The sequence below is a fragment of the Adiantum capillus-veneris genome, chromosome 7, assembly GCF_014529385.1.
Source record: "Adiantum capillus-veneris isolate H3 chromosome 7, ASM1452938v2, whole genome shotgun sequence".
Taxonomy (NCBI): Eukaryota; Viridiplantae; Streptophyta; class Polypodiopsida; order Polypodiales; family Pteridaceae; genus Adiantum; species Adiantum capillus-veneris.
In genome coordinates this window covers 138,862,103-139,006,281 of record NC_140937.1, presented here as the reverse complement: position 1 = coordinate 139,006,281, position 144,179 = coordinate 138,862,103, and the positions used below count along the sequence as shown (strand labels likewise).

At 43.1% G+C, this 144,179-nt stretch overlaps 1 protein-coding gene across 2 annotated transcripts; it reads right to left on the bottom strand.

The window, feature by feature from the left end:
* Positions 1 to 65,147: 65,147 nt before the first annotated feature.
* NAR1 (ferredoxin hydrogenase) lies at positions 65,148 to 127,851 on the bottom strand. 2 transcript variants are annotated; one of them, XM_086516561.1, is made up of 12 exons: positions 127,623 to 127,851; positions 85,301 to 85,419; positions 84,759 to 84,915; positions 84,515 to 84,683; positions 84,309 to 84,435; positions 82,820 to 82,991; positions 82,686 to 82,735; positions 66,083 to 66,254; positions 65,890 to 66,016; positions 65,706 to 65,797; positions 65,364 to 65,627; positions 65,148 to 65,284 (listed from the first exon to the last, which is right to left on the bottom strand). In XM_086516561.1, the coding sequence occupies exons 1-11, from the start codon at positions 127,734 to 127,736 to the stop codon at positions 65,475 to 65,477; spliced, it is 1,452 nt and encodes a 483-aa protein (XP_086372687.1). In that variant the 5' UTR covers positions 127,737 to 127,851; the 3' UTR covers positions 65,148 to 65,284; positions 65,364 to 65,474. The 2 variants fall into 2 exon arrangements, with proteins under 2 accessions (XP_086372687.1, XP_086372688.1); XM_086516562.1 differs by lacking the exon at positions 127,623 to 127,851 and having other exon boundaries at positions 84,759 to 84,872.
* Positions 127,852 to 144,179: the final 16,328 nt, after the last annotated feature.

The window sequence follows — 144,179 nt, the reverse complement described above, 5'->3', positions numbered from 1 at the left end:
TTTTCTAGTTTTTTTTTTCCATGTTTACACTTTACTTGGCAATTACTGTTATTGTGCAAAGCAAAGTGCTTTGGCAATTTTACATGAAGCACGGCTCCTCCCTTGTGCCGAGATACTGCCATTGATTTGGAATCAAGGGCTTTGGCACACAAGTTTGGGGAACCTACCAGTTTCTTCTGTGCAAGGCACTTATGGTTTTGGTTCGCACGCTTGAGACCATCATAGTAGCCAAGGGCTTACGTTTTTGCATGCAAGGCATGCTAATCAGGTGGCATGAATTCCACCACTTTATGTATCACACTCACAACTCTGTCAAGGACAGACTAAGTGATGGATTGTTGAACCTACTAGTTGGTTGCTATCAACACCCAACAACACTAAAAGGAACCTAAATCTAGGACTTATTTCACGGGCAATGTGCCAATGCTAAGTCATTTTCATACAATCACGACCCTGCAAGGCAGGTAGATCAAGATGTGGTTGCGTTTTTCTGTTACCTCTCTCAATGAGAGAGTCATAGCAGAAACTTGTTGCATGCTTATAGGATACAATGCACGTTAGGCATAAGATGCACACGAACATGGCAATCAACTATACACGTGATAGTCGTTCAAGGAAAGTTCGGCAGCCCAGCATGCTCTTCTTCTTCTCTCTCATTCTCTCTCTTTAAGGGAATAATGAAAATATTCTAAGAAGCTTTTGATACGTGTTTTGCTTGTGAGTTAGCCTGAGCCAAGGTGCTCTAACTCTCAGCTAGCACGTGGCTAAGATGCTACTCAAATTACTCTTCATCGGTTTGTCCATTGAACACTAATTTGCACAAGGGCTATGAGCCACACGGGCTAAGAGCTATTGTCAGGCCAAGGGTAAGACCCAACTATTGGCATTCTTTGGGTGATTGTTTTCAAGAGTGAATCGATCCACCCAGGGAAGTATACATTGACGTTAATGGACAAGCAAGGGTCTTGTCATTCAGGATGTTTACAGTGTCATTTTTGCACCACATGTTTTCAATGCGACACTCAAGTTGAGTTTTTGATAAATCTTCCACTCACAGCAGCTGATCTCTACAAGGAATTATAGATGCAACAATTAGTTAAGACAGCATGGCTGTCCACAAGAGCTACGCAGTTCACTTGTGTGGATTTCTTGCTCTCTCTATAGCACTATGGAGTGTCTATGGACATATTGTTTGGGGTACGACCCGGGGGGTGACTGCTACATCACCCCATAGGCATTGAAGATCACAATTTGATCTCTCCCAGTTAGCCTTTCAAGGAACGAATTTCACAATCTACCACACGATAGTGGATAAATTCAACTTTTTTGGTTGATTCCAATCATCATGTATACGGTTGAATATGTTGATAACCGTTACCTGCTAGTTGAGCAATTTCTACACATGGTCTTACCAAGGGGTTTGACAACGTAGATTCTATACGGTTGACTATGTTGATAATCGTTACCTGCTAGTTGAGCAGTTTCTACAGAGGGTCTTACCAAGGGATTTGACTACGTAGATGTTAACCAAAGGGGTTGGATTGTGCAGGCAAAGACCCACGATTTCAAGTGCAAGTTGTATAAATGCGCTTGAATATTTCAAAGCCATGCCAAGGGCATGTTGGAACAGAGTATTTTGGACCGTAGTATCCACTATACATTATGCTGTTACGAACCTAGTTGTAGGGTTCGATTTGGCACATGTTGTCACATGGGATACAACATGGTCTAGGGACTCAAGGAGTTCAGTTTAGCCAGTGTGGAGCATAATAATGAGGGTCCCTCTCACTCTTGTCGCAGAGTGTTTGTAGTTACCTCCACACACAAGTACGTCTCGTACTTGATGGATGTCACTTTTCTTGATATCCTTGTTTAAGACATATTCCACATGTGGAGAATATGAGTCTCTGGGACTGACACTAGCGCCCACTATCTAACAATGTGTCGCGAGGAAGTCCCTAGGTGTTGGTCGCATCCATGGCTTCGACCATTTTGAGCACACAGTATCAGGAGCAATTTCAGTGGCCAGAAATTGTCGGGTACTAAGTACAAACTTGTTACGATTACAAGTGCTGTGAAACCACCTTAACGGAGGGTTGTTTCTACATATAGCTAAGTATGCTATGTCCATGCAAATGTCTCATGGTTGGCACCTAGGTGTGACCGGGTTGTCACACTCTACTATGGTCCAAAGTCTCGTCATGGAATTGCGGTTCGGATATGTTTGTGTTAAATGCATGCACACTAGGTGTTATGGGCCCTAGTGTTTAACACAAATTTATTCGGAGCGGCATGCAACTTCATGGACATTATTGTTTCTGCAATTTTTTGCATTGCCAGTGCAATCTCTCTTGCAGAATTAGTATGAGTTTACACCCTGCCATACAAGGTGATGGCTGAGTATGGGTGTTTGTGATTGGCTGCTTGAAACTCCAATCTGCTTTCAACCTAGTTGGTTGTCTCCATTCCATATCAAGTATATGGCTGGATACTCAATGATTGAGTCATAGTTTGTCGTCAGTCGTGGGCAACTTTTTGTAAGTGGTTGGGGGAAAGCACCTCACTCTTACTGCTGCCATTCATCCCGCGTAGGATGGGCAATTTACAAGCATTCTATTTAGTACTAAAGGATATGCAAAGTGCATACGTTAAAACACGCTAAAGGATATGCTAAGTGCATACGTTAGCAAGAAGTGGAACAACTGGATCGGTTACCTTTCTAGTTTGGAGTTTGCTTCATATGATGCAAGGCATGTTACGTCTAGTTTTAGTCTCTGCCTGTTATTCTCAAGTTATCAACCTTAATCATAAGTTTTGATGCGGTTGGATAATGGCAAGAAACCATAGCAAGTCAAGGACTTAGTTGCTGCTGATGAGTATGTCAGCATAGTACTTTCATGGAAAGATGAGCTGAGGTTATATTGCACATTCAAGTACCTCCAGAAAGTCTGAAACTTGGGTATACATTTAGACACCTCTTCGTTATGCTAACTCGTTTAACATACTCAAGTGAGTTTTAAATGGAGTCTTCACATTATGTTGGTTACGGGTCGGTTAACAAAGACGGTTGTACAGGGACAACAATGTGAAAAATCAAGATGTTATTCTTGATTTCATTGAACCTCCCAATAAACCGGGTTCCGATTCAACAAACCGTTGGATCCATGAGGGATGCCATGGTGGAAAACATTAGTGTTCTTATGAAGATACCACCACTTGTGTTTTCCAGGACGAAAACTCTTCCAAAGGGGGGAGTAATGTCAGGACACGGGTCCTACGGGCAGGGCCCTACCCTAAAGGGGGGTCACGGACCCCGGCCACGGGCCAGCTAGCAGTGTGGACAAGGGATCCTAGGGCTAAGAGCCTATAAGTATGGGCGGTTGGGTGGAGGATCCAAGTCTCTAGCTCCTAGGATTCTTACAGCTGCTCCAGCACATGCCTACTCACTTTCTCCGATTACAGTGAGGTTTGGTGAGCGTTCGCAGATCGACAAATATTTTGGGACATGTTGTAGAGCTTAGTCTGCTCAGATTTCTGACTCGAGCTCATTTCGGTCTCCGTTTCCATTAAAGACAGGTATGCACAGGCAATTTTGTCATTTTGTGCAAAATTTCTATGAGTGCCGTTTTTTGCATAACAGGTGCCTTATAGTCTTCTATGGTTTGTGCTATATAGCACGTGTTGTTCCCGCTTCATTTCTCCTATTTTCAGGTAGTTTTCACATCAGGTGTAGCATTTACCATGGCTGACAACAACACAGATGTCTTCAAGATGTTTGCTGCTGAGAATAGGTTGGATGGGGACAATTTCCCTATGTGGGCTTATATGATGCAACACGTTCTTGTGTCAAAGGGCATCTGGAATATTGTGCAGGGCATTGATGTACGTCCTGATTCTGAGGATGTAGGTGATGTTGAGGATGTTGCAGGTCTTGCTGCTATTAGAGTTGTTTTGCCTACGGTAGAACAAGCTCGAGTAAAGGATGCGCATGCTCATGCATTGATTACGTTGTCTATGAAGCACACCATTGTTACTCACATCCGTTCAGCAAAATATACAAAATAGGCTTGGGATATTTTGGCTGGTCTTTATGCAAGTTGCAATGAGGCTAAAATTGCTTTGCTGCCTAAAGAGCTGGAGTCGAAGATTATGCGTGAGGAAGATGATATGGACACTTTCCTTGCTAGTCTCAAGGATATCAATGAGCAACTTATTTCTGCAGGTAAAGTCATTTCAGATAGTTTTCTTGTGCAGACTGTTCTTGATGCCTTACTAGATTCTTACCAGACATTTGCTAGTACTTGGAGACTTATGACCCAAGGAAATCCAGAAGTTGTCAAGTTTGATGCATTATGCACATTGCTGTTGCAAGAGTCACTTCCCAGAAAAAACAGGACTAGACAACGTGCAGTTAAACGGGCTTTTATTGCTTCTCAAAGAAAGGGTGGTAACAACAATGCTGCCACTTCTTATGGTTCTGCTGCGAGTGGCAAAACGTCTGTTCCCAATGCTTCTGCTGACAGCACATCATGTGGAAATTCTGGTGATAAGAGCAAAAATAAGATGTGCTGCCATTATTGTAAAGCTAATGATCACTTGATCAAGCAATGTCCTAAGTTAAAGGACAAAGAGGCTAAGAAGAAAGAGGGTGGTTCCATTGCAAATGCTGGCTCTACTACAAATGCAGCCATTGTTGAGTCTTTTGTAAAAGGAGACTGTAATGATGAAGTTGATGCAGAATGGGATTTTAGTGCAGAGTGCACTCACAATCCCGCTGTCCATGATGCATGCATGTCAGTTGCTCCAGATTCACCTGTGTGGTATTACGACAGTGGTGCTACAAAGCACATTACCTCACATCATGAATTGTTCACCTCTCTCGCGTCTATCCCTCATGGGATAGACTCGATCACTTGTGCCAACAATGCATCTTACCCAGTTCAAGGAGCTGGAAAGATTGTGCTTACTGCTGCTAATGGTAGTTCTTTTACACTTGTTGATGCACTTTATGTAACTGGGATCAAGAAGAATCTTTTTTCTGTATCTGCACTTGCTAGACTTGGACTTGTAGTTAAATTTGTGGATGATAGATGTACAGTTCATGATCTCAGTTTTCGTGATGAAATCATTGCATTTGGGCTTTTGTGTTGTGGGTTGTATAAGCTCAATTTGTATGACAAGTGTGGATAAAATTTTGCAACTGCAGATGCAGATTCAAGGGCCATTTCAGATTCAAAACTTTGGTATGCACGTTTTGGTCATCTGCACTTTGGTACAACGTGGAGTAGCAGAGGTGGGGAGACGTTGCAAGACCCAAATCCTCCCTCGCACCCAATGAGTCCTTCTTGCCAATAATGTGATCCTACAATGTTTGGGCTACATTCTTGAATATGTGCATGGGATCCAAGAGGTGTTGTATTTTTAATTCCTTTCAATATGGAAGCCTTAAAAATATGGAATATCTTGACATACCTTAGACGTCAATATTTGTACTTCCCTTGAATAAGCAAGGAAATAAATTTATTTCCCTTCTTGGTTGTCTCCCATGGTAGAATATTGTAGTTGACGATCACCACAAGCCAAGTGCTCCATGAAGTAGACTTAGTGCCGAAGGGGTTGACACCATCACTTGCTAACCCAAGCCTCAAGTGTTGAGGCTCTAACCCAAACTTTGGCAATTGAGGTTTGATGTGCTTCCATGTAGGTGAATCGGCAGGGACACGCATCATTCTATCATTTAAGTGGTGGTTGGCGTGCCACGCGAGAAGCTCCACGATAGACCTGCATTTAAACATGTGTTGAATGCGAGGAATTAATGGAAAATGTCTCAATACCTTGCAATGTAGGTGCACCCCGCTCACTCCGGCTTGTATCGTGCTTCCCTGCACACGGGACATGAGTTAGCATGTGTGTGCTCATTGCGGTATAGCATGCTATTGTTGACGCACGCATGGATGCATTTATATTTCCTTTCAAGTGGAGTGACATATGATCTAGCTCGTTGACGATCTGGAGGCATGTGGTAATCTTTTGAAAACATTTTGCCCATCAAACTGTAACAAACAAGCGAATTAATACAATTGCAAGGAGGCGGCATCATAAAGCGAGAGAGATGTATAAAAATCCATATTTCAAAGTTACCCAAGGAGTGCATCGACACTTGCATTGCTCCAACCAAATTTTTTGTGCAAGTTGAGGACTTCCAACGATGCCCGGAGCATCGAGTACTGTGCACCATCGTAAAGAGGTATTCGGGCAGACGTCATCAATCTGTCCATGGTTGCCACTTCCCATTGAGTGTATGGCTTTATCCTCCTCGCACACATCACGTTCATGAGCTAGTAACTCATCACACATGTTGAACATGTGCTCATCCTCTACCTCAAAGTGCGTTGAGATGCTACAGAAGCTGTCAAAGTAGAGCTAGTGGGAGGATCACCATGCGGTGCATCCAATTCGTCCAATAGCTCTTGCCTCTGCGGTTTGGCCTTGCTTACCGGCACACCACCACCGAACACAGACCAATGGGACACTTCAAGCGAGGGGTGAGTGGGGCTCTCATCTCTATGAGTGCTTTTTTGAGATGCCAAAGCTCTTCATGCCCCACGTGCTCCAATGCAATGCACCTCAAGTGAGGGATTGCCCTTTTGAACTTGGCGCAAGGACAAAAGAGTTTGTTCTTGAGCCACCGATCGCGTTCAGGGCCCCCAGGGGGGCCACAATCATCCCAGTCGACATCCTGCATATGCGCAAAATAGAGAGGATGTTTAATTCAAAAAATTCATATTTAGTCATATGTGTCCTAGAAAATAAACAATTAATTATAAAAAAGTATATATTTCAATAAAAAAAGAGAAATGACTATAAATTTAAAGAGATTAAAGTGCAATGAGTGCTATAATTTTTTAAAATAAAGTACAATCGGTGTGTGAACTAAATGGGTTAATTCTTTAATTGCAAATATCTAAAAGTACTAAGAAAATGCACTTAAAAAAACATCTAAAAAAACTATAAAAAGTATGTACTCATAAAAAAAATAAAACTCCTCCTCACAAAACTCAAAAGGCTAAAAAAGAAATTTATTGATATCTAAGGGTAGAGGGGGTGGTTTGTACCTCCCCCCCTCCCCCCTCTCCCCTCTACTACCTCAATTATGTTTGTATCCGTTTGAAATGACGTTGCACGATAATATATGCGGTAATGGACGCGATAATAGAGCTATGGTAATATATGTGATAATAGTTACGATAATGATTGGCGCCTAAAAAATGAAGAAGTGCAGAGTATGGCACGTTTTTACGACATACTCTACCCTCTTCATCTCCACCATTGTGCCTGCTCCAAGATTCCTCCTACCTACTCCATCTCCCACACCCTCACTCTTTCTCTCCCTTGTCCATCTCTCTCCACCTTCTCCCTCACACAAATACAACACGCACGCGCACACGCACCGCACACACACACACACACACACACACACACACACACACACACACACACACACACACACACACACACACACACACACATTATAAGTTAGGGTTTGAGGAGGAGTTTCGATTCGTTTTTGCGACGGAACCATCGAAGGGGGTTTATTGTGATTGTCTTTGGACACTCAACCTAACGGAAAACCTTTCTACAACAACTTAAGGTAATCACAAAACATCCTCCCCTCCCTCTTTCCCTATTGTATTCTACTCCACACACACACACACACACACACACATAGAGAGAGAGAGAGAGAGAGAGAGAGAGAGAGAGAGAGAGAGAGAGAGAGAGAGAGGGGGAGGGAGAGAGAAATAGAGAAATGGAGAGAGAGAGAGAGAGAGGGAGAGAGGGAGACTTAGAGAAAGTATTAGAGAGGGAGAGAGAGAGAGAGAGAGAGAGAGAGAGAGAGAGAGAGAGAGAGGAGAGGAAGATAAAGAAATAGAGAGATAAAGAGCAATGATTGTAGGCAAAGCAACCATTTTTTGGTGTGTGCGGTGCGGGTATGCTTTTGCTTCTATAGAGTGCTTTGAAAAAAACCTTCTTTACGTGAAGCCGATGAAATTTAGAAATTACTTTCTACTCTCTTCTCCTTACCTTCTCTATCTTTCTCTCTCTCTTCCTATCTCTTTCTCCCCACGGATGCGGCATTAGGTTAGACTACTTTCAACGGTACCGTAACTCAGAATGGAAGCAAGTATGCAATGTGCATAGTAATCCCTCAAACAAGGAGCAAGTCTCTCTTGATGGGAGAATATATAATACAAAAGCCTATTGAAGGGGAGAATGGCTCCACATAAATATGGTCCTCAATTGTTTTCAAGTTCTCTAAACTCTCTCTCTTGCAAAAGTATTGTTTATGCTGAGTGAATTAAGTATCATGGCTATGTTGCTACCGCTAATTAAGTTCACCCTCTATGTTCTCCAAGTAGTCTCACAAAAATGCTCACTCTAATTCTCTTAATTCTGCTTTTCTCAAAGTTCATAGGCCATTTCCATTACTAAACTTTGGCATGCACATTTTGGGCATTTGAATTTTGCAAGTTTGTGTTGGGGTAAAGGTACTACATCTTTGCTCGGGCCAGACATCTAGTGCCTGGCCGCCCACTGTATATACACACTTGCTTATTCTTTCTATACATAAGAGTAAGGAGCACCTCACTCACTCACTTGAGTTATTTCTAGATGTTGCTTCACCCACACCGGTCTCTTTCTTCTCCCCTTCTCCACACTCACCACACCGCACCGTGCACGCACGCACGCACGCATCCGTGTCCACGTGCACTCACAAGTTTCCCAGGTCGGACGTCCAGTTCCTGGCCACTCACTGTGTATACACACTTTCTTATTCTTTCTATACATAATAATAAGGAGCACCTCACTCATACACTTGAGTTACTTCCTGAGGTTGCTCCACCCACATCTTGTGCTCCTCCCCTTCCTCGCACGTACCGCACCGCGCACACACGTACACACGTAGCAAGACACATGTGCACTCAAAGTTTGTTGTGTTTGTAGAAATTTGATATGGTTGCTTCTTTGCCGACTCTTGAAGCACCTATCAAACATGTTTGTGAAGGCTGTATTTTGGGTAAGATGCAGTGTTCTAAGTTTCCAAAGGATGGTTCATTAGGGCCACATGCATGTTGCAACTTCTGCATAGCGATATTTGTGGAACCATGCAAACTCCATCGTCGGGCAATTACCTGTACTTTGTGACTTTCATCGATGATTAATCCAGGCATGCATGGGTATATCCACTTAAAGGTAAGTGCGAAGTGTTTTTGTGATTCAAACAATTTCTAGCTATGGCTGAAAATGTCTCGAAATATACTATGGGCACCCTCCATTCCGATCGAGGGGGGAAGTAAATGTCTCATGAATTTAATGCATTTTTGGCTAGTTGTGGGATAAAACACCAATGTACAATGCCTTACACGCCTCAACAAAATGGTGTTGTTGAGAGGAAAAACAGGTCACTTATGAAAATGGCACGATGTATGGTCAAAAGTCAAGCTTTGCCGCATTTGTTTTGACTTGAGGCCATCATGTGTGCCACTTATGTACTAAACATGTGTCCTACAAAACTTTTGAATCCTATGACTCCATATCAAGCATGGCATGATAGAAAGCCTTTTATTAAGCTCATGCATGTTTTTGGTTGTTTGGCATATGCTTTGGTGCCACAAATGCAGCGTAGGAAATTGGATGATGAGGCTGTCAAATGTATTTTTGTTGGTTATAGTGTTGAAAGAAAAGGTTATAGTTTGTATGATCCACAAACAAAGAGTATCTTGGTCTTATGGAATGTTGTGTCTGCATTATGAAAATTTTGAACTCATTTTTGGGCCTTTTAAGAGTGCCACATAATTAAAGTTGTAGAAAAGAAAGCAACCTGGTAGACCCCTCTAAATATTGCTTAGAACCCCATGATATGACCTATCATTGGAAAGTTCTTGAAAAATGGATTCTAAAGAGCCAAGGTCCGAAAAGTTTGGATGACTTCTATGAAAGTTATGCCATTTTTTTTCAATTAGCCAGGTTTTGTTACCGTTACGGTAATCTAAAATCACCTTTGTCTAGATCTACATGAAGGCAATGTCCGATACATGCATGCTATATATCAATAGATAGCATTTGAAGAGTAGATTCTAAATATCCAACCTCCGACAAGTTTGGATCTTATTTGCAAAAAATTTACCGATCCCCACTTTTTGAAAGCTATGCCACATCAACAATTCTTACAAGGCCCATTTTTAGTCCAAACTTTTCCTAATGTGGAAGATTCTGTTCAGTCCTTGCTGTCATGTACTAGAGATAGTAATGTGAGCACATGGGACATTTATGACACTTTGTTTCCTCTTTTCAATGGTGGAAGTTTGAGTGTAAATTCCAATGAGGAAAATGTACAGGCTATGGTGGTTTTTGAAAATGTTACATTTTGGCCTATTACTGATGCAGATGTGCATGATGTACTTGATGAAGAAAGGATTGAGAATGAGCAAGCTAGAGGTATGTCAAAATGACTGGTGCATACTTTGTGTGACAGTAAATTGGATGCACCTTTGTCTAGTCGTAGCTGTTCAAGTTCTCGCTATGCATCTTATGCATCAGATTGTTATTCTTTGGTTGTGTCTAGCTTACATGATGTTGAGAAACCTCTGTCTTTTAATGAAGCACATAATTCAAAAAATTGGATGGATGGATGCTATGCAATCTGAATATGATGCACTTATAGAAAATGACACATGAACTTTATGTGATTTGCCTCTTGGCAAAAAGGCCATTGGTATGAAGTGGGTTGGAAGTTGAAATGCAAGCCGGATGGTGAGATTGATCGATATAAAGGTTGACTTGTTTCAAAAGGTTATGCACAACAGAAAGGCATAAATTATGAAGAGACCTTTTCTCCACACTTGTTGTATGACTTTTGTGCGTTTTCTATGTGCATTGGTAGTTCATTTTGGTTGGAATGTACATCAGTTAGACAATGTTATCGCTTTCTTGAATGGTGACTTATTTAAGGAAGTTTATGTAACGCAGCCTCGTGTTTTTTCCATTAAAAGGCAGGAAGATAAAGTGTGCAAACGTAAGAAAGCTTTGTATGGGTTGAAGCAATCTCCTCGTGCTTGGTATGAGAAGGCTGACACTCATTTGGTCAAATGAGGCTTTCATAATAGTCCAGCAAGAAGCCTACATTAAGTCCTTAAATCCTGAGTTTAAGCATATTGCAGGTAAAGACAATACAGTGGCAGTATGCTATCAAGGGCAAGGTATGAAGATGAGTCACAAATGATTGACAAGGGAGATGATGTAGGCACAAAGTTCTAATCTATCTCTCATGTCAAAGGTAACAATGTCTGCATGACTAATCCACTTAAATTGTTCTTGAAAGAGATTTATGAAGGTGATTGGCTTTTTATTGGAAGCTATTTGAGTACTCTAGCAAAACATGATGATTGGTTTGAACAAGAATTCAGGAGGATACGCAGGAAAGAATATGGGTACTTTTTGAGGGATGGTTACTTGTGGAAGCATCATAAACAAAAGGGTGCTACACCACAATGGGTTATATGTAAAAAAAGAGGCTCAAGTAAAGCTCATGCAGAGTTTCATGAGAGTCTATGGGCTGGACATAGGGGTGTGTGTGCAACCTTCTCCAAGTTGAAAGAAAATACTGGTGGAAGGTCATGTATAAAGATGTATCTCAATTTGTAGAGTCGTGTGTAACTTGTCAAAGGTATTCAAATGTCCGACATTGTGATGGATTGCACCCTACATATCCACTAGACATGCACTATAAATGGGTTGTGGATCTAGTCACAATGCCTTTCGGACTCTGACAAATGAGATACTTGGTTCTTGCACGAGAGGACCTAACTAACTAGGTTGAAGGAAGAGCATTAAGAGCTAAAACCATGGAAGCTGTGTGCAAATTCCTTCTTGATGAGGTGATTTTCCGTTATGGTCGTGTGGGAAAGATCACTGCAGACAGAGGTGAGTTGGATGCCGAGGGAGCAAGGGAGCTCTTTTCCAGATTAGGAATCAAGCTTTCTCTTACTAGAGCTTACAACCCTGAAGGCAATGGAAAGAGTGAAAGAGGGCATCCTCCTATCATTAAAGATTTGGCCAAGGCTTGTGAAGGAAGAGTTGGCGAGTGGCCAAAACTAGTGCCATATGCTTTATGGGCTGATCGTACAACACATAGCTCAGTAACTGGCTATTTTCCTACAGAGCTGATGTATGGTCGAAAGCTAGTGAAGCCGATTGAAGATACAATTCCCACATGGAATGTACTACCTTGGCAAGAGGGACCTAGCATGGAAGGTCTCCTTGCATTGCGCATAAGGCAACTAGAGAGAAGACCTGGAGACATTGAGGCTGCAAAAGAACGACTCAAAAATCCAAGGTTGCAAAACAAGGACTACTTTGATAACAGAGATCGGCTCAGGAGCAAATCATTTGACAAAGGTGACTGGGTTTTAGTGTATGATAGTAGCGTTGATAACTAGCACACAGTCATGCGTAAGTTCTCAAAAAGATGGTTTAGACCGTATGTCGTAAAGCACATGCATGAAAATGCTACTTTAGATGGTACAGAAGTAAAGATTCCCATTGCAAGAAAAAGGATCAAAGTCTTTAAGAGAAGAGGAGACAATGATCCAGAAGATGTTGATGAGGAGGAAGAGAAAAACACAGGTGAAGATCAAAGTGAAGGTGAATCTTTGGAATCATCCAGTGAAGAAGAAAGAAAGGAATATGTACAAGACGGCTGATCTTACAAAGAAAGAATGTGGCACATATCAGAGGATGTGCGGGTTTTAGAGGGGGTGTATGTCGTGCTGTGACACATACATAGTGGGAACGCATGCTACAAGACCTATCTTGCAAATTTTTAGATACATAATTATATTTCCTATAATGTACATATGCATATCTAAGTATAATAATAAGCTTTCTATCACATCCTATTATTTATCTCAAGGGTAACATATTCTTACTTTATCGTTAGAAAATACTATGAGAAAAGTGTCAATACTCCGCCCCTTTAACTCGGGGCAAAAAGCATTGATTCTTTCTTTCTACTATCTCCTTATCATCTTACATCCTAGCTAGATTCTATATCTAGGGTAACCTCCTTCTATTGGACCATGTCATTATTTCATCCTTCTTAGGTGGCTTTCCCATAGGAGCCACACATTGGGATTACCCCAACAATCACCCCCTTAATCCAAACTTGGGGCTCGTATGAAGATTTCATGTGTTATGGTGTGATAGTGCCTAGGTCTCTTGTAAGATACATCTACAAGGTTCTCATCATGCATCATCGTGGTTCTAAGTGGATTTATTTCACAGTTCTCAATTGGATACATCGGATTCAATGACCATGGCTCAATCAAATACAGCACGTAGGGTCATGAGATCCGTAGGTAATAGAAAATCATTTCATTCATTCATTCATGGGGTAATTCATTAGTGAAGAGGGATTTTTTGAAAAAGTCATCCTCTTCAAGAGCATCTTCATGTCTTTGCCGTTGTTGATGTTGAACTGATTGATCTTTATTGATATCATTGGTGCGATTTGCAGAGTGTGCAGCATTTATAGCTAATGGTATAAAGTGCATTGCAAAAGTGATGCTTGTCATGTGAGTGCTTATAATGATGGGCGGTCTTACCATACACATGTCGTGTAGGCAATGTTTGGAATCTGTGGTCGTGCAAGTGCGAATGAAAAGGTTTCGTGCAAATATGAGAATATATGTGTGAAAATGCACAATCTTGGGATTGGTTTTTACATACATTATGAGGCTCGGAGTCTTTTAGTGGCTTGAGTCCTTGAGGCAATTCCGCTTCAAGAAGAGACTCTTAGTAAAGCTACTCATGGCCACTATGCCATGGTCAAGGGACTTCTTGTCCTTTAATAATCTTAGAAGATTGGATCTAAACATACATTTCTTTGTTTTGAGCCATGAAATCTAGCTCGTTGTAGGTCGAGACTATCTGGAAAATGTTGAGGTCAACATGGTGTGCAACAACCTATGGTGGGAATAGCACTTGTGAAAGCAAAGTGTTCTCACACGTGTGATGAGCCTCTTAGAAGAAAAAAAAAGCAATTACAAAAGATTTTTTGAAATAAAAAATGACAGTGAGTCAAAATAGCCTTTGACTGAAGCCGAAAGCTTGGGGCCTTTGTGAGTCTTCACGTGAGTCACCCAGTGCGAATTTGTAGGCAGCGATGAGGAAGGTCTGTAGCGCATTAATGGTAGGTCGAGGCTCAGTGAATACATGCATGTACAACAAGTGTGGGGCATCAAAGTACCTGAAGTGAGTTTCTAGGCTAGAAGGAGGAAAGTATTGATGTAGGATTGGGAAAACCTGTGGGCTGCAGCCTGCAGAGAAGGATGTCAGCTAAAACTTGTGGGGATGGTGCCTCGTCACTATATGGCATGGCTCCAGCCAGGGGGGATCTATGGTGGGAAAGAGAAGTGGAAATCGCAATGCAATCTCAACTGTCCGTCGACTCGGTGGATAGGGGCAAACTGGGGGTGAACTTGGGGCAAAAATGGTGCCCCGAGTTCACTCCTAGTTGAACCCCCTAGTTCACCCACCTCGCGGGGTGTGGGTCGAGGAACCCGAGACATCTTGGTTGCCACACGAATGCCCTACCACCATGCTAGCGCACATCGCTGCCCATGTTGGCATGGAACATGATCACACCCTAGTTTACCCGCCCCTAGTTCACCCTTAGTTCACTCATGATTCACCCACCCCTAGTTTACCCGCCCCTACTTCACCCTTAGTTCACCCCTAGTTCACCCCCAGTTCACTCCATGATACAACGACTGAGATTAAAACCGCCTCACCCCCCCAAATTTGGGCCCTAGATCCCCTCTGAGCCAGAGTCGTGCCATATAGTGACAGGGGGGGTGGGGTGCACTGAATCTATTGATTGCAGAAAACCATGTCCATTGAGCCGCCAGCGTGCAGTTGCTGGATAGCAAACGCTTCAGTAGGATCAAGAAAAGCTGAGTTGAAAATGGCAACAAGTGTTGTAGGGACTTGATGGTGAGAAATACAGCAATCAAGATAGCCTTGGTGCAGGTGACATGTCCACAATAGTCGGCTATGATGCAAGCAAAGACTGTAGTTACTTTGGTAATTGCCTTGATAGTGTGCAAAAGATTCAATAATTGTTGTTGGCACTATATGACCAAGCAATAAATGCAAAATCCATTGAGGACGAAGGTGTTAGTTGTGACACTATGAGCCAACTTCCCTCCCCTAAAGAAATCTCCATATTTAGGAGATTTTTTTGTGTTTTGAAATGCTTGAAAAGGCTTGAAATTTCTATTCTCCCCCAAAAATGCTTTAAGCATTGAATGCTCCCGCCACACACACAATGTTCCATTGAGCTACTGTTGTGCAAAGAGCAAAGGTGCACTAATTCTTGCAAATTTTAATCAGGCAATTAGATGCTCATATGGAACCCGACAATTGTCCACACAATAGTGATACAATAATTTGAGGCTCAAGTAGAGTGACTATAAAGCGAAAAACCACACAAAGTCAATCAATAAACAATGCAAATGCAATGAATGAAAATGTGCACACTAATTGTAGTCTAAAGTGCAGAGAGCAATCATCTCCTATCTAATCACCAAAGGGTAGTGGAGCATGCTCATGCCTAAATGGTGATTAGGGAGTGGGATTATAAGGGATATTAATGCAATGGAAATTAATGGGCCTAGGTGGAGAACCATTGGCTCTGATACCACATGTTGAGGAGCTTGTGATGAGCCTTAAGCATCATTAGTGAGCTAGGCTATGGTGGATGAAGCTTTAAGCTCACTATGATGTTAGGGTTAGGGATAGAGTAATGGAAATTAGGGTTAGGGCTATGCCAAGGGTAAGAGCATAAAGAGAGAGAGAATATAGACACAATGATAGACTCAAGGTGCAATGATTCATTAGAAAAGAGCTTCTCAAATATGCTTGGTGCTTTACAATCATTGGCCAGTGCTATTGGACCATGTCATTATGTCATCCTTCCTAGGTGGCTTTTCCATAGGAGCCACAAGTTGGGCTTACCTAAATAGCCAAAGAGCAAGGAAAATGTGTGTGTATGTGTGTGTGTGTGTGTGTGTGTGTGTTGGAGGGGGAGCACCAGAATCCCTCCTCTCTTTATAGATACTATAGATGAGCCACGTCATATAATTATAAAATTTTACTCTCAATATGAGGTTCATGCACATAGCTCGATGCTTGTTGTAGTAAGAACTACAAAGTATTAATGTTTCATTGACCCAAGCAATGGGAAACTTGACTATCTTTTCTAGCTATGGTGAAGCGATCCCAAAAATTAATGTACCTCTTGTGAGAGCTTTGACTCCATGATATCTTGAGAAAAGGAGACAAGATGCTATCATTACCATCTTTTTTGTCAACTAGGGTTTTATTCTCAGCTGCAAACTTCCAATGGTTAAATCAAATAACCTTCTTGGTATAGACCTCTCAAAGTGGTCACCTTTAATATGTGTACATATCGGGTCGGTTCAATACAAGGGCATTTTAATTTCAAACATCTATAAATTTTTACTTACAGAGGGTTAATGAACTTCAAATTTAAACAAAAAATAGGTGTGTTATGATCATGGAAAAATGACAGTAAAGAATTTTTATAAATACCCCATGAATGCACATGATATAGTAGTTTTACATAAGGCGAATACCCTAAGATTGGCCTTCATGCCCTGTATCTCCAATGTAGGGGTTTCCATGTCCTTAGTACTATTAAAGAACCTCGAGCGATACTAGGAAAAACTAAAGTCAATTTGTCTTAAAACATAGCCAAACCACAATAGAAGATTTCTTATGCCGATGATAGATATACTCTTCCAAATAGTTTCACTCTCCTTATTGTCAATATAGCCATTAATGGAATAAGTGGGCGGGCTATATTGACAATAAGGAGAGTGAGAGTCAATACTCTCACTAAGATCCACCAAAACCTGTGTCTACTGCCATCCTCCCCTTCCCCTTCTCTCCTTCCCTTGCACTCCCGAATCCAGCCCATCAAATGGTATTAGAGCCAAAGAGGCAAACCCCCGAGCCCCGACTGTTGGAATTAGGGTTGCAGGAAAACACACACAGCTTGGAGAAGATGAAGGAAGCTTAAGACACACAACAGAGAGCATATTACTTAGTGTGCAATTGTGTTGTAGAAAAACACATATAGCTTGGAGAAGATGAAGGAATTTCAAGGCACCCAAAAGAGAGTGTATTACTTAGTGTGCAATAGAAAGATAGATCGCCCTAGAGTGATGGGCGTATATACAATGCACGGGGGGAAAAAAATCCTAAAGAGGGGAAAAATGCCTCAGCGGTCCTAGTGTGTTCACACACATCACTACCACATGTATATGGTAACAAATCCCCGCTGGAGTGATGCGGTGAACAAGAGATGGCAATGAGTAAAGGGAAGTGCCATTCCCTAAGAACATGATCATTCCACAAAGGAGAGTAAGCCCAAATCTTTGCAAAAAGCTTTAAACCTCTCACGAGACAATGCCTTTTTGTGAAAAGGTCTACAAAGTCCCGTGTTGGCACATAAGTCAAGCTGATCTCTCCTATTGAGAGCCTCTCCCTGACATAGTGGTAATGCACCTCAATGTGCTTTGTGCGAGCATGAAAAACTAGGTTCCTCAAAATTACCAATGCACTCTGACTGTCAGTGTAGATAGTGTTGGCAGTGTCATGTCCAACACCTAAATCAGTCATAAGGTGTCTGAGCCATACACATTCAACCGCAGCTGTGAAGACTATCCTGTACTCAGCCTCACAACTCGAAGTGGCCACAGTAGGTTGCTTCTTGCTCAAACATGATATACATGAACTGTTAAGCATGAAACAAAAACCACTTGTGAACACTCGCGTGTCAAAACAACCAGCCCAATCTGAGTCCGAAAAAGCATGCAAGTCTGGCGGCAATGATCCCCCCTCTGGATAAAACAAGCCAAGATGTATAGTGCCACTCAAGTAGCGGAAAATCCTCTTGACAAACTGCCAATGCTTATACCGTGGACTATGCATAAATCGACTGAACCTGTGAGATTACAAACTGAATATTTGGCCTCGTGTCACATACATAAATGAGGCATCCAGCAACAGTTTGGTAAAGAGTGACATCTGCACGATCACCAGCATCATGAAGACTTAATTTCAAACCTGTTTCCATGGGAGTGGCAATAGGTTTGCAATCCTCAAGTCCAAACTTACATAGCAATGTTTTTATGTAACTTTTCTGACACAAGGCAATACCACCATCACACTGCTTAAGTTGTATACCCAAGTAATGATGCAACATCCCCAAATCTTTCATCTTGAAAGTAGCATTCAAATCAGCCCTTAAAGTCAACAATATGTCTCTCATTTGGTCCAGTGATTAGCAAATCATCTACATAAAGAACCACAAAGAGAAGTACATCACCCTCACGCGTTACATACAATGTGATTTTTGTTGGACTATTACAAAAGCCTCGTTTGACCAAGTGAGTGTCATCCTTCTCATACCAAGCACGAGGAGATTTCTTCAACCCATACAGAGCTTTGTTACATTTGCACATGTTATCCTCTTGTCCTTTCTTGACAAAACCGTGAGGCTGCGTTACATCAACTTCCTCAAATATGTCATCATTCAACCAAGCAGTAACAATGTCTGGCTGATGTACATCCAAACGAAAATGATATGCCAATGCACATACAGAATGCACAGTAGTCATACGCAAGTGGGAGCAAAAGGCTCTTCATAATCTATCCCTTTTTGTTGTGCATAACCCTTTGCAATAAGTCGAGCCTTATGGCGATCAATCTCACCATCCGGCTTGCGTTCCAACTTGTAAACCCACTTCGTACCAATGGCCTTTTTGCCAGGAGGCAAATCACATAAAGTCCATGTGTCATTTTCTATAAGTGAATCATATTCTCATTGCATGGCAGCCATCCAATTTTTTGAATTTTGTGCTTCATCAAAAGACAAAGGTTCCTCAACATCATGTAGGCTAGACACATCCAAAGCATAACAATCTGATGCATAAGATGCACGGTGAGAACCTGAACGAGTACGACTAGACAAAGGTACATCCAATTTACTGTCACAAAATTTATGCACCAACCATTTTGGCATACCTCTAGCCTGCTCATTTTCAGCCCTTTCCACATCAAGTACATCATGAACATCTGTGTCAGTAATAGGCTGATCTATAAATTTTTAGAAACCCCCATAGGCTGTACATTTGCCTCATTGGAAATTACATTCAAACTTCCACCACTGAAAAGAGGCAACAAAGTGTCATAAATGTCCTGTGAGCTGACATTACTGTCTCTAGTACATGACAGCAAGGGCTGAACAGAAATTCCACAAACACATCCTCTGAAACTAGAATACGCTTTGTTTGTGAATGATATAACCTATAACCTTTTCTTTAAGCACTACAACCAACAAAAATACATTTGACAGCTTTATCATCCAATTTTTTGCGTTGTGTTTGTGGCACCAAAGCATATGCCAAACAACCAAAAACAGGCATGTGCTCAATAGAAGGCCTTCTATCATGCCATGCTTCATACGGAGTAATAGACTGCAAAGCTTTTTTAGGACACCTATTTAGTACATAAGTGGCACACATGATGTCCTTAAGCCAAAACAAATGTGGCAAAGCTTGACTTTTGACCATACATCGTGCCATTTCTATGAGCAACCTGTTTTTCCTCTCAGCAACACCATTTTGTTGAGGCTTATAAGGCACTGTACATTGGTGTTTTATCCCACGACTAGCCAGAAATGCATTAAAATTCATGAGACATATACTCCCCCCATCGATCTGAACGAAGGGTGCCTATAGTACATTTCGAGACATTTTCAGCCATAGCCAAAAATTATTTGAAGCACATAAAAACTTCGGACTTCGCTTTAAGAAAAAATACCCATGCATGCCTGGAGTATTCATCAATGAAAGTCACAAAGTAAAGGTAATCGCCCAAGGATGGAGTTTGCATGGGTCCACAAACATCACTATGCACAAGTTGCAACCTACATGTGACCCTAATTGAACCATCCTTTGAAAACTTCAAACACTGCATCTCGCCTAAAATATATCTTTCACAAACATGTTGAGAGGTGCTTCAACCTTCACAAACATGTTTGTCAGGTGCTTCAAGAGTTGGCAAAGAAGAAACCATATCAGATTTCTGCAAACGCAACAAACAGGCAAACTTCAGATGCCCAAAACGCGCATGCCAAAGTTTTGCATTTGAAATAGCCTTAGAATCCACAACAGCATTTGCAAAATTCTTCCCACATTTGTCATATAAAGAGAGCTTATACAACCCACGACATAATATGCCAGATGCAACAATTTCATCACCAAAACTGAGATCATGTAGAGTACATTTGTCATGACTATAAGACAAGGTCTAACAAGTGCACATATAGACAAAAGATTATTCTTGATCCTGGGTACATAAAGTGCATCAAGAAGTGTGAAAGAACTTCCATTTGCAATAGTAAGCATAATCTTTCCAACTCCCTGAACCGGATAAGAGGCATTGTTGGCACAAGTAGTTGAATTCCCATGAGGGTCACACTCAAGAGGGGTGAACAAATCACGATGTGCGGTAATGTACTTTGTAGCACCACTATCAAAGTACCACACTTGAGCATCTGCAAAAACTGACAAACATGCATCATGGACATTAGGATCATAAGTGCACTATGCATTAAAAGTCCATTCTACATCAATATCAACATCATAGTCTCCTTTCATAGAAGACTCAACAATAGATGCATTTGTAGTGGAACCAACATTGGCAGTGAAAAAAACCTCTTTCTTCTTAGCCTCTTTGGCCTTCAATTTAGGACACTGCTTGATCACGTAATCATTATCTTTACAATAATGGCAACGCATCTTCTTTTTACCCTTATCACCAGAATTCTGAGACAAATTGCTGTCAATAGAAGCATTAGAAATAGGTGATTTACCACTCGCAGAAGAACCATGAGAAGTGGCTACATTGCTATTACAACCTTTTCTTTAAGCAGCAATAAAGTCATGTTCAATTGCAAGCTGTCTAGTCCTGTTTTTTTTGGAAAGTGACTCTTGTAACATCAATGTACACAATGCATCAAACTTGACAACTTCAGGATTTCCTTGGGTCATAAGTCTCCAAATACTAGCAAAAGTTTGGTAAGAGTCGGGCAAGGCATCAAGAATAGTCTGCACAAGGGAACTGTCTGAAATGACTTCAGCTGTAGAAATAAGTTGCTCATTGATATCCTTGACACCAGCAAAAGTGTCCATATCATCTTCCTCATGCATAATCTTTGATTCCAGCTCTTTACGCAACAATGTAATTATAGCCTCATTGCAACTTGCATAAAGACCAACGAGAATATCCCAAGCCTGTTTGGCAGATTTCGTTGAACGAATGTGGGGAGTAATAGTGCGCTTCCCAGACAAAGCAATCAATGTATGAGCCTGTGCATCTTTTACATCCCAACGAGATTGCTCAATTGTAAGCAAAACAAATCTAACAACAGCAATCCTTGCAGCAAGACCTGCAACATCCTCAACATTTCCTACATCCTTAGAACCAGGATGTACATCAATGCCCTGCACAATATTCCAGTCGCCCTTTGACATAAGAACATGTTGCATCATGTAAGCCCACATAGGGTAATTGTCCCCATCTAATCTTTCCTCAGCAGAGCAAACATCTTGAACACATCTTTGTTGTTGTCGTCCATGGTAAATGTTGCACCCGATGTGGAAACTACCCGAAAAGAGGAGAAACAAAGCGGGAACAACGCATTGTCATGCAGCTCCGCTGCCATGTAGAGAAACAGAGAAGAGAAATACAAGCTAAGCTTCTTTGAAGCCTACATGTTTAATGGTCAGTGATCAGGGCTTGATAATAGGCCAAGCTTAATGATTAATGTATGCCAAATGCGGCTTAAAAGGGCCAACGTATGCCTTAATGATGCCAAAAATGATTATTCTTGAAGTGAGCACAAATGGGAGTTTATGATCTATAACTGTAGTGCTTAAAGTGCTCTACCGGCATGTCTTTACGGCTCGTCGATTGGAGCTACGGTGAAGAAGTTATGGCAGTTTAAAGTTCAAGTCGATTGCAGATCTATACCGGATTAGGCAACTGCAGCAGCTAAGGTGATAGAGATGAAATGAATGCACGGGCCTGAAGTGCTCACTTTGTGGAGTGCGTCGGTCTTTTCAGATCAGTGATCGGAGTCTCGGTCGCCAAGATATCAACCTTTAAAGTTTCACCGGGGACCGGTTCCGTGCCAGTCCAGTCCGCTCCATCGGAGTGCCATCTGGGATATTTTGGCTCTCGATCAAGTTTTGGAATGCAACAGAGTGAGTGGTCGAGGAGAATCTTGTCCGAGATGTTATCTCATGCAGTGCATTAATAGCAGGGTATATTGCCAGGAGCAGTATTACAATAGTCTACATGTGTGCCAAATGTGGGACAAAAAGTGCTTGAAGAGCTTCATGTCCGGAATGTCGTCTCTTGGAATGCAATGATTGCGCGATAAACCCAACAGAAGCAGGGCCAGGAAGCTGGCTATTTTCAAAGACACGGTCTCTCTCAAAATGAAATTACCTATATTAGCATCTTGAAGCATGTGGCATTGTGCAAGATGCTGATATGAGAAGTTAAACCCTTGATGAGATTGTTCGATAGGCGCTGCTAGGGAAAGATGAGGTGCTTGGCAATGCTTCGGTCACCATGTGTGCCTCATATGGTGCTGTAACAAAAGCACAAGAAGCCCTTGATGAACTCAGATTCCGAGATATCATCTAATAGAGGCAATGTTGTGGCCGACATGTATGCCAAATGTGGTGCCCTCATGGGGGAAGTCAACCGTCCAAAGGCCAAGGGCCCATAGCCCAAAGGCCCAAGGGCCCATAACTAATATCAAGGGCCAGTGGCCGTCCGCCTGCAAACAAAGGCAGCCCACAAAATGAAAGGGTTTAATAAATGTGAAAGGGAAAAAGAAAAGGGGGGATGGCGCAAGCAGGCAGTGGGTAGAGCGCAGGAGCAGAGGAGAGCTCGCGCAAGCTGTTGGGGTGCTCAGACGAGCCGGCTGTGAAACGCGAAATGCTCAACGTAGCAGGGCGACCATATTTCAAGCCGGTTTTGCTGCGATTGGCGAAGTGGAGAAATCCGACCTGGCACGTCATTCATGGAACTCCCACGCCACGTCAGTCTCACGGCGCCATGACTGCGTGGTGGGCAAATGTTTTTGGAGGGGCTATTTTAGGGTGGTTTTTTGACAATGAGTAAAAGAGGGAAAGCAACGAGGAGGTGAGGGGCACCAAGGCGAGTAGGTGAAGAGCACCAAGGCGAGCAGGTGAAGAGAAGAAAGGCGAGGTCTCTCTCGCTCTCTCTCTCTCTCTCTCTCTCAATCTCCAATCAAAGGAAAGAGTTCCTCTCCCTCTCTCGGCCATAAGCATCAGGGGCACACAAATCAACGAGTGGAGGAGGCCATGAAAAGGGAGAGCTTGAAGCGGGGGAAAGAAGGAAAGGCAAGAGCTTGAGAAGCTACCAAAGCAAAGAGAATAAGGTTATGAGAAGGGAAGTTCAGGGATCTTGGGAGGTGAAAGAAGCACGGCTCTCTCTCCCTCTCTCCGTCGTAATCAAGTGAAAGAGGGTAAGCAAGGCACAGCGGGAGAAGAAGCATTTACAAAGTCTCTCTCGTCCTCCACCTCGACTTAGCTCAATAACGAGAAGGGTGCTTGGCAAGAGCAGATAAGCACATATCGGCAAGGGAAGGATAAGGCGAGAGAAGTTTGGCAAGAGCATATGTCGGAGCTCCGCAAGCATTCAGGGAGTGTAGGGTTAAGTAGCAAGATAAGGGAGCAGTAAGGCAAGAAGGAGAGAGGGTTACCTCGCTCTACCATAATTGGGAATTACAAGGGCATCAAGCAGGAAATTTCACCAGATATGTAGGATCTGTTGCCTTGTGCCGTGCGTCTTGTCTCTCTTATTTCCCAGAGGAAGCAGCCCGGTGCTGACCCGACTCACCTCGCGAACCCATATCCTCCGACAACGTGCTATATAGCACAAACCTTAGAAGATTGTAAGGGACATGTTATGCAAAACATGGCACTAACAAAAAATTTGCACAAAATGAAGAAATAGCCTTTGCAGTACTGCCTGTAGTGAAACGGAGGTCGAAATGAGCCCGAATCTGAAATCTGCCAAAGCTCACTGAAATCGGAGAACGTGAGCAAGCGAATGCTGGAGTTGATGGTGACTAAGCCCGGGAGGTTGCAACCTGGTCTGATACAAATTGTCGGAATCAGGGTTGCAGGAAAACACACACAGCTTGGAGAAGAAGAAGGAAGCTCAAGGCACACAACAGAGAGTGTATTACTTAGTGTGCAATAGAAAGATAGATCGCCCTAGAGTGATGGACGTATATACAATGCACGAGGGAAAAACCTCCTACAGAGGGAAAAAATGCCTCGATGCTCCTAGTGTGTTCATACACATCACTACCACATGTATATGGTAACATCGCTACCCACCACGTTGTCAGGAGTTTTTTGGAGCAAGGGATTGCACATATGTACATACCCATGCATGGTGCATCGAATAAAGGATTGCCCATTTTCCAGAGCCAGGTGGTTACGTGGGGCCCACATGTGTATAGGTAGGACAGGGTGTATCTACTACATCGTTTTTCACTATTACCAATACTAGTGTGTTTTTTCTACAATAAGGAGGAGTTGGTAGCGCGTAAAACTTCTCGAGGAAGCTATGTGAGGGCCGGCGACGTGAGGTCAGCAGGTGCGTCAGATGGCATCGAGTGGCGTCAGGAGGTCGAACGGGGTCAATACTTGCACGCGGAGAAGTATGGACACAACGTGGGTGTTTGCTTGTGAGAATTATGCAGAAAGGTCATCATGAGGACCTTTTTTTGGGGCCACTTCACGTGGTGGCGAGATGCATTATTGGAAAAAGGCTGAGTGCCAGGTGTGCGGATGATGCAAAAAGGTGACAACTATGCACTGCGAGGTCAGTTTTTGGCCTGTTCGGGGTCCGTTTGAGGTCATCGAAAAGGCTCAGGGTGCCCAAGTAATAAAGTGAAGTGTGGGAACTGAAAAAACAGAGAGAAGACCAGAAAAAACATGGAGAAGAGAGGAGGAACAGCCGCAGGTGTGTTTTTGCTCATTTTGGAGCCTGTTTTGGCCGTAAACTGCTCATCCGAGGTCGGATTTGAGCACTTTGACATTGTAGACTGGGGTTTTGGGCCGTTCCGGACGCGATGGCGCTATCCATTTTGCCAAATTCCTCACTCTTTTCCTTCTGTTTTTCTGTGTAAGTTTCTCCTATGAGCGAAGTTTCTGCTCTAGTTTGTGATTGTATCTGGCTTATTTTACCCATATTGTGTGAGCTATTTGCCCCAATGGTGTTGGCCCAAGCTCAATTGTATCTAAACATCAGAAATTATCCTCTTTTGAGCTGAGTTTTTTGGGTGTGTGTGTGTGTGTGTGTGTGTGTCTGTGTGGAGTGGGCAAGTGGATAGTCTCTCTCCTCTCACTCCAGAGGTGTGTTCCCTGTCTCGGCCAGGTGTGTTGTCTAAGCCGAGTGGTGCCCCATAGTGTGTGTGTGTATCTTCCCAAGAGTGTGTGTCGGGTCGTTATAGAGGCGCTGTGTGTATTTTCATCCCGCTCACATTCTTTTGGCGCCCCCACGGAGGATCTTCTTCGAGTACCTTCTGCTTCGAGCTTTGAGCTTCGAGCTTCGGGATTACAGGTTGCAGGTTGCAGATTACAGATTACAGGTTACAGGTTATAGGGACAGGTACAGGTACAGGTGATTTACATAGGTACAGGTAGCTGGAGTTCAGTGTTACACTCACAGTGGGAGTCAGTTGCAGTTGCTGTGGATATGCATCATTTGGCGCCTGTTTGAGCGCATTGTCTGTTGGATTGTACGTTACTTGTGGAAACTGCCATTGTACGTCTTTGTGGAGCCATATATGGTTTTATTTGGCAGTCCCAGCCATTTCTGAGACTTGGTCTGGAAGATAGTTATTTCTGAGAGTTGACTATACGCGATTTGCATTAGCCTTCGTGTGAGGGTCGATAGCGTGAGGTTTTATTGAGCTGGGGGATTCTCAAATGTGGAGATCCTTTCGGTGATACAGGTAGCTGGAGCACCCTTTTCGTGACCTCGCCATAGGCTATGTACTACTGAGTCCTACTTGATGCTCGGGTTCTATTGTTGACAGTTTATGCATACATAGACAGTCTATATTTTGGGTTCCTACTGCTCTACTTCTGGGGAAACTCTGTCGAAATTTTCCCAAGTTATGATGGCTGGTTTTTTGGTATTTTGAGCCATTTATGCTGTTATGCTGCTGAAATTTTGGCAAAATCAGAGGTTGAGTCAGGTATGCCTTCTTGGGAGCTGCATGGTTGGCTTTAATGGATGATCAAAATGGACCTCAATTCACTCCTTTTCATTTAACTCAGAGAATCCAGATAAATGTTCATGTGTCCAAGAAGATTTTTTTCCAGCAGCGCATAGTCTTTATGTTCGGGCCAAGAAGATTAAGGGAGATACTGGAATGTCCTTTGCCTGTTGTAATTCCGATGATCAACTATGAAAACTCATTTGATGTGCATGTGTTTGTCCTTATCTAAAGACAAGCTCCATTGAAGTTTCTGGGGATTGAGTAGTGAAAAGTTTTGGGTTCTTGCACCTGTGTTCAAAGAGGTTCTTAAAGCATCATAATTTGGGTAGCCATGGCTTTCTCTTATCCGGAGTTTCATGGAAGAAGTGATGAAGATGTGGAAGAATTTTTGGAAAAGATGGAGGTTGCCTGCATTAGCAACCAGATTCATGACCCTGCGCAGATGTTACGCCTTCTCCAAATTTGTTTGAAGAGTGATGCACGAGTTTGGTCTAAAGCATTTGAAGAGGAGTTGCGTGTGGCTGATCCACCTGTAAGGTTGAGTTGGGACAATCTACAACATGGGTTGGAAGTGGAGTTTGTGAAGATAGAAGATCCTGACAAGGTGTGGCAAGAAGTACAGGCTTTGGTGCAGAAGGAAGGTGAGCCAGTAGATGCGTACATACGTAAGTTTTCATTGGCATGGGAGCGAATGTGCAAGGCCTTAGCACCACAGGTACCCCCGCCTGACATGATGAAGAAGGACAGGTTCTTGGCTGGTCTTTGGGAGAATATACGTTGGAGAGTGGAGCTAAAGAAGCCTAGGACATATGAGGATGCACTAGAGGTAGCATGGAACAAAGAGTGGAAGCTGAGGAAAATGAGCCAGTTAGGGGTGGAGTCTTTGCCCATGAGGTCTGAATTTCAGCCTATAGAGTCTTTACAAGGGCGCATGTCAGGGGTTCATCATGAACCAGTAGTTCCTGTTACTACTCAGGTTATGCCAGCAGTGGTCACTACAGCAGTGCAAGATGATGGGCTAAGGCAAGACATGAGGCAAATGGTAGATTTGATGAAGAATCTCAGCCTAAACATGCTAGGTCAAGTGGGAAATAATCGAGGTCGAGGGAGGTTTGCAAATCAGCCAGGAGGTGAAGAAAGGCCTAAGAATGGTGTTGGACAAAGCAATGGTAGGTTTTGGAGGCAGACGCCTACATGTTATAATTGTGGAGAGTTGGGTCACATCAGCCCGCAATGTGATAAGCCACCAAGGATGGGGGGAGACATGTATCCATTGCCAAGACAGGTGCTAACTAGGTCAAATGATTATGGCATCGAAATTAAGGGAGACGAAGGAACCAGTGGACTGACCCAGGAGGAAAAGGGAAAGACAAAAGTGCTAAGTGTAGTCACCTTGGAGAAGGCATCAAAGCTAGAGGATACATTAGTGATGCCTATTGGGAAGAGGACCACAGAGGAAAAGGAAGGAAGAAGTGCCCCAGGTCCTAGTAAGAAGAAAGGAAAGAGCCATGAAGGTGAGGATGTCAAGGCCAAGAGGAAAAGGAGAGCTCGTCGAAAGTTTCATGTTTCAGATTTTCCACTAGGGGATGGGCAATTAAGCTATGACTTGAGGGAGGATCTGACGAGCAGGAAGGCAGATGTTACTTTTGGGCAGCTTATAGAGATGGTGCCTAAGCTAAAGTGACAGTGGAAGAGGATGGTTAACCCAATGGAGAAAGAGCCAGAGAGAGGTTCAGTGAAGGTGTTGGCAATGGACGAGCTACCAGACATTTGTCCAATAGTAGATGTGTGGCATAAAAGGAAAAATTTGGGACAAGGTTATGTGGATGGCGGAGCCCAAATATGCGTCATAACACACTCATGCGTTGAGAAGATGGGTCTCACAGTGGCTGGGGTGTCAGGTTTTCGGATCAGATTGGCAAACCATCAAAAAGTAAAATGCTTGGGTGTTGTAAAGAGCTTAGAAGTGGAGGCATATGATGCAAAGGCAGTGGTTGATTTTCATGTGATGCCAGCAGGGTTGGGAGCATATCCTATTATACTGGGTAGACCATGGTTACGTGCAGTGGGAGTTGTTCAAGATTGGCGACATGGTACGATTAGCCTCTATGGAAAAACAGGTACCAAGAAGCTTTATAATATGGACACAAGGAAACGATTAGAGGAGCTTTATGAAGATGAGGATGAGTCTAGTGATGAAGACTCTTCCACGGTGACAGATGAGGACAGTGATAGCACTACCAGCAGTGATGAGGATGCTGATGTTGCATTTCTTTTGATGGACAAAGAAATCCAGGAGATTGGTTTAGTTGCATTTGAGAATGAGGTTGAAGATGAAAGCGAAGGGCCTTATGAAGTGATTGAAGGGCTGATGCAAACCAAGGTTGAGTTTTCAAAGAAGCAGGAATTGATGACACAAATGATCAGTGGAGACCTCTCAGCTATGGAGAAGGAGATATATTTGCACATGCAAGTCTATGCCAAAGTAATTGATGATTTTCTTGATGGGAGGTTGATAAATGGCATCTCTACAGGTTTTCCTTGGGAACCAGGTGAAAGTTTGATTAAGCTTTTGATGCAAGGAATGCCAAGTGTTTTTGTGTGGGATCCAGGTGGAATGAGCATCTACTAGTGTTGCTGCTGCTGAGCATGAATGCTCTAGCAGGCTAGGGGGTGGGCAAATTATGTCAGGAGTTTTTTGGAGCAAGGGATTGCACATATGTACATACCCATGCATGGTGCATCGAATAAAGGATTGCCCATTTTCCAGAGCCAGGTGGTTACGTGGGGCCCACATGTGTACAGGTAGGACAGGGTGTATCTACTACATCGTTTTTCACTATTACCAATACTAGTGTGTTTTTTCTACAATAAGGAGGAGTTGGTAGCGCGTAAAACTTCTCGAGCAAGCTATGTGAGGGCCGACGACGTGAGGTCAGCAGGTGCGTCAGATGGCATCGAGTGGCGTCAGGAGGTCGAACGGGGTCAATACTTGCACGCGGAGAAGTATGGACACAACGTGGGTGTTTGCTTGTGAGAATTATGCAGAAAGGTCATCATGAGGACTTTTTTTTGGGGCCACTTCACGTGGTGGCGAGATGCATTATTGGAAAAAGGCTGAGTGCCAGGTGTGCGGATGATGCAAAAAGGTGACAACTATGCACTGCGAGGTCAGTTTTTGGCCTGTTCGGGGTCCGTTTGAGGTCATCTAAAAGGCTAAGGGTGCCCAAGTAATAAAGTGAAGTGTGGGAACTGAAAAAACAGAGAGAAGACCAGAAAAAACGTGGAGAAGAGAGGAGGAACAGCCGCAGGTGTGTTTTTGCTCATTTTGGAGCCTGTTTTGGCCGTAAACTGCTCATCCGAGGTCGGATTTGAGCACTTTGACATTGTAGACTGGGGTTTTGGGCCGTTCCGGACGCGATGGCGCTGTCTATTTTGTCAAATTCCTCACTCTTTTCCTGCTGTTTTTCTGTGTAAGTTTCTCCTATGAGCGAAGTTTCTGCTCTAGTTTGTGATTGTATCTGGCTTATTTTACCCATATTGTGTGAGCTATTTGCCCCATTGGTGTTGGCCCAAGATCAATTGTATCTAAACATCAGAAATTCTCCTCTTTTGAGCTGAGTTTTTTGGGTGTGTGTGTGTGTGTGTGTGTGTCTATGTGGAGTGGGCAAGTGGATAGTCTCTCTCCTCTCACTCCAGAGGTGTGTTCCTTGTCTCGGCCAGGTGTGTTGTCTAAGCCGAGTGGTGCCCCATAGTGTGTGTGTGTATCTTCCCAAGAGTGTGTGTCGGGTCATTATAGAGGCGCTGTGTGTATTATCATCCCGCTCACAACGTGAAACGACCCCGAGCATTGGAGCTTGAAGCTCTACAAAAAAAAGTTGGGTAAATTCGAAATGGTGTAGAAATTGGGATGAGCTTTGGGAAGCTTTAAGCCAAGGCTAGTTGAGCTTGGAAATCGAGAGCTAAGCAAAGCAAGGCGGAATTAATGCAAAATCGAAGCTAGTCGAGCAAGTGCAATTCCCTTGTACTCAGCAAATCAAGCACCTTGGCAGCGGGCTTGAGCCGGAAAGTAGGAAATTTAGCAGGCTTTTAGAAGCTTAATCAAACTTGAAAGCAAGCAGAACAGAGCAGGTCGAGGTGCAACAGCAAACATAAAGGGTAATCGAGGAGCAGTGAACATAGTAGGATCATTTTGGAGTGTTTAAGCTTTGAGGCCTTGAGCAGACCGAATAACGGGCAATGAGCAGGGGTAACCATTGCCTTGGCGCCATAACTGAGTAGAGGTGCACCATTGTGGTGGTTCTGTAGAGCCACAATGTACGCACACACACACTTTCAATCAACAGCTCGTCAGAGTCTGCATGTTAGACACGACAAAGGCCAAAATTCAATCAATTTTTCCTCTTTTTAATCTTTTGAACTCACACATTGCATTGAATGTGTGTGCAAGGCCTTATCCAGATTTTTGGACACTTACAGACATAGCGCCTTTCATGCGATTTTGGTAGTCATTTCGAAATCAGTTTCTCTGTGGATAGATGCGTTTACAGATGCATGTTTGCTTTAGCACACCATAGTGCTATTGAGCTGTTTTGAGAGCAGATATCCCTGTAGGGATCACTTTTACTGTATGCAGTAGTTCTTGGTCCCTGTTTGAGCGCGGTCATTCATGTAGGTTGAGTTGAAAACATTGCCTATTGTATTTTGTGTGGAGCTATTTTTTTGGTTATTTTGCAGTTTTCTCCGCCCTTTTTGAGACTTGGAGTAGAAGAGACCTTTCTAAGACTATGGCTAGTGCTTTTGTGTCTGCATTAGCCTTTGGAGGATCGATAGCGTGAGGTTTTCTTTGAGCTGGGGTATTCTCAAATGTTGAGATACCTTCGATAATATAGCTAGCTAGCGTTCCCCTTTTACGGTACCCTCGCCATAGGACATGTATCTAGATGATTTTTTATGCTTTTTTGACGTCAAGTTGGCGGTCACACAGAAGTGGTTTTGCGTAGTTGATGCCCACTGGTTCTTTTGAGGAGTTTATGCGTTTTTTAAGTTCAGTTTTGACTCCTCATACAAAGGAGACTCTATTGGATTTTTCCCGTGAGTCCATTCTATGCGTTCTTGGCACTTCTAGTTGTTCTTACACAGTGATTATACTACATTTTGGTTTGAGTTTTTGCTCCTATTCTAGGGGAAACTCTTTTGAAATTATTCCAGGCAATGCACCATAAATGTTTTGGGTACATTCTCTTAATCATGGCTGCGAATAGCAAAGTTTGGTGGCTCAAACTTTGTCATTTGGTGGCACTATATGCAAGATGTTTGGTTCAACAAAGGTTTGATAGCACCCTTGCGTGCAAGAACAGAGAATGTGTACACTAATGATGAGTCGCATGATTTGAATGAGCGTACTATGGCGACTATTCACATGTACCTTTGTGAATCCATTTACTTTACCATAATGGATAAGACCAATGCCAAAGACTTGTGGGATGCTCTATGCCCGGCTTGGGATGCATTAGGAGAAAGCTAGACTAAGTTTTGGGCCTTTCACTTCTAGAGAGAGAGTAGCGCTCGACCAATGAGGAAGAGGCTAACGTTACGTCGACATTTTGGAGTCAAGCTCGTTTAAAAAAAGGGAGGAAATATTATTTTGGCTCATCAAATTGCACAATTTCACACTTTCAAGGCATAAATGCCATAAGTCGTACTAACTCTGTACCGAGGAATTTCATAACTTTCATTGAAGACTCTATCTAGTATCTTTGTTCCCGCCCAAATATGACTTTGAGTAGCTCTACTTCCCTCTCAAAACTTCTTCCCTTTTTCATATTTGCGCTAACCTTTCTGTGTATTCATTCTACTGCACACCATGTCTACTTCTTGAAGGCCTAGCACTACCATTGACTCTGTTAGCATTTTTAACAGTTATACTACACACGATCAAGCATGGATACCATCTCGAATAACTATCGGAAGTTGAAGGGGATCGGGGAGCACCACAGACGGAGAGAGAGAGAGAGAGAGAGAGAGAGAGAGAGAGAGAGAGAGAGAGAGAGAGAAGGAGACACACAACGCAGATATGGGTGGGGAGACTGTGAAGTGGCAGCTCCCCCTATACAATATACTCACTATAAGTATAGGGTAATAGTGGGCGGGCGCCCATGACCTGGGCGACCGATCAAGGCACATAGGCCTTAACCCCAACAACCTCCCACTTAAAGGCCAATGTGCCTTTAAGCAAGATCTACTAGTGTACAACTAATAGAAGGTGAGATATTCTCTCAACCTATGCCCACTGACTCTCGATGAGCTAGTGCATCCGACTCTACTGATAGACAAACATCCCGCTGTGGAAGCCACACAGAGCTAGCTCCAAGCTCTGCAAAGAGTCTACAAGAGCTCATGCACTCCTGCAAGTACCGGTCCAATACCTGCAAACCTCCCCTATGCTCTATGCCGAGATCAGTCATCAAACGACTGATCAACCTTGCTGCAAATTCTCCCACTGCAGCTGCTATGTCGGGCCTCGAGATCAGCATCTCGTACATGAGGACACCAAACGTTGATGCAACCCTGGCAACCTCTGCCACCTCCAACTCAGAACTCAACTCATGGCAATCCTGTCCCCTATCATAGAGACCATGGCAATCCTGTCCCCTATCATAGAGACCATCGGTCAAACGTACACTGCCAAGCATCCCGCTAGAATAGCTACAAAACCATGCACGATGCGGCGTGACATGAAACATAGCATCTGCGTCTAGCAACCACTGCGAAGGGAGTGCACTATCCACATGTATAGCATCTCGTGCATAGCTCGAGTTAAAAGTGACATCCCCGTCACTAGTATACTCTGACACTACATGTGCCTCAACTGTCAAAGCAAATGAGTCCATGGCATCACTACATACATCTCTGAGATTGCCATGTCTCCTACGATGTCGCATAGGACGAAAACAGCGTCGTTTAACGTGTCCAGAATGACCACAATACCAACATGTCACCTGTCGGCGTGCCCGTGAATGTACATGTCTCACACGAGTCCGTGATGACTCAGATCTATCATACATATCATGTAATCTACGCCAAAGTGGTCTCGAAGTAGTCTCATACATAACAAGAGCATATACACATTCTTCAAGGTGCAAAGAGAGCGTAGATAGTGCCATCTCCTCTAGCTCCTGCCACTGATCGTCAGACATGTTTGAAGGTCTACCTGCATCACCACTCAATGGTCGATGCAACCCTCGTTGTGTCAATGCATCAAGCATACACACTCTCCATGCTGCAAAGTCTCACCCATCAAACACGCGCATCTGTGAGAGGTCACAATCTGATCGATCACCTGTCTCTGCCATGAGCACAAGTAGCAAGCTAGATAGCAAAACCACCTCACCAACAACACCTGGAAATTGTCTACAAATGTGGCTAGAAACACAATGTAAAACCTGTGAGACACACTCCAAAATAGAGCTCCCGCAATGTCAATACAAGCCTCACATGCTCTAGTATCACAATGCAATCTGTGAGCTAATCACTAAGCCCACACTGTGCGGTATCGATGCATACATACGCACAAATCTCCCACCTGTAGAGAACACCGCACGCAAATGCTGAGTGCAACCCGCAATCTCTACCTAGATCGCATAAATGATGCGCATAAAACTCCTGGGAAAATTTTTCCAGAGTTTCGACGCACAATGGCTGTCAACACAAAATAAACATTGTCCTGCAAGCTCAATACAATGAGCAATCAATGTGCATCAAACTACACTCAACATACATGCATAAGCTCTGCAAAACTATGGCAAACAATGCTCGAGATCACAAGACTCTCCCACCTGAGAGAAAACCATTGTCTCAAGAAAAGAAAGATACACAACTCCTCACTCTTGCGAGAGTGGATACAAAAACACAAAACTATGTACAAACTGACAAAACCTGTCAAAGTGAGAGTAAACACTCGATCACAAACTATGGCGAGAATCTGGGAAAAATCCGACAGAATTTCTCCTCAAAACTGAGCAAAAAACTCAAGTACAATCTCTACCATAAACCATAAAACTACTCAATGCCAATGAGTAGAAATGCCAAAATGGCTCCACATTTTCACATACAATGGCAATCCGCACTCAACGTACATCAACGGAGTGACTGCGCATAAGCAAACGCCAAAAGATTTGCAATCCGAAAACTTGATAAATGCGAAAACAATGCTCTCAAGAGAGCTTACCGGCACTTGAAAGTGCTCGCCAAAATGCATCTATCATGGGCATCAACCATGGGCCATAACCATATGCAAACCATCCGCAAAGACCATGAATCCAAGCACAAAATCACTGCCAAAGTATCCTGTGAAAACTAGTGAAAGAAGCCCCACCTGTGTGCTCCAAAAACCTGCGTCTCTCAAGAGACTGCTTCGGTGGTGTGTAAACGCCTCCGTACTTCGTTGCCCAAGTCTACCAAAAAACCCTCAAACCACAAGCTTAACACAAGTTGCAATTGCATCTTCAGCTCAGAATTTATGCACTCAACTTCAAGCATCTCCCGTGCTTCCAAAAGTGCATCAAACTCGCACACAATGCGACAACAGAAAATCTGGAATTTCTTTATACAGTCAGTCTGAGCTGAATATCAGCAAAACGGTGAGGAATTTGCAAAAAGTTTCTTCTGCAAAGTTGTAGACCAGGTCGAAACAGTTTGGCACAGTAGATAGAATTCTCAGATCTGCATTCTACAAGGAGAAAAACGAATCTGAAAACAGTGCTACTGCGCACACAGTTTTAGGGCAGCACCTTCACTTACACACAATCTTCCACACTCCTTTCTGTGCTTCCACAAGAGCATACATCACTCTCAACTGAGCTCACAAGCTCCCATTGCATTCTCACAAAGATTCCAAGCTTTCTTAATCTCTCTACCGTCGAGAGCGAGCGAGCTATCGCCTCGAAGCTCTCAAAGCCGTCGTGCTCTCCGCGGTCACCATAGCTCTGATACCAACTGAAGGGGATCGGGGAGCACCACAGACAGAGAGTGAGAGAGAGAGAGAGAAGGAGACACACAATGCAGATATGGGTGGGGAGACTGTGAAGTGGCAGCTCCCCCTATACAGTATACTCACTATAAGTATAGGGTAACAGTGGGCGGGCGCCCATGACCTGGGCGACCGGTCAAGGCACATAGGCCTTAACCCCAACAAAAGTTGGGTTCTACTGCAAACTAGAAGAAGGAAGAGGAGGCAACGCAATGATTTCGTGGAGGCTTTCAAGGGTCAAGTTAAAGAGTTTAAAGTGTGTGCACAAAGCAAGCGGGTGAAAGAGGTCCTCATACAACATGCTTTCCAGCATGCAGACTTAAGGTTGCAAACATCTCCTCCAAGTTTTCCAAGGCATCGACCCAACTGTAAGTTATTTTCAGCATCTCGCTTAGTGCATGATTATATTCAAATGTTAAGTGGTGGATATCATCTTTGGTATGTTTCAGATATTTATCCATCGAATAGGATAGATTGGCAACCAGTTGAGAGCATAGTTGGGATTTTTGATGCTTTCCATGCGTTTATTGGTGAGCAAATGTACCGAGGAAGACAACACAAGGAACTTCTAGATAATGGAATTTTCTTTTATGATATGTCACATGTGGAACCGATAACTTCCATTGGTTGGGGTCGTGTAGCTCCTTTGTCACTTCCATCCTTTGACAGCAAGGATTGGTCCTTGCCTGCTTCGCAAACTAGTGAAAGCTTTAGGAATAAGTTGTTTCAGGATATACAAAAGTCCCTCAAGTATTCAATTGCCACAAAAATAGTTCGGCTCGCACTATTTATGCCTCTTGAAGTGTTTGTAGATTTTTTCTTCGATGAGCTAATAAGAACTACCACAACAATGTTCATTTGCAAGTCTGAGAGCTGTTTGGACTTTTTAGATGATAATTGGGATAGGAAACAATCACAGAACAAAATCTATATTTTGCAAAAGAAGTCCATAATTTGCAAGTTCATTATAAGCTCTCAAAATTTCTTAGTATCATTTTACTATATTAGATATCATCTTCTTAGTGGGTAGCTTATTCCACTCGACCAAGATACAAAGAACAGCCTCGAGAAAAAACCTTTATCAATGGAGCTCTACTTTCAAGACAGCCTTCTTACTGTGATGGAGACAATGTCAACCACAACTCTTGCACAGCTCAGGGTAGATATTACATGTGAAGAACTTCCACTTTTGCCGGAATTGTATGCATTCAGTCTCAACAATAGAAAGGTGCTTACTAAATCGATAAATTTTGATTGTCTATAATACATTAAGACAGAAGCTAACTTTTTCTTCTTTTCAGATTCCAAGGCACAAGGAGAAAACAACATTGTGCAAGGAGTCACTAACAAATACACTTCACTTAATTGCTTCCACCGGAAGCTAGGTCACATACCTTGTGCACGTAAAGAGCTTTGATGCCATGCAAACCACGATGTACTCTTCACTAATGCAGAGACATTTTTTGGCGGTCAAACAATGTTTCAAAAATGTACATTTTCAATGTTTCAAAACTTTACATATTGTGTTGTTTCTGTCAAGATTTATACAAGTAAATTTCTCCCTTCTCCCCCGGTTTGTGCCACTCGTCCCCTGTCCTCTCCCCTGGTTTGTGCCACTCGTCCCTTGTCCTCTACTCTGGTTGCTCCCCCGCCCTCTGCTCCAATAGTTGCTACTTCTGCCTCTGGGGACGCTGGTCTCGGGAATCCTTTCGCGTCGCTCAAAATCATGGGCCTCTTCCATGCTTCCCATGCTTCTTGCACCTGTGAAGCTTCCCTTTGTTCTTGCTCTTACCGTCGACGTGTAGCCCATTCCTCTACTTCTGTAGCATCTGCATAATATTGATTTATTGCTTCTTACATATTTCAAACTTCTTCTTGAGTCTGATTGTGGCGTTGCGTCATTTCGTTAATACGAGCCTCTTCGAACTCCTCAGCTCTCGCCGCTTGCTCTCTTGTGCGTCTGTTTACAGAGATTATAATATGCTGGATGACCATTACAAAAAAATATCGAACATTGTTGGGGGTGTAGCTATATAATTGAAGTTCCTGTAGAAGCGTGATACACACATTTGTTGCTTCATACATACGTTGCAGCAAACAATAAAACTGCAGATTACTTACGTTCGATACATCCATAATTTGACTGAGGAGCAACAGGACATTCAAACAGGTTCGCCAGTCCACAGCTATAGTCATCAGTCTGCGTGGGCATGGTTATCGTTTGTGTCAGACGATATTTCCTAGATCATGTTCTAACAAAACATGCTCTACACAGCATACAAGTTTTTTCGCAGCACTACATACTTAACCTCTTGAGTCAGCAACACATTACAAAGAGACACTACTTTCCAAATGTACCCAAATGGGCCTTACATTTTTACACGACCGTGAAACGCCCTGCTTTGCTCGGAGTTTGCGTAGTAAACAATCTTAGCTTCCATGTCAAATAACATCAGACTTCAATGATCACTACAAAGACTGTCATAATAACTAATATCTAATTCTCCTAAATGATTTTTTCATGTTAAACTGATCATTTAATATGGGGAAGTACCAGGGGAGAAAAAGCTAGATTATTAGTAAGGCTAGCAGACTGGTCACAGTAGGGGGGCCCACACTACGGATCCAAAGGGGTACCATCTGCAGAAGAGCAATGTGCAATGTGCAATGTGCAATGAATGGGCTCCAAAGACCTTAGGGTTCAGCCCATTAAGACTTCCAAAAGGTTAAGTTCCAAAATTTCAAAGTGTAAGTCCAATGGTCAAATGTTAATGGAATTGGATGCTTTGTGTGTGTACAAAAATCCAAATAGCTAGAGGACAAGTTAGAGGGCAAGTAGGGAAGATGACAAAGCTTGAGAAGTGACTAGACACACACACACACACACTATACACCTAAGCTTACCCTTTCCACAAAGTAAAGAGGACACATGTCAGGCATGCAAAGAAACCCCCAATTCTTGCCTGAATCTTATTGGATGGGCACAGAGGTGGACCAATGAGAAGTTAGCTAGTGTAAAATAAAATTTTATTTTTATAAATGCTCAGAAAAATAACCAATAAGAAATAGTCTCCCTAAAAGACTATTGAACAGTCAAAAGGTCCAATGATAATTAAGCAGTTTCTAAAATTGCTTAATTCCTATTGGCCAAAGGACTAAAAGGTCCAATAGCAAAGCATATAATTAAATTAATTATTTGGAAGTTACAAAATGGAAAAAAAGGATGGACACTTGTCACAAGGCTCTTGATTGGGCCTCTCAAAGGCTATTGGCCAAATTATTTACGGGCCAATAGGAAGCCAGCAAGAGTAAAACTCATACTCAAATACTATTGGCTAGGCTTTTCAAGGGCCAATAGGAATGCAGCATGAGTAATTGGCAAGGGGGGGTCAACCAAGAGGAGAGAAGGGGCTGTTTTGAAGGGCATTATTCCACACACACTCACACAACTCATGTGTAGAGCAAGAAAATCATCTCCTTCTCCAAGCTTTAATGGAAAGCTCATCTTCTTCTCCAAGTTTGAGAATGGAGCCCTACACCAACAACTCTTGGATATGGAATGCAAATCCAACCAAGAGCTAAGCTTCAATGCCATGCTTCTCTCCTCTATTATCTAATTACTAAGCTAAGCTAAGCTACAAGATTAATTAAGTGAGGAAATAATTGTTTCTCATAAGAATACTCCTTCTTCCTCTAGATCTACTCTCATACCCCGCTAGCTCTCACCATCTTCGAAGGTGTGTGAGGTCTTGGGTCTGAGACCAACAAGAAATCGATGTTATGTGTTATCACCTGTAAGTTTGGTGCATGAAGCTTCCATCTTCATAGCATCGATGAGTTTTTACCAAGGAACACAAAGAATTGTATTGTACAAAGTCTCTCTTAATGAGAGAAATTATAATACAAATGCCTAATGGAGGGGGAACCGGTCCATGTAAATCCGGTCCTCAATAGTTGTAAATTGTTCTATTTCTCTCCCTCTTTCAAGTATTGTTATGCCAAACTAACTAGGTGTTATGCTAATGTTGTTATCTCCAACCAAGCACCCTTGTATGATCATTAGGAATTTGCTCTTAATGAAATGCTCACTATGTTAAGTTATTTTCCACTGTTTACAAGCTTTATAGACCAGTAATTGTTACATTGGTATCAGAGCTATCGGTTTCTCGTTTCTTGCTCAAGAAGAGAGGTCCTCAAGCTTGCTACAAACGGTTGGTATTATTAATTGCATGAGGGTAAGGAGAATAGGGATTTATTATCCTTGAGGTGCGCCTGCTTCGTGCAGTTAACGGGGTATCACCGTCGAGAGCTATGGTCTTAATGATGGACTCCCAAGGGGCTTGCCTACAGCTTAACCATTATTGAGCTATTAGAAGCTTGACAGGAACCGGTGCCGACTGGGCTATGATAAACCCTCTCTTCTATTCCTTGCAATTAATGATATTTTGAGCCACGGGTATAGATGCTTGAGTGCTTATCTTTGAAAGTGAAGAGGAGTAGCAACTAGGGCTTGAAGTGCCAAAGTGCAAGTAAAAAATTTACACCTAAAACTTAGTTATAATGGCTGACAATAGTAGAGAGAGTGAAATTAATGTTGATGGCTTTGATTTTTCTAATGGTCAAGCTACTAATGATGCCCCTATGCTTGTGAACTATCTTGTTACTAGGCTTCAACAAGCCATGGGCAACCCATCCCTTCAAGGTGAATTACAACAGCAATTACACATCCATGGGATTCTCCAATCTCCTCACCTAGAAGAGGGAGTTCCTATGAAAGCTCCTAGTGAGATTACTAAAAGAGGGCTCTCTATGGTGAGAGAAGAGGAGGACCCATACGAAGGACCCAAAAGCTTACAAGTTGATGGGGCAACTCCTTCACCAAGGAGAGCCCAAATCTCAACGGTAGAGCCCCCACTGAAAGAACAAGAAAGAAGTGAATCTCCCGCCACCTCGGCGGAGATGGCACCACGAAGACGGCGGGCAAAATGCTCTCCAACACCCCCTAAACGGAGAAGACCATCGGATAGTCCTTCTCACCGTAATTCAAAGAAGGAAGAAAGGAAGTATGAGAAGAAAAATGCGAGAAAGAGGTCACCCTCTTCTCCATCTTCATCATCCTCCTCCTCTTCTGAAGAAAGTGATGGTGCGGCTTCCAAAGAATTCAAAAGGAGAGGCCATAGGAAATCCTATGCTGCTTGGAAGAGGTCGTCCAAGCTCAAACAGTTCAAGGAGGGAGGAAAGAGTATCTCTTTTCTTACCTACGATGGCACCTTTGGTGCTACGGACAAACTCTTGGCCTTTATTCGACAATTTGATGCGGCATTTGGAGATGAGGGCTTCAGGTAGTCCTCTAAGATACGTCATGTAGCCATGCATCTCCAAAAGTTTTCCAGGCAATGGTGGTCTAGCCTATGAGCAAACGGTGAAGCTCCACGAACATGGAAATCTTTAAGAGCTTCCATTATGAAGCAGTTTTTGGCTAGCGATGCCAAAGATAAAGTGCTCACCGAATGGCGAAGCTTGAAGCTCTCTCCCTACGAATCTATTCACAAATACGTAGACAAGTTTTGGGATTTACATCTCAAAGCCACTGTCTACAAAAAGATAGATTTTGGAGAGCAAAAATAACAATTTTGTGCGGGTTTATGTGAAGATATGGCGGAGCATGTCAACTCCCAAAGGCCTCGCACTATTTCAGCGTGGTCATACACCATACTATGGTGGCTTCACGAATCCACTTCCAACAAGGGGCTAAAAAAAATCTTAAGCCCATGGAAAGCAAAGACCGTAATGAGCCTAAGGGGAAGGACCATGTCCAAAAGTTTCCCAAGGGCAACTTCAACAACAACAAAGCTAAGGAGAAGGGAGTCTACAAAGGCAAAAATAAACTCTCTCCTGAAGAGCTAGAGCGTTATCGCAAGGATAACCGTTGTTTCAAATGTGGGGAGCAAGGGCATGCTTATTGTGCTTGCCCACATAAGAACACGCGCAATGAACCTCCTAGAGCTTCCATAATTGAAGTTAAAGAAGAAGATGCTCATCACAAAGGATCTCCTCTATGCCATGCTTGGGGTAAGGTGAGAGAACATGATGCTTTCATTCTCTTCGACAATGGCTCTACTCACAATTTCATATCCACGGAGTTGGCCACTAAGCTAGGCATCCAAGCCTTTGAGATGGGAAATCCCCTACCAGCCGATAATGCTTTCAAGGGAGAAGAAGTCCCAGTTACTCCCTTGATTGGTAAATTGAGGCTTCATGTCCAAAGTTATGTGGACAAAGAGGATTTCTTCATCTCTCCCCTTAAGCATGAGGATGTAATCCTAGGGGCACCATGGTTTGATCGCATGGCGGCCAACATCAAGTTTCCTGAAAGGCAAATTTACTTTAAATACAGGGATAAAGACATGTACATATATGCTAATGAGTCAGGTAACACTATACCTCTTGTACATAAGAAAGCTTTTGATAAGTCAATAAAGAGCTCTATTTCCGTGTACATGATATTTTGTAAAAGACTCTCAAAATGAACCTAATGTTCTGTCAAATAAAAATAAAGGGAATAAAAAAGAATTAGGGTTATCGAATTTCCTTAATGAATTCCAAGATGTTTTTATTGACGACATTCCTAATGAATTTCCTCCAAAATGAGGGGATGATGACCATGCAATCGAGCTTCTTCCAGGAAGCTCACCACCTAATAAACCTCCTTATCGAGTTTCTCAAGCTCAACAAGAGGAAATTATGCGGCAAGTGCATGAGTTGGTTGAGAAAGGAATGGTTAGGCCTAGTTCATCTCCATTTTGTTCACCAGTTTTATTAGTGCAAAAGAAAGATGGCACATATCGTATGTGTGTCGACTATAGAGCACTAAATAGGATCACTATCAAAAATAGGTTTCCCGTTCCGCGGGTAGAAGACCTATTTGATAAGCTACAAGGATTGACCTACTTCAGTAGGATTGACCTAAAAAGTGGCTATCACCAAATAAGGATTGTTGATCAAGACATTGTAAATACCGCATTTTGCACTACGTTTGGTCTCTACGAATTCATTGTCATGCCTTTTGGCTTGACCAATGCACCAGCTACATTCAACCGCATGATGGAGAAGCTCTTTAGGCCTCACCGCAGTTACATTGGAGTGTTCTTTGATGATATAAACATCTACTCCAATTCCTTGGACGAACACAAACAGCACCTCCAGGTAATTTTTCAAGTTTTGCGAGAGAATAAGCTTTACATAAATCAAAAGAAAAGTGAATTTTTCTTACGAGAGATTCACTATTTAGGTCATATTATCTCTAAAGATGGCATCCAAATGGATCCATCAAAGTTAGAAGTAATAAAATCATGGCCTAACCCAAAGAATCTGCATGAATTAAGAAGCTTTATAGGTATGTGTGCATACTATAGACGCTTCATAGAAAAATTCTCACTCATAGCAGGACCATTGCATGACCTAACAAAAAAGAACGTTAAGTATGCATGGACTACCAAGGAGAACACTGCTTTTGAAAAGCTTAAAGAGAATCTTATCTCTCAACCTGTGCTTACACTACCGGATCTCTCAAAGCCATATGAGGTCCAATGCGATGCTTGTGGTGATTGCCTTGGAGCCGTGCTGCTCCAAGAAGGGCACGCCATAGCATATGAAAGTCGAAGGCTCAACCCGGTTGAGCAAGCTCTAGGCATATATGAAAAGGAACTCCTCGTAGTTCTACATGCCTTAGACATGTGGAAGCACTACTTATTGGGGACACCTTTCATTCTGCGGACGGATCACCAAAGCCTCAAGTACTTCATGACGCAAACCAAGCTCTCCGACAAACAAATGAGGTGGGCAAATTTCCTTTCGCAATTTCATTTTCATATTGCTCACATTGTTGGCAAGCATAATCAAGTAGCTGATGCACTCTCAAGACGAACGAGAGTGAATGTGATTTCCATAGCAACTCACAATGATCTATCTTCTATGATAGATGAGTACGCTATCGATTCCGATTTCAAAGATGTGATGTCAGCCCTTGCACTAGGGAAGAAAGAGGTAATAGGCTATGTGTTACTAACTCACTACGTGAGAAAGTAATGTATGAATCTCATGCTCCTCCATATGCGGGGCATAGAGGGATTCAAGCTACCCTAAGAGGGATAGAAATGTACTTCTATTGGCCTACCATGAAAGCGAACATACAAGAGTATGTTTCAAAATGTGTGGTTTGCCAAAAGACAAAGTTTGATAGAGGGAAGCAACCTGGTTTGCTTCAACCTTTGCCAATCCCTAATTCACCCTGGGAGAGCATATCCATGGATTTTATCTTTGGATTGCCTAAGTCTATCCATGGGAATACGGGAATATGGACAATAGTAGACAGGTTCAGCTAACAAGCGCATTTCATACCTGTCAAAAAGACTATTAAGGCCCATCAAATGGCAACCCTCTTTATATCACAAATCTTTAAGTACCACGGCTTGCCAATGTCAATAGTGTCGGATAGAGATCCTACAATGACCAACAATTTCTGGAAGGGTCTCTTTGAGAATTTAGGTACAAGGCTAAATTTCCTATCATCCGCAAACGGATGGTCAAAGTGAGATAGCTAGCCTAACAATTCTTGATCTACTCAAAGCTTATGTCACTGAAGTAGTCTAATAACTAAGCAAAAGACTAATAACTATGCTTTATCATCTCTACCTCATAGTCGAGGATGACTATGATTTCAAGAGAGAGGTAATGTCATAATAACTAATATCTAATTCTCCTAAATGATTTTCTCATGTTAAAATGATCATTTAATATGGGGAAGTACCGGGGGAGAAAAAGCTAGATTATTAGTAAGGCTAGCAGACTGGTCACAGTAGGGGGGCCCACACTAGGGATCCAAAGGGGTACCATCTGCAGAAGAGCAATGTGCAATGTGCAATGTGCAATGAATGGGCTCCAAAGACCTTAGGGTTCAGCCCAGTAAGACTTCCAAAAGGTTAAGCTCCAAAATTTCAAAGTGTAAGTCCAATGGTCAAATATTAATGGAATTGGATGCTTTGTGTGTGTACAAAAATCCAAATAGCTAGAGGACAAGTTAGAGGGCAAGTAGGGAAGATGACAAAGCTTGAGAAGTGACTAGACACACACACACACACTATACACCTAAGCTTACCCTTTCCACAAAGTAAAGAGGACACATGTCAGGCATGCAAAGAAACCCCCAATTCTTGCCTGAATCTTATTGGATGGGCACAGAGGTGGACCAATGAGAAGTTAGCTAGTGTAAAATAAAATTTTATTTTTATAAATGCTCAGAAAAATAACCAATAAGAAATAGTCTCCCTAAAAGACTATTGAACAGTCAAAAGGTCCAATGATAATTAAGCAGTTTCTAAAATTGCTTAATTCCTATTGGCCAAAGGACTAAAAGGTCCAATAGCAAAGCATATAATTAAATTAATTATTTGGAAGTTACAAAATGGAAAAAAAGGATGGACACTTGTCACAAGGCTCTTGATTGGGCCTCTCAAAGGCTATTGGCCAAATTATTTACGGGCCAATAGGAAGCCAGCAAGAGTAAAACTCATACTCAAATACTATTGGCTAGGCTTTTCAAGGGCCAATAGGAATGCAGCATGAGTAATTGGCAAGGGGGGGTCAACCAAGAGGAGAGAAGGGGCTGTTTTGAAGGGCATTATTCCACACACACTCACACAACTCATGTGTAGAGCAAGAAAATCATCTCCTTCTCCAAGCTTTAATGGAAATCTCATCTTCTTCTCCAAGTTTGAGAATGGAGGCCTACACCAACAACTCTTGGATATGGAATGAAAATCCAACCAAGAGCTAAGCTTCAATGCCATGCTTCTCTCCTCTATTATCTAATTACTAAGCTAAGCTAAGCTACAAGATTAATTAAGTGAGGAAATACTTCTTTCTCGTAAGAATACTCCTTCTTCCTCTAGATCTACTCTCATACCCCGCTAGCTCTCACCATCTTCGAAGGTGTGTGAGGTCTTGGGTTTGAGACCAACCAGTAATTGATGTTATGTGTTATCACCTGTAAGTTTGGTGCATGAAGCTTCCATCTTCATAGCACCGACGAGTTTTTACCAAGGAACATAAAGAATTGTATTGTACAAAGTCTCTCTTAATGGGAGAAGTTATAATACAAATGCCTAATGGAGGGGGGACCAGTCCATGTAAATCTAGTCCTCAATAGTTGTCAATTGTTCTATTTCTCTCCCTCTTTCAAGTATTGTTATGCCAAACTAACTAGGTGTTATGCTAATGGTATTATCTCCAACCAAGCACTCTTGTATGTTCATTAGGAATTTGCTCTTAATGAAATGCTCACTATGTTAAGTTATTTTCCGCTATTTACAAGCTTTATAGACCAGTAATTGTTACAAAGACACCATCAAAGATGAGCAGAGATTCTAAATGCAACATGTTTTTTACAAGGCAAGAAAATACTCACGACTGATTGTATGCAGTGACTAGAAAGCGCACTAGATCAAAGTTGACTCTGCTAAACGAGTTCATCAGACTCAAAAAGGAAACTAAGTTGTTCTGCAGATAAGGCGATATCAATAGATCTATTAGGTATACTTTGTCTTGAACCTCAAGGGGAAAAAGCGAGACAACGTCGCTAACATGAATAAATGGCAGAGATTAGACTTGAGGTGTTTCAGCGGGCTGTCACTGCCACAAACCCGTGAGTCAATACCGAGCGAGTGGGGCAGCTATCGAATTCCATCCGCCACTGACTCGCTTGGTATTGACCCATGTCTTAACGGTAGTGAGCCATTATAAAGAAAAAATTGACGACTGTTGCAAAGACATGGGTCAATACCGAGCGAGTCAGTGGCGGATTCCAATTCCATCCGCCACTGACTCGCTTGGTATTGACCCATGTCTTAACGATAGTGAGCCATTATAAAGAAAAACTTGACGACTACCGCAAAGAGATGGGTCAATACTGAGCGAGTAGTACCACCATCCAATTGCATAAGCCAGTGTTTCGCTTGGTATTGACCCATGTCTCGGTAGAGACCCATTTAATGAACCAAACGTGACTTTTAAAGAGCATGAGATTTACCACAAAGCAACGTTGACGACCTCATTTGTTGCGTTGGAGTTGGTGAAATTGCGCATCGATAGGAAGTCTTGATGATCGAGGTTGAAAATGCAGGCCTCCTCTGACCTTCTAGGCAGCAGTATCTGTGCATGCAGAGGCGTTGAGCTGAACAGAATTATCAACTCCTCTTCATTCTCTTCGTTGATTTACTCTAAAATAATTGGCTCATCTAATACGTTGGATGGCCCTTGTGATGCAAAGCCTTGCCCTTGCCTTTCTTGAGCTGGCTCCCTGGCTACCTCAGGCTCCTCCCTAACAGCCGTACGGTCCTCGCTATAATAGGCACAGGCTCCGGATCATTTTCCTTCAATATTGGTTCCTCCATAGATGCCTCAGGGTCCACCCTGGCCTGCTCTTGCCCCTCATCATTCCTTGCTGGCTGCGGATCCTCCCTGACTTGCTCATTTTGGTGTCTAGCTGGCTCCTCGATAACTGTCTCTGTTTCTTCCATGACTGCCTCGGGGTCCACTCTGGCTTGCTCATGCCCCTCTGCGGCTATCTCAGCCTGTCCATCTGTGTCGTTTCTCTCAACCCGTGATCGGGTCCTTCTGCTGTTTGTTTCAGCCCTAGACGGCTCTGTCTATCGTGCACGAGGATGGAGAGGGGGGAAGTTGAGAATATCCATGGTTCTACTATCCCGAATAGTCACTGGCTGAAGCAGCCCATCGTAGCGGAAACGCAGCCTCCGAAGAGTATCAAAATCCCGCGGCATGATAGTAACCCGGTGTGCATGGGCAGCCAGGATATATCCATCGCTGAAGAATTCCACGAGGTAGTCTTCTGCAATTTCTTGAAGGCAAAGTAGTGCACTGCTGGCCCATCGCATGCCGACTCTCCATTGCTCGCAAATCTCCTGGACTACTCACTGGAAAGGGAGACGTGGAATAGCAGGTTGAACGTGTTGTTCTATCCTGCGCAGCTCTTGCAGTACACCTCTGTGCGCCTCATATCGGCGTCTTCTTGCTTGAGAATTCAAAGATTCACCTATTGCCCTCCTAGCCGTGGCCTTTACACGAGGCATCTCTAAATAGCATAACACCAAAAGACAATTCATTTGTCAGCACAAGGGACGTCAGATTTCAGAAAAGGTCAGTACCAAGCGAATAGGTGCATCGGAAAGAGTTTGCGTTCCCTTATTTGCTCGGTAGTGACCTCAGGAAATAGTAATAGCAGACATCACTTATATTTTGTGAGGCTAGTACCAAGCGGATAGGTGCATAGGAAAGAGTTTACCTTCCCATATTCGCTCGGTAGTGACCTTAGAAAACAGTAATAGCAGACATCACTTATATTTTTTGAGGTCAGTACGAAGCAAATAGGTGCATAGGAAAGAGTTTGCCTTCCCATATTCGCTCGGTAGTGACCTTAGAAAATAGTAATAGCAGACATCACTTATATTTTCAGAGGTCAGTACCAAGCGAATAGGTGCATAGGAAAGAGTTTGCCTTCCCATATTCGCTCAGTAGTGACCTCAGAAAATAGTAATAGCAGACATCACTTATATTTTCTGAGGTCAGTACCAAGCAAATAGGTGCATAGGAAAGAGTTTTCCTTCCCTTATTCGCTCGGTAGTGACCTCAGAAAATAGTAATAGCAGACATCACTTACATTTTCAGAGGTCAGTACCAAGCGAACAGTTTTGCATCCCCAAAATACCTTATTCGCTTGGTAGTGACCTCAGAAAAGTGTAAAAGCAAGCGAACAGGTTTGCATCCCCTGCAACAAAATACCAATGTGAAGGAGACGTTTAAATCCATGCCGTCCTAACTGTCATATCGTTCCCTCCCATCACCTCCCCTAATCTCGGGGGTGGTAACATTGCTTCTCTCTCCCATGTCTACCTCTCATGAAACCGCATGGCGGTACCACCCCTCACAGACCACTCACTCATAAGCCAGAACCCAGGCTCTGCTTTTTAGGCATGTCCATCTAGTCTATTTAACCAACACTTTTTTCAGAACCTCCCTCAGGGTTTCGCTATCTTTAATTGGCTACACGAGATGAAGGATGAAGTACTTGAGCTAGCGAGTAAATATCAGGAAGCCATTAACTTTTGCCAACAGGCTTCAGGAAGAGATAGTCTGCTGGCTGTGAAGGAAAAGGACTACATGGTCATTGCAAACCCTAAACCCCCGGAAATTAGTAGGCCACTCTTTGTAAAGTCTGAAGTGTTTTCTAACTCAAAACCCGGTGTTAAGTTGTAATTTTGTTTCTTTCTTATAATTCAAAACGCGTATTTGGTAAAAAAACCCTAAACCCGCAACAAACAGGGTTTACCTTCCCCTTATTTGCTTAGTATTGACCTCTGTACCAGCAGACATCACTTAACTTCTCTTTTGGTTAGTACCAAGCGAATAGGGGCATCGAACTAAGTGTCCTTCCCTTATTCGCTTGGTACTGACCAAGGACGATGGTCAGTACCAAGCGAACAGGTGCAGCAAATAGGGTTTGCCTTCCCTTATTCGCCTGGTACTGACTACACAAAATACAAGTGCATAGAAGGGTAGTAAGTAGCATACCTCTTCACCGTGTGTAGAGTTCCGTGTCACTGAAGCACTGCAGAACAGGAGTAAGAGAAGGAGGATGTGCGAGAGTAAGAGGTGATGGAGTTGGGATGGTTTTCTTACCGCGTAGCGTCGATGGGGGTAGAGTTAATTAGAATAATGCGCAGTAGAGGACGCGAAAAGAGGCAGAATAGTTGAGATGTTTGGTAGGGGTACTGACTCTAAACTTAGAATGCTTACCTCGAGGAGGGTGACAACTTCACTTATGCGCGAGATTGTGGTTGGTAAACCGTACTGCATGGGAATCTGAGACCATTTATTACTAGTTGTCCTTGTGAGTGCAGCCCACATGCCTTTTGAGTGACCATTTGTTGGGGTATAAAGCCCAATGTGGTCGCCCAGGTAAGTGGGCGGGCTGCCAGGTATGTACACATATTCTTTTGTAAAAACCTAATAAGAACTCACTATGCTCTACACATTATAGTAGAGCGAGTTCACCATATCGTCATGCTCTTCTTCTCGCACTCTCTCTCGCGTCGCACTTCCGCTCGTACTCCTTCAACTGGTATCGGAGCTCAAATCGAGGCTCGGGGCAGCACTGCAGGACGCTAGAGTCACCAGCTCAGATTGGAGTGAAATTCAACAGGCGAAGACACGGCCCCAAATCTTGTGGGTGAGACTGAAGGGCTTGGTGTTCTCATAATTTCATTCTGAGGTCATCTCGGCCACCGTTCGGCTTCCACAAAGGTCTACGCAGGCCATTTTCGACTACGTGGTCTCGACGAGTGCAGATCCGACTCTGCAAATTTGGGGTTTTCGGCCTACGACTGCAGGTGCTGAGGATATCGACACTCCCAAAGTGTTGATTTGTGGATGTCTACACATCGAAGAACGGCTCACAGTTCTTGGAGGCGTGTCACATACGACACGGGTGCATCTACACACAGACTGTAGGCGACATCCACTAGTTCATCAGGTAGCTTGTGTTTGCTGCTTGATATTTCAGATTTCATCCTGACATTGCAGGTACTTCCACATGGGATGTATTGTCAGAGATGATGTATGTCTGTTGAGGGTTTGCTGGCTGTGAGTCACGCAGCAAACAACCGCCGCAGCAGTTATAGCATACAGTGGGAAATTTGTGGATGTATGACTTTGTGGGAAGTCTATGTACTGTCAGATTTAATGCAGCCTTTGTTGAGGGTCGAGTGAGGTTTTATTGAGCTGGGGGATTCTCGAATGTTGAGATCCTTTCGGTGATACAGGTCTTGGAGCGATCCCTCGAGCACCCTTAGATAGGTAGCTAGGATGTATTGACTGTGAGTTAGACAGTTGGGATTGCATCTTTACTTTACTGCCGTTGAGGCATTGTCGCAGTCTATGCTTATAGGACAGTGGCAGGACAGTGAGAGACAGTACAGGTGTAGGACAGGTTTACCCGCAGGTTACAGTGTTAGAGAGACAGTGTTTTTTGAGCTGTTTTTTGGTCTGTTTTTAGTACACCAGAGCCATTTTACAAAGGAGACTCTGCCAAAATTTCTGCAAAATCTGAAGCTTTCTTGGTTCATTTGACAGGTTGATATTGGTTCAGAGGTCAGTTTACAGGGGAAACTCTGCCGAATTTCTCCCAGAAAAGCAAACTACTGTGAAGCGTAGCTATGGCTGGATCACAGGACACTGCTCTTTACAATATCAAGAAGCTGGATGGAACCAATTTCCCATTGTGGAAGAAGCAGATTTGGCACGTGTTGGTACAAAAGAAGCAGATAAAACCTATAAAGCTCAAGGGGATAAAACCAGAAGATATGGACGAAGATGAATGGAGCGAAATGGATGAATTGGCACTTTCTACCATTATGCTGACTTTGGCAGAAAGCGTTTACTTCAATGTAGCAGACGAGATTTCGGCTTATCAAGCATGGTTAAAGCTGAGTGATCTTTATGAGAAACAGAGTGCAGCTTCACAGGTATACTGGCTTAAGAAGCTTGTTGACTTGAAGATGAAAGAAGGGACACCTATGTCCAATCATTTGAATGAATTCAACACAATCTATAGTCAGTTGTCAGCTCAAGGTGTCAAGTTTGATGAACCTGTTAGAGCTATGTTCCTGTTGATCACATTGCCGGAAAGTTGGGACACTTTTTGCACAGCTTTGAGTAATTCTGCACCTCCGGATGGTTTGAACATAGCAGGTGTAGAAGGAAGTCTGCTTACTGAAGAAACCAATAGAAAGACAATGGACAAAGGCAAAGAAACAGCCTTAGTTGTCAGGGGAAGGACCAAAGAAAAGTACAAAGGTGGAAAGAGGAATCAGTCTCGTAGCAAGTCCCGCAGTGCTAAAGGCAAGAGTGACATAGAATGCTACCATTGTGGCAAGAAGGGTCACATGAAAAGAGACTGCAGAGAATGGAAAGCAGAAAAAGGCAAAGAGAAAGCTGAAGACAATGGTGAGAAGAACAAGTCCTCAGTGAAGATTCAAGAATTAAATGTGACAAGCATTGTTGCAGAGGATGACAGTCTAGTGTCAGGAGACATCTACTTCTTGAAGAATACAATGGACTCAGCTCTTCTTACAACATCTGATGGAAATGCACTGAGTGACTGGATTATAGACTCAGGGGCATCACTTCACGTGTCTCCAAACAAGGAGTGGTTTACCTCTTATGTGACCACTAAAGATCATGTTCGGCTAGGCAATGGGCAGACATGTGAGATCTTAGGTGTTGGAGATGTTCAATTGAAGTTTCAGAATGGCTCTTCTTTCACGCTGAAGAATGTGAGACATGTTCCCGCAATTACAAAGAGCTTGATCAGCACAGGTTTACTTGATGATGCTGGCTACGTCACCACTTTTGGACAGAACATGTGGAAGATATCCAAGGGTTCTATGACAGTAGCACATGGAGTAAAGTCTGGAGGACTTTACATAATTTATGTATCAAATGTCTCTAAAAATGTAATCAATGTAACCGAGCAGCCGAACGTTTCTTTGTGGCATAGCCGGTTAGGACATATGTCCAAGAAGGGAATGGAGATCTTGTCTCGTTCTGGTTATTTGCCTGGCTTTTCATTTAATGATTTTGAATTCTGTGAACATTGTCCGTATGATAAGCAAACACAGCAACCACATAAGCATAGAAGCAGTAGAAGAGATACACAGTTGGCACTTGTTCATAGTGATTAGACAACCGAAGGTCTATGTCAGGGTATGTCTTTACATTGGCTAGTGGAGCAGTATCATGGCGTTCTAGATTACAAGATTGTGTACTCAGTCTACTACAGAGGCTGAATATGTTGCAGCATCAGAGGCATGCAAAGAATCAATTTGGCTTAATCGACTAGTAACAGATTTGGGAATCAAAGAAGAGATGCCCGTGTTATATTGTGATAGTCAAAGTGCTATACAATTGGCTCGCAATCTAGTTTATCACTCAAAGACAAAGCATGTGGATGTGAAGTATCATTTCATCACGGAAATGCTTGAGGATAAGCAACTTCAGCTTGTCAAAGTTCACACCATAGAAAATCCTGCAAATCTACTTACAAAAGGACTTCCCTCAGAGAGCTTTGCGCATTTTCGCAAGCAGTTAGGTGTAGGGTAGTACATCACTTCTCTACATCTCTTGTATATTAGCTTGTATAGTAGCTTCTCTCACACTTAAAGTACCACATTGGACTTTTAGTGGGAGGTTGTTGGGGTATAAAGCCCAAGTTGGTCGCCCAGGTAAGTGGGCGGGCCGCCAGGTATGTCAGAGAGATGCCAATCGCCCTTGCAGTTGCCATCTCCATCTCCAAGTGGAACAAAGAGATCGCCACTGCCTTTGCCTTTTCTACGCTCTTCCCCTTGGCCAGCTCTCATGATCCTGCGTTTAGAGTCAGATGTCCATCGCCCTTGCATTCGCCATCTCCATCTCCAAGTAGAACAAACAGATCGCCATTGCCTTTGCATTTTCTGCAATGAACCACCTTTTCAATTATTCGACAGAGTGCATGAAGTGTACAGACGTGAACTCTACTTAGAGGAATATCAAGCACTGGTTTAAAAGTCTTATCTTGAAGATGTCTGTCTGGAGCTCTATTCCATTGCACACTCTCAAGTGATTGTGCATCAGCCATGCAATATAAGCATGGATTTTCCACAGCTGCTCCGTGTGTTTTGTTGTACATACACTTAAGAGTCTTTAACACTAGGTTGGTAATGGGACACTTTTATGTCTTGGGACACTTTTATGTCAAGTGACCATTTTCCTTGAATTATGTCAAGAGTTTCAAAATGGATTTTGAGGTGCTATCTGTCTAGAAATTTGTCTCATGAGATTAAAAAAACTCGACATTTTTTTTAGAATATCAATTCCATCTTTAACCTTGTCCTTGCACAACATTTCACAACCTAAACTGTGTGAAAAAACGGGTCCTGTTTTTGGCTTTTTGCAACTATACCAGTCTAGAATTCATGTTTGTGAGGTCTATAATGCTAGAGAACTATCTTTACTAGTCCTCAACATGTCCTGATGCTTCTAGGGAGAAATAAATGTTAAAGTTGTAAGTTATGACCAAATTACAAAAATTGTCAAATCTTGTTTTTTAGACAATTTTAGCTCTTCTATGATTTTTTTGATGGCTTTCATGATATCCAAATGCAGTTTTGATTTTCTATGTTGCATATCGTAACATAAAGCTAATATTCCTTGAGTTTTGGGGCACCTAATACCCTATTTTGCATAGTACACAACGATGGTTGATTTTTTCAATTATAGAAGAAAACGAAACATTCTAGTATATCAAGTATAGCTTTTTCAATATTGTTAGTTTCTTGTGACAAAATACATGCATTTTGTAGGTAGTAACCATATCTAGTCATAAGGATCAAATTTGGCTAGATATTGAATAGTTTCTATGGGATTCTACAACTCAAAATGTTGAACCCAGTTTTTTCATGTTTGTTGTATTTAGCACTTTATCTTTGTCCCCAAGATTCCCCTTGGTAAGAGATGTATTATTCTTTTGACATGCTCCATGGCTCCTTATGAACCTAAAGGACAATAGGGAATTAAGAAAACATGCATATGTTATTTGTATTGAGCGTGGCTATAGAAACTTTGATGATAGGTTTGCAGAATGGTAAAAAAATTCAACTTTTTTTGTATCTATTTCTTTTGGCAAAACAAAAATTAGTGAGTGAGAAGCAATCATATGTTCTAATCACCAACCCATTGAAGTTAAGTAGGGAATTTATCTCAAGTCCTACAAAAATCCCTAATCTTATTTTTATGCAACAAAAAGTAAGAAATGATTGTTTTGATGAAAATGTACTGGTCCATCAACTTTGGAGGCTTGGTGTGACCAAAAGATGAGAAATTTTACAAGTTTCTTATTTTTTCCATGTGTAGTAGGCCTTGAACTATAACCTCATGAAATCAACTCTAAACTTGAGAATATGGCCTTCCCTCCCAAAACCTGAGATATTTCTCCATCTTCTTCTCTATCAACTCTAGGAATGGAGAACGCATATTTTCCTGATGAAAACACTAATTTGAACTTACAATCCTCAGCCCCTTCATCTTTAACACTTACCCAAAGAAAGAACGCACATCATCTTCATGTTGATGTATTGCAAGAGTACGCACCGTTGCAGAAACGTAGGAGGGATTCTTTCTTATCTCAATGGGAGAAAGAACTTAAGACAAACAAGGAACATCATTTGGATTTGTGGACCGATGGGTCTATTTATCCAAAGGATCCTACGACAAATGTTACACCTCCCTTTGCTAATATCACTAACCTCTTACATTTCACAGGCGATGGCAAGGATGGGCTATTGGGATACACCGAACATGTGGAAATGAGAGGATTGAATGCAGAAAGGCAAAGAAACTTCCTGGCGATAGAGAACATGCAGCTGAAGAAACTAAATGAAGGATGCTCTCAAAAGATTTCATCAAACAGAGACACAATCCAAGGCCTTGAGAAGAAGTTCACAAGTTTGTGAGAGAAAGACACCGTGCTTGGTAGTCTGAAAAGAAAATGAGATCTGTGCAACATTGAGAACATGAAGGTTGGTAGTGGTGGCCTGAAAAAACGAATACGAGCTTTAAGGTAACTCGAAGTTTGTTTCTTCAATGTGCTTTATTAAGAAATGGATACACTTTCCTATACATGATCATAACGCATGGTGCTTTTTTGGCAGGTCTTTACTGCATCCAAACTCGAACGGTGCAGGCTTCAATGCAAGAGTGCATTACAGCCGTCTAGTTCCAAAAGAAGTAGTTGAAGAGATGATAACTCAGAAAAAATTTCGTAAGTTAAAAGGGAGGCTACTTACCTCCTTCATGAACGAGAATCAGCTGGAACCAATGGAAGTGCAAGCAATACTTGATGAGAGTGGCATCTCGCAGATGGGATACAGGGCACTCTTCAAAGCATTAGCTAAAAAGTCTCAAAATAAACTACAAAGAGGATCATTGCTGCCAAAGCCATCACATGTAAAGGCTGCTTGCCGGCACGTAAACGATGAGGTGTTTGAGAAACTTGGGTCACCTTTTCATATTGAAGAAATGTTCTTAGGCAAGGGCAGCAGAGAGGTACATTTTAACGAGCACAACAACCTCTTCGTTGATCTTGAAGCATTGCAAAGGTATGCAGTTCACTTCTTTGACATCAGTCGAGAGGAGTACGGTGGGGTTCTCAAATTTTTTTTGAAGCTCGACGAGTGCGAGGTCTTGAAGAACAAGAAGCCGGAGAGAGTCACCATTACCCTCATGAACAAAGCTCTGGATCCATCAATAACGAAAGAGGATCCACGATACTTTGCATGCAATCAGAAAACAACATTCTAACTCTTGGATCATTTCAGGTATACTTCGTTCACTCTATGATAACAAAAATATTGATTATTTGGTTGTTGATTTTGTGTTTTTGTTTTTCACTGCAGGTTGATAAGGAAAATTTTGAAATCCTCGATTGGGTTTTTAGTCATACCCAAATTCCTTCTATCATCAGTGAACAAAGAAACGGAGCCGTTCTTTCAGTGGAAGGATTTGGTGACTACACAATGGAATGGCACATGGCAGGTGACTTAACATTAGGTTGGTAACCTAACAGGACATAAAAGTGTCCTTTCAGGGTTTTGAAAAAAACCTCCAAAACCATAGTAGATCCACTTATGTTTCTAGAGGGAACGCTTGTAAGTTGTCATTTCAAATCATTAGTCATACAGTTAGTTGGATTCCTGACAAGAGAACGAAGGATAAGAATGATAAAGACGGCGGCTACCTACCAAAGAATATCATTTTGGCTTTTTGTTGTAAGTATCACATAAAATGCACAATTTAACATTTTCATTTTCTCTCTCTAAGCCGATGTGGCACTTTTTACAGGGCCCAAAAGTGAGTCCAACTTTCTCCTAATGGCAACAATGCCTTGAACAAGGTTTTCTTGATGAAGAAATTGATGCGCATGAACATGAAAGAATTGCCTAGCTTCACCGTACCATGTTCAACCCACGATGTTGAACTCGTTCAAGTGAGACAAAATGAGTTCAACGTCGTGTTTTCACAGCTTATGAGCTTGATATATGTTGTGTGGTCAGCATCAAGTTTTCGATGCGTAATGGCATTGAGTTTATGCTGCATAATGTTAGACATGTACCCAAATTGACAAAGAGTTTGATGTCAGTTGGACAGCTGGATGATTTGGGTTACACTACCATATTTGCTCATGGTTCTTGGATTATCAAGAAGATAAATCTGGTCATCCTTAAAGGCCAGAAGTCTAGCTCATTGTACTCACTTATCACTCTTCAGTGAAAGAGAATTCTATTTGTGTAGCCGATGTGCCGTCTACAGAGTTGTGGTATAGCCGGCTAGGACATATGACTCAAAAGGGAATGAAAGTCTTGCAACGTTTTGGTTATATCCTTGTGTCCGATTACTCTAACTTCTCTTTATGTGAGCATTGTGTCTATGGCAAACAGATTAGGTTGACATCAGTGTTTTTGGACAAGGAGTTAGGGTGTCCTCTAGATCTCGTTCATAGCGACTTGTGGGGACCTATGCCAATCAAGTCTCTACTTCCTAGCATTCATAGATGACTCTATTGGAAAGGTGTGGGTTTATCTCTTGAAGCAAAAAAGTGACATCTTTAGTGTCTTTCAGAAGTTCTTAGCATTGTTAGAGAACCAATTGGGTAGAAAGCTTAAAGCTTTGTGCAGTGACAATGGAGGCGAGTACATCTCCTTTGAGTTCAAGGAATTTTGCAGTAAATGAGGTATTAGAATATAGATTACCACTCCTTACACACCCACCTAAACCATTCACAAGGTCTTGAAACATTTTAATATGCAAGGGGGGAAAGCATTGAGTACCCCTATGGCAGCATACGAAAAACTTAGCAAGCAAGATTGTCCCAAATCGGATGTTGAAAAGGCAAAGATGGCAAAGGTGCCGTATTCTTTGAGAGTTGGCAGTCTTATGTTCGCCATGGTTAGCACACGGCCAGACATTGCATATGCAGTGGGAGTGGCCAGCAGGTTTATGGCAAATCCAGACAGAAAGCATTGGGAAGCAGTGAAGCACATCTTGAGATACGTCAAGGGCTCAGCTAGCAAGTGTTTACGCTTTGGGCACAGTGATGCATCCATAGTTGGATACAATGATTCGGATTGTGTGGGTTGTGTGGACACTAGGAGATCCACAACTGGCTATGTTTTCTTGTTTTCTGGAGCAATAGTTTCTTGGAGATTATGTAACTAGAATTTCACTTCGTCTTCCACCACTGAGGCATAGTATGTTGCAGTTTCTAGTTCCAATAAGGAAGTTGTGTGGTTATCTCGTCTAGTGGGAGATTTTGGAATACACCAGACTCCAATGCTACATTATGTCAGTCAAAGCGCGATTGCGTTAGCAAAGAATCCCGTGTTTCAATTCAAGTTGAAACACATAGAGGTCATGTATCATGTGGTACGGGATATTTTTGCTAGGAAACACATTAAAGTTAGTCAAATTTCACACGGATCAAAACCCAACAAATGCTTTAACGAAGAGCTTAGACTCAGAGCGGTTCATAGATTCCATATAGATGATGGGCATAGGGTGAAGCTAGGGTCATGCTTCATGTTTTGTACATTTGTACATCATAGCCCCTACATTCTTTAGCCACTTGGGCCATGTTGTCCTTCAAGTGGCAGATTGTTGGGTTTTTAAGCCCCGTGGCCGGGCGGTCGTTCATCCACTTATTCCATTATTGGCTATAATGACAATGAGGAGAGTGAGAGTCAATACTCTCACTAAGATCCACCAAACCCTATGTCTACTATCATCCTCCCCTTCCCCTTCTCTCCTTCCCTTGCACTCCCGAATCCAGTCCATCATGTACATCCATGACAAGATCCTATGCTCCAAATGCCACTCAAGGGTCCTCCAAAAAGAGGACAATTTACAATACGGAGCCTCTAAAGGTGCTCATGGGTAGCTTTCATTGGCACACCAACAGGAATTAACTTCATTGAACACTAGACAATTGGTGTGGAAAGAAATTACCTGAAGGAACAAAGGCAATCATAGTTGATAAATCACAAGGGAGGACAAACCATGCCAATGGAACAAATTCACAGATTGACATGCTGCATTTCAAATAGGTTTCCCTAGGATGAAACCCCTAGGTTAAGGATAGTGAGATCAAATCAGATTGCATTCACAGTGTACTCCATCATTTGAGACGGAACCATGCACAATAGAGAGTGTATGATCTGTGTTATCAACCAATGGTGTGCAATGCTTGAAAGAGAAACAGTGATAGGCCATTGCACTTCCTCGTGTTAAAAAATGACACCCTCGTAGCCGGACATAACCCTAGGGTTAGAAAAGGACACCCACAACCAGATTCGAACCTCTGTCTCGGCCAATAGAATTAGATACTTCAACCTAACTGTCACAACACTAGCCAAATTGTGTACCAACATAGGGAACTCAGTGTACTTAATAATTTATGGGGGTTTTACCCTACCCTCTAGCCTCTCATTGGTCTCAAGCTGTTAACTTTTGGGGGTTTTTCTTGCATGCAAGACGTGGTAGGTGAAGTCATGGAGAAGAAGACAAGGAAGCAAGCTGGAGATCTTGAAGGTGGGTGAGCGTGGGGAATTGTCCTTACACTTAAAGCTGTGGGGGTTGACCAATCAATAAATTGTGCACACGAAAACTTGGCAGAATTTCACTATAGAAAGGAGCCAAATTCGTCACTCCTACGATGCGCAAAGTGCAATGAATGGCTTTGTCTTTCATATTCCTCACTCGTTTGTGATGTACACCATCACCATTTCTTCAGGCCTTTGAGTTCACACTCAAAGACCAATTAACATTAAAAATTTTGTGGTGACCCCCCTCCTTCCCCCCACCACCACCACCACCACGCCACGACGAAGTCAAGCAAAGCAAAATACTCAAGAAAAGTGAGTCCTTGGGTCTTGGAGATAACCTTCTTTGACAAGCAGTAAATATAAAAAATTCTACCAACGTAGTAATCTTCAAGGCTCAAGGATTTATTTTTAAATCGTCTTTCTAAGGACCTCAAGCTTCGTACATTTACCGGCAAGGCAATTTTGGATTCGGAAAAGGAGTCAAGAATAGTAATTATTCAAGCAAGGCACGCTCGATAGAAATCAAGAAAGGCGATTGCCATTAAAGTAAGTTTGAAGGTAGTCAAGACGGGCTTTGAATGTGGACAAAAAGCGCAAAAGTAATCAATGTCAAGGCCTTGTATTCACCAAAGCTAATTATAGAAATCGAAGCTCATATGGTTCTACTTGATCTAAAAGGTAATTAGGAAGAAGTTTGAAGTCGGCATTGGCTTCTGAATAGCTTTTGGCAAGTTATCACAATTTAAGGGTTGATTTGGCACAGCCATGGATCTCCCTAGTTCGTTGTTGCTCATAGGCAAGCCTACTTTAACTAGGAAAAGCTTCTCAAGGCAGTCTTTTATATAAGGTATTCATTTTTTTTGCATTAACATAGTACTATACCATGGATTCAGACATAGACATGCATCATATTTTTTATTTTGAAAATCCTGCATTCGTTAGGTCTAATGTTGTAGAATAGTGGATATTGTTATTCCTTGAGATTAAAAGCATGTAAAAAACCAAAATCCCAAAACACTTGAGCAAGCCCATATTCATCATGATCCAGATGAAAAGGCATTGCATAGCACGCATATACCTACTACTTTGCATGCATGTCCATCTCATGGTCATAATAAAAGAAAAATTTTGGTAGCCTCAGATAGCCCAAGAGGCCTAAAGGTCATCTGCCAAGTGAGAAATGTGAAAATGAAAAGAAAGATAAGTTATGCTTGTTTTTTTTGGGAAGTGGATATGGCAAAAAGGTTTTTCCTAAGGGAAAATCTACTGCCTAGGGTAAGGACCAAGTTGTACACATGGTGCAATTGCTTCCCATGGAATCATCTTCATGTTATTCCAATGTGGAAGTAACACATATCTAAGCGGATCATACGACTTCTACGTGGAAACCAACTTTTAGCCCACACGAGCTTGTGGAAATAATGGTTCCAAATAAGGTCACAAGGTGAGAATCCTGGTAAATGATGGCACATCTCACAATTTCATTAACTACAAGTTAGTGAAATGTTTAAATCTTTCTCAAGCACCTAGTTCCCACCACTACAAGGTAGCTATGATAATGGTCATGATGTTGAAGTGTGTGGGATACATAAGGTAAAGGTGTACCTCTTGATATCCAAGGGTGTAAAACAATCTTAGATTTGTGAGTTATGAATATAGATAGAGCACATGTGGTGTTAAGTAGAGAGTGATTGCATGGGTTAGGATCATCATTATGTCCTAGCTATGAGTATAAAAATTTTATGTTTGAATCCAATGGTGTGTACCTAGTACTATTAGGAGAAAAAGATATACCTTCCTTACCACTCATTTGTAAGGCCAATCTTAAGAAGCTCTCTTCTAATGATGAAATAGAATAAATCTTTTTGTGTTACTCTTTATGTCACTTGTTATTAAATATTGATAATAATTTAGTTACACTTGAAGATTTCTCAGTGTTGCATGCTTCTCTTCCTTCTCTTGCTACTTTTCTATCACGACAACAAGAAAATACTACTAATAAATTGAAGGAACTTTTAATGGAACACAAAGATATTTTTCTAGAAGATTTACTATCTGAAAATAGATTTGTGGTCAATGTATATATCTAATACTACTTTCTGAACAAGGTTTAGACATTATAAATATTCGGTTATAGCTTTTTCTTAATCAATGTATCAGTTACTTCCATGACGCTCATAGATAGTGTATTGACCGTGCAAAGTTGTCATTTTTTTTCTTGATGACTATAGTCCATTTGAGAAAAGCACTTACAACACCTAAAGCATGTGTTTGATCTTCTTAGGCAACACAAATTTGCAAAGGAATCAAAATGTGATTTTTGAAGGAGAAATTCACTATTTGGGACATGTAATTTTTGTTGCGAGCCTTCATATGGATCAATCCAATGTGAATATCATCCGTAAATGGCTTCCTCTTAAAAACTTGAAAGAGCTCCAAATGTTCTTGGACTTTGCAAGTTTTTATTGCAGATTTGTTAGAAACTATGTTAGAATTGTTGTTCCTATGATAGACCAATTAAAAGCCAAGGGCAAAGCATTTCATTTACGGAGATTCTCAACAAAAAAATCTTTGATACACTTAGTTTGCTCTAGGTAGTGCATTCATCTTAGCTATTGTAGATTGAATAAAACCTTTAATACTTAAAATATATACCTGTAATCGAGTTATTAAAGTAGTTTTTTTGCAAGAAGAATGCTAGTTGCTTTTGAAAGCAAAAGCCTTGATTCTATACAACAAAATTATTATGCTTATGAAACGCTCTAAAAAGATGACATTACTTTTACGATGCTCAATTTGATATAGTGTTCAAACATATACATATATATAATAGTTTATGCTCTGTAAATGTGACAACTTAACTTATATGGTGCTCATTTTGATATAGTGTTTAATCATAAAAATAGAACATGATTCCACAACAATCTGACTCGAAGGGTCAAAATACGAAGTGGGTTGAGACTCTTCAAGAGTATGATGCAAAGCTCTATTATCATAAGATACAATACAATGTGGTAGCTGATACTCTTGGTAGAATGCCTAAGATCAACTCTTCTGTTCACGAAACTTAGAAGTGAGTTTTTTTGGATTCTCTTAAGGGTATATGTGAGCATGATAATGCATACTCCAAGATGTGGGGTCATCTCAAAAATAAAGATCCTTCTCACTTGCATTGTAGTGGTTTGTGTGTTTCTTCCATTCAATTCTCCTCGTTCGAGTGACGAACTAACCAAATAATAATTTTTTACATTCATAGTGGGTATTTACTAGAGAGTTTGTGTCCCCAATGGATGCAATCATTCAATGCCAAATTCTTTATGGTGGGACACCTATGTATAACAAAGCCCTACACTCATACGACGATAGTTTTATTGTCAAGCTTACATAGGTATATCCAAGACAATGTATTGCATTACCAAAATATCCAAGTTAATAAAGCAAAACACTTGAAGGCAGGAGGTCTCTTGTACTCTTTGGAGATTTTCAATGGTAAATGAAAGAGTATTTGTATGGATTTTATTGTGGGGATATTGTTGTCCATTCAAAATACTCAAGTGAGTTGGAGATATGGCTTATAAACTTTCTTTATCTGTGCACTCTCATATTCATCCGGTTTTTCATTTCAGTTGTTTGCGTAAACGCTTACATAGGAACGACAATGTAATTGATCACGAGGGTTTGGTCAATTTCATTGAACCTCCAGCCACTTGCATGACTATGAGCGCATTCTTGACTATCATGATTTACATACTCGTCATCATGTGTATCACGAAGGATTAGTTAAGTAAAAAGATCGACTTGAAAAAGATGCCGCTTCAAAAAACATTAATGTCTTAAGAATAAATATCCCAATTTTGTTTTCAAGGACAAAAACACTCCTTCCAAGGGAATAGTAATATGAGGCCAAGAAAATGAGCACGGGGATTGCCTATACGTAAAAGCGAGATTGATGGTTGAAGCATGTATTCCCCTAGGCTCTATCCTCATACCATAAACAATCTATTCGTTGATCAAAGTCTTGAGGAAGTAAGGGATTGAACTAGCCTAGCCAAAGCCCAAATGGAGTAACTAGAACGCAACCCTCGGTGCCTTGTCACAAATTAACGATACTTCAAAGACCAACAACTTTGTAGAGAAAGCTTGTATACCATAAACAATCTATTCATTGATCAAAGTCTTGAGGAAGTAAGGGATTGAACTAGCCTAGCCAAAGCCCAAATGGAGTAACTAGAACGCAACCCTCGGTGCCTTGTCACAAATTAACGATACTTCAAAGACCAACAACTTTGTAGAGAAAGCTTGTATACTCCAAACCAACAATTGACATCTTAGAACATCGAACCACCACTTATGGAATGGATGCAATAGTCTAGGAAATGGAAACCAAGATCACGAATAATCTCACTTTACCAACGACCTCTATATTGAGTCCCATCTTATCCAACTCTACATCTTTAGGAGGCATGTTTGCCATGGATAAAATGACATTTAATGCACTTAAGGCATATCCTATGTGCATAATAAATCAAGACGTTCACTATGTACAACAATTTGTGCATTGCACCACAAACACCATCCATTGTATCCACACAAAATATAATACTTTTGGCCATAAACATGACCAAAACTAACACAAGCAATGCTCTTGATCACTCTCGAGGCCTTTCATGATCTCTAGTTTTCCGACAAAAATCAATGGCCCTCCGACCTAGCATTGGAAACTGCATCCTTTGTGAGGGGGAAGCCACCCATGACACTAATTGATACCTTCTTGGGATCTATGGTTCCAAATTGTTGTGGATCATGGACCATTTGACCCATTGGGAGGAAAAATATGGATTGGTCAAGGTTTGACTGCATGACCTCCATGTCGTAAAGAGAATGTCATACCACTACACTAACCCAAGCATTTTGTTACCAAGGAAAAATGTAACATTTTATTAAGTAGTTTTGGCACACCCGCAACTCTAATTTACACCTAGTTCACATTGAGTTTACACCAAATTCGCATTTAATTCAACCCACCAAAATACAATGCACACACCTTGCACAGTTCACACCTAGTTCACATGCAAGTTCACCTTTGTGCAAGTTTAGGCTAGTTTACATCAAGTTGACATTCAAGATCAACGGTTGTGATCTAGATTCATTCACACGCGATGTGGATTTTCAACCATTGATCCCCTCTAGAATTGAGGTGTCATTTAGTGATGAGGGGAAGCCACCCCACTTATGGCCCAAGCATTGCGACTCAAAACAGAACACCTTTGATAGGTCCCAAGAGTCTTCCTTACAACTCAAAGTAATCTACTCCAGCAGATGACACCTTTGCTAGACGGCACAGATGCAGATGCATCCCACTCAACCAAAAGCATGTGAAAACATGCATACAGACACATCATTCAACCATACAAGGCCTCAAGCAAGACAGCATCAGCACCAGACACAAACCATGCTTCACTGCAGGACGTCAAGCGCCTCCTTCCCTCTCTCTAGTTGACAACGACTGCATACTATAGATAACCTATATATAAAACCAATGCTGCATAATCTACTGGTAGCAATCAATCCGTAAGCGCATGGACTCAATTAGGCAGATGGAATTTCTGATTACATGCAATGCAACATCTGATTGTCAAGACATAACAAATTTTAGGACCTTGTCCTGTTCAAAAGGGTGTATGGAAACTTTACATGATTGTTTTATATCTGATCAAATCACTTAGCCTCAATCTAGTACACTTCGATTCACATTCCGAACACACGAGATATATCGCTTGATATTTTACATTGTGCGCACAAGCCACCGAATTCTCCATTACCGTGCGTCTTTGTACACCACGGCAAGCTCTGGATGCTCCAAGCACCACTCAAGCGTCCTCGGAAAGAGGACAATCTACGATATTGGAGCCATCTAACAGCGCTCATTGTCAGATTTGATTGGCGCCGCCAGCAGGAGTTAGCTTCACTGGACTGTAGACGGTTGGTGTAGGGAGAAACCACCTGAGGGAACAAAAGCGATCACAGTTGATAACACGCAAGGGAAGACAAACCATGCCAATTAAACAAACCCACAGATTACCATGTTGCATTTCAAACAGCCTGTAGGGCTTTCCCATCCATCTTGGTCTGCCAAATCTCTTCCAACATTGGGCAGGTTGAGCCACTTGAGAACTCCTCAGCAGAAGCAAACCTACCAGTTGCTTAGCTGGGCCGTGACACTTCTCTCACGTGTGTGGTAGCCAGTATGCATGATCTGTATGCTCTTCTCTGAACCAGGATAACCAAGCCAAAAATCATACAGCCCCTTGATTATTGGATTTTCAAAGGGATCTGATACATCCACCTGCACCAAGAAACCTTATACATGCCTCTCTCTTCTATGTATTCAATGCTCTTATTTGTCAAAAGATCAAAGGAGTACCTCATTTAGATAAGCAGTTTCGAGACTCTGTATCAAGTCTTTGCCGGATTGTCCCTTTTTGGGTTTGATTTGGCCGCCTCCATTCAAGCACCCTGCACCAGTGACCAGATGACTGTCTAAATTCCAAGAACAAGAAAAAATACTAAAAACCTTGAATCTAAGATCTGCAGTCAAATAATAAAACCTGATGGACAAGCCATTATTTCCACAAACTGGTATTGACATTTCCCGGACTTCACTTTCCGGACCAGATTCTGAATATTGCGAAACCCATAGCAGCAAGCAAAACGCAAAACGACCTCTCCCTCAACCTGATAAAAAGATGCATGTTATGCAAAAATCATCCTAAGAGGAATCACCATTAACAGAAATTTTACCTCCAAGGTAAGTTCCTTGAAATCAGAGTTCCTTAATGTCCTGAATTCTAAGTGACTGGGAAGCTCTTTGTTGAAAAGTTCACGAGCAGCATGTCTAAATATACATTCAGCATAGCCACCTGAACCTCCTCTAGATCCATAAAGATGCCCAGTCTCATCCACGTTGGTAAGCCTACACACATCAACAAAATCACACGAGCCTCCTGTTATTGAGGAGCTTCTAAAAAGCTAGGACTCCTATCTTGCACATGAGGTATAACCTAGTCACTAGTGGAACTCTGAGCCACTTTAAACCTGGTGTTGCATTTATATGGGTGAAATGAAAATGCCACTAGGCTCACTTTATGAAACGAATACAAAGAGGATCTCTTCGCTAATGGACACGTGTGACAAACTGGACCATAGATACCATCCAGAAGCACCCCCTAGCTAGGCAGCGTCCAAGGATGTAGGCACGCATCTATAAGACCAAGCATCCCATACCACCCGGCCTCACCTCCTCCAGTGACGACCTGCATGCCTAGCCTCACGGGCATATCATTGGCACTCTACCTGTCACAAACTGGTGACGTGGCTGCCCAGTAGACGCACACACACCTTCCCTTTGGCATGGAACAAGCCCGTGAAAGGCTGAAAATGACACGTGGCTGAAAACCCGAAATTCCCGCAATCTGCTGACGTGGCAGGTCTATACGGCAGCCTCCGCAATTCGCGGTGCAAATCACGGTAGTCTGTACGGAAGGTGCTTTAGCGTGGGCTGCTTTTCTCTACGCAAATAACCTACGCAATGATATGGGCTGAAAAGATTTTGAGAATTTGCTTTATTTCCTAAGCAAGGAGTTGTGAGAGGCTTGCTTTATTGCAAGGTTTTTGATTTTCAGTTTTTTTGGGGCTTTGCTTTTGGCATCCCCTTGTAAAATCTTTTTAAGTGAAGTTGGGCTCCCACTTCTTAGAGCATCTGGACGCAGAGTCTGAGAGAGAGTGAGACACAACCACCCCGTGTACTTTGTGCAACAGATTAATACAAAAAGAAATACGGAAAGGGGCGCCAGTCTTTGAGGCCAATATCTATAGGCACGAAAGCTGACGTGTCAAAGCCTAAAGAATGGAGTCAACTTACAGATGTGGCCGAGGGGCCTAAACCCTAATTTCTGCCAGAAACCCTAACTACTGAAACCCTAATTCTGGAAAGCCTAACCCTAAAACCTGCAAACCCTAATTCTAGAAACCCTAACCCTAACCCTAAGGGCAGCAGACAAATTCTGAAAATTGCGCTGACATGATGACATGGCAGGCTGTACGGATTTCCGCGTTTTGCGCTAGCGGATGACGTGGCAAGCTGTACGGATTTCCATAAATTGCGCTGGCAGCTTTTTGGCTTTGCTTTTAAACCAGAAGCTTTTGAGTTTTAGAGGCTTTTTACTGTAACTACTTTTCAGGCCTAAGGGCCTTTAAATATGAGGCTAGGGCTCATTCTCCGGCATGCTTCCTGAAGAAGGCGCAGAGTTTGGAGTACCGGCTTGTACTGTGTTGATGCAATATAAAGAATACCGAAAGGGGCGCCAAGGTTTGGGGCCAATACTCTCTGGGGGGGAATTCCGCCACTCCGTGTCGCATGTTCTCTCTCTCTCTCTCTCTCTCTCTCTCTCTCTCTCTCTCTCTCTCTCTCTCTCTCTCTCTCTCTCTCTCTCTCTCTCTCTCTCATAACAAGTCTTGAGTTCAACTCTTGTCGGATAGATCTTTGAGGTCTCTTGGGATAGTTTCCCACGACGTTAAAAATTCTCTTCTTCTTCTTCTTCTTCTCTCTCTCTCTCTCTCTCTCTCTCTCTCTCTCTCTCTCTCTCTCTCTCTCTCTCTCTCTCTCTCTCTCTTCAGTTGTTATTTGAAGTGCTTAAAGTTGTTCAGTCTGTTCTTTTCTATTGGCACGTGGTGCCCGCCTTGTGACAGTGGTATCAGAGCATCAGGCGTGTGCTTTTCTGAAAGCATACCGGTCCTACAAAAGAGCAAAAAGACCTATTAGCCACTCCCACCCTTACTTCATCGCGCATCGGGCGCGCTCCCATCTTCACCGCAGTGTCTTATAGGGCATAAGCCAATTAAGAACCCAATACTTAATATTCATGGATTCAACAAAATATTTGCAGTTTCTGCTCAACGAGCTTCACGACATTCTTTTGCGGCATCCTCAACAAAATCTTCCGATGCTGCAAGATTTTCAACAATTTTTGAACTACATGTTACCCCCTCTGATGCCCCAGGTGGTACCTCCTCCTCCGGCACCAGAAAGTACGAGAGCTTCCAACCGGCAACCTTCTCAGCCGTCTGTCCCGATCGGGGGAGTCTTCAGGAATACGGTGCAACCATCTGACCCTGATCCAGTGCAACCACCTTTGCCACAGCCATTGCCCCCACCTCCACCACCGCCGCTACCAGGCAACAATGGTTGGAGCCCATATGGATACCCTTATTATCCATACCCGGGATATGTGCCAAACCAACCCAAAGATTTCAAAGATGGTGGCATGACAGTCAAATTTTTCACTTTTTCCGGGGTGAAAGATCGCAAGAAAGCATTGTAGTTCTTACAGCAATTCGACAACATCTATGCTTTAGGGAACTATACAAAAGAATCCAAGATTTCTCGAGCAGCGGGATTTCTTAAAGATAATGCTATGCAATGGTGAAGTTCAATCGCGACACAACCGCATGCTCCAAGGACCTGGCAAGCTTCCAAGACAGTTTTTGCACGTAGTTACATGACTTCTATGTTTGAAGTGCGGATTTTGGCAGAGTGGGGCAACTTGAAAATGCTTGCCACTGAAACCATGGACGAATATAACCAAAGGTTTCTCGACGTGTACCTTCCGATGTCCTTCTATAGATCTATTCCCTTGGAGGCCCAATGCGAGCGATACACCATTGGACTACCATCACCATTGCATGAATATTGTCTATCCAAGCAAGTCTCTACCATGCAAGAACTTATGGACCATACCGCGGTCGGCTACAAACTGATGAAGGGAAAGCTAGAGTTTACCATAGAAGAATCTCCGACTACTAACCACAACTCTCGGCAACAACGAACAAATTCTGGAGTCTCGTGAAAATCAACCGCAAAGGCCTCATTTGACGCCTCAACAATGAGACACCTTACTACAAGAAGGTCGATGCTTTGGATGCTTTCAAACAGGGCATAATCATTCTAAGTGTCCCAAACGCACTGATAAACCACAGGAGCCGACGCCCTCACCAACGGTCGACAGAACCCCAGCGCCACCTCCTGCTAAGAGAGCTAGACCCGCTATTGGACTAGTTCCTAATATTTATGGCATACGCCTTGAGAGTACAAATAAATTGTGTCGAGCATATGGCAAAGTCAATGGTTTCACAGCCCTTATTTTCTTTGACCCCGGAGCTACAGAGAACTTCATCCATCCAGAATTTCTAAAGCAAATGCACTTTGATTATGATGCAGAGGGTGGAGAAATTAAAGTTGAGCTAGCCACAGGGCAAACTCAGAAAGTAGTACCGCTTATTGGTGCTCTTCCAGTGACTATTCAAGATTATCATGGAAAAGCTGATTTCCACATCATGAAGTTGGGCAGTTGTGACGTTCTATTGGGCATGCCTTGGCATGACAAGAATGATGCGACTCTCCAAGTCCGCCGGAACCGAACCATCACCGTGATGCAAAAGGGCAAGCCAGTCGTCCTCAAAGTTCGGTTGTCCGAACAAAATCCTGAATGAACTCTCTAGTTGTTTTAAAGTTAGATACATTCGAACTTTGTTTAAGAAAGTATTGTTTGAAACTTTGTTTGAAATGGATGGTATCTGTTTTGAACCTGTTTTGGTGCCGATTTGAATTGTTTGAATCTGGTTTGATACTGGTTTCAATGATTGGTGATTTTACTCCCGGGCGGAGAAGTGAGAAATATTGTTTTGGTATTGTTTGAAACTCGGAACGACACAGGCCGATGCCTGGGGAGCGTTTTGTTGTATGTTTGAAAACCTCTGAACAACGCAACCCGACACCTGGGGAGCGTTTGGTTGTATGCTTGTAAAATAATTGTTGTTGAGACTCCCGGCCCGGACCTGGATGGTTATGCGCAGGAGTATTAAGAAGTCTGAGCAGTGGTTACTCTCAGCACCTCCAAACGACGCAGGCTGCAGTCTGGGGGGCGTTTGGTTGTAAAAGGCCTCTATATCTCCCGGCCTGGACCCTTTTAGGTTATGCGGGAGGAGTGATGAGGGAGTCGTTGAATATCTCCCGGCCCGAACCTTGTTAGGTTATGCAGGAGGAGTGTTCATCGGCGGCTTTATATTTCTATGTCTTGTAACATGCATATGTGAGCATTTGTGTTGCATTGTGATGTGCCAACCACTGAATATTCCTAATTGGATGAGATTGCCTAGGTATGTAATTTTCGTGCATCAAGACACACGTGGAAGATCAGTACGGTCAGGGTGTGATGGCTAATTTTACTGCGCCGGAATATCAAGAGTTCCGATCTGGAGAAAGGAGAAGCTAACTCCTTGATCAAAACAGCCGAAAGGAGAAGCTAACTCCTTAATAAAAAGAGCAAACTGATTGTCCCTCGGAATGACCCTTGGAAATTTTTGAACGAACTTGAGTTGTTTTGCAGATATGTTGTGATCGCGGACGATTACTCTCTTTCAAGAAGGGGAGATGTAACAAACTGCTGACGTGTCAAAGCCTAAAAAATTCAACTTACAGATGTGGCCGAGGGGCCTAAACCCTAATTTCTGCCAGAAACCCTAACTGCTGAAACCCTAATTCTGGAAACCCTAACCCTAAACTGTAGAAACCCTAACCCTAACCCTAGGGCAGTAGACAGATTCCGAAAATTGCGCTGACATGATGACATGGCAAGCTGTACGGATTTTCGCGTTTTGCACTGGCTGATGGCGTGGTAGGCTGTACGGATTTCCGTAAATTGCGCTGACAGCTTTTTAGCTTTGCTTTTGAACTAGAAGCTTTTGAGTTTTAAAGGCTTTTTACTATAACTACTTTTCAAGCCAAGGGCCTTTAAATATGAGGCTAGGGCTCATTCTTTGGCATGCTTCCTGAAGAAGGTGCAGAGTCTGGAGTACCGCTTGTACTGTGTTGATGCAATATAAAGAAATACCGAGAGGGGCGCCAAGGTTTGGGGCCAATACTCTCTGGGGTGGAATTCCGCCACTCCGTGTCGCGTCTTCTCTCTCTCTCTCTCTCTCTCTCTCTCTCTCTCTCTCTCTCTCTCTCTCTCTCTCTCTCTCTCAGTTCAGTTGTTATTTGAAGTGCTTAAAGTTGTTCAGTCTATTCTTTTCTATTGGCACGTGGTGCCCGCCTTGTGACAACGAAACTCCGGCGGGCCGTGTTGAATCAATTGTAAACTGTGAACTGTTTTGAAGTGAATTCTTGTCGTGTCGCGGTAGAATCTTGACTTGAGAGTGTCCAAGTCGTTTACAGTGGTATCAAAGCGCAACCGATTTCTCTGCTACCGGGAAATCTGATCCTTTTTACGCAGCACTTATGGATTCAGACAGAGATCAGTCGACTTCCTTTGTATCCGGAGATGCAGGAAGAGATCACGAAGAAGATTCACGTGAGGAATATAGCCCGCCTTGGCCTACTCAGGCAGAGCTTGAAGAGATGGAGCGTCGACGATTGATCGACGATGCAACAAAGATAATGCTAAATTTTGTGAAGGACCCGAAATTTGCAAAATTTATGACCCAAACCTCCTTCGACGAGGTGCACTCACAGTGGTGGCAAAACCATAGAACCACCCCTCAACCGGCACTCAAGAAACCTCCTACTCCAAGGATGTTTACACAGCAAGAACTAGAAGAGGTGGTCGATACACGAATTTCTCAGCTTTTTGACGCACAGAACAAAGCAGAAAAGCACGACAAAAAGCAGAAGGAAGGAACTGACTTCCCGGGTTATTCGGATCGTCAGTCTACATTTGCCTCGGCAAGAAAGCAGAAGAAGCATGTGCAATTTGAAGGAGTACCCAGTTCTTCTTCTTCTTCTTCTTCTTCTAATAGTACATCTAGCTCCTCTGACTCGAGCGAAGAAGACAGAAAAGGGAAAAAGCGAAGCAAAAAGCAAAGCTTCGGAAAGGGCAAGAAAAAGGCAAAGAAGTCTAAATCTTGCCCAGTTGCTGACAGTTCTACAAAGGACTCGTCCTCGGATAGTTCGGACTCTGACGACAACAGCTTTTATGCAAAGAAGAAGAATTTTTATAAAGCCAACCAATATGACTTTCTGGAGGATAAAAGCAAGAAAGTCAGAGAGTTTAAAGAAGGTGGATAGTCAATTAAATTTGACACGTTTTCTGCATATTGAGATGCTTCGAAGGCTTTGGCCTTCATACAACAGTTTGACGTAGCTTTCTCAGGAGGGCGTTACTCAGAGCACTCTAAGATTCAGAGGGCTACCTCTTACTTCAAGGGAAATGCTCGAACTTAATGGTCCACGCTTTTAGTGAACAAGACCGCCATTTAAATGGCTGAAATTTAAAAGGCTTTTTATTTCTTCTTGGTTGACTCAGGAGTACAAACGCGACATAGGAACTGCTTGGAACCATCTTCGGATGACCAAGAAGGATACATTGGACGCATATTGCGAGAGATTCTGGAGCTCTTTTCTACCAGACTCTTCATTTAAGAAGATCTCATTCAAAGAACAGATTGAGCGGTTTACCTTGGGACTTCCTTCAGAGATCCGAGATCACTGCTTAAAGCAAAAGTCAGATTCCATTCGAGAACTGATGAGTCATGCGAAACGGGGTTTTGCCATTCATTCAGACAGTTTGACCTACCCCACAGATGAAATCATGACGCAAAGGGCCGAACAGACTTCGAACAATGAAAGTAGAAAGAGGAAGAGCAACCCAGAAAGGAAAGAAAAGGATGCACGACCCAAGCTCACTCTTCAATAGAGAACTCTCTACATCAAAAAGGGGAAGTGCTTTGGAACTGGGCATATCTCCGCGAAGTGCCATTAAAAGGCACCGAAAGAACAAAACGGCAAGGATGAAGACAGGCCTGAGGGTTCGAAAGCAGCAAAGGAACGTGGACAAAAAGGCAAGATGAAAACAGGACTGGTTCCAGATTGCATGTGTACTGAGTCCTGACCCAAGCACGATTGACGAGAGTACAGAACTTTGTCGAGCTTGGGGCAAAGTGAAAGACCAAGAAGCCATGATTTTCTTTGATGGAGGAGCCAAGGCCAACTTCATTTCATCTGAATTGGCGGCGCGGCTCGAGATCACACCCGATCGGATGGGACCACTAGCAGTTCTAGCGGGACCCGGCAGGGATGTAGCCATTACACCTGTCATTGGCAAACTTCGGTTGCATTGTCAGGGGTATTTGGGGCATGAGGACTTCTACATAATTCCCTTGAAAGGTTGTTGATGTCCTCTTGGGAATTCCCTGGTACCATAAGAACAACGCCGTGGTCGACTATCGGGCGAGAAAAGCGACTTTGACTACACAAAAGGGCCGAACCATTGTACTTAATGTAAAACTTGAGGGCGAGTCTGTCCCTATTGTATCGGCTTCGGCCGTTTCGAATTAATGAAATCACGTCTGTTTGTTTATTCGATCTTTTTGAGAGAGTTGAATGATGAGAATAGGACAAATATGTCTGAACTTGATAAAGAACGCCAAGATTTTCTCCACACTCATGCCGATTGCTTTTCAGAGGGCCTGCCAGGCGAGTTACCAACAGCTCGTCCTGAGGATCATACCATTGATCTGATACCTGGAAGCACACCACCGAACTGGCAACCTTACCGTGTGAGCCGAGCCCAGAACGAAGAAATTATGAACCAAGTGAAAGACCTCTTGGAAAAGGGTCTTGTCCAGCCTAGTACTTCACCGTATTGCTCTCCAGTGTTGTTGCTTTTGAAGAAAGATAGATCTTGGAGAATGTGCATTGATTACAGATCTCTCAACAAAATCACCATCAAGAACAGATTTCCGATTTCTAGGATCAATGATATACTTGACCGACTACAGGGAACCTTGTGTTTCTGCAGGATCGATTTGAAGAGTGGATATCATCAGATCCAAATCGCGTCAGGAGATGTCTACAAGACAACTTTTGGGTTATTTGAGATTTTGGTGATGCCTTTTGGCCTAACCATGCTCCTGCGACATTTAACCCGATGATGGACAGGATTTTTCGAGAGTACAGACTATTTGTTGGCACTTTCTTTGACGGCATCATTGTTTTCTCCAAGGATGAGGCAGAACATAGAGAGCATCTGCTTAAGGTCTTTCACGCATTACGAGATACCAAGTTGGTGATTAATGCGAAGAAAAGTGAATTTTTCCTACCCGAGATACACTTTTTGGGACATATTGTCTCAGCAGCAGTAGTAGTGCGGATGGACCCGGCCAAGATAGAGACTATCCGTGATTGGCCCGATTTGAAGAATGTCCATGAAATTAGAAGCTTCTTGGGCTTGTGTTCGTACTACAGGCAGTTCATTTGAAAGTTTGCAGAGGTTGCTTCCCCTTTGCATACGTTGACGCAAAAAGGAGTCCCTTTCTTGTGGGGACCCACAGAGGTGACTGCCTTTCAGACACTGAAAGAGAAATTGACTACAAGACCAGTTTTGACTTTGCCAAACTTGCAGAAGTCATTTGAAGTAAATTGTGATGCTTGCGGTCATAGATTGGGTGCGGTCTTAATGCAAGAAGACCATGTCATCACCTACGAGAGCCGACTGTTCTCAAGGCCGGAATGACAACACAGATTTATGAGAGAGAGCTTTTGGCGGTTATCCATGCTCTTACTCAGTGGCGACATTACCTACTCGGAGCGGATTTTACTATCTTCACAGAAAATCAGAGTTCGGCTCTTTTGATCAAGGAGTTGGCTTCTCCTTTCGTCCAAATCGGAACTCTTGATATGCTGGCTTAGTAAAATTAGCCATCACACCCAAACCGCACTGATCTTCCACGGGTATCTTGATGCACTAAAATTACATACCCAGGCAATCTCATCTAGTTAGGAATATTCAGTAGTTGGCACATCACAATGCAACTCAAATGCTTACATATGCATATTATAAGACACAACAAACAGCGCTGCTAAGTACTCCCTCGAGACAAACAATGTGCGGTATGAAGCTACTCAATGACTACCTCGTCACTCCCCCCGCAAATAACCTAAAAAGGTCCGGGCCATGAGCTCAAAGGACTGTACAACCAAACGCTCCTAGACCATAGTCTGCGTCGCTTGGAAGTTCAAGCATACAACCAAACGCTCCCCACGCATCGGCCTACGTCGTTTGGAGGTTTTCTAGCATACAACGGAACGCTCCCCAAACATCGACCTGCATCGTTTTGAGGTTTTCAAACATACAACAAAACGCTTCCCAGGCATCGGGCTGCGTCGTTCCGAGGTTCAAACAATACCAAAACAGTATTTCTCACTTCTCCACCCAGGAGTAAAATCACCAATCATTGAAACTCGTATTATAACCACAATCAAACAATTCAAATCAGCACCAAGACAGGTTTGAAACAGATAGCATCCATTTCAAACAAACTTCAAACAATACTTTCTCAAACAATGTTCAAAAGTATCTAACTAGAAAACAACTAGAGAGGTTATTCAGGGCTTTGTTCGAACAACCAAACTTTGAGGACAACTGGCTTGCCCTTACTGCATCACGGTGATGGTTCGGTTCCGAACTTGGAGAGTTGCATCATTCTTGTCGTGCTAGGGCATGCCCAACAGAACGTCGCAATTGCCCAACTTCATAATGTGGAAATCGGCTTTTCGATGATAATCTTGTATAGTCACTGGAAGAGCACCGATGAGTGGAACCACTTTCTGAGTTTGCCCCGTGGCTAGCTCAGCTTCAATTTCTCCGCCCTCTACATCATAATCAAAGTGCATCTGCTTCAAGCTAGATGGATGAAGTTCTCCATAGCTTTGAGGTCAAAGAAAATAAGGGCTTTCAAGCCGTTGACTTTTCCATAAGCTCTCCATAATTCATTAAAACTCTCAAGGTGTATACCACAAATATCGGGTACAAGTCCAATAGCAGGTCTAATCCTCTTGGCTGGAGGTGGCCCCGGGGATCTGTTTGACGTGGGAGCAGAAGGTTGCATTGAGGACGTTGAGGCTCGCTCAGGACATGTATTGAACGTATGCCCTTTTTGGAAACATTCAAACCATCGGCCTTCTTGTAACAAGGCGTCTCGTTGGCGTTGTGTCAGACGAGGCTATTCAAGTTGGTTTTCACGGGATTCCCGAGAATTTGTTTGTTGTTGCCCGGGGTTCTGGTTAATGGCTGGAGGTCCTTTTGTGGTAAACTCCAACTTTCCTTTCATGAGCTTGTAGCCAACCGCGGCATGGTCCATAAGCTCTTACATGGTAGAGACTTGCTTGGAGAGACAATATTCTTGCAATGGTGATGGTAGTCCAATGGTGTAGCGCTCGCACTGGTCCTCCAAGGAAATGAACTTAAAAAGGATACAAGAAGATACACGTCAAGAAACCTTTGGTTATAGTCGTCCATGATTTCGGTGGCAAGCATTTTCAAGTTGCTCCACTTTGCCAAAATTCAAACATCAAAGCCATGTAACTACGTGCAAAAACTATCTTGAAAGCTTGCCAGGTCCTTGGAGCATGCGGTTGTGTCGCGATTGAACTCCACCATTGCATAGCATTATCTTTAAGAAATCCACTTGCTCGAGAAATCTTGGATTCTTCTGTATAGTTCCCCAAAGCATAGATGTTGTCGAATTGCTGTAGGAACTGCAATGCGATCTTTCACCCAGGAAAAAGTGAAAATTTGAATGTCGTCTCGTTCGGAGGGTTAATCGGGCATCTACAAGGTCCCGACTAGATCTAGATGCGATTGCTAAATACGTTGCCGATTAATCATGGTCTGAGATCCGAATGAATTTTGAATGTGATTTGTCATGTGGTGTGACTGTCAATTGGTACATGTGCTAGATGTGTTGTTTCCTAGTGCGTCGTACTAACAGTCAGTGGCTGCTAAGACAGTTTATGGCCTCTGTCTGTTTTGCAAGCATAATCGAGGGCGATTACAATGCTTTCAAGTGGGGGGTATGTCACAAACGGGTGACGTGGCAACACACACACACACCCCGGCTGCAGTACCGCGGAAATTCCGCAAGATGCTGACGTGGCAGTACCGTACAGACTCCCGTAAATCGCGGCACATATTGCGGCAACATGCTGACGTGGCTGAGCGTACGGAATCCCGCTTTTTGCGCTGATTTGCGTAAGGAAAAGCAGCTGAAATTTCTACGCAAGCTTTTGGAATAAGCTTGGGATAAGTTGCTTTATTTTAAGAACTTTTAAAAGACAGCTTTTGGGGCTCTGCATTTGGGCATCCCTTGTAAACAATAAATAAGTGGGTTGGGCTCTCACAACTCAGAGCATCTGGACGCAGAGTTTGAGAGTGAGGTTGGACGCAGAGTTTGAGAGTGATACCATATGAGAGTTTGAGGTTGGACTCTCTCTCTCTCTCTCTCTCTCTCTCTCTCTCTCTCTCTCTCTCTCTCTCTCTCTCTCTCTCTCTCTCTCTCTCTCTCATGCTTCCGCACACGTGCACTCTCATATGGTATCAAAGCACAGCCTCTTCATGTCCAAGGCGCATCCTTCTATGAGAGTGCACGTGTGTGGAAGCGTGAGAGAGGGGGAAGAGAGAGATAGGAGACCACAAACGCAACATATGAAGGGGTGATCAGTCCCCCTGTGACTACCGTGAGCAGAAGACCCTCAATACAATCAGTATAATGGAAGTGGGTACCCCCCTTGGCCCTATAAATAGGTGCCCAAGGGGAGATAGGGCAAAGCCTCGAAAAAATTCCCCACGACTAACAAGAAAATGATATATAATTGGCACCCAGACAAAGGTGGGCGGCCGGCCCCAAACTCGGGCGGCGGACCAGGTACAACCTAGACTATGGGTGGCCAGCCCGGAGACATACTAGCCGTGAAAGTATGCCCTAGACCTGTGAGCACTTCACTTAGGTCTAGGGCATACATGTACGGCTAGTGTGCCTCCGGGAGGCCTCCGGCTAGCCACCCTTTGCATACGCATACAGACTACACTGTCCAGCCGCCCACCTTTTCCGGGCGGCCTCATATATATTTCTTTTCTTCTTGCGTCATGGGGATTTTATCTGGCATTGCCCTACCTCCAGTTGGGCACATATTTATGGGGCCAGGGGGGTACCCACTTCCATCATCTAGTTATTGTGTATTGGGTCTTTTGCTCATGGTAGTCGCGGGGGGACTGATCGCCCCCCTCTTCAACATATCTTGCGTTTGTGGTCTACTCTCTCTCTCTCTCTCTCTCTCTCTCTCTCTCTCTCTCTCTCTCTCTCTTCCGCACACACACACTCTCACATGGTATCAGTCGCCAGCGTTGAGGGCGCACCTTCCGCAACAGGTTCTCCTCCCATGGGATCACAACAGCCAGCGTTTCTGCAAAACAGCCAACAATCTCTGCAAGAGGGGGTGGCGCCATCATATTGGACAACATTCTTGCAAAGGAACGCTCTGCCACCTGCATTTTTGCAAGATCTCATCAGCTTTGCTTGCATTTTTGCCCCTGGCAGATAGCACCAGCCCTTTCAGGACTTCTCGTCGCTCTACCTGTGTTTTTCAGCCAGCCGATCTGCATCTTCAGCAAGTGCAGGACAGCAACGTTTTTGCACAAGGAGTTTGCTGGCGTTTTGGGCAGATCTGGTAGAGCTGCGTTTGTTGGACAGCAAAGCAGCGTTTTTGCAGAGGGGGGAAGCGTTGGGCCCTGCCCACTTTGGATCTTGTCTACACCGAACCGGCTTGGCATCCGGTGCCTCGCCGGGCCTATTCCTCTTCATCTCCTACAGATTTCAGCCATACCACTGCTGTTCTCTGTTTTTAGCCCACCTGGGTTGTGGAATTGATTCCCCACCCTCCCTACACCCTCTACACCGCTCCGGACCTCGCCGAGAGCGTACGAGCATGCCGAAAATCGCTGGATAGCAGCATTTTCATCACCTCGCAGTTGTGTTTTTGGGTGGACAGAAAACACATGGTTTGTGTTTTCCCAAAGGATGAAGTTACCTCCTGCCAGGACACTATCCAATGGTGGTCCGTGCGGTCTCTCTGTGACTCCTGCAGTACACGGCATGGCATATGGGATTCCGACATTCCCAAAGAGAACAACACCATCTCTGGTGGACAGACACTTACCACTTGACCTCGACACGATCAACTTGCTTACACAGGAGCATCTACATAGACTTAGGGAGAGGATCTTGGATCCCTTCTTGGACAGGTTCATGCTTGGATCCACAGACAGGAGTGGGACTTCAGTTCTTCAGACTCTCTTGGAGAGTTTACCCGCGAGATGCAGGAGATCAGGCATCCCGCGACTACATTCGGAGTCATCCGGAGCTTGGCTTGGATGGTAGTGCAGTTGCTCTTCTACACTCCCGATCATTTGGATTGCTACCTTCAGAGTTGCTTACACTCACCCTCGGTAACCTTACAGCAAACTTATCCCTCGAGCAAACTTATCCCTCGACCTGGGCAGTAGGCCACTCCCAGCTCAATCACATTGAGAGCCACACCGAGTTGCGGTTTGGTGGCGTTGTTGGCGTGGATTATGTTTTGGTTGACTGTGACAAATTCCTGACGTGTCGACCTACTGAAGAACGGAGCTACCGGCCGAGGGGCCTAAACCCTAGAAGAAGCAGAAGCAACAAAAGAAGCAGCAACACATTTCAAAAAATCACGTTGGTTGATGACGTGGCAGAACTGTACGGATTTCCGCTTTTCACGCTGGCAGTGATGACATGGCAGGACTATACGGATTTTCGTAAATTGCGCTGGCAACTTTTTGGCTTTGCTTTTGGACCAAATGCTTTTGAGTTTGAAGGCTTTTTACTGTAAATTGCTTTTGGGGCCTAGGGCCTTCAAATATGAGGTTAGGGCTCATTCTCTGGCATGCTTCTTGGAGAAGGTGCAAAGTCTGGAGTACCGGCTTGTACTGTGTTGATGCAATATAAAGAAATACCGAAAGGGGCGCCAAGGTTTGGGGCCAATACTCTCTGGGGTGGAATTCCGCCTCTCGGTGTCGCGTGTCATCTCTCTCTTTCTTCAATTGTTATTGAAGTGCTAAAAGTCTGTTCAGTCTGTTCTTTTCTATTGGCACATGGTGCCCGTCTTGTGACATTGACACAAGAGGGTTGGAGGCAGGAGATACAGGCAAGATGGCACACACAGATTGGTCTCGCCTTTCCTCTTCTCACAGGATATTCAAGCGCAGACTACTCAGTCTGGCTTTCCTTCACTGATTACGATGCAGACAGCTTGGTCTGATCACACCTCTTCTCAGAGGTCCTTCAGAGCGCACACTGTTGAGTTTGGCTTTCCCCTTTTTAGATTACAATACCTACTGACAGGACACCATCCGGTGGTGGTCCGTGCAGTCTCCCGGTGACTGCTGCAGCTTAAGGTATCTTTTACAGTGCAGACTGTTTAGTCTGGCTATCCTTCATTCGGAGGACGTTTACGGCGCACATTGCTACATCTGGCCTTCCTGGAGTTTTACACAACTTAGCCACCTGGCCACACTGGGTTACAGGTTCATGCATTAACAAACTTCCGGTCATTCTCATGACAGTTCCTGGGCTTCCCCATTTTCTCCAGACGGTTTGGCTACAAACACCACAGATCCTATTGGGCAAGACACTTGCAGGTTTATTAGCACTTCTTTCATGACAAGGAGTTGTTTTCACACTCAGTTCGGGACCTTCTCGCAGTATCTTCACCATGTATTGGCGGAGTAAAGCAGTTTACTACACTGCTCGTGAGGGCACTTTACCATGGAGATCTCTCAGAGGTTGGGACACCCCACACTGTTGCAGACATCGCAGCAGACATCTTCATCATTTTCCTCACATCTTCGGCTTCACGCGGTTTGTTCAACATCCGATGCTGAGAGGGGGCGTTAGACTTACACCACTTTGCTGCTTCACAGGTCTAGGGCATACATGTACGGCTAGTGTGCTTCCGGGCTGGCCACCCTTTTGCATACACATACAGACTGCACTGTCCAGCCGCCCACTTCTGGGCCGACCGCCCACCTTGTCCGGGCGCCTTCATATATATTTCTTTTCTTCTTGGGTCGTGGGGGATCTTATCTGGCATTGCCCTACCTCCCCTTGGGCACCTATTTATGGGGCCAAGGGGGTACCCACTTCCATCATCTGGTTATTGTGTATTGGGTCTTTTGCTCATGGTAGTCATGGGGGGCTGATCGCCCCCTCTTCCACCATATCTTGCGTTTGTGGTCTGCTCTCTCTCTCTCTCTCCTCTCTCACGCTTTCGCACACGCGCACTGTCACACCAGTCCCGTTACAGAATCATTCAAATTGACCCCTTCTACTTGCTTAAGTATTCGTCATAGGCGCTATGCAAGCATGACAGATAAATTGATCTAAAAGTGCTTCAGGCTCACAAGGAACAAACTCTGATTCGAGACTACAGTTATCACCTTCAACTAGTTGTCCTTTAAAGCAGCTGATATGAAATACTCAAACCACACTAAAATCCAAAGGAGGAGCTAACTAATCGGCAACCATGCCAATCCTTCATATTGTATGGCTTGCCAAAGCATATTATAGATGCTGCTGAGTTCACTGGATAATTTTGGCAAGGTCCATTTGCTTGCCTTCAGAAGTTCAATATGTCATCCTTTGATTACTCCGAGTCCGATGGACAGACAAAAAGGATGAATTAGATATTAAAGAATATGCTGAGAGCATAGGTCTCTCATCGGCAATCTGAGTGGGAAAGGTACCTTTCACAGTTAAAGTATGCCTATATTATTCTGCTACTGGATTTAGCCCATTCATGCTGATTTGAGCCTATATTCCCTGTTGTCGTTGGCTTAGGGAAAGCAAAGTTCGCCACGTTCACAATTTCTTGTATGACATAAGAAATATTTGAATTAGCCAAGGGTAGTGCAAGGACAGCTTGTGATAGGATTATGACAACCCTCACAATTTTGACGGGTTATGTGGCTTCATCAGCTGCTGAATCAGTTAGAGCACTGCAGCTGATTTATAGGCGAGCTCTTTTTTCATGCAGAGACAAAATAATTTCTCTTCCATCACTCAGATGAATAAATGATGCTTTAAGCTGAATGCTACAATGTTGCAAGACGTGTCATTCCTATCTATAAAAGGTGGATCTTTGAGTGACTATGCTTGACTCTTTTGGACCACCTTAAAAACTTCAATTAGGCATGTTATTGACTGCCAGGGAGCCTTGACATTGGCAATCATCATTTAGTACTTGTTTGGGTTCAAAAAACTTTGAAAAGCAATGGCAAGGGGTTAACGCAATTGTCTCAAAGCAATACATTCTGGAAATGTACTCATTGCTATGCAACACTCTCAACCCCCTCTTTGTTACCTTATGATGAAATCATGTCCGTATATTACCAATCACATTCACCAAGCAACAGACTGTAACAAGTGCATAGAGCATTCCAAGTTATAGCAGGCTATAGAGTTCATGCAAACCAAAGTTGTAACTTACATCCTGTCAATTGGACTCTCGTCCAACAAGGTAAAATCAGAGCACTTTGCCTACAAGAAACGCAGCAGAATTAGCATGGACAATCCCTCCTATATAACCAGATAACATGTCCCTTTCCCTAGAACTTGAATTACTTGCAAAAGCTCCAGCATCTCTCCAGAGGTGAGCACACAGTCCACTTCAGTGAACTTTCCAGCTCCAGCTTCTTCATTTCCCTCTTCAATAGAAAATAAGAAGTCGTCTCTTGAAGCTTCTAATTTCTTGTCATAGCATGGCATTACAGTCACGTGATGTATTTGATCAACCCTGACATAAAAACGCAATATGATGAGGACAGGCTGTTATGTTACAGAATTTCAAACCAAATTAACAGCATTAAGCAGCACTGTAAGATGCAGAAACAAAAGAAACATACAATCGTCATAACTAAAAAACTGTTTGTATCAATAAAAAACTTTGAAGGCCAAAATTAAAGTATCCTCCTCCTACCTCAAACCCTCAGGCAGGCCACCACCCTCTGGAATCTGCTCACATACACCTCTTACTTGCCCCATCATACTGGAGGCTTTTCTTTATTCAAGTCTTTGGTCAGGCGATGTTTTCAGTTCCAAGAGGTTGCTACTGTTTAAAACGCTTGTTTAGCCAGACCATAGTACAGGTCCTTGGTCAGGCGATGTTAGCAGTTCAAGAGGTTGCTACTGCTTAAAACACTTGTTTAGCCAGACCATAGTAAAAGTGCATCAAAAATAATAGTGCTCTTGTTCGCAAGATGAGCACTGCACAATTCACCACATTGGTACCTTATTCCACTTTACAAAGCCGTGATTTCCATGTGCTTTTGAGTGTCAAGCATCACTAGACATGCTTGTACATCTATAGCATACATATATACACACTTGTGTGAAAAACAGGAAGACCAATAGTGTACCCCAGGATTCTAGACAGTGAGAGAATTAGAACAATAGCTTTGAGCATGCCATGCACCCTTCCTTAACAAGTTATACTTGGAAACCTGAACCCTAAATAACTATATAGCACGATCCCTAGTAAGTCTTAAACCCCGGATTGACTTACCATTTTTTATGTTGATTATGCCTTAAATATATCTATTCACCTATGTGATTTTCCCTTGACCTGAAAACAAAGGTGGGAGGGGAGTGGGAAAGTAAAGAGAAATGGTATGAAGATGAAGTCAAGGAAACTGCAAATGGGCTATTTGAAGAAAGCAAAAAGGGGTCAAAGACAAGTAGCCCACACCAAAGGAAGTAGACATTACTCAACACTACAGCCTTGCCTTATCCCCCGCTTGCTAACTCTTCAAAATGAGTTCTGGATCATTGGATTCAAAATCTTTTTCCATGCCAACCTCAAGCTTGTCAAGTCTTCAAAACGAGTTTTTGAATCAATGAAGTGAGAATCTTAAAATAATTGGAAACCTCTAACTTTGATAGCAATATGTGTGTCAAACTGTTTGTTTTCTGACCACAGAACCTATATACTTACTAACAAGAGTCCCATGCTGAAACAGGAAAACAATATCTTTCATGTGACTTAAAAAACTTTTCATGTGGCAAGGTATGTGTCAACCTGATTCAAAGAAAAACACGAACTACATATACTCACCGAAGCCCCATGTTGAAACTTGCAAAACGCTTGATGATAGCACCCATGGTTTGCTGAGGACTTTTTACGGAGCTTATATGAGGAAGAATATAAGGGTCAAGGGTCTTCTCTGCATAGCAAACCCAGCCTAAAAAAACAACAGCAGCAGGTCAAAGATCTGCAACATTGTGAGAAGGGTGCTCATTCCAGAGATAAAATTTAGCTACCTGGACAAGATGAAGCCAATAGAGGAAAACAATTAGTTTTCCCTTGTGCTTTGTACATTTTGATAAACTCTTCACAAGACTCTATGAGAGACATATCTCGGCTGCAACTAGTGTCAAAGACTGCCTTCACCCCCAAACTCTTGAAAAACGTCGTAAGCTTCTTCAGAGCCTGAATGAAACGATCAATCAAATAAGCACTTGCACTTGGTTTGATTACTTCAACAGTTTTAAGTAAAAACTGTACTTGCAGTGGGGTTATCCCATAGTAGCAAGCCAAGCTGGCTCTTGATTGAGGGGATATCGAAACAATAACTGCCTTGTCCTCACTAGACACTTGTTTCATAAACTCGTCCACACTCTGTTGTTCAAGCATGACAGTCTCAGCCGATGTGATGCAGCCACTGTACGACAATTCAGTGATTAACAATAAACATAGGGTAACATGCAGGATTGTAAAAAACCAAGTTTCTCATTAAGCACAAACAACTTGGAGGATCTACTCCATGACCAAAATATGTAGACATGCAAACAAAAGGAGTTAATTGTGTCGTGCGCCTCTGTGGGTGCATTTGTACCGGCAGGTCAGCATCCAGGCAATGGCATGCTTGCAGGTGGGTTCACGTGACACGGCCCCACCCCGTGAATCATTTGACAAAAAGATTTGACAAGTAACCTACCCAGTGACCTTGAGGAAAGTGCTTCAGATCTCTCATATAAAACACTACTATCTGAAAGTTTAACTTCAATAGGCAAGAAAATTCTCATCTGGAGCATATAGATATAAACCTGCATGCTAGGCAATCATGAAGAGTGACTCTCACAGGAGTTGTGTCGACTGTTTTCAGGTCAGGATATGTCTCGAGCTTTTTAGCTCTTGCTCTCTCTTGTATCTGCACTACGCCCTCCTGCATTCACAAATTTGTTTCAGAAAATTATTGATATGGAAAATCGCATTTGTAATACTAAGAAACAAGACACTAAAAGCTTCCAAATTGCGATTTTCATGTCAAAATCCCCACATAAATATTGATTGCGCATTGAATTGCTTGTCACTTGATTTGTCATTAACAAAAGCACTTGTAATTTTGCAGGGGGCTTAGAGGAAAACAGTAATAAGCTACTTATTAACAACATCAACCTCCACAAAAAACATGAAAAGCTAAGAAATCAATGCTACAATAGCACAATGCAAAAGTGTATATGCAAGAGACACTGCAGTCATAAACATACATGAGAGAGTGCGACAGTCACAACCGAGTGATGTGGCATAGCCCTGTGGACTGGAAGAGGATGAGCTGAGCCTGACCCCAACTAGAAGAGCAAACAAAGTCTGCAATGGCAGGCCCGCAAATCGTGACGGAATTTGCGCCATGAAATACGGGCTATTGACGTGGCACTTCTTCTACACAGGTTTGGGCAACTGTTATTAGAAGCATCGACTGTGGAGCCTTTTGAGCCTCAGCTTTTGATATAGGATAATTTTTGAGAGCTTTTAGGCTCTTTGTAAAGCAAGAGGCCAAGGGCAAATAGGAGCTTGTTTCATCCCCCCTTGCCTCACAGGCGTTTAGCATCTTTGTATGGCTAATTGTTTTCCTGGGATGGCCACCCAATGCAGGATGCATGGCCGGTCATTTTGGGTGAAAATTTAAGTCTTTCCATTTTGACCCATTTTATAGGGTTTTTAGGTTTTACCCTACACCTGTATTTTTGAGTGGTAGATGTCACAAACTGCTGACATGTTGAGCCATTGAAGACCTAGAGGATTAGAATTCCCTGAGCCTAAACCTAGCCAACCTGCAGATTCCGGCCTAGAGGTCTAAACCCTATCAGGAGTAGAAGAAGTCATCACTAACTTATAGGTTCTTGCCGAGTGGCCCCGTTATTAAAATGGGTTAGGATTTCTTGTCCAACTTATAGAACTCTGGCCAAGGGGCCCAACTCAAAATAAAGTAGATCACACACACACAACCCTATCGTGGAGGTTGATGATGTGGCATGCAATACGGAATTCCGTGAATTGAGTTGGGGGCTGATAACATGGCAATGTTGTACAGAGACAGCCCCTGACCGATCTTAGGGTTAGGGTTTTTGTGTCAAGGCCATAGCCATAGACACATCGGATCAATGCGTACCTTTGGCTCGCCCGAGACTCGCTCTCCTTAGAAAGCTGGTCCATGCTTATCCCTTGGTCAAAGCCATGATCAGTTCTCTCTATGTGGTATTTGCAAGTCAGCTGCATGATGCTAGGACTTCGAAGTGGCCTTCAAGTCTTGGTCTTGGACTAACTTGATTGGGTTTTGCAAGAACCGACCGAGGGGGCCTAAAACATAGAAGAAAAAGAAGAAGCGCAGCAATACCAACTTATAAAGTCCTGTCGAGGGGGACCTAAGATATTAAAGCGACACACACTCAAGCAACTGCATAAAATATGATGATGTGGCAACAGTTGTACAGAGTCCCGTAAATTGCACTGATACGCTGACATGGCAGGCTGTATGGACAGCTCCGCAGATTGTGCTGGTTGATGATGTGGCACTCCTATACCAATTTTTGCTTTTTGCATTGGTAGCAAGTCGAACTTTTTACATGAGCTTTTGGATGCAGATGCTTTAAATCTGATGCTTTTGGGACTCTGCTTTTCGACATCCCTTGTAAGTTTAGAAGTGCCCTAGGGGCCACTCCTCGGGAGCATCTAGACACAGTCTCAAAGAGAGTCGGGCCCTCGAGAGTTGTACTTTGCGAACAATAATAATAAAGAAATACCGAAAGAAGCGCCAATCTTTGGAACCAGTGCGTCTTGGCTTGGAACTCCATAGAGTCGTCTCTCTCTCTCTCTCTCTCTCTCTCTCTCTCTCTCTCTCTCTCTCTCTCTCTCTCTCTCTCTCTCTCTCTCTCTCTCTCTCTCTCTCTCTCGTGCACATGCTTTGTGTGCCATGTGGACATGCTTCATCGACTTCGAGAGCCACTTTTCCCCTTTTTCCTAGATAGGAGTGTCTAGAATCCTAGGAGGATTCCTACCGGTAATCTTGTGAGCCTGCTCGCAGGTCTGTGTGTCCACGTGTCCAAATGAGTCCATTAGATTAGGTCAGCATTTGTGTTGCATTGTGATTGGCCAACCACAAAAAGTATTTCTAATTGGGTGAGATTGCCTCGGTATGTAATTTTAGTGCATCAAGACACCTGTTGGAAATCAGCCTAGTCTGGCTGTGATGGCTAATTTTACTACACCGAAACATCGAGAGCTTCAATTTGGAATGAGACTCCTTATTGGACGAGATTATCTGGGAAGCCCACGACCCTAGATATCAAGAGCTTCGATCTAAAATGAGACTCCTTATTGGATGAGATTTTTCTGGGAAGCCAACGACCCAGGATATCAAGAGCTCCAATTTGGAATGAGAAAACTGATTGTCTATCGCCTGTTGACGTGGCAGCTGTACGGATTTTCGTGAAACGCGCTGGCTAATTTGTGTTGTGCTTTTGGGCCAGGATGCTTTTAGACCTTGAAGCTTTTCATGTAACTCCTTTTCATGGCCAAGGGCCTTTAAATATGAGCCAAGGGCTCATTCTCTTTCTTGAAGGAGCTGGCAATGTACTAAGTTCAAGCAATAAGGAAATCCAAAAAGGGGCACCAGGGTTTGGGGCCAATGTCACAAACGGCTGACGTGTCAAGCCACTGAAGAACGGAGCCAACTTGCAGATCCGGCCGGAGGGGACTTGTTGCGAAATTGGCTTTATCTGACAAAAAAATAATTCTAAATGAATTATTGGATTTACAAGTGAGAGGGTTTTCTCGCTTGGAACACCAAGGAAAAATAATTCTAAATGAATTATTGGAATTTTAAGTGAGAGGGCTTTTCTCACTGGAGACATCCGAGTACAGAGTATTCCAAGTGCGTTATTCAAAGTAATGACGGGAGCTCTGAGACAGGAATATCTGTAAGGCCACCAGGAACGGGTACTTTTGATGCGTCACATCGGATGGGTGACACGGAGCATCGGAAAGAAGTATCCGACCATCCGGGAACGGACATCTCTGATGCGTCATAGGATGGGTGACATAGAGCATCGTGAAGGAGATTGTACCGTAAGTTCGGTAGAAAAGGACTGGGTGATGGGTATTCCTGATGCGTCACAAGGTGGGTGACGGGTGCATCGGAAAGGGAATATCCATAGTCGGGAAGAAAATCCGAACTGTGTTAGAATTGTGCACAAGGAAAAAGCAAGCACTTGAATGAAGATGGGTTCAGAGGAAACTTTGAGGAAAAACAGATGCTTTTTGAGAAAGCGGGATTGCTTTTCGGGAAGCAGATGCTTTCCCGCGAGGAAGTCTATGTCTGCATTGCAACTGTGCATGTGATTGCATCCAGGGAAGTGCTGTGAAAGCATTGTGTTTTAACTTATAAGGTTTTATTGAATTTTTTTGAATTTCTATTTAATTTAATTTCTAAGTTCTCTTTTGAGAAAGGACCAGCTCAACTCACCATTGAGCAAGATTTGGAATTTTTCCGATTTCCCCTTGGCAGTTCAGTTGGACCTCTACAGTTGAGGACAACTGTTTATAAGTGAGAGGGATGTTGCGAAATTGGCTTTATCTGACAGAAAAATAATTCTAAATGAATTATTGGATTTATAAGTGAGAGGGTTTTCTCGCTTGGAACACCAAGGAAAAATAATTCTAAATGAATTATTGGAATTTTAAGTGAGAGGGCTTTTCTCACTGGAGACATCCGAGTACAGAGTATTCCTAGTGCGTTATTCAAAGTAATGACGGGAGCACTGAGAACGGGAATATCTATAAGGCCACCAGGAACGGGTACTTTTGATGCGTCACATCGGATGGGTGACACGGAGCATCGGAAAGAAGTATCCGACCATCCGGGAACGGACATCTATGATGCGTCATAGGATGGGTGACATAGAGCATCGTGAAGGAGATTGTACCGTAAGTTCGGTAGAAAAGGACTAGGTGATGGGTATTACTGATGCGTCACAAGGTGGGTGACGGGTGCATCGGAAAGGGAATATCCATAGTCGGGAAGAAATTCCGAACTGTGTTAGAATTGTGCACAAGGAAAAAGCAAGCACTTGAATGAAGATGGGTTCAGAGGAAATTTTGAGGAAAAACAAATGCTTTTTGAGAAAGCGGGATTGCTTTTCAGGAAAGCAGATGCTTTCCCACGAGGAAGTCTATGTCTGCATTGCAACTGTGCATGTGATTGCATCCAGGGACGCCTGGGAAGTGCTGTGAAAGCATTGTTTTTAACTTATAAGGTTTTATTGAATTTTTTTGAATTTCTATTTAATTTAATTTCTAAGTTCTCTTTTGAGAAAGGACCAGCTCAACTCACCATTGAGCAAGATTTGGAATTTTTCCAATTTCCCCTTGGCAGTTCAGTTGGACCTCTACAGTTGAGGACAACTGTTTATAAGTGAGAGGGATGTTGCGAAATTGGACACAAGCCAAATATAGTGCCAGAAATTACAAGGGAGCAGGATCTAGAGCCGTAGCTGCAACAATAATAATATATTCTAAAGCACCAGCTTCTGCGAGAATCTTAACCGATTATGCCACGGTTAAACGTTTTTATCCAATCGCTACGTACACACAAAACACTTTTTCACTATCGGAAGTGCCCTGTGCGTTAATTAGTTTCTGGCTTTATCTGACAGAAAAATAATTCTAAATGAATTATTGGATTTACAAGTGAGAGGGTTTTCTCGCTTGGAACACCAAGGAAAAATAATTCTAAATGAATTATTGGAATTTTAAGTGAGAGGGCTTTTCTCACTGGAGACATCCGAGTACAGAGTATTCCTAGTGCGTTATTCAAAGTAATGACGGGAGCACTGAGAACGGGAATATCTGTAAGGCCACCAGGAACGGGTACTTTTGATGCGTCACATCGGATGGGTGACACGGAGCATCGGAAAGAAGTATCCGACCATCCGGGAACGGACATCTCTGATGCGTCATAGGATGGGTGACATAGAGCATCGTGAAGGAGATTGTACCGTAAGTTCGGTAGAAAAGGACTAGGTGATGGGTATTCCTGATGCGTCACAAGGTGGGTGACGGGTGCATCGGCAAGGGAATATCCATAGTCGGGAAAAAATTCCGAACTGTGTTAGAATTGTGCACAAGGAAAAAGCAAGCACTTGAATGAAGATGGGTTCAGAGGAAACTTTGAGGAAAAACAGATGCTTTTTAAGAAAGCGGGATTGCTTTTCGGGAAGCAGATGCTTTCCCGCGAGGAAGTCTATGTCTGCATTGCAACTGTGCATGTGATTGCATCCAAGGACGCCTGGGAAGTGCTGTGAAAGCATTGTTTTTAACTTATAAGGTTTTATTGAGTTTTTGGGCAGGTTCAGACTATTTTTTTAAATACGCCGGCCGCCCACTTAATAAGTGGGCAGCCATCTGATAAATAAGCCAACAGATAAGCCAGCATTTTCTCTCTCTCTTATTCTGGCAGAACAGAAAAAAAAATTATTAAAAAAAATTTATAAAAAAAAAAACCGGCCGCGATCTCTACGCGAGCAGCGATTCGTGCCCGTGGCTAGGAGCTATAAAAGCATCACATGCCCTCACTCAGAGGGGAGGACCAATCTTTGCAAGGAGGAGATACTGCTGCAGATTTCAGCCGTAAAGAAGACGTTGCCGGTGATGCCCACGGCTGCCCCAAGTGTACCAGATGTCGCCAAGACCCAGTGCGCGAGTTCCCTCGCGAAGAAGTGCCTACGAAGCGTGTTTCCATCGCGACAAGTTGCTGTTTTTCTCTGTTTTCATCCCATAAACGTCGTAGACGGGGCTGATTTACGAGAAGGAACCCGAGAACACACCTCTTTTGTGCGTAGGATTGGAAGAGAGGATTTTCTATGGAGATATCTCTTCCGGGGAATTGCTTTTCGAGAACGGAGTTGCGTTTCGAGCGTCGAGACTTTGAAGGTAACGATTTTCATGTTATGAACTCTGAGTATTTGTTTGCAGGTGTACTTCCTCTTAGTGAGGGAGTAGGAGCAGAGGAAGGTATGAGCCTCTGCAGGAGAAAAGCGCTCTGAGGAACTAGAGCCAGATCAGCCCAAGGGTTTCGTACCCGAGTTTGGGAAGTAGATCCACGGATCGAAGAGAGGTAGTCTCTCAAGTTGTGATCCGGAAGTTGGGATTCCCAAGTAAGGACTTTGTGTCCGGGAAAGCAAAGTTGTTCTGCGGGAAGAGGACTCTGGAAAGAGAGTTGGAAAAGAGTTGCAAGGATGCCATGCCCTGAGTCTGGAAGGTGAGATCTAGAGGCGAGAACCTTGATTCTCGAGGAATTGGAATAAGGAACGGAAGTTCCTTGGAATAGGGTTTTGCCCTAGGAATCGGAAGTTGAGGCTTCCGGGAACCATCAAGTCTTATTCTAGAACGAACGTGGTAATACGTTCGGTTCAAGTGCTTGTATAGACTTCTCCTCAGTAATAAAGATACTATTACGGGGGGGGACCAACCCATCTTCTGGTCCCCAGTACTATGTCGATCTTCTCACTCTCTATCTCTCTCTATTTATTTCTCTCTATATCCTCTGGCTTCAGTAATAAGTGATAAATCCTATTTATCCGAATGTATTTTATATTGTTATGCGCTCCCGTTTGTGACAGGCCTACACCCTAGAAGCAGCAGAAGAAGAAGAAGCAGAAGGAGTTTTCACCAACTTAAAGAGCCTTGCCGAGAGGCCTATTTCTAAACAGGAGTTCCCACCAACTTATGGGACCCCGTCGGATGGGGGGCAAGTGACCTACAGGGATTAAAATAAAGCACGACCAATCAATCTCTGGCCTAGAAACTGATGATGTGGTAGCTGAATGGATGCCCACGAATTGGATTGACAGTACCACATGGCAGCCTGAACGGAATTCCGCGATTTACACTGCTAGCTAATCACGTAGCAGGCTATACGGATTTTCCTTGTTTTGTGCTGGTTGCTTTTGGGAGGCTAGATGCTTTTGAAACTTGAATGTTTTTCATGTAAATTGCTTTTAGAGGCCAAGGGGCTTTAATTATAACCCATGGGCTCTTACTCTAGCAGTCTACCCGCGAGGGATGCAGAGCACAGCCATGGGAGTTGTACTTAGTTGAAGCAATATAAAGAAAAACCGAAAGGGGCGCCAAGGTTTGGGGCCAATGCTCTCAGGGCCCCCACTTCCCATCTCGTGTTCGTGCATCTCTTTCAGTTCAATGTTATTTAAAGTGCTTAAAGTTGTTCAGTCTGTTATTTTCCGTTGGCACGTGGTGCCCGTTCCCGTGACAGCCAATGCTCTCTTAAGGTGGAACTCCGTCACTCCCCGTCTCATGTGTCGTGCATTGTCTCTCTCTTTCAATTCAGTTGTTCTGCTTAAAGTTGTTAAGTCCGTTCTTTTCCATCATAGTTGCCAAGAAACACGTTTCTTCACTCATGAAACATACGAAACGTTTCAGAAACGTTTCTGTATGAGTTTGGACGTTTCAAAGGTAAAGTCAAGGCTTGTAAGTTTTCGCACGTCAGACTGTAGCATTGATACTTTTATCGTTTAAAAAAGTTCTGTATTTTGTTTTGCGTGGCCCAGTTTGTTGTGTTTTGTTTTGCATGTTTGTTGTGTTTTGTTTTGCATGGCCCGGTTTGTTGTATTCTGTTTGTTGTATCTCAGCTTATACCACTTAAAGTTACGTACATTTCTTTAGTTTGCATGAAACTTCTGTTTTGGCGTTTCTTTCTCGGACGAAACCGTTTCAAAACTTCTGAAACTCGTTTCAAATGAAACGTTTCGAAACTCCGTGGCAACTATGTTTTCCATTGGCACATGGTGCCCGTACCCATGACAAAATGCCTCGTGCTTGTGCTATAGAAAGTATACCCAAGTAAAGCCCTTGAAATCATCCACCAGCAACATGAAATAAAGAGCCTTACCGAGGGAAGCGATCTGCATAGGTCTATAAAGGTCGATGTGAACCAACTCCAACACAGCAATGGCTTGGCGTGTAGCAAGCCTCGGGAGTCTGAATAGATTCTCGATGTTGCTTCACACATATGTAAGTAATACATTTCCCATGCTTACTCCCAACATCTAGTAAGGCAGTAAGCATCTACTCACGAAAAGCAAGCCGAAGAGCATCATTGTTCAAATGACCAAATCTATAATGCCAAAGATCACCTGTAGGTATCTGTGTCACTCAAGAAAGAGCATGGAGTCTGTAGAGTCGTTCTCTACGGAGCCCCCTCTGACCTCCTTGCCGAATTGCCGATCCCAGATAGATACTGCATCCTCTGTAAAAATCACCTCCATGACTAGCTTGCACACCTCGTGCACAGACATAAGATGAACTCCCAGCTTTGGAGCATTAAGTACCTTGGAGGTGTGCATACCCCCTCTACCATTAGAGATCAACTCCATAGATCCCTCGCTGTGAATAGGAATGTCGCCAATGAAGATGGTACCATAGGATCGTCGCCCCATGTTGGACAAAAAAATCCTGCGAAGGTGTCATGTGCCGCGAAGCACCACTATCCACAATCCGATCATGATCATCTTGATCCACAAGAGTCAATCCAGTCTCCGATGTCCCCGGAGAGTCCTTCGAGGAGAGAATCTCCAAATGAACAAAGGCCGGTGAATGCACCAATGCCGCCGAAGAAGTCGAAGACTCAGTTTGGACAATTCATCCAATAATATACCTTCATAAGTTCAGAATAGTCTGAACTCACGAATTATAAGAGGGAATAAAGCACTCATAAAATTATAAAAGCAAAGGACACAAGAAAAGAAAAGAAAAACAAAAACAAACAAACAAACAAACTAAATCCTTAAAAATGCTTTTAGAAAAGGCATGTGTAAAATAAGTTGACGCAACTTACTTGGCTTAAAACAAGTACTCAACTTTAAAGGATAAGACATCTTAAACTTAATCCTAGAAATCAAACTTCACACAACAACTTCTAACGGAACACATTCTTAAGTCCTCAGGTAAGCTAAATACGAAATCAAAAAATGAATACTACTACAAACCTACGAAGAGCAAAGAACCAAACTTGACAATATGTGATCTCAACTTCGCTGCTTGTCCAAATAGGAAGAATAAGATTATCACCTCTATCATGCATAGCTTGGACAACAGCTATGACATCCCTACTCACGTCGTCAGTGCCCAAGAGTAGGTGCAGATTTATATAGAGGTAATTCATGCTTTGAACGTACTCTTCAAAACCAACGAGTTGAGTTTCTATCACCCTCCAGAGGTGATGGGCATACTTAGCCATGATAAAGGCTAGCATTTGTCAAGCTATAGTAAAAATACTAGAAGCACTAAAGATCAAAACAACAACATAAGGTGTTATTAAGTCAAACAATAAGTGGGCTTTTTAGCTCCCCACTTCTATTGAATTTACTACTAATTATCTTGAACATTCCAAAGGAAGAAACATTATTTTTAAATTTACTACAATGCAAAAATGAACGAACGTTTTTCATGATTCTTTTGAATGAGTATCCTTTTTCAACTAGTAAAGAAATAAGATGGCAAGATTGAACAACAAAAGCAGATTTACTAGAACAAAGACGAGAAAATCTAAATAGTTGAGAGCAAATGACACCATACTTAGCTAAAAGAGAAATGTTCGAAGAAATGTGAGGCATACGGATGATATTTAGATTGGAATATTATGGTTCAAGGCGCTTATCATAGATATCTACTTCTAATCCCAAGGGAGTCTGAAAAATCTTAAGGTCTAAAAAGGCACAACAATCACTATTTATGGTATAGTTAAGTTCACAAAACTCCTTGGGATAAATTCCTCCGCCTACTACAGAACTCGAATTCAAGTACATAAAATCTTGAAAAGAAGGAACATCAGGGACAAAAAGATCATCTACAAAGCGTCTTACATTGCATAACTTATGCAAAAATATTGGGCAAGTGTTAGCAAGGAAAAGACGCTCCATAAAATCAAACTCATAAGTAAAAAGATGTCCCTTCTCACCGCAACTATTGCAATGTCATTCCGCCTTCAAGGCTTCCCGCTCCGCATCACTCTTCTTGTCTTTGGTGTTGTTGGTTTTCTTCTTACCCTTCTGCTTCTTGTTGTTGTTGGAAGAACCGGTCAAGGCTTTAGAGCCTGACGTCTTCCCCGTATTGAGCAGCTCCTCCTGATCCAATACCATTGGAACAATCTACTCATACTCAATGAGAAATAGTTGGTATACTAAGGAGGCAATTGGACCAAAAGCTGAATGGCTATGTCCTTTGAATTGATAAGCTTTCCCTATGAAGTATCTCTTGTTAAAGCTCCTATATCTTGTTGATGTGAAAGGTTCTTTGTATCCAAGGTCCTCAACTGCACCTCAAGGGCTACCCGCTTCATTGGAGAAACTCGATCATAAAGTGAAGAAAGCCGATCCCAAATCAACTTCGCATCTTTCATCAATCGTATGTGGCTAATAATTGATGATGTACTGTTGAGGATAATGAAAGACCGGATTCGAGCATTGACACGCTCCCATAACTTTTTGCTCCCGCGGGGTCCTTTGGCCTTTGAAACTTGCTTGAGACAAAACCTCTAAGCTCGCAAGTGTAGAAGACCACCATCATGGTGGCTTTCCAAATGGCATAGTTGTCACAAGACGGGCACCACGTGCCAATAGAAAAGAACAGACTGAACATACTTTTAGCACTTCAATAACAATTGAACTGAAAGAGAGAGACGACACGCGACACGGAGTGGCGGAATTCCACCACAGAGAGTATTGGCCCCAAACCTTGGTGCCCCTTTTAGTATTTCTTTATATTGCATCAACACAGTACAAGCCGGTACTCCAGACTCCGCACCTTCTCCAAGAAGCATGCCAGAGAATGAGCCCTAACCTCATATTTAAAGGCCCTAGGCCCCAAAAGCAGTTTACAGTAAAAAACCTTCAAACTCAAAACCATCTAGTCCAAAAGCAAAGCCAAAAACCTACCAGCGTCAATCACGGAAATCCGTACAACCTACCACGTCATCAACCAACGCAAAACGGGGAAATCTGTACAGCCTGCCACGTCATCATGTCAGTGCAATTTTCCGAAATCTGCCACGTCATCAGTTTGTGTGCGCGGGTCCTGCTTTATTTTAATCCTTTGTCACTTGCGGCCCAACGAACGAGGTCCGCATAAGTTTCACGACAACTTCTTCTGTTACTTGTTCTTCTTAGGCCTGTGTCACATTGGGACAAGCGGCCCTCTTTTCCTCTCTAATCCGCCAATCAAATGTCGTGCCCACGGATGCCCTTGTCACACTGGGTTGTTGCCCATGGTTGCACGGCTGAGCTGGCTCTCCACCTCAGCAGCCAACTTTTCCATGAAGTGTGCCGGCCTCCTTTGCCCGCCCAACCTCAGCTCCAACACTAAAGCTGCAATCTGATTTGTTGCGCAGCAGCTTTTCCAGGTTTTGTCAAACTGCCCCAATGTGACACCATTCCCAACAGTGGCTGGAAGCCAGCACCCTCTCACGCATGACCATGGTGGTCAGGGGCCATCCACCTCAGCAAGGATGCGCAGCCCAGTCTAACAGGGGCCTTAGGGTTTAGGTGTCACAAGATGGGCACCATGTGCCAATAGAACAGAACAGACTGAACAGACTTTTAGCACTTCAATAACGATTGAACTGAGAGAGAGAGAGAGAGACGACACGCGACACGGAGTGGCGGAAATCCACCCCAGAGAGTATTGGCCCCAAACCTTGCCGCCCCTTTCGGTATTTCTTTATATTGCATCAACACAGTACAAGCCGGTACTCCAGACTCTGCACCTTCGCCCAGAAGCATCCCAAAGAATGAGCCCTAACCTCATATTTAAAGGCCCTTGGCCTAAAAAGCAATTACAGTGAAAAGCCTTCAAACTCAAAAGCATCTGGTCAAAAAGAAAAGCCAAAAAGCTGCCAGCACAATTTACGAAAATCCGTACAGCCTGCCACGTCATCATGTCAACGCAATTTTCGAAAATCTGACAGGTCAATAGTTTGTGTGTGTCAATAGTTTGTGTGTGTGTGTGTATGTTGGTCCTGCTTTATTTTAAACCTTTGTCGCTTGGGGCCCCATCGGACGGGGTCCCCATAAGTTGGTAGGACTTCTTCTTCTGTTGCTTGTTCTTCTTAGGGTTTAGGCCCCTCGGCCCACATTTGTCCGTTGGCTCCATTCTTTAGGCTTTGACACGTCAGCAGTTTGTTACATCTCCCCTTCTTTAAAGAGAGTAATCGTCCGCAATTACAGCATATCTGCAAAAAAAACTCAAGTTAGCTCAAAAATTTCCAAGGGACAATCAGTTTGCTCTTTTTGTTAAGGAGTTAGCTTCTCCTTTCGGCTCTTTTGATCAAGGAGTTAGCTTCTCCTTTCATCCTGATCGGAACTCTCAATATTCCGGCGTAGTAAAATTAGTCATCACACTCAGACCGTACTGATCTTCCACGGGTGTCTTCATGCACTAAAATTACATACCCAAGCAATCTCATCCAATTAGGAATATTCTTGACACATCACAATGCAACTCACATATACATGTTACAAGACATAGAAGCATAAAGCCGCCGATGAATACTCCTCCCGCATAACCTAACAAGGTCCGGGCCGGGAGATATTCAACGACTCTCTCATCACTCCTCCCGCATAACGTAAAAAGGTCCGGGCCGAGAGATATAGAGGCCTTTTACAACCAAATGCCCCCTAGACCGCAGCCTCCGTCGTTTAGAGGTGCTGAGAGTAACCACTGCTTTGACTTCTTAATACTCCTCCCGCATAACCATCCAGGTCAGGGCCGGGAGTCACAACAACAATACTCCCCCCGTAAAATAACCACAAGGGTCCGGGCCATGAGTAAAAACAGCACTTTTCAATCATTCAATACTCCCTCCGCAAATCACCACAAGGGTCCGAGCCATGAGTATGAACAAGCATTCTCAAACATCATTTCTCGCTACTCCACCCGGGAGTAAAATCACGAATAATTGAAACCAGTTTTAAAACCAGAGTCAAACATTTCAAATCGGCACCAAGACAGGTTCAAAACAGATACCATCCATCTCAAACAAATTTCAAACAATACTTTCTCAAACAAAGTTCAAAAGTATCTAACTATAAAACAACTACAGAGTTCATTCAAGGTTTTGTTCGGACAACCTAACTTTGAGGACGACTGGCTTGTCCTTCTGTATCACGATAATGGTTCGGTTCCGAACCTGGAGAGTCGCATCATTCTTGTCATGCCAAGGCATGCCTAAGAGAACGTCACAATTGCCAAACTTCATAATGTGGAAATCAGCTTTTCCACGATAATCTTGAATAGTCACTGGAAGAGCACCAATTAGCGATACCACTTTCTGAGTTTGCCCCGTGGCTAGCTCAACTTCAATTTCTCCACCCTCTGCATCATAATCAAAGTGCATCTGCTTTAAGAATCCTGGATGAATGAAGTTCTCTGTAACTCCGGGGTCAAAGAAAATAAGGGCTTTGAAGCCATTGACTTTGCCATATGCTCGACACACTTCATTTGTACTTTCAAGGTGTATGCCATAAATATCAGGAACTAGTCCAATAGCGGGTCTAGCTCTCTTAGCAGGAGGCGGCGCTGAGGTTCTGTCGACCGTTGGTGCGGGCGTCGGCTCCTCTGGTATATCAGTGCGGTTGGCACACTTCAAATGATTATTCCCTATTTGAAAGCATCCAAAGCAACGGTCTTCTTGTAGTAAGGTGACGTTGTTGAGACGTCAAACGAGGCCTTCGTGGTTAACTTTCACGAGACTCTCAAGAATTTGTTCTTTGTTGGCGAGAGTTGTGGTTCGTGGTCGTAGATTCTTCTGTGGTAAACTCTAGCTTTCCCTTCACCAGCGTGTGACTACTATTTATCCTTTTTGTTGATTTCTTTCTTATTATCTATTTACTTTCACTTTTTGGAAACACCCCTCGGGAAATCTAACTGCCCTGCATTGCATAGCTAGTGTGGAACTGTCCAGAGGGAGTCCAGGCCTGAGGGCAAGAGAGCACTAAGGTTGGACAAAGACTATGGTTAGCCAAAGTGGGTCACTGACTAGCCAAAGTGGAATCCTTTGCTACAGAGGCTACATTTCAGTTCTGGATGTGGCCGCAGTGTACAAAGAGGGTCGGATGACCTAGAAAGATACAATGGCAGCATCTCCTAAAATTTAGGGAACTGCTATTTTGGGACCTGAAAATGTCTTCGCGTCATTACGTGCAGTTTGACATGGGGATCATTTTGTTACTCTGTGGCCAAGTCAACAGAGGCTACAGGTGAGATATTTTTAGACCTAAGGGTCTAAAGCGGGAAAATGCACAAATGAGTGACACTTGGCACTCTGAGGCCAGTTTACTACTTATAGAGAAGGCAAAAACGTGATTTATAGCTGGGAGGCTCATTTTGCAAGTCTCTGTCACAGATTAAGAGCTATGGAGTGCTTGCTTTCCCTCCTATGTACAGTGCGGTGCCAGGAGTGATGCCCTGCACGCTACGCACTGCCCTCTCTCTCCCCTTTGGCAGTATGTTATGCCCCTCTAGTGGGCTCTTCATTTGACCAATGTACAGTCGTGTGGGTTCATGCGCGATTGCCGAGGCAAGAGCCTCTTGCACAGGTACTGGATTAGCTAGCGGCTAGTCCCCCCGCAGGTACAGGTGAATTCGGAGAGGTTTCACGCCAGAAATCTCGTCCGATTCAAAGGGCAAGTAGCCCTACAGGTGCGGGAGCTCGAGGACTTGCTACGGATGCAACCGGCACGCGAAACGGAGCCCGAAACAGTAAATTACAGCCTGCTGTGTATTTTTGCAGGTTTAGGGTTTTGGCCCTAAACGGACCCTAATACCCCCAGGAGGTTCGGGGACGCGAGGGGACCGCTGTGCAAGTGATCTGGCGCATTTTCGGGGCTGAAAACAGAGAATTCAGCGTGCTGCAGATTCTCGCCAGGTTTTGCAAAGTGCCCGTATGCGTCGGGAAAGTCAGTCAATGCGTGGGAATACTGACTGTGAAGGGGTCTAGTACAGTTATGCTGCCGAAATCGAGCTGGAACAGTGGAAATTCAGCCGAGTTCATCTCCATTCTGTTCTCCAGTGTTGTTGGTGCAGAAAAAGGATGGCTCATGGCGTATGTGCATAGACTACCGTGCACTGAACAAGAATACCATCAAGAATAGGTTCCCTATACCTAGAATTGATGATATTATGGACAAATTAGAAGGAGCAGCTATGTTTAGCAGGATAGATCTAAAGAGTGGGTACCATCAGATCCGCATTAGATCAGAGGATGTGCACAAGACTGCTTTTAGAACGACGTTTGGCCTTTACGAACTTTTAGTGATGCCCTTTGGTCTCACAAATGCTCCTGCTACGTTCAATAGGATGATGGACAGAATTTTCCGTCCACACCAGCAGTTTGTTGGTACATTCTTTGATGACATGATAGTCTACTCAAAGAATGAAGAGGAGCATAGGCATCACTTGGCCATTGTGTTCAAAGAGCTACGCAGTCATAGGTTGCTCATCAATGCAAAGAAAAGTGAGTTTTTTCTGGAAGAGACTCACTTTCTGGGACACATTGTCTCAAAGGATGGTGTCAGAATGGATCCTGCCAAAGTTGAAGCGATCAAGTCATGGCCAGATTTGAAGACGATGCACAATGTCCGAAGTTTCTTGGGACTATGCTCCTATTACAGAAGGTTTATCCGAAATTTCGCTGAGATTGCTTCACCTTTACATGCTCTTCAAAAGAAAGCAGTCACCTTTAGATGGACACAGAAAGAGATTTCAGCTTTTAATCTCTTAAAGGAAAAGATGACTTCAGATCCAATCATTGTGTTGCCAGATCTTAGGAAGTCATTTGTGGTCCAGTGTGATGCCTGCGGTAGTAGCATTGGTGCAGTGCTAATGCAAGATGGCAAGGTAGTAGCCTATGAGAGCAGAATTTTGCAAGGGCCAGAGATGACCATGCAGGTCTATGAGAAAGAGTTACTGGCTGTGATTCATGCGCTCTTAAGTTGGAAACACTACTTGCTAGGTGCAGATTTCATTGTCCAAACGGACCATCAGACCTTGCGATACTTCTTGACACAGACAAAGTTATCTGAGAAGCATATGCGATGGGCAAATATCTTGTCCATGTTCCATTTTCAGATCGTGCATGTGGAAGGCAAGAAGAACGTTGTGGCTGATGCCTTGTCAAGGAAGCCACAAATTTCAGCTGTGTCAATTCCTTATCATCATGAACTTGATGATATGAGAGAACAGTATGCAAATGATGAAGATTTTGCAAGGGTCTTCGAGCAGCTAATGGATGGACAACGTCATGAACACTATCTTCTTAAAGACGGGTTCATGATGATGCATGGCAGATTGTGTGTCACAAAGCCATTGCGACGCAAAGTTATGGAAGAGAGTCATGTCCCACCGTATGCAGGGCATCGTGGTATTGATGCTACAGTTAAAGCGGTTGAGACATTCTTCTACTGGCCTACATTGAGAAGAGATGTGGATGCCTTTGTGCGAGAATGCCTAATATGCCAAAAGGTCAAGTTTGACAGGCAAAAGGCACCAAGGTTGTTGCAACCACTACCTATTCCAGATAAACCATGGGAAAGTATTGCTATGGATTTTATCTTTGACCTTCCGAGAACGCAGACAGGAAACGATGGCATTTGGACCATTATTTGCAGATTCAGCAAACAGGCTCATTTTATTCCTGTTAGGAAGAAGATAAAGCCAGATCAGATGGCACGCTTGTTTATGAGCAATATTTTCAAGTATCATGGCATGCCACAGTCGATTGTTAGCGATCGTGATCCACACATGACAAGTTTGTTCTGGAGAGGCTTGTTTGAGAATATGGGCACAACGCTCAAATTCTCTTAGTCATTTCATCCTCAAACAGATGGGCAGTCAGAAGAGGCAAATTCTACTGTCCTAGATCTGCTGAAGTGTTATGTGTCAGAGCATAAAGGAAAGTGGGAGCAGTATTTGCCATTGGTGGAGTATGGATACAATAATACAGTGCATTCATCAGCTGGCAAGGCACCTTTTGAGATAGTTGAAGGTGGCAAGAAAGTTCCTCCCATACTGCATACAAAGGACAAGATATTTGAAGCAGATAAGTATGTTCAGGACATGGATGAAATGTACAAAAAGGTCAAAGTGGCCTTAGAGAAGACTCAGGCAAAGCAAAAGAAAGCAGCTGATCGTCACCGTCGTGAAGTGGTATATTCACTTGGTGATTGGATGCTTTTGCGCTTTGAAAAGGCAAGGTTAAAGAAGATGAAGGGCAAGGAAAGACTGTTTCCAAAGCTCAGTATGCGTTACTATGGGCCTTTTCAAGTGTGCGACATAATCAGTGATGTTGCATATAGGCTGAAATTGCCTGACAGTTGGAAGATTCACAATGCGTTTCATGTGTCTTCTCAGACCCTATGTGGGTGATGTGCCAGAAGATATGCCAGTTGAAGATCAGCAGGAAGTCAAGGAACTTGACGAGATCTTGGTCCCTGAACAGATTTTGGCACACAAAGAAAGGAAAGTGAAAGGCAAGGTTGCTAGGCGTTACTTCGTAAAGTTCAGAAACTATCCACCAATGGATGCTAAGTGGATGGAAGAAGGTGAACTTGCAGAGTCACCAACTGTGTTATCACTTTACCTTCAAGCCTTCGATTTGCAACCTACCTTGACCCCTTGAGTTTCAAAGCTATATGGATTGTCAGTGTGACAATGGCTTCTGAAACAAATGATGTACATCGTATTTAAAGTGAGCTCAAATGAAATACCTGTTACATGAATGTTAGAGCTGTACAGATTGTCAGTTTGGCAATTGCTCTTATGGAATGTCCAAAAGTTTGGTTAGTGCTATAGAAGTGAGTATTTCTTGTCAGTTTGTCAAGGATACAGTAATTGCTTCTATTAAAGAGTACATGTGTAACTGCATTCTTAAACTGTCAGTTTGGGTATGCTCGAAAGTGTTACGGGATCCAACGTGTACTATAAGACAGTGGCAAAATGTGCAGCTACCATTTTTTAATTGGAAAGTTAGTGACTCAAAGCAATGGCAAAGTGCGAAGCTACCACTATGTCATTGGGACAGGGTTCACACACAGGCAATACATGAGTCGACGAGGTGTTGAATACACCACGGTTGACAATGAGCATGTATGTGTCGTACATGTGTCGACAGGTGTTGAATACATCAATGTTGACTAGGAGCCTGTACAACATAGATGCAAACGAGGACGTTTGAGATTTCAAGAGGGGGGTATGTCACCAGCGTGTGACTACTATTTATCCTTTTTGTTGATTTCTTTCTTATTATCTATTTACTTTCACTTTTTGGAAACACCCCTCGGGAAATTTAACTGCCCTGCATTGCATAGCTAGTGTGGAACTGTCTAGAGGGAGTCCAGGCCTGAGGGCAAGAGAGCACTAAGGTTGGACAAAGACTATGGTTAGCCAAAGTGGGGTCATTGACTAGCCAAAGTGGAATCCTTTAATACAGAGGCTACATTTCAGTTCTGGATGTGGCCGCAGTGTACAAAGAGGGTCGGATGACCTAGAAAGATACAATGGCAGCATCTCCTAAAATTTAGGGAACTGCTATTTTGGGACCTGAAAATGTCTTCGCGTCATTACGTGCAGTTTGACATGGGGATCATTTTGTTACTCTGTGGCCAAGTCAACAGAGGCTGCAGGTGAGATATTTTTAGACCTGAGGGTCTAAAGTGGGAAAATGCACAAATGAGTGACACTTGGCACTCTGAGGCCAGTTTACTACTTATAGAGAAGGCAAAAATGTGATTTATAGCTGGGAGGCTCATTTTGCAAGTCTCTGTCACAGGTTAAGAGCTATGGAGTGCTTGCTTTCCCTCCTATGTACAGTGCGGTGCCAGGAATGATGCCCTGCACGCTACGCACTGCCCTCTCTCTCCCCTTTGGCAATATGATATGCCCCTCTAGTGGGCTCTTCATTTGACCAATGTACAATTGTGTGGGTTCATGCGCGATTGCCGAGGCAAGAGCCTCTTGCACAGGTACTGGATTAGCTAGTGGCTAACCCCCCCGCAGGTACAGGTGAATTCGGAGAGGTTTCACGCCAGAAATCTCGTCCGATTCAAAGGGCAAGTAGCCCTACAGGTGCGGGAGCTCGAGGACTTGCTACGGATGCAACCGGCACGCGAAACGGAGCCCGAAACAGTAAATTACAGCCTGCTGTGTATTTTTGCAGGTTTAGGGTTTTGGCCCTAAACGGACCCTAATACCCCCAGGAGGTTCGGGGACGCGAGGGGACCGCTGTGCAAGTGATCTGGCGCATTTTCGGGGCTGAAAACAGAGAATTCAGCGTGCTGCAGATTCTCGCCAGGTTTTGCAAAGTGCCTGTATGTGTCGGGAAAGTCAGTCAATGCGTGGGAATACTAACTGTGAAGGGTTCTAGTACAATTATGCTGCCGAAATCGGGCTGGAACAGTGGAAATTCAGCCGAGTTTGTGCGGGCCAGCGTGTAGGGATCCACAGCGTTTATTCCCTCGTTTGAACAATAAAGAAATACCGAAAGGGGCGCCTAAGTTAGGGGCCAATCTGGTGTCGGTCTACTCATACAGGTGCAATCTAGCAGCCTGTATCCCTCTCCCCTTTGTTGTGTCTTGAAAGTACAGGTAAAATAGACGACTAATAATGGGTGAAAGCTAAATCAAGGTTTAAAGTAAAGTCTACCGCCCTTTTTGGATTGAACAGGCCGGTTTCAGGTACCACGTGAGGCATATGAGGGGGTAACGTGTAGTTCAAAAATTGTTGAAAACTTTGAAGCATCGAAAGATTCTATTGAGGTTGCCGCAAAAGAATGTTGTGAAGCTCGTTGAGCAGAAACTGCAAATATTCTGTTGAATCCATGAATTCCAAGTCTTGGGTTCTTTATGGCTTATGCCTTGTAAGACACAGCGATGAAGACGGGAGCGCACCCGATGCGCGATGAAGTAAGGGTGGAGTGGCTAATAAGTCTGGGTTGAAGGGCGAAGAGCTGTGTCCCCTCTTTTGTGGGACCGGTATGATTTCAGAAAAGCACATGCCTGATGCTCGATATCACTGTCACAAGACGGGCACCATGTGCCAATAGAAAAGAACAGACTGAATAGACTTTTAGCACTTCAATAACAATTGAATTGAGAGAGAGAGAGAGAGACGACGCAACACGGAGTGGCGGAATCCACCCCAGAGAGTATTTGCCCCAAACCTTGGCGCCCCTTTCAGTATTTCTTTATATTGCATCAACACAGTACAAGCCGGTACTCAAGACTCTGCACCTTTGCCCAGAAGCATCCCAGAGAATGAGCCCTAACCTCATATTTAAAGGCCCTTGGCCTAAAAAGCAATTACAGTGAAAAGCCTTCAAACTCAAAAGCATCTGGTCCAAAAGCAAAGCCAAAAAGCTGCCAGCACAATTTACGAAAATCCGTACAGCCTGCCACATCATCATGTCAACACAATTTTCAAAAATCCGCCACGTCATCAGTTTGTGTGTGTGTGTGTGCTGGTCCTGCTTTATCTTAATCCCTTCTCCTTTCTGCTCTTTTGATCAAGGAGTTAGCTTCTTCTTTCGTCCAAATTGGAACTCTTGATATTCCGGCGTAGTAAAATTAGCCATCACACCCAGACCGTACTGATCTTCCACGAGTGTCTTGATGCACTAAAATTACATACCCAGGCAATCTTATCCAATTAGGAATATTCAGTGGTTGACACATCACAATGCAACACAAATGCTCACATATGCATGTTACAAGACATAGAAACATAAAGCCACTGATGAACACTCCTCCCGCATAACCTAGCAAGGTCCGGGCCGGGAGATATTCAACAACTCCCTCATCACTCCTCTCGCATAACCTAAAAAGGTCCGGGCCAGGAGATATAGAGGCCTTTTACAACCAAATGCCCCCCAGACCGTAGCCTGCATCGTTTGGAGGTGCTGAGAGTTATCACTGCTCAGACTTCTTAATACTCCTCCCGCATAACCATCCATGTCCAGGCCGGGAGTCACAACAACAATACTTCCCCCATAAAATAACCACAAGGGTCTGGGCCATGAGTAAAAACAGCACTTTTCAATCATTCAATACTCCCCCGCAAATAACCACAAGGGTCCGGGCCATGAGTATGAACAAGCATTCTAAAACCATCATTTTTCACTACTCCACCCTCCCTAAATCACCAATCATTGAAACCAGTTTTAAAACCAGAGTCAAACAATTCAAATCGGCACCAAAACAGGTTCAAAACAGATACCATCCAATTCAAACAAATTTCAAACAAGATCATCAAACAAGTTCTCAAACAGATAACAAACTTAAAAAGCAATCTCGACATCAATCGACCTCGAAAAGTCGACTAACTTTCTATCTTGAAACCTGCACCAAAAATTAGGGTTAGGTTCATCCCATAGGGTCGTAGCCGAGCACAGCATGGTCCATCAGCTCTTGGACAAACAGTGTTTCTTTGACGGCGATGGTAGTCCCAAGATAGCAATCACATTGAACCTCCAAGGTCATCTGCTTGTGAAGAGACATCTACTGGGAGATGTCGAGAAACTTCAAGTTATAATCTGTTAGGGTTTCCATGGCAAGCATTTCAAGATACCCCACTCTGCCAGAAGTTGCACTCTGAAGGAAGATGTCAGAAACCATATAGCTTCGGGCAAAAATTTTCTTGAAAGCTTGTCAAGTCCTTGGAGTGTGCTGCTTGGTAGCTGTAGACATCAACATCTGCATGTCACTGCTTTTGAGAAAAACAATGACTTGAAACAAATCTTAGATCCTTCTCTTGCAAGTGATCTTAATGGCTTATGCCCTATAAGCCATGAGCGGTGAAGACGGGAGCACGCCTGATGCGCGATGAAGTAAGGGTGGGAGTGACTAATAAGTCTGGGGTCGGAGGCCGAGGATACCTCAAATAAAATTCCAATAGCTCTGTCTGCTCTTTTGTAGGACCGGTATGCTTTCAAAAAAGCAGACGCCTGATGCTCTGATACCACTGTCACAAGACGGACACCACGTGCCAATAGAAAAGAACCGACTGAACAGACTTTTAGCACTTCAAAAACAACTGAATTGAAAGAGAGACGACACGCGACACGCAGTGGCGGAATTCCACCCTAGAGAGTATTAGCCCCAAACCTTGGCACCCCTTTCGGTATTTCTTTATATTGCATCGACACAGTACAAGCCGATACTCCAAACTCTGCACCTTCTCCAAGAAGCATGCTAGAAAATGAGCCCTAACCCCATATTTAAAGGCCCTAGGCCCCAAAAGTAGTTTACAGTAAAAAGCCTTCAAACTCAGAAGCATATGGACCAAAAGCAAAGCCAAAAAGCTGCCAACGTAAATCACGGAAATCCGTACAACCTGCCACGTCATCAACAAACGCAAAATGCGGAAATCCGTGCAGCTTGCCACGTCATCATGTCAACGCAATTTTCAAAAATCTGCCACGTCATCAATTTGTGTGTGTGTGTGTGCAAGTCCTACTTTATTTTAATCCTTTGTCACTTGGGGCCCCATCGAACAAGGTCCACATAAGTTGGTAGGACTTCATCTGTTACTTGTTCTTCTTAGGGTTTAGGCCCCTTGGCTGACATCTGCAAGTTGGCTCCCTTCTTCAGGGCTTTGACATGTCAGCAATTTGTTACAATAGTTGTCTCCATTCAATCGCTGATCCGAAGGAAAAGTAGGAAGGGTAGGTATCTTGATTGGTTGATCACCTACACCGGAGTAGAACTGGACCAATCTCCCTACTCCTCGTTGACGGATGGTCAGCATCCCCATGATGAACTTCATGACGGATAAAATTCATGCCGCAATCATGACTCCTCTCCATGGTGTTTGGAGAACTTGGACATGTGATGAGGCTAAGTCGAGATAGAGGTGAGGAATCTGCAAATCTGCCCACTACATCCGAAATCAACCCCAAAATGAGTGAAAAACGCAGAAAAAAAAACAAACCGTCTCTTTCTGTCGCAAAAATTTAGCACCAAAAACACGCACAAATCACCACTCCAATTCAAGAGCACGTCGTGGCTCTGATACAATGTCAAAAGTGCAATGGAAAAGGGTGAATCGCGTGATGAACTTGTTTGCGACCGCGAGAAAACCTCTTCTGTGTATCGGGCTGTCACAAGACGAGCACCACGTGCCAATAGAAAAGAACAAATTGAACACACTTTTAGCACTTCAATAACAATTGAACTAAAAGAGAGACGACACGTGACACGGAGTGGCGGAATTCCACTCCAGAGAGTGATGGTCCCAACCCTTGGCGCCCTTTTCGGTATTTCTTTATATTGCATCAGCAAAGTACAAGCCTCCATCCTCTGCACCTTTGTCCAAAAGCATGCCAAAGAATGAGTGCATGGCCTCATTTTTAAAGGCCCTAGTCCCAAAGCTGCCACAGCATAAATCACAGAAACTCGTACAACTACCACGTCATTGCAAAACGTGGAAATCCGTACAGTTTGCCACGTCATCCTGTCAGCACAAACTCCGGGTTTTTCGTACGGTTGCCACGTCATCAAATCAGCGCAAATAGCGGAGATCTGTACAGTTGCTCCGTTCTTCAGTGGGTCGACACGTCGACAGGTTGTGACATCCCCCCTTCTTGAAAGGGAATTGTCCGCGATTACAACATATCTGCAAAACAACACAAATTAGCTCAAAAATTTCCGAGGGACAATCAGTTTGCTCTTTTTTGGTTAAAGAGTTGGCTTCTCCTTTTGTCCAGATCGGAACTCTCGATATTCCGACGCAGTAAAATTCATAGTAACGAAGGACAGAGGGGACAGAGCCTAGAGACGGGGGACGCCCGGTTCCGGGATGGGGATAGGTGAACAGACGGCAAACTGCCTGCCAGGTGGGAACGCAGCCAAAGCATCCCGGAGAGGGCTATCAAACAGTCAACTTTTTTTAAAAAATTGAAAAATTGATCGTTTCTAACGGCTAATTCCTCTCCAACAACCATATTTTTGAACTTTGAAGCACCCCAATGGCTATCTCGATGTTTTATTAGCACATTTGTGTCTATATGACTCATGTTCTTTGGTCTATTTAGTGTAAATGTGTGGTCAAAGTGATTCTCTATGTGTGTGGCATGTCTCTTTTTTTATTTTGTCGTTCCAACCCCCATCCCAGTTCCCTAGCTTTTGTCGTCCCGTCCCCGTCCCCGTCCCCGTTCCCGACCCCGATCCCGACCCGCTGTTCCATGTTAATATGGTAAATCAAACCCAGACCACACTAACCTCCACGGGTTTCTTGATGCACTAAAATTACATACCCGGGCAATCGCATCCAATTAGGAATATTCAATGGTTGGCACATCACAATGCAACACAAATGCTCACATATGCATGTTACAAGACATAGAAACATTAAGTCGCCAATGAACACTCCCCCTGCAAATAACCATCCAGGTCCAAACCATGAGCTCTTCAACGACTCCCTCATCACTTCTCCCGCATAACCTAAAAACGTCCGAGCCAGGAGATGTAGAGACCTTTTACAACCAAACGCCCCCCATACCGCATCCTGCATCGTTTGGAGATGCTGCGAGTAACCATTGCTTAGACTTCTTAATACTCCTCCTGCATAACCATCCACGTCCGGGCTGGGAGCAACAAAACAACAATACTTTTCTAGCATACAACGAAACGCTCACCAGACATCCCGTCTATGTCGTTCCAAGGTTCAAACAATACCAAAACAACATTTCTTACTACTACACCCGGGAGTAAAATCACCAATCATTGAAACTAGTATTAAAACCAGAGTCAAACAATTCAAATCGGCACCAAGACAGGTTCAAAATAGATACCATCCATTTCAAACAGAATCACCCAACAAGTTCTCAAACAGAAGTCAAACTTAAAAAGCAATCTCGACATCAATCGAGCTCGAAAAGTTGACTGACTTTCCATCCTGTAACCTGCACCAAATATTTGGGTTAGATTCCTTCCATAAGGTAGTAGCCAAGCACAGCATGGTCCATCAGCTCTTGGACAGACTGTTCCTCCGGCGGCGATGGTAGTCCCATCTTCCAAGAGAACAATCACACCCGGCCTCCAAGGTTATCAGCTTGAGAAGAGACACCTGGTGAGGGATGTCCAAAAACTTCAAGTAGTATTCTGCTAGGGTTTCCGTGGCAAGCACTTCAAAATACCCCACTCTGCCAGAAGTTGCACTCCAAACGAAGTTGTCAGAAACCATATATCTTCAGGTAAAAATTTCTTGAAAGCTTGCCAAGTCCTTGGAGTGAGCGGCTTTGTAACTATATAGACTTCCACCACTGCATGACACTGCATCTGAGAAAAACAGCAGCTCGAAACAAATCTTCGATCCTTCTTTGCAAGTGATCTTTATGGCTTATGCCCTGTAAGACATGAGCGGTGAAGACGGGAGCGTGCCCAATGCGTGATGAAGTAAGGGTGGGAGTGGCTAATAAGTCCACGGTCGGGACCCGAAGATACTTCAAATAAAATTCCATTAGTCTTTGCAAGCGCTGGTTTGCTCTATCTGCTCTTTTGTAGGACCGATATACTTTCAGAAAAGCACACGCCTGATGCTTTGATACCACTATCACAAGACGGGCACCACGCCTGATGCTCGGATACCACTGTCACAAGACGGGCACCCGTGCCAATAGAAAAGAACAGACTAAACAGACTTTTACCACTTCAATAACAATTGAATTGAAAGAGAAAGACGACACACGACACGGAGTGCCGGAATTCCACCACAGAGAGTATTGGTCCCAAACCTTGGCGCCCTTTTCGGTATTTCTTTATATTGCATCATCAAAGTACAAGCCGGTACTCCATCCTGTGCACTTTCGTCCAAAAGCATGCCAAAGAATGAGCCCATGGCCTCATATTAAAAGGCCCTAAGCCCAAAAGCAATTTACATGAAAAGCCTTCAAACTCAAAAGCATATGGTCCAAAAGCGATGCCAAAAAGTTACCAGCGTAAATCACGGAAATCCATACAGCTGCCACGTCAGCAGTCAGTGCAAAACGCGGAAATCCATACAATCTGCCATGTCATCATGTCCTCGCAAAATCCGGGGTTTTCGTACAATTGCCACATCATCAGATCAGCACAGATTGCGGAGATCCGTACAGTTGCTATGTTCTTCAGTGGATCGACACATCAGCAGTTTGTGACATGGCAGCCAATAGATCTCCGATCTATTGCGATGGATCTCCTCGTCGTCAAGCTCCTAGCGCGTACTGCCCATCAAACTGGCACAAAAACCCACCGCAAGCAATGCCACACCGAAAAGGGTGTGCACACGGCTAGAAGAAGAGCGTTAGCAAGAGAGAGGGTGACCACAAGTGAAAAACGCTAGGGGGAGAAAGATTGATGGTGGAGAGAGGAAACGCTAGAGAGTGTTGCCACAAACACGGAAAAGCTAGAGAGAGGGTGTAGCCCAAAACGTTGAATCTCGGCACTGAACACCATATGCCAAGATTACAAGGGGAGGGGTTGCATATATAGGCAAGTCCCAGATTTGCCCTACCTATTGCAAAACCCACGATCCTAATAGATAGCCAATAAATGCTACTAAATATGTAAACTCATTGAAAGTGACCTGACACACATACTTCGTAGCAGAACTGCAGAAGACTCGAGACTCTAACCCAACGAAACCCTAGGAATGGGGGCTTGTCTCATGCCAACCTACAGGGTGAGCAACATCGTGGAGTGCATCGCCAAGAAAGGTATGTCTACCTCCGATACAGCCAAGCACATTCACAAAACAGCCCACTCCCTAATCTGCTCCTGGGAGATACTAAGAGCTACCACCGGATAGGAAATTGAACTCTAACAAAGCCAGGTGAAGATGACAGTGAGCAGCTACAAGAAGCTCGCTGTCGCACAAAGCCCACCAATTGGTAAAATTTGACAGCAGAAGGTAATGGAGGAACAGGAGGGAGAGAGCCATTGCGAATGAAGGTGAGAGTAAAGCGGAAACTGACATCACCAAGAGACTTCAGTAGCATGGCACAAGGTGAGTAACAAAGTGTCACAAGACGGGCACCACGTGCTAATAGAAAAGAACAGACTTTTAACACTTCAATAACAACTGAACTGAAAGAGAGACGACACGCGACACGGAGTGGCAAAATTCCACCCCAGAGAGTATTGGCCCCAAACCTTGGCGCCTCTTTCGGTATTTCTTTATATTGCATCAACACAGTACAAGCCGGTACGCCAGACTCTGCCCCTTCTCCAGGAAGCATGCCAGAGAATGAGCCCTAACCTCATATTTAAAGGCCCTTGGCCTAAAAAGCAGTTTACATTAAAAAGCCTTCAAACTCAAAAGCATCTGGTTCAAAAGAAAAGCCAAAAAGCTGCCAGCGTAATTCACGGAAATCCGTACAGCCATGTCATCAGCCAGCGCAAAACATGAAATTTCGTACAGCTTGGCACGTCATGCTACCAGCGCAGTTTTCGAAAATCTGCCACGTCATCAATTTTTGCGTGTGTGCGGGTCCTGCTTTATTTTAATCCTTTATGTCACTAGGGGACCTATCGAACGGGGTCCCCATAAGTTGGTAGAATTCTTCTTCTGTTACTTGTTCTTCTTAGGGTTTAGGCGCTTGGGCCGGCATCTGCAAGTTGACTCCATTCTTCAAGGCTTTGACACGTCAGCAATTTGTTACATCTCCCCTTATTGAAAGAGAGTAATCGTCCGCGATTACAACTTATCTGCAAAACAACTCAAGTTCGCTCAAAGATTTTCGAGGGTCATTCCGAGGGGCATTTCGAGGGACAATCAGTTTGCTCTTTTTGTTAAGGAGTTAGCTTCTCCTTTCGGCTCTTTTGATCAAGGAGTTAGCTTCTCCTTTCGGCTGTTTTGATCAAGAAGTTAGCTTCTCCTTTCGTCTAAATCGGAACTCTTGATATTCCGGCGTAGTAAAATTAGCCATCACACCCATACCGTACTGATCTTCCACGGGTGTCTTGATGCACTAAAAAATTACATACCTAGGCAATCTCATCCAATTAGGAATATTCAATAATTTGCACATCACAATGCAACACAAATGCTTACATATGCATGTTACAAGACACAACAAACAACGCCGTTGAGCACTCCCCCGAGACAAACGGTTTGCGCTATGAAGCTACTCAACGACTACCTCGTCACTCCCCTCGCAAATAACCTAAAAAGGTCCGGGCCATGAGCTCAGAGGACTCTACAACCAAACGCTCCCCAGACCGCAGTCTGCGTCGCTTGGAGGTTCAAGCATACAACCAAACGCTCCCCAGACATCGGCCTGCGTCGTTCGGAGGTTTTCTAGCATACAACGGAAAGCTCCCCAGGCATCGGCCTGCGTCGTTCCGAGGTTCAAACAAAAACAAAACAGTATTTCTCACTTCTCCTCCCGGGAGTAAAATCACCAATCATTGAAACCAGAGTCAAACAATTCAAATTGGCACCAAAACAGGACAGAAACCATCCATTTCAAACAAATTCCAAACAAGATCACCAAACAAGATCAAACAGAACTCAAACTTAAAAAGCAATCTCGACATCAGTCGAGCTTGAAAAGTCGATTGACTTTCCATCCTGAAACCTGCACCAAAAATTAGTGTTAGGTTCCTTCCATGAGGTCATAGCAGAGCACAGCATGGTCCATCAGCTCTTGGACACACAGTGTTTCTTTGGCGGCGATGGTAGTCCCAAGAGATAGCAATCACATCAAACCTCCAAGGTCATCTGCTCGTGAAGAGACATCTACTGCGAGATATGGAGAAATTTCAAGTTATAATCTGCTAGGGTTCCATGGCAAGCATTTCAGGATACCCCACTCTGCCAGAAGTTGCACTCCGAAGGAAGATGTCAGAAACCATATAACTTCGGACAAATTTTTTTCTTGAAAGCTTGCCAAGTACTTGGAGTGTGCGGCTTGGTAGCTATAGACATCAACATCTGCATGGCACTGCTTTTGAGAAAAACAGTGACTCAAACAAATATCAGATCCTTCTTTGCAAGTAATCTTAATTGGCTTATGCCCTGTAAGACATGAGCGGTGAAGACGGGAGCCCGCCCGATGTGCAATGGGTGGGAGTGGCTATTAAGTCCCGGTTGGAGGGCGAAGATACCTCCAATAAAATTCCAAAATAGCTCTATCTGCTCTTTTGTAGGACCGGCATGCTTTCAGAAAAGCACACGCCTGATGCTCTGATACCACTGTCACAAGACGGGCACCACATGCCAATAGAAAAGAACAGACTGAACAGACTTTTAACACTTCAATAACAATTGAACTGAAAGAGAGAGACTGCATGCGACACCGAGTGGCGGCATTCCACCCCAGAGAGTATTGGCCCCAAACCTTGGCGCCCCTTTCGGTGTTTCTTTATATTGCATCAACACAATACAAGCCGGTACTCCAGACTCTGCACCTTCTCTAGGAAGCATGCCAGAGAATGAGCCCTAACCTCATATTTAAAGGCGCTTGGCCTAAAAAGCAGTTTACATTATAAGGCTTTCAAACTCAAAAGCATCTGGTTCAAAAGCAAAGCCAAAGATCCGTATGGGTGGGTTGTTCTCGTTCGTCGGACGGAACGAGGCGTACGGTGGCGTCGGTGGCGTCCCGTCCGGTCAAGGCGTCCGTTGCGTCCGGTGGTTTTTTAGTACGTTTGACCAGTTTTTTAGTCCGTTGACTGTGCTTTTTTTTGGGAGGTTTTTGGGTTACCTTTTGGCATAGGATCCCTCCCACCTAGCCTAGGATCCCCCTCCCCCCACCTCCCACATGTCCTGAGCCTCCTCTCTCTCTCTCTCTCTCTCTCTCTCTCTCTCTCTCTCACACACACACACACACATTGCTTTGGATTCCATTAGACTCCTCTCTCTCTTCCTCTCCCTCTCCCTCTCTCTCATTGCTTTGGTCCTTCACCTTGGATTCCATTAGGCTCCTCTCTATCTCTCTCTCTCATCCATCCTCTCATCTAACTCTCTCTTGTTCAAGAGCAAGTATCTACACTCTAAATCTATATATGGATGCCCTCGTTTTGTTCTTCTCCATTATGTTCCAACTAAAGGCTCAAGCTCACGAGTCATTCTCAAGCTCTCTCATGAGTCATGAGAGATTGCTCAATGGCTCAATGAATCCAAGATAAGCCCAGATTCACCCTTAAAGGAAAGTGCAAGGTATAGACCCATGGTAGTCACCCACAAGACAATATAACCATCAGCTCCATCATGCATAGTATTGACTAAATACCACGACATCCCCACTCTGATAATCAATTGTCTAATTGTCCCAAGTGTAAAATCTAGGGTTAAGAATTGCATGTTTTTATTTTTGAACGTACGTAACCATGTTGTACGACATAAAATTTTCTAGTTCGATGAGTACCGTACGTCTTCGTACATGACCGTACGAGACCACCATGCCTGCCACATCATCAGCCAACACAAAACACAGAATTCCGTACAGCTTGCCACGTCATCCTGCCAGCACAATTTTCGAAAATCTACCACGTCATCAATTTTTGCGTGTGCGGGTCCTGCTTTATTTTAATCCTTTATGTCACTTGGGGCCCCATCGGACGAGGTCCCCATAAGTTGGAACTTGGTAGGACTTCTTCTTCTGTTACTTGTTCTTCTTAGGGTTTAGGCCCTTGGGCCGGCATCTACAAGTTGACTCCATTCTTCAAGGCTTTGACACGTCAGCAGTTTGTTACACAAAGCACTACAAACTTACAAAGGAGCAGACAAGGAGCTTTCATCCAAGAGAGCGAGTAGTCCACTTGCTGAAGGTGACTCTCTCTCTCTCTCTCTCTCTCTCTCTCTCTCTCTCTCTCTTTTTTTCAATTCAATTGTCTGCAATTTCTCACGTGTTGCAGTAGATCTTTGCTTTGGAGAGTCCAAAGTTATTACACACACAAGGCAATATTTGGTCAAGTTCAAGAACTATCTTGCTCTTGATGCAAAGTGGATAGAGAAGGACTTAGTAAATTCTGCTTTTGGTTTAGCGCCGTCTATGTGCACGTAGAATCAACGAGTTGAATCCGGTGTGGTGCTTGCTACACGAGAGGAGCCACTCCACTCCTTTGTCGCAGATTACCTACATAGAATGAAGTCACTAATTTCTCCATTAGATTTTAGGGACACTGACAATTCTACGGAATGACTTTATAAGACGACGTACATTGAAATGGGAAGAACTTATTACATGTGCTCTTTCATTTGTCTATTGGGTTGAGTATGTGTCGAAAAGATGAAATGATTGGAGCATTTTATTTGTTTCACTTTACGGGTGATGTGAACATAACAGCATCAAGATATAGTAGATTAAGATATCTTGAAAAGATTAGCACAATTTGAGTGTGTTGCTAAATAAGTTACATGATGGTGATTCGTATTTGAGATCTCGACGGGGATAATGATGTGAATATGATGTGACTGTTCAATAACTTTTGTCTTGTTGCATGTGCCATGTGTGTAGTCTCGTGCATGCGTGCATAGGATCGGTGTCTACTGAGCTAGTTTTTGTCTTTCATTTGCTTTGCATGCATAATCAATTACTCTTCTTTCAAGAAGGGGGTGGCACGACCTAATGGGCACCTAAAGGGAACCACTGAAGTAAAGAAGCCCGAACAAAAGCCAGCGGGTTAAAAAACCCTACACATGAGATGATATCATGGCCCTGCCATAAATCAAGCCACAATTTGCGCTACTGAAGTGGCATCCGAACAGGCAGTCGCATGGCTATTCTCGACAGCTTTTTGCATGAGAGCCTTTCGGAGCAGTGAAAAGCAACTAGGGCGGCCAGATTTAGGGGCCCCTTGTAACTAACCTTTTTAAGTGTGCCTAGGGAGTGTAGCTCTGCATATCAGCTTGGTAGCCGATGTAGAGCGCACACTCCCCTGCCGTTGTACTTTGTGATCACCAGTAAAGAAAGAAATACCTGTTGGGGTATAAAGCCCAATGTGGTCGCCCACGTAAGTGGGCGGGCCGCCAGGTATGTACACATATTCTTTTGTAAAAACCTAATAAGAACTCACTATGCTCTACACATTACAGTAGAGCGAGTTCACCATATCATCGTGCTCTTCTTCTCGCACTCTCTCTCGCGTCGCACTTCCGCTCGTACTCCTTCAACTGGTATCAGAGCTCAGATCGAGGCTCGGGGCAGCACTGCAGGAGGCTAGAGTCACCAGCTCAGATTGGAGTGAAATTCGACAGGCGAAGACACGGCCCCAAATCCTGTGGGTGAGCCCGAAGGGCTCGGTGTTCTCAGAATTTCATTCTGAGGTCATCTCGGCCACCGTTCGGCTTCGACAAAGGTCTGCGCAGGCCATTTTCGACTACGTGGTCTCGGCGGGTGCAGATCCCACTCTACAAATTTGGGGTTTTCGGCCTACGACTGTAGGTGCTGAAGATATCGACACTCCCAGAGTGTTGATTTGTGGCTGTCTACACAACATCGAAGGACGGCTCACAGTTCTTTGAGGCGTGTCACATACGACACGGGCGCATCTACACACAGACTGTAGGCGACATCCACTAGTTCATCAGGTAGCTTGTGTTTGCTGCTTGATATTCCAGATTTCATCCTGACATTGCAGGTACTTCCACATGGGATGTATTGTCAGAGATGATGTAGGTCTGTTGAGGGTTTGCTGGCTGTGAGTCACGCAGCAAACAACCGCCGCAGCGGTTACAGCATACAGTGGGAAATTTGTGGATGTATGACTTTGTGGGAAGTCTATGTACTGTCAGATTTACTGCAACCTTTGTTGAGGGTCAAGTGAGGTTTTATTGAGCTGGGGGATTCTCGAATGTTGAGATCCTTTCGGTGATACAGGTCTTGGAGCGATCCCTCGAGCACCCTTAGATAGGCAGCTAGGATGTATTGACTGTGAGTTAGACAGTTGGGATTGCATCTTTGCTTTACTGCCGTTGAGGCATTGTCGCAGTCTATGCTTACAGGACAGTGACAGGACAGTCAGAGACAGTACAGGTGCAGGACAGGTTTACCCACAGCTTACAGTGTTAGAGAGATAGTGGTTTTTTGAGCTGTTTTTTGGTCTGTTTTTAGTACACCAGAGCCATTTTACAAAGGAGACTCTGCCAAAATTTCTGCAGAATCTGAAGCTTTCTTGGTTCATTTGACAGGTTGATATTGGTTCAGAGGTCAGTTTACAGGGGAAACTCTGCCGAATTTTTCCCAGGAAAGTAAACTATTGTGAAGCGTAGCTATGGCTGGATCACAGGACACTGCTCTTTACAATATCAAGAAGCTGGATGGAACCAATTTCCCATTGTGGAAGAAGCAGATTTGACACGTGTTGGTACAAAAGAAGCAGATAAAACCTATAAAGCTCAAGGAGATAAAACCAAAAGATATGGACGAAGATGAATGGAACGAAATGGATGAATTGGCACTTTCTACCATTATGCTGACTTTGGCAGAAAGCGTTTACTTCAATGTAGCAGACGAGATTTCGGCTTATCAAGCATGGTTAAAGCTGAGTGATCTTTATGAGAAGCAGAGTGCAGCTTCACAGGTATACTGGCTTAAGAAGCTTGTTGACTTGAAGATGAAAGAAGGGACACCTATGTCCAATCATCTGAATGAATTCAACACAATCTATAGTCAGTTGTCAGCCCAAGGTGTCAAGTTTGATGAACCTGTTAGAGCTATGTTCCTGTTGATCACATTGCCGGAAAGTTGGGACACTTTTCGCACAGCTTTGAGTAATTCTGCACCTCCAGATGGTTTGAACATAGTAGGTGTAGAAGGAAGTCTGCTTACTGAAGAAACCAATAGAAAGACAATGGACAAAGGCAAAGGAACAGCCTTAGTTGTCAGGGGAAGGACCAAAGAAAAGTACAAAGGTGGAAAGAGGAATCAGTCTCGTAGCAAGTCCCGCAGTGCTAAAGGCAAGAGTGACATAGAATGCTACCATTGTGGCAAGAAGGGTCACATGAAAAGAGACTGCAGAGAATGGAAAGCAGAAAAAGGCAAAGAGAAAGCTGAAGACCATGGTGAGAAGAACAAGTCCTCAGTGAAGATTCAAGAAATAAATGTGACAAACACTGTTGCAGAGGATGACAGTCTAGTGTCAGGAGACATCTACTTCTTGTAGAATACAATGGACTCAGCTCTTCTTACAACATCTGATAGAAATGCACTGAGTGACTGGATTATAGACTCAGGGGCATCACTTCATGTGTCTCCAAACAAGGAGTGGTTTACCTCTTATGTGACCACTAAAGATCATGTTCGGCTAGGCAATGGGCAGACATGTGAGATCTTAGGTGTTGGAGATGTTCAATTGAAGTTTCAGAATGGCTCTTCTTTCACGCTGAAGAATATGAGACATGTTCCCGCAATTACAAAGAGCTTGATCAGCACAGGTTTACTTGATGATGCTGGCTACGTCACCACTTTTGCACAGAACATGTGGAAGATATCCAAGGGTTCTATGACAGTAGCACATGGAGTAAAGTCTGGAGGACTTTACATTATTTATGTATCAAATGTCTCTAAAAATGTAATCAATGTAACCGAGCAACCGAACGTTTCTTTGTGGCATAGCCAGTTAGGACATATGTCCAAGAAGGGAATGGAGATCTTGTCTCGTTCTGGTTATTTGCCTGGCTTTTCATTTAATGATTTTGAATTCTGTGAACATTGTCTGTATGGTAAGCAAACACAACAGCCACATAAGCATAGAAGCAATAGAAGAGATACACAGTTGGCACTTGTTCATAGTGATTTGTGTGGACCTATGCCTAACCTATCTCTAGGGGGAGCTTCTTACTTTATGACATTTATAGATGATTACTCGAGGAAAGTATGGGTTTACTTTCTCAAGCACAAGGATGAAGCGTTTAGTGTTTTCAAAACGTTTGTGACACTTGTGGAGAATCAGAGTGGCAAGAAGCTTAAATGCTTACGCACTGACAATGGTGGAGAGTATGTTTCAAAGGCCTTTCAGGACTTTTGTGAGTCAAAAGGTATAAAACGTGAACTTACTGCTCCTTACAATCGTCCTCAAAATGGTGTTGCTGAGAGGATGAATAGGACCATACAAGAGAAGGTCAAAAGTATGTTGTCTAATGTACAGCTGCCAAATGGGTTTTGGGCTGAAGCTGTATCAACAGCTGTTCATCTTGTAAATAGATCTCCTAGCAAGGTTTTGCAGAAGGATTCGGTGCCAGAGATGGTATGGTCAGGCAAAATGCCCTCATACAAGTATCTCAGAGTCTTTGGCTGTGAGGCATATACTCACGTTCCAAAGGAATTTAGGAACAAACTTGAGCCAAAGAGTAGAAAGTGCATTTTTCTAGGCTATGGTAATTCTGGTGAGATGGGATACAGACTTTGGGATCCCGAATCCAGAAAGGTTGTCCGCAGCAATGATGTTCACTTTAATGAATCCAAATATCATTCTAAACCAGAGAGGGTTGAGGAGATTAGAAGAGTTGTCTTCCAAGAAGATGGACCTGCACGTGCAAGACAAAATGTTAGGGCTCAAGAGGAGCAAGGACAGGATAGAGTGGAACCACAGGTTGTGGCTGAGCCTGAGCCACCTATTGTGCGTAGATCTGGACGTGTCACGCGACCTCCTGATAGGTTTGTTCCATCTATGAACTATGTCATGTTGACTGATTGCAATGAGCCTTCATGTTACAAGGAAGCAGTGCAAATGAAGGACTCCGGGAATTGGCAATTGGCCATGCAGTTAGAGATGACAGCTCTGCATAAAAACAAGACATGGAAGCTAGTTAAATTACCACAGGGCAAAAAGGCTCTACCTTGTAAATGGGTTTACAGGTATAAGATCACCACTCATGATAGTCAGCCAAAGTACAAAGCAAGGCTTGTTGCCAAGGGCTTTAAGCAAGAACAAGGCATTGACTTTGATGAAGTCTTCTCTCCGGTGGTCAAGATGACTACCGGTGGTCAAGATGACTACATTGAGATGCTTTCTTCTCTCCGGTGGTCAAGATGACTACATTGAGATGCTTTCTTGCATTGGTTGCCATATTAGATTTGGTGTTGCACCAAATGGATGTCAAGACATGCAGCGTTCTTGCATGGTGATTTAGATGTGGAAATTTACATGCAGCAGCCAAAAGGGTTTGTTGAGAATGGCAAGGAAGATTGGGTATGCCAGTTGTTAAAGAGTCTTTATGGCTTAAAACAATCACCGAGGGCATGGTACCATAAATTCCACAAGTTTATGCTTTCTCAAGGCTACAAACGTAGTGAGTTCGATCACTGTCTATATACAAAGAAAGCTAAGGATGGTAGTTGGCTGATCCTTATTTTGTATGTGGATGACATGTTGATTGCTGGCAAGCACTTGGAAGAAATTTCAGCTTTGAAGTCAAAGATGGCAAAATCGTTTGACATGAAAGACATGGGTGAGGCAAGTCATATACTTGGTATGCGCATTGAGAGAGACAGATCAAAGAAGTTGATTTGGTTATCTCAAACAGAGTATATTGACAAGGTTTTGCAACGTTTCAATATGGAGAAGGGAAAGGCACTGAGTGTTCCATTGCCACCATATGTGAAACTTAGCAAACAAGATTGTCCTGTGTCTGAGGAAGAACAGGCTGAAATGGATAAGATTCCATATGCATCTGTTGGGGTTAAGGCCTATGTGCCTTGACCGGTCGCCCAGGTCATGGACGCCCGCCCACTGTTACCCTATACTTATAGTGAGTATACTGTATAGGGGGAGCTGCCACTTCACTGTCTCCCCACCCACATCGTGTGTGTCTCCTTCTCTCTCTCTCTCACTCTCCGTCTGTGGTGCTCCCCGATCCCCTTCAATTGGTATCAGAGCTATGCTGACCGCGGAGAGCACGACGGCTTTGAGAGCTTCGAGGCGATAGCTCGCTCGCTCTCGACGGTAGAGAGATTAAGAAAGCTTGGAAGCTTTGTGGCAATGCAATGGGAGCTTGTGAGCTCAGTTGAGAGTGATGTATGCTCTTGTGGAAGCTCAAAAAGGAGTGTGAAAGATTGTGTGTAAGTGAAGGTGCTGCCCTAAAACTGTGTGCGCAGCAGCACTGTTTTCAGATTCATTTTTCTCCTTGTAGAATGCAGATCTGAGAATTCTGTCCACGAATCCCATCCGTTTCGACGTGGTCTACAACTTTGCAGAAGAAACTTTTTGCAAATTCCTCACCGTTTTGCTGATATTCAGCTCAGACTGACTGTATACAGAAATTTCAGATTTTCTGTTGTCGCATTGTGTGCGAGTTTGATGCACTTTTGGAAGCACGGGAGATGCTTGAAGTTGAGTGCATAAATTCTGAGCTGAAGATGCAATTGCAGCTTGTGTTAAGCTTGTGGTTTGAGGGTTTTTTGGTAAACTTGGGCAACGAAGTACGGAGGCGTTTACACATCACCTAAGCGGTCTCTTGAGAGACGCAGGTTTTTGGAGCACACAGGTGGAGCTTCTTTCACTGGTTTTCACAGGATACTTTGGCAGTGATTTTGTGCTTGGATTCATGGTCTTTGCGAATGGTTTGCATATGGTTATGGCGCATGGTTGATGCCCATCATACATGCATTTTGGCGAGCACTTTCAAGTGCCGGTGAGCTCTCTTGAGAGCATTGTTTTCGCATTAAATAAGTTTCCGGATTGCAAATCTTTTGGCGCTTGCTTATGCGCGGTCACTCCGTTGATGTACGTTGAGTGCGGATTGCCATTGTATGTGAAAATGTGGAGCCATTTTGGCATTTCTACTCATTGGCATTGAGTAGTGTTATGGTTTATGGTAGAGATTGTACTTGAGTTTTTTGCTCAGTTTTCAGGGGAAATTCTGTCGGATTTTTCCGAGATTCTCGCCATAGTTTGTGATCGAGTGTTTACTCTCACTTTGACAGGTTTTGTCAGTTTGGACACAGTTTTGTGTTTTTTGTATCCACTCTCGCAAGAGTGAGGAGTTGTGTATCTTTCTTTGCTTGAGACAGTGGTTTGCTCTCAGGTGGGAGAGTCTTGTGATCTCGAGCATTGTTTCCCATAGTTTTGCAGAGCTTATGCATGTATGTTGAGTGTAGTTTGATGCGCATTGATTGCTCATTGTATTGAGCTTGCAGGACAATGGTTATATTGTGTTGATAGCCATTGTGCGTCGAAACTCTGACGAAATTTTCCCAAGAGTTTTATGTGTATCATTTATGCGATCTAGGTAGAGATTGCGGGTTGCACTCAACATTTGCGTGCGGTGTTCTCTGCATGTGGGAGATTTGTGCGTGTGTATGCATCGATACCGCACAGTGTGGGCTTGGTGATTAGCTCACAGATTGCAGTGTGATACTAGAGCATGCGAGGCTTGTATTGACATTGCGGGAGCTCTATTTTGGAGTGTCTCACAGGTTTTACATTGTGTTTCTGGCCATATTGGTAGACACTTTCCAGGTGTTGTTGGTGAGGTGGTTTTGCTTTCTAGTTTGCTACATTGTGCTCATGGCAGAGACAGGTGATCGATCAGATTGTGACCTCTCACAGATGCGCGTGTTTGATGGGTCAGACTTTGCGGCATGGAGAGAGTGTATGCTTGATGCATTGACACAGCAAGGGTTGCATCGACCATTGAGTGGTGATGCAAGTAGACCTTCAAACATGTCTGACGATCAATGGCAGGAGCTAGAGGAGATGGCACTATCTACACTCTCTTTGCACCTTGCGGAATCTGTATATGCTCTTGTTATGTATGAGACTACTTCGAGAGCACTTGGGCGCAGATTACATGATATGTATGATAGATCTGAGTCATCAAGGACTCGTGTGAGACATGTACATTCACGAGTACACCGACAGGTGACATGTTGGTATTGTGGTCATTCTAGACACGTTAGACGGCGTTGTTTTCGTCGTATGCGACATCGTAGGAGACATGACAGTCTCAGAGATGTATGTAGTGATGCCATGGACTCGGTTGCTTTGACAGTTGAGGCACATGTAGTGTCGGAGTATACTAGTGACGGTTTACCTCGAGCTATGCACGAGATGCTATACATGTGGATAGTGCACTCCCTTCGCAGTGGTTGCTAGACGCAGATGCTATGTTTCATGTCACGCCGCATCGTGCATGGTTTTGTAGCTATTCTAGCGGGATGCTTGGCAGTGTACGTTTGACCGATGGATCGGTGCATGCGATAGCAGGTGCAGGAGATGTGAGACTGTCATTACCGAGTGGTGCATCTTACTTGTTACGACATGTGCGCTATGTACCAGATTTGACAGTGAGTTTGATCTCGATTGGTCAGCTTAGAGATTGTGGATGTCAGATTTCGCTACGAGAGCGAAATCTGACATCCACAATCTAGTGATTTGGGATGCATTTGGGTTCGCTAGTGATTGCGAGAGGTGCCAAGAGTGGTACAGGTTACCCATTGCATATGGATCACGCGAGAGACGATGCTGTCTCTGTGATCACGCAACCAGGTAGAGAGCGAGAGAGCAGGCGAGTCTCATTTGCTTGTGGGTTGCAGGATGCTTTGCATGGAGTGCAGAGCAGTGACCTTGTTGTGCAGGTTGCGTCTACGGATGCATAGGTAGAGCGGGACAGCTCTAGTGAGTCACAGCAGGATGAGTCATCAGAGGTGATGACAGAGATGACTCACATGGATGTTGAGATGTCGACTATTGTGGAGTCATTTCTTGATATGCTTATGCCAGAGCTTGATGCAAATTCAAGACAGATGGATACTCTTGGTACACATGTGATATGTGGTGGGCACGAGGAGTCACTCCAGAGCTCGGAGTCAGAGTGCCATGGTCTCTATGATAGGGGACAGGATTGCCATGAGTTGAGTTCTGAGTTGGAGGTGGCAGAGGTTGCCAAGGTTGCATCAACGTTCGGTGTCCTCATGTACGAGATGCTGATCTCGAGGCCCGACATAGCAGCTGCAGTGGGAGCATTTGCAGCAGGGTTGATTAGTTGTTCGATGACTGATCTCGGCATAGAGCATAGGGGAGGTTTGCAGGTATTGGACCAATACTTGCAGGAGTGCATGAGCTCTTGTAGACTCTTTGCAAAGCTTGGAGCTAGCTTTGTGTGGCTTCCGCAGCGGGATGTTTGTCTATCAGTAGAGCCGGATGCACTAGCTCATCGAGAGTCAGTGGACATAGGTTGAGAGAATATCTCACCTTCTATTACTTGTACACTAGTAGATCTTGCTTAAAGGCACATTGGCCTTTAAGTGGGAGGTTGTTGGGGTTAAGGCCTATGTGCCTTGACCAGTCGCCCAGGTCATGGACGCCCGCCCACTGTTACCCTATACTTATAGTGAGTATATTGTATAGGGGGAGCTGCCACTTCACTGTCTCCCCACCCACATCGTGTGTATCTCCTTCTCTCTCTCTCTCTCACTCTCCGTCTGTGGTGCTCCCCGATCCCCTTCAACGTCTGCAATGGGTAGTTTGATGTATACAATGATTGCTACTCGCCCAGACATTGCATTTGCAGAGGGAGTAGTAAGTCGATACATGTCAAACCCAGGCAAGAAACATTGGGAGGCAGTGAAAGGAATATTGAGATACCTGAAAGCTACAAAGAGTATGCGTATATGCTATGGGAGTCAGGAACTAAGTGTAAAGGGTTTTACAGACTCAGATTATGCAGGTGACTTAGACAACCGAAGGTCTACGTCAGGGTATGCCTTTACATTGGCTGGTGGAGCAGTATCATGGCGTTCTAGATTACAAGATTGTGTTACTCAGTCTACTACAAAGGCTGAATATGTTGCAGCATCAGAGGCATGCAAAGAATCAATTTGGCTTAATCGACTAGTAACAGATTTGGGAATCAAAGAAGAGATGCCTGTGTTATATTGTGATAGTCAAAGTGCTATACAATTGGCTTGCAATCCAGTTTATCACTCAAAGACAAAGCATGTTGATGTGAAGTATCATTTCATCGGGGAAATGCTCGAGGATAAGCAACTTCAGCTTGTCAAAGTTCACACCACAGAAAATCCTGCTGATCTACTTACAAAAGGACTTCCCTCAGAGAGCTTTGCGCATTTTCGCAAGCAGTTAGGTGTAGGGTAGTACATCACTTCTCTACATCTCTTATATATTAGCTTGTATAGTAGCTTCTCTCACACTTAAAGTACCACATTGGACTTTAAGTGGGAGGTTGTTGGGGTATAAAGCCCAATGTGGTCGCCCAGGTAAGTGGACGGGCCGCCAGGTATGTACACATATTCTTTTGTAAAAACCTAATAAGAACTCACTATGCTCTACACATTACAGTAGAGCGAATTCACCATATCGTCGTGCTCTTCTTCTTGCACTCTCTCTCGCGTCGCACTTCTGCTCGTACTCCTTCAATACCGCCAATCTTTGGGTCCAGTGCATCTAAAACTAAAACTCAGCCACTTCATGTCGACTCTCTCTCTCTCTCTCTCGCTATATTATATATATATATATATATATATATATATATATATATATATATGTATATATATATATATATATGTATATATATATATATATATATATATGTATATATATATATATATATGTATATATATATATATATATATATATATATATATATATGTATATGTATATGTATATGTATATGTATATGTATATGTATATGTATACATATATGTATATGTATACATATATGTATATGTATATGTATACATATATGTATATGTATATGTATATGTATATATATATATATGTATATATATATGTATATGTATATATATGTACATATATATATATATATTTCAGTTGCTGCAATTTCTGTTTGTGTTTTGCTATTAATTTCTCCTTGGGTTTCCAAGCCTCTTACATCTTCTCAATGTGATCTTTGTATCTTGCCAATACAAAAAGCACTATGAGAATCAGGAATCAATTTTTGCACGGAATAGGAGCCATCCTTTGTTGGCTGAAAAATATGATTATTTTGGAGCCCAAAATGGGCAAAGAAAGACTTCAACGATGGAAAATTGATACGTTCTCCTTCTCCGGACCCACAGAAACAAATAAGCATTTGAAATGGTGATTCAGAGCTTTAAAAAAATTCTAAGCAGAATGACAGAAATTGTACCTCGAGCGCCTTGTTCTTCTTTATGCCATTGAGGGAGACAACACACGTTTGAGAAGGAGCGATGAAGTCATTGAGATCGCCCAGCTTCAAACCTGCCGAAAATTTTCCAGTCATTTTTCTCTTCTTCCTTGCGATTCTTCTGCTAAGTTAAGGTGCTTTTTGTTCAGCACGACTGCTTTGCTGAAGTACCGCACCCACGTGTTCAAAAACTTCAATCTTGTTACAAGCCTGAAGAGGTCATGTCGGCTACTTATGAAACTTGTTCCCATACACCCGTTAAAGGGTCTGGTGCCCCTCATTGTGACGACCCGGGAGGTTGGGCCGTCGGGAGTAACGTGCTGACAACCCGGGGTTGGGCGCGTCACGGGCACGGGGGCCTGGAGCTCTTTTCCTGGAGCTCTAATACCAAGTGTGACGACCCGCTGGTTGGGCCGTCGGGAGTAACGTGCGCGTCAAGTGGGCACGGGGGTCTGAAGCTCTTTGCCTGGCGCTCTGATACCAAGTGTGACGACCCGGGAGGTTGGGCCGTCGGGAGTAACATGCGCGTCACGGGCATGGAGGTCTGGAGCTCTTTTCCTGGAGCTCTGGAATGGGACCTGGAGCTCTGATACCAAGTGTGACGCCCCAGGAGCTAGGCGCGTCATGGAGAGGTGCGTGGTGGGCGCGTTTGCGCTCAAAGGGCCCGGCTCGGACGGGACCGGCTCGGGGCAAGGTGCTTTTGTCTTCAAGGGCCTGGCTCGGACGGGCCCGGCTCGGACGGGACCGGCTCGGGTCGAGTTGCCTTCAAGGGGGCCCGGCTCGGACGGGACCAGCTCGGGCGTGGTTGCATTCCATGGGTCGACGGCCGTGTTGCGTTTCGCGGGTCTCGCGTTCCGGGTCCCTAGCCCCACGTAGCCTCACGCTAGCCTCACTCCACGCACTCGTGCACCGTGGGGACTCCACGCAAGGTTCCCCAGGGCACGCTATGACCCTCCGTGAGTGCGGCGGGCGCAAACGCGCCCACCACGCACCTCTCCATGATGCGCCCAGCTCCTGGGGCGTCACACTTGGTATCAGAGCTCCAGGTCCCGTTCCAGAGCTCCAGGAAAAGAGCTCCAGACCCCCGTGCCCGTGACGCGCACGTTACTCCCGACGGCCCAACCTCCCGGGTCGTCACACTTGGTATCAGAGCGCCAGGCAAAGAGCTTCAGACCCCCGTGCCCACTTGACGCGCACGTTACTCCCGACGGCCCAACCAGCGGGTCGTCACACTTGGTATTAGAGCTCCAGGAAAAGAGCTCCAGGCCCCCGTGCCCATGACGCGCCCAACCCCGGGTCGTCAGCACGTTACTCCCGACGGCCCAACCTCCCGGGTCGTCACACTTGGTATCAGAGCTCCAGGTCCCGTTCCAGAGCTCCAGGAAAAGAGCTCCAGACCCCCGTGCCCGTGACGCGCACGTTACTCCCGACGGCCCAACCTCCCGGGTCGTCACACTCATCAACATCTTTGCAAGAAATGGCACCCCATAGACCGCCTACTCAGGCGGTGGCAGCAACCAGTTTTGTGATTCAAGGACAAAACTACCTATTGTAAGTGATAAAGGCGCTTAGTAAGTGTGGGGGTAGGTGTGGCACCCCCAACAGAAAGGAAGCAATCATCATCTTTCTCCAAGTAAATAGGATTTGTATTGCCATGGAGGTAACTAGTCCTTTGAGGACCATAGGGAGTAAACCTCGCTTGAAAAGGAGAATTTTGATGAAGGGGAAAATTACAATGAGAGTTATTCCCATTGCCATTGAGATGGCGATTAGCTGATCCTTGAAGAAAATGATTGGAAGGGTTGCGAAGCGAAGAAGATTTTTCATCAAGATCACGCTGATTTCTCATCAAGAAAATTATGATGAGAGCTATTCCCATTGCCATTGAGATGGTGATTAGATGATCCTTGAATAAAATGATTGGAATGGTTGAGGAATGGAGAAGATTTCTCATCAAGATCATCGTGATCTGGGTCATTAGGACCTTCAAATGTAAGAGAATGTTTCAATGTGTGGCATCCAATTTTAGCAAGAGCCATAAGTTCTTGCATATCATTTTATAGATTCAATGTAAAACATAATCAATGAGAGAATAAGATAAGCCTCAACATATGGTTATGCCAAAGTACATGTAAAGTGGAAAGCAGGAAGAAAAGTATCCCAAAACTGCTTCTTATAAATCCCAAACTGAGTGTCTTCTTTCTAAGGATTCTAAAACCTGACCTCCCTAATGACCTGCCCTTCTTGCCAAGATTTAGCATCAATTGTGACTGTTTGGTAGGTATATTATCAGGATAGGTGCATGTATACATGACCCCCCCCCCCAAACACCACTCTATTACCATGCATATGGCAGTGACGTGTAAGAGCACAGTTAGGACCCTCGACTCACTTTTTTATTCAATAGGAGGGTTTCTCCCCATCATTCTATAGCTACCTTATCATTACACTTGCACGCTACATAATGCACTCTTGGTTGTATTTACAGACTAGGTAATATGCCTATCAGTAAATGATACCTTGCACTTGCACACTGGGTAATATACTTTCTATTGTGTGGCTTCCTTCTCCAAGTTGTGTGTGCATTTTTGTAACCCTAATTCCAACACTTGGTATCAAAGCAGGCTGTGTTCTCCTAGCTAGTGTTGCTAGCACCCTTCGACTCACCTTCTCTAATTGGGGTGATTTTTGGTGAGCATTTTGCATTGACATTTACTTTGGGACTACATGCAACACTCCACAAGCTATTTGATCTTCTTATGTAGAAATTTTATCAATGCAATTTTCTACAAAATAGGCACCTTACAATCTTGTTCTAATTGTGCTAGATAACATTGTTAATTCTTCTCCAACTTTTCTCTTTTTAGGCAACTTTCACATCAAGTGCAGTTATTTGTTGTGGTTGACAACAACAGAGATGTATTCACGGTGTTTGTTTCCAAGGACAAATTGGATGGGGGAAAATGGTCAATATTGGCTTATATGATGACACATGTTCTTGTTTCAAAGGATGTTTGGAATGTTTTGCAGGGCAATGATGTTTGCTTTCTATGGATACAGGTTTTGTTGAGAACGATGCAGCTTCTAAAAGACTAGCTCTTTCTAGAGTAGTTTTGCCTATAGCTGAGAAATCTAGGATGTTAGAGATGTGAAAGCTCATGCATTGATTGAGATATTCATTAAGCACATCCTTACACCTCACAATCATTAAGCAAGTCGCAATGAGACAAAAGAGCTAGAATCAAAGTTTATGTAGGAGGAAGATGACAAGGAAACTTTTCTTGCTAGTGTCAAGGATATTATGGAGAAATTCATTACTATTATAAAGAGCTACTATAAAGAGCTAGAATCAAAGTTTATGTAGGAGGAAGATGACAAGGAAACTTTTCTTGCTAGTGTCAAGGATATTATGGAGAAATTCATTACTATTAGGTGAATTCATTTCTAAAAGTTCAATTGTGCAAACTATTTATGATGAATCGCTAGCTGTCTACCTTATGTGTATGACACTTTTACTGCTAGTATTTAGAGACATATGACCCAAAGAAATCCAAAAGCTTTCAAACTTGATATATTGTGCACATTGTTGATACACATGTTGCTTTCTAGGATACATAGGACTATTATTGACCATGCTTTTATTGTTTCTCAAAGAGAGAGTGGTAATAACAATTTTGTAACACATATGTTCCCTTTACGGGTAATAGACCACATATATCTAGTGATTCTAAGAGCAGCAATCTATCTGGGAAATCTGATGATAAAGACAAGACCAAGATGTGTTGTCATTATTCAAAATAAACTGGTCATCTTATAAAGTGATATCCTAATTTGAAGGCTAATGATCCAAGAAGGAAGAGTCTGGATCTTTATCGAGTGCAAAAAATTTGGAAGAATCTTCTAACAACCCATGATGATAATAATGTAAACATACAGTGGGAATTTAGTGTAGAGTGTACATATGATCCTTCGATCTATAGTGCATGTGTATCAATTGCTACAGATTCACATGTATGGTACTTTGACAGTGGTGCTACAAAATATATTACATCACATTGTGACTTGTTTGCTTCTCTTGTATGTCCCTCATGGGAATACTGTCACTTGCACCAACAATGCCTCGTATCAAGGCAAGTGAGTTGAAACGATCATGCTTACCTACTGCAAATGACAATTCTTTTGCACTCGTTGATGCACTTTTTTGTATTGGGTATTAAGAAGAGTGTTTTTCTATATCTTCACTTGCAAGATTTGGTCTTGTTGTGAAATTTGTGGATGGCAAATGTACTATTCATCATCTAAGTTTTGGTCATGAAATTGTTGCATTGGGAACATTGTGTTGTGGGTTGTATAAGCTCAATTCTTGGGGCTATAATCTTGTAAATGTAGTTGTAGATTCAAAGAATGTTCCAAATGCAAAATTTTGGCATGCATGTTTTAATCATTTGAATTTTGCTAGTTTACCGCATTTTCAAAAAACTGATATGGTTGCTTCGTTATCCCCTCTTGAAACAAGATACAAACATGTATGTGAAGGCTATATTTTTAGTAAGGTGCAACATTATAAGTTTCCAAAGGATGGTTTAGTATGGGCTACTCGCAAGCTCAAGCTGGTTCATAGTGATGTTTGTGGCAAACTCCAACTTTGTGTAATTTACTTGTGTCTTTTGTTTGGTTGTTACTATAGGTATAAAAAAGAAGCGACTATGCAAAGACATCCTGGATAGCATTGGGCACCTAGTACCGTAAAGGATAGCACTTGGTATCCTATAGGATATCTCTTAGCCACATGGTCCCCATATTGTACCCTTTGGGATATGACACAACCACATGGTCTTCTACAAGATATTAATACCCTACATGATAGCACATGGCCACCAATTTTGTACATGGTCCTTATCACAAGAAATAAATTGTGATGGAATTTCCATTACTATTATGCCTTTCTCTATTGCCTTTATTGTCCAGGGGTAAATTATACACAAGGGTCAATATTTATATATATAGCTAGAATAACTTCTTCCCAAGCGTGAAAGTCTTCTTAGGAGTCCTTCTAGAAGTTTGAGTTTTTTGTGGATTATTTTTGGGGAATTTACTAGGGGTTTGATCCTTCAATGAAGTATTTATTGGGGTTTTTCTTGGTGTTTTCCTAGGGGTTGCTATTTGTGAGGGATTGAAGGTTCTTTCTCTTCATCCCTCTCCTCATCCTTATCTTAATTTTCAAAATCCTTCTCTTTATCCTCCTCATCATCCTTCTCCTCATCCTCATCATCCTTATCTTCACTTTCCTCTTCCTACTCTTGAACCTCCTCATTTTTCTCCCTCTCCTACTCTTCACCTTATTCCTCTTTCGTCTGCCTCTTTCCCTTTTCATCCTTCTTATGGTCTTTGCTCCATGTTTAATCCCCTCCCCCTTCTTCCTTTAGTTCTTAATGTAAAGTAAAGTCCCTATACTTTTTGATGTCTCCTCAAAAACATCATCATTATCACCAAGTGAACTCTAAAGTGTTTCATTGGTCTCAACCATCTATTTCACCAACCTTGTTCTGGTTAACCATATATGGTCTTCATGACGGAATTCCCTTGTGATATTTGTAAAATAGATAAAACAAAGTATAAGAACCTTGACAAGATTATTCTAGTTTCCACCAATAGTTGGCAAATGAGTCATCTCATAGTCCCCATTCTCATTGAAATATATCTAGTTCATGAGGAACTCAACATTTGTGACTACTCTTCACCCACAAGAGTGACTTTTAAGTTAGAGTACTAGACCTTGCAAACGATTAGCTCCATGATCAATGCATGAGATGATACATTACTACAAGAGCATTATCATCATACAAAACTTAACAACTTGTAACTTAATTTCATCTATCACGTTTGGAATAAGGGGTAGTGCTCTAGCAACTCAATGAATCTACTGGCACATTGCCCACTAGGTATGAATAAGAGAAAGGTATTTGCTTCAACAATGGATGCGAATGGTGAAAGAGGAAAAACTTATAGGTCTTCCACTCCATGCACTTTGACTATAGAGTTGACAAAATAGCAACCTTCTTGAATACCCATCATAATTACACTCCAATGTCCACTACACAATCATACATTAGTAAGCCTCCTTTTCAGCAATTAAAAGTGTAGGCATACTTACTTCTCATGGTAAGGCATTAGGAACATTTCACAAACCTCAAGATCAAAATAAAACACCCATCTAGTGAGTCTTTAATGTTGGCCTCTGTTCTAAGGAATAGGAAAGAGTTGGTTCTACAATCTCCACTTTCTTGAGAAGCTTGGGTCAAAGCAATGCATCATCATCCTAGTCCAAGAGAAAGATGAAATATAAGGGTCTTACAAATTTCAAGTAAAATAAGCAAGAAACCCAATAGAATTCTTTGTAAACCTCATTGCTACAAGGATAACTAGAGAGTTAATCTCCTTTTTCCAATCCTTGATAATGGTTATGATATCACTATTGTGTGACATAATCCTCCCTCCTATCATCTACATTAAAGAGAGACTAAGAAACCTTTGGGATCTATAGAAATTAATAGGGGGCCCAACTTGGCTTCAACCATATTGAGCTCCTCCTTGTTAGGAATCTCTCTTGTTTCCCTCTTTATCTGTGTTTCCTTCTTTGCTTCCTCTTGCTATTGTTTTGTAGTAACACCCTCAACCTTCACCGTAGGCTCCTTTGGTTTTCTCCATGGAATAGCTGTCATAAACTCTTTATAGGCATTGAGAAGAAGATAAAAGGCAACAACAACAATGAAGGAGCATACATAGTAGGTTCTTTAAACAAATTCAAATTCAAAAGGATTCCTCAAAGTATTGCAAATATCCAACCAAACCACAATGAAGTTCAAGCAACAACAATCACTACAAAGAAAAGGGTAAAACTAATATCAACATGGCTCTTGTGATGATTGTACTGAGTCGGACAATGGAAATGAAGTCCGAATAGTCAGTGATTGATGTGTTTTGAAAACACTCAATTTGTACCCCATACCCTCATTTTTGTTGTAGGGGAGGATTGTGCTATCTCACCTTGTGTTCGGAATTATTCTGTTTCAAACTCAACGTGTTTCAGTGGAGGTTTTGTGTGCCTACACACTTTGTGTCTCAGGGAGGCAATTGTGTACCTCATCCTTGTGTGTTTTGAGGGGAGGAAAGTTATCTGTGAGTGATACAAAACCCACATTTGGAGGATTGTTGGGATGGCAAATTTTGTCACACATCACACTCATGGAAAAGCCCTCTTTTTGACTTGTGACACATGAGACATGTGAAACATTAGAAGATGCACTAGAAAATATCATATTCATGGGATAAGCATCTAGTGTGTGTGGATGCTTATCCTAGCTCTTCATAAGAGCACCCAGGTACTCTTTTCTGTGTGTAATAATCAAGGTATTTTGCATCTACTCTATCGTGTATCATGGAAGCTCATTCCCAATTTTCGTGGAGTATCATGGGCATATAACCCTATTCTCTCCATAAAATCCATTGTATGAAGATTTCTCTTTGTAAGTGTCATGAAATCTAATATCTATCGAACCCAAAAGATTTTCTCATATTAAACGGATCATTAATGTGAGAGACTAAACGGGAACAAGGGTTAGGATATAGACATGTGCTTATGGATCTAACTCAACACGGGGCCAAGATAAAAGGGTCCAAATGAGAGATGGTATGTCAAAGAGCAATGCTACATAATGGAGCTTAAAGACCTTAGGCTTAGCTTCATTAAATACCTCCAAAGGTTAGTGTTACAAAGTCCTTAGACCTAGGACCTTAAGCAAGTTGGGGCTGACCTGGAGGTGGGAGCCCTACCCAAGCTTGCGGTGCTTAGTGTGCTTTTTAACTAAGGTGCTTAAGGTGTTTGTGGGAACCTTTCCCAATCTTGAGGTGCGTGTCATGCTTAAATGTGTAAGGTGCTTGAAGTGTTCAGTTCAAACATGATCTCTTAAGAGGCATAAAAGATTGTCATGCTTAAATGATTAAGGTGCCTGAAGTGTTCAATTCAAACATGATCACTTAAGACGCATAAAGGACACATGTCAAGATCTTCCCCATTTTGCCCTCATGATGTGCTTGAATCCTATTGGATAGGCTTTAAAGGGGTCCTGTCATAAAATCTAATATCTAACCTTACCAAATGATTTTCTCATATCAAATTGATCATTTAATGTGGAGAGATAAAAGGGGACCAAGAGTTAGAATATAGATAAGTGCTTTTACACCTATCTCTACCAAGGGCCTAGATGAGAGATGATGGCATCTCTACTATGGCTAAAAGAGGGATGGTCTATCCAAGAGCTAGGTACAAGAAGTGCTTTAGGTTCATCTCACGACGGGACCAAAAGAGAGATAGTTTTATCTCATTACGGGTCCATATGGGAGATGGCCTATAAAAGGGCAAGTACACTTAAAGAGCATTAAGACCCTAGGGTTTGGTTCATTAAAGCCTCCAAGGGTTAGTGTTAAATGCATTTAGACCTAGCACATTAAGTTGCATTTGTTAATTTTCCAAGGTGGGAACCTATGCTAAGCAGCTGGTAACTAAGCAGCTTGAGGTGCTTATTGACTAAGCACTATGACTAAGGTGCTTGAGGTGCTTGAGTCAAAAAGGGGGCCTACAAAGGAGGGGGCGAGCCCTAAAGGTAGGGGATGAGGGAGAAGAATATCTCTCTCTCTCTCTCTCTCTCTCTCTCTCTCTCTCTCTCTCTCTCTCTCTCTCTCTCTCTAGGCCATGCACCTTATGGGCCAAAGGACACATGTCAGCACCCTAGGCCTCCTGCTCCCATAAGGTGCTAAAAGGCTATTGGCTAGCCACCTTAAAGGTCCAATGAGCATTTAAATAATTGATTTAAGCATATCTTTTATTAGGAAAGGCAATTTCATTTTCTAGTTAATGCTAAATGATGCTAAAATCCTATTGGGTAGCCTACCAAATGGACCAATGAGAATTAAGCTACATTATCTTAATTCCTATTGGCCAGTTGACTGAGAGGCCCAATGAGGATTTAATAAAGTATTTTTGATTGCCAAAGCTTGTGATAATAGGGGTATCAAGGACACTTGTCACAAGGCTACCCCTGTTGCCTTGGATGATCGAGGCCAACCATTGGCCAGCCCGAAAAGCATCCAACGAGAGAGTAGGTAGTGTAAGAAGCTCAAATTCGAATCTCCTTCTCTCTCTCATGAATCCCACGCCCCATTCTTGTGTGGAGGAGTTTTGAAGCTCACAAGTCTTCTCTCTCTCACATGCAAGGTGAAGGGAGGTGCCTACACCAACACCTCTTGGCTATGGATGCAAATCCAACCAAGAGCCAAGCTTAAAGCATGCTAACATCTTCTTAATCTCTATGTTAGCTAAGCTATGCTACTTATGAGTGATTATATGTAAGGGGATGAAAGATTTCTTGTAGAAATACTTCTCCTTCTCTATTCTTCCTCGATCCCTGCCAGCTCTCCTCACCATTTATGGTGTTTGAGGTCTTGGGATAGAGGCTTGGGATATTTCAAGTTCTTGTTTTGTTAATAAGTATTCTAATGGTGGTGCATGAAGCTTCCATCTTCATGGAACCCAAATGATTGAATGAACACAATGATTAAAGAGTTCACAAGTTCTTGTTAATGATTTCAAGCATGCTAATGGTTGTTTTGCAGCAAAGTCTTGGTACATGAAGCTTTACATCTTCATGCTATCAAAGAGGTCTTAAAGAACACAAAATATTTTATTGTACCAAGCTCCTCTTATGAGGAAATCTATAATACAAAATCCTTGTAGAGGGGGGACCAGCTCCATGTAAATTTGGTCCTCAACTGTTGTCAAATTCTCTATCTCTCTCTCTTTTACAAGTTATTGGTCATGCCATGTTAATTAGGAAGTGTGTTTATTTTTGCTCTCTCCATCCAAACACTCTCTCCACCCACATGAAGGAATCTCCTTAATGAAATGCTCACAAACTTAATCTCCTTCCGCTACAATTTAAGTTAATAGGCCAATTCCATTACATTGGTATCAGAGCACATGGTTTCTCTTTTCTTGCTTAAGAAGAGAGGTCCTTAAGTAGCCTATGAATGGTTGATTTTGTTAATTATATTAGGGTAAGTGAGACTGGGATCTATTGTCGGTTTTGTCAAGCCCACTTGGTGGGGTATGGTGCGCACCATTGGGAGCTTTGGTCTTAATAATTGAGTCTTCCTAGACTTGCCTTTGGCTTTACCATTATTGAGCTACAAGAAGTCCAAAAGGAGCTATCCCTTGGCAACTCGGCTATGTTAGACCCACTCCACTACTCTCTATAATTAACCGAATTCAAGTCGTGGGTGTAGATGCTTAAGTGCTAATTTTCAAAGGCTAATAGGAGTAGCAACTAGGGCTTTGAAGCTACCAAAGCATAACTAAGTAAGCACATAAAAGTTTTGTGAACATGGCTAACAATAATAAGAAGAGTAGGATAAAAATTGATGATTTTGATTTTGCACATGAAGGTGCTAATGATTATACTCCTATGCTTGTTAACTATCTTGTTTCTAGGCTTCAACAAGCCATGGGAAATCCCGCTTTACAAAGTGAAGTTCACCAACAACTTCACAACTTTGGAATTTTACCAATTCCTCAAGAAAAGAGAGAGCCTAAGAGGTCTCATGGTGAGACTTCCAAAAGAGGACTCTCTAAAGGAAAAGTAAAGTACCCTCAAGATGAACAAGCAAGAATTGAATCTTCTAATGCTTCAATGGATGATGATGTCGCTCCACGAAGACGGCGGGAGCCAAGATCTCCAACTCCCCCAAAGAGAAAGATATCACCACATAACCCTTCCCGTCAAGAACAAAAGAAAGAAGAAAAGAACTCAAGGAAGAAAAAGGAGAGAAAGAGGTCACCCTCTTCTCCATCTTCATCTTCTTCTTCTTCCAATGAAAGCAGTGGCTATTCCTCTAAGGATTCCCAAAGGAGAGGCCATAGAAGGTCTCATGCCATTTGGAAGAGGTCCAACAAGCTTAAAAAGTTCAAAGAGGGAGGAAAGAACATCTCTTTCCTTACCTACGATGGAACTTATGGCGCCACGGACAAAGTGTTGGGCTTTATCCAACAATTTGATGCCGCCTTTGGAGATGAGGGCTTCACGGAGTCCTCAAAGCTACGTCATGTTGCTATGCACTTCCAAAAATCTGCCAGACAATGGTGGGCTAGCCTACGGGCTAATGGAGAAGCTCCAAAAACATGGAAGGCCTTAAGAGCTTCAATCATGAAGAAATTCCTTGCAAGCGATGCTAAGGATAAGGTCCTCACCGACGAATGGCGAAGCTTAAAGCTAACTCCTTATGAGTCTATCCACAAGTATGTGGACAAGTTTTGGGATCTTCATCGCAAAGCTACTGTCTACAAAAAGTTAGACTTTGAGGAGCAAAAGCAACAATTTTGTGCCGGGCTACCTGAAGACATGAGTGACTATGTTAACTCTCAAAGGCCCAAAAGCATTTCCACGGTCATACATCATACTATGATTGCCGCAAGAATCAATTTCCAACAAGGGGCTAAGAGAAATCTTAAGCCCATGGAAATAATTGAGAAACATGAGCCTAAAGGGAAGAACAATTCACAAAGTTTTTTCAAGGGCAACTCTACAACAACAAAGCTAGGGAAAAATGAGTCTACAGAGGAAAGAATAGGCTCACTCCCGAAGAGCTAGAGCGCTATCGCAAAGAAAACAAGTGTTTTAAGTGTGGAGAACAAGGACATGCTTATCGTGCTTGTCCTTAAATAAATGCACACAATGAGTCGCCTTGAGCTTCTTGAGTAGAAGCCCAACAAGAGGATACTCATTGCCAAGGACTTTTCTTTCTCCATGCTAGGAAAATAGACATGTACATAAATGTAAATGAATCGGGTAACTCTATACCCTTTTGTAAATATGCATGTTTTTGATAAAGTCATAGAAAAGCTCTAGTTCCATGTACATTATTTCCCTTTGTTCTTAAAGAGTTTGCAGATGTTTCTAATGTCTCAACAAGTAGCAATAAAACAAAAGATGAGAATCAAGAGGAATTACAGATGTCTAATTTCCTAAATGTATTTCAAGATGTTTTATTGAAGAAATCCCTAAGGGAGCTATCTCCAAAATGAGAGGAGAGTGAACATGCAAAAGAGCTTCTTCCTAGAAGCTTACCGCCTAATAAGCCTCCTTATTGAGTTTTACAAGCTCAACAAGAGGAGATCATAAGGCAACTGCATGAATTGGTAAGTCTTGAAAGAGACTAAGCTTTCTTTTAATGAAAAGAAAAGTGAATTTTTCTTACAAGAGGTTCAATATGTAGGTCACATTATCTCTTAAAATGGTATCCATAGGGATCCAACAATGATAGAGGTAATAAAAGGTTGGCCTAATCCAAGGAATCTACATGAAAAATGAAACTTTATTGATATATGAGTATACCATTGATGCTTCATAGAAAAATTCTTGCTAATAGCAGGACCATTACATGACTTAACAAAACGTTAAGTAAATGGACTGCAAAAGAGCATTCCTTTTTAAAAAGATCAAAGAGAAGCTTATCTCTCTCCTTAGGTTTACAAAATCGGATCTCTCAAAGCCACTTGAAATCAAATGTGAATGCCTATGGTGAATACCCTTGAACAAATTTTGTTTCAAGAAGGGCATGCCATAGCATATGAAAGTAAAGGATTCAACTCCAAGGAGCAAATGACGGGCATATATTCAAAGTAGCTATATGCTATTCTACATGCCCTAGGTACAAGCAAATACTATCTTTTAAGGACTCCAACTTCTACAACGGATCACAAAGATTTTGAAGTACTTTATGATGCAAATCAACCTTTCCGACAAACGAATGAGGTGGGAAAATTTCTTTTTGCAATTCAAAGTTCATATTGCTCACATTGTTAACAAGCACAATTAAGTGATCAATGCATTTTCACAATGACCAACGTCAAATGGGTGTCAATAACTACTCACAATGACCTATCTTTTAAGATAAGATGAGTATGTTACTGACCTAAACTTTAGGGATGTAATCATAGCCTTTGCATTTGGGAAGAAAAAGAACCACTCACCTTAGAGAATGGTTATCTTCTATACGACAATAAAACTATGTCTTCTTCACTCATTCCTTAAAATAAGTCATAAATGAACCCCATTCTTTCCCCTTTTTGCGGGGCATAAAGAAATTAAATCTACTCTTTAAGAGTAGAAACATATTTCTTTTGATCTACCCAAAAAGTAAACATAAAAGAACATGTTCCAACATGTGAGAAATGTTAAAAGACCATGGCTTACCTAAACACCTATTATGTTGGCGGATATAGAGATCCTAGAATAGACAATAAATTTTAGAAGGATCTAAGTACGAAGTTAAGACCTAATTAATGGAAGTACAATAATGCTCAAAATGGGAGAAAGCACTTACCTCTAAGAGAGTATGTGTACGATGACATTGTACATACTTATTCCAAGAAAGACACCTTTTAGAGGTAAAACAGAAAAGATCTAAAAGTCCCTTCCTATTTGAGGAACATGGGAAGATCTTCAATGTTGATGAATATAGCCAAAATCTAAAAGAATCTTTCTAAAAGATTAAAGAGACTATATCCATCTCAAAGCAAAGGCAAAAGGGTTGTTGCTAACAAGCACCAAAGAGCCTTAACCTTTAAAGAAAATGATTAGGTCTTGCAAAGGAGAGCCACCAAGAGAGGCCAAAAATTAAAGACCCTTCACAGAGCAAGGATGAAGAAGAGGAGCTCCAACCAAAATCACATCCTTTGACATGAAGACAAGGTAATAAGACATGGTAAGATTACTGACGGTATCTTATTTTAATTTAGAATTATCCTTTTGAAGATGCTAGATGCATACCAAGAACATAGCTTAAGGATAATATGAACCTTGTCAATGCTTACAATGCTAAAGAAGAGTAAGTAAATGTAAAATGCATTTTAAATGACCAATGTTTTTGTCTTATAAGACCGTCTCTTTCTTTTATTCTGCACAAATTTTATAAGTATGCATGCTTAAGATCATGTTTGTGGTAAATGACGTCTCCCAAACACCAAGTAGAACTTGTCAATCTACTTTGGAAATATGATATGGACTAAACAGCAGACATGCTTGCAGCAGACTGTGTCTCTCAAGCACCAAATGGATTAGTCATCCATTATGGAATGATGTCGTAGGGTAAAAAGGGATCCTCTACCCGCTAAGAAAAATGGACTAATGACTATGCTTTACCCTCCTTAGCTCATAGTCGAGGATGACTATGATTTCAAGAGAAAGGTGATGTCATAAAATCTAATATCTAACCTTACCAAATGATTTTCTCATATTAAACTGATCATTTAATGTGGAGAGATAAAAGGGAAACAAGAGTTAGAATATAGATAAGTGCTTTTACAACTATCTCTACCAAGGGCCTACATGAGAGATGATGGCATCTCTACTATGGCTAAAAGAGGGATGGTCTATTCAAGAGCTAGGTACAAGAAGTGCTTTAGGTTCATCTCACGACGGGACAAAAAGAGAGATAGTTTTATCTCATTACAGGTCCATATGGGAGATGGCCTATAAAAGGGCAAGTACACTTAATGAGCATTAAGACCCTAGGGTTTGGTTCATTAAAGCCTCCAAGGGTTAGTGTTAAATGCATTTGGACCTAGGACATTAAGTTGCATTTGTTAATTTTCCAAGGTGGGAACCTATGCTAAGCAGCTGGTGACTAAGGAGCTTGAGGTGCTTATTGACTAAGCACTATGACTAAGGTGCTTGAGGTACTTGAGTCAAAACGGGGGCCTACAAAGGAGGGGGCGAGCCCTAGAGGTAGGGGATGAGGGAGAAGAATATCTCTCTCTCTCTCTCTCTCTCTCTCTCTCTCTCTCTCTCTCTCTCTCTCTCTCTCTCTCTCTCTCTCTCTCTCTAGACCATGCACCTTATGGGCCAAAGGACACATGTCAGCACCCTAGGCCTCCTGCTCCCATAAGGTGCTAAAAGGCTATTGGCTAGCCACCTTATAGGTCCAATGAGCATTTAAATAATTGATTTAAGCATATCTTTTATTAGGAAAGGCAATTTCATTTTCTAGTTAATGCTAAACGATGCTAAAATCCTATTGGGTAGCCTACCAAATGGACCAATGAGAATTAAGCTACATTATCTTAATTCCTATTGGCCAGTTGACTGAGAGGCCCAATGAGGATTTAATAAAGTATTTTTGATTGCCAAAGCTTGTGATAATAGGGGTATCAAGGACACTTGTCACAAGGCTACCCCTGTTGCCTTGGATGATCGAGGCCAACCATTGGCCAGCCCGGAAAGCATCCAATGAGAGAGTAGGTAGTGTAAGAAGCTCAAATTCGAATTTCCTTCTCTCTCTCATGAATCCCACGCCCCATTCTTGTGTGGAGGAGTTTTGAAGCTCACAAGTCTTCTCTCTCTGACATGCAAGGTGAAGGGAGGTGCCTACACCAACACCTCTTGGCTATGGATGCAAATCCAACCAAGAGCCAAGCTTAAAGCATGCTAGCATCTTCTTAATCTCTATGTAAGCTAAGCTATGCTACTTATGAGTGATCATATGTAAGGGGATGAAAGATTTCTTGTAGAAATACTTCTCCTTCTCTATTCTTCCTCCTGCCAGCTCTCCTCACCATTTATGGTGTTTAAGGTCTTGGGATAGAGGCTTGGTATATTTCAAGTTCTTGTTTTGTTAATAAGTATGCTAATGGTGGTGCATGAAGCTTCCATCTTCATGGAACCCAAATGATTGAATGAACACAATGATTAAAGAGTTCACAAGTTCTTGTTAATGATTTCAAGCATGCTAATGGTTGTTTTGCAGCAAAGTGTTGGTACATGAGCCTTTACATCTTCATGCTATCAAAGAGGTCTTAAAGAACACAAAAGATTGTATTGTACCAAGATCCTCTTATGAGGAAATCTATAATACAAAAGCCTTGTGGAGGGGGGACGGGCTCCAAGTAAATCCAGTCCTCAACTGTTGTCAAATTCTCTATCTCTGTCTCTCTTTTACAAGTTATTGGTCATGCCATGTTAATTAGGAAGTGTGTTTATTGTTGCTCTCTCCATCCAAACACTCTCTCCACCCACATGAAGGAATCTCCTTAATGAAATGCTCACAAAGTTATTCTCCTTCCGCTACAATTTAAGTTAATAGGCCAATTCCATTACAGGTCCAATGAGAATTAAGATGGATTTAATTAAATAATTAAGCTCTTTCTCTCAAAGAAGGAAAAGAGGACACTTGTCCAAATGATATAATTAAATAATACAAGAGAGAGAGAGAGAGAGAGAGAGAGAGAGAGAGAGAGGTTGACCAAGCATGAGAGGGAGGGGCTGATTTGGTCATCCTTACTCTCTCTCTCTCTCTCTCTCTCTCTCTCTCTCTCTCTCTCTCTCTCTCTCATTGTGTGAAGTGCAAAGTCAAGAGCTCCATCTCCTTCTCCAAGCTTGTTGAGAAGTTGAGAGCCTACACCAACACTCTTGGCTATGGAATGCAAAT

Excerpts from the sequence above, each read along its gene's own strand:
- NAR1 (XM_086516561.1), bottom strand. The coding sequence starts at position 127,736 with ATGACTGGAAAATTTTCGGCAGGTTTGAAGCTGGGCGATCTCAATGAC. Across the intron at positions 84,916-85,300 it reads CATGATTGCCTAGCATGCAG|TGGCTGCATCACATCGGCTG; the intron begins GTTTATATCTAT and ends ATTGTCGTACAG. Across the intron at positions 82,992-84,308 it reads AGTTTCAACATGGGGCTTCG|GGTTGATCAAATACATCACG; the intron begins GTGAGTATATGT and ends TTTTTATGTCAG.